General features: G+C 40.8%; 2 protein-coding genes and 1 long non-coding RNA gene across 7 annotated transcripts; 1 reads left to right on the top strand and 2 right to left on the bottom strand.

The window, feature by feature from the left end:
* Positions 1-6277: 6277 nt before the first annotated feature.
* On the bottom strand, positions 6278-7593 carry LOC140651788 (uncharacterized). Its single transcript, XR_012042517.1, has 3 exons — positions 7450-7593; positions 6736-7083; positions 6278-6406 (listed from the first exon to the last, which is right to left on the bottom strand). It is a non-coding gene; the product is annotated as an uncharacterized lncRNA (long non-coding RNA).
* A 199-nt stretch (positions 7594-7792) lies between these two features.
* On the top strand, positions 7793-60647 carry FNIP2 (folliculin interacting protein 2). Of its 5 annotated transcripts, none has more exons than XM_072861695.1 (18): positions 7793-8065; positions 30991-31117; positions 34569-34703; positions 35808-35908; positions 35991-36062; positions 36739-36839; positions 36976-37065; positions 38215-38286; positions 38897-39026; positions 42426-42627; positions 43201-43289; positions 44139-44285; positions 44412-44581; positions 47966-49283; positions 50091-50247; positions 51428-51628; positions 55447-55562; positions 56821-60647. In XM_072861695.1, the coding sequence occupies exons 1-18, from the start codon at positions 7971-7973 to the stop codon at positions 56897-56899; spliced, it is 3402 nt and encodes a 1133-aa protein (XP_072717796.1). In that variant the 5' UTR covers positions 7793-7970; the 3' UTR covers positions 56900-60647. The 5 variants fall into 5 exon arrangements, with proteins under 5 accessions (XP_072717796.1, XP_072717800.1, XP_072717795.1 ...); XM_072861694.1 differs by lacking the exon at positions 7793-8065 and adding an exon at positions 24007-24265; XM_072861698.1 differs by lacking the exon at positions 7793-8065 and adding an exon at positions 25329-25351.
* A 2756-nt stretch (positions 60648-63403) lies between these two features.
* On the bottom strand, positions 63404-98765 carry SPMIP2 (sperm microtubule inner protein 2). Its single transcript, XM_072862462.1, is given in 7 exon segments — positions 63404-63444; positions 63947-64101; positions 83025-83078; positions 84944-84948; positions 90115-90224; positions 90227-90346; positions 98585-98765. Coding segments are annotated over 7 exon segments (666 nt in total).
* Between the last annotated feature and the right edge of the window lie 3737 nt (positions 98766-102502).

Below are 102502 nucleotides of genomic sequence, written 5' to 3'. Positions count from 1 at the left end.
CTCTCACCGCATAAATGTTTAGAAACGCTGAATAACTCCAGTCTTCTTAAGGTCTGCAAACAAAATGTTTTTCTTCCAAAGTATGAATATCATGATAATTGATCCGAGGCAAACAATCTCTTTCAGCCACTTGTGTCGACCAAGGATGCGAAAACCATCAACAAACTTTGATGGGGCTCCTCAAGGTGCAGAATTCCCAAGCAGATGAATGGTCAACATGGCCACATCCTGTGCTCACTGCCATCATGAAGGCAAGGTGTGTGTTGAGGCAAAAGCAGAAGGGGCAGAAGAGTGCTGGGCTCTGACTCTTGCAAACTTACAGTCCTTCTGGGAATGCTGCTGATCAAAATGAGCCTCTCTGTTCCTTGGACTTCTCTAATCCATCCCAGAAACCTCTACATTCATTCTTTGATTCATTGTATCCTCCAAAGGCTTTCTCCTCTAATTCATGTCATCTTTGTATGTTTGGACTTGAACTTCATCAGGCTGGTTTTCATCTCTCTCTCAATATGTTCTCAATATTAGATGTGTCAGAGGGCAGTTGTAATTCCCAGATCGAGAGAAAAGATAAAGTAGCATTGATACTAATAACACTGCTGTCCATATACTGCATCGGGATCATTCCCACAGCCTCTGTACAGATGTTGGATAGAAAAGGTGATCAGCACCGAGTGCTGTTGCATATTGCATCTGGGAACCCTTAGCAGAAGGAAAAGCCATCTGCTACTGTCTGGGAACACTCAGTGAGGAATCTGGAACCACGCTAAGGCATTTCTCTCTCTGAGCCAGGTCATGCAGCTGTGTCAGGGGTTTCACATTCTCCACAATGTCAGAGGCCACCAGAGCTCTGAGTCATCTGTAAGTCACCAGGCATCTGGCCATGGTCACTGGCTGAGATATTTTTATCATTACGCTTAGCATAGGTGAAGTGCAGTGGCGTAGGAGAAGTGATCTCAGTGAGGCTGTTGTTAGCCAAGCAAGTACAGTCTGGAAGAGATTTCTTTAGCAGACATCAGAGTAAAGTGCATTTTGTTGGCGTGTGTCCCCCGCAAGAGCTGTTGACAGCTTCCTCTCAGGAAGAAGTAGTGATTCATTCTTCCAGGAGCAGACTTACACTGTCCCTGCAGGTCTTTTTTCGTGACCAAGTTGGAATAGTCTAGATTCTAGATTAGGAATTCATGTTACAGTAGTTGCTCGGAAGTCCCTATGTGCAAGGTACTTTAGAGGTACAAAGAAAGAGGCAATCCCTGTGCTAATTGGAGGTATGAGGTGAACAAGAGAGAAATTAAGCAACTTTCTCAGTGTTAGTAGGAGAATCTGGAAAACATGTGAGCTGAATGAATATCTCCCAAGCACTGCAGTAGCATAATTGCTATACATATTAATTTATAGTCATTGACAGATTGTACAAAACAAGTATAGTGTGACTTCGGTCAAGAATTTACTGAGTGATTTTATGTTCAAATTAATATATTGTTACACACTAGATTGATAGATAAATAAGCTCTTTCAAAGTCAGACTTACTTTATAAAGTCCTCTAAAATCTCTGTTTTCAAGCAGTAAAATTGCCTTTGTGATCCTCTAATGCTTTGTGATCTCGTAATTTAAAAATCTTCTTATCACCAAAATATCTCTTATATTAAGACACTGCCAATAGTTTACATAGTAAATACTTGTAAAGCAGTACATTGAAAATAGGCACTATCACCGAATTGTCTGTTAAATGTTTTAATTCAGATATTTATTTTCCTGCACATACAGCTTTGGCTACCCAGTAAAATTAGTTTGAGTATTATCATTAGATAAACACACGTTGGGGGTGCTAAAAACTTGAAGCCATTGACTTCCAGTACAGGTCTCCCCTCCACCAAGTACATCATACTTGCTGGAGTATGACACTGCAGCCTAATTGAGCTCAAAGATCAGTCAGAGAAAGGGATGTGGATCTTATATGTCCAGCCATTTATAAAATCTTCATTTTCACCTCTTCTTCCCTCCCTGACTAAAGAAGCTATCATTGATAAATGCATAAAAATGCATATATCATTCTAAAACTTGTACTGCGATGGAAGACACAATAAGCAAATTTATTTCATAATCATTCTAGCCTATCAAATAGCATTCACTAAAGAATAAACTGTAAAATAAAGATTATTTATAATTGTTGCTGATTGTGTAAGAAGGGCAAATATGTACAAATATTTGTGTACATATATCACAATATATACATATTGTGTACAAAATCCAAGACTAGGATTTTTTGCTTTTTGTTTAATTTTCTTGCTCTTTTTTTCACCTCTAAATCTGTATTTGAGACTATGAAGAAAATAGAAGCTTAAAAATGTTCATTCCACCAGAAGGTGAGTGCCTTGTCTAAGGATATTAAAAGCCGTTTTGGTTTGTGTAGGAGTAATTGTATGTTTGTGGCGTTTTCACTGGACTGAATTGTAGCTTCAGAATATAGTCCAGTGGAGTACTGATGGGATCCACTTGACAAGCGACTGACAGCTTTTCAGAACAGCTATCAAGAAGCTTCCAATATGTAATTTTTTGGTAACAGTCTTGGTAAGGATGCTTTCACTGCTTGCTGTGAAATAGAGCAACCACTCAGCCTTTCCTGTGCCGTGTGACACTGAGGGTGCATCATTTGCTATTCCCATGTGACCTGGCACGTCAAGCATGTCACCTTCATGAGAGACATGAGACAGGAGAGAGAGAAATAAATCTGTTTTCTCATCAGGCTTATTGTTCCCCATCTGCACCAAGTCTTTTTCTGCATAAAGGTGAATAAAGAGGTCCCAGATTAAACCCTTACTGAGCAGTTATTGACTCTGAGCTGATTCCTCTAAGCTGAATTAAAATGCAATGTTAAACAATGAAAGAACCATATGTTCTTGTCTCAGGATGTTTTAAAAAGAAAATTGTCTACACAGAGCTGACATAATATGACAAAAATTGAAAGAAAAGTCATGCATTTGCTCATCACTAACTTTCAGATATGCTGATCCCTAAAGAAATGGTTTAGCTAAGAACCAAGCAAAAATAAGCAGAATTTTTAGCTATATATTTTAGCTCTGCTTAGAACATGTTTTAGAGGCAAATAACTAGAGTAGCATTTAGGACCTCAGGACATGAGGAGGCATGGCAGAGAGTGCCTATGACTTCTGATAACAGGACAAGCCATGGCTTGCAAGAAGGAGAGGCCCAAAGTGTTAGCTAGCTGCTGGCCGCTGTTGCCACAGTGCTGATGTGGGATGTCAGGTTTGTTGCTAAATTCCTGCCCTGACTTTTGATACAAATGTATGTCCTGTATATTACTGCAATTTCATGTAAATGTATAATGCTGTTCATCATAGGTATCACCAAAAGGTATTAAAATATCAATTATGATTACTGCATTCTTTATTATGTAGAAAGCCTTTTTGGTCTGCATCTAATGTGGGTAGGATGGAGTCCAAGGTGAACTACATCAGCATGGATTTAAAGACAAGAATGCAACCAGCAAATAGTAAGTCCCACAATGGATTTTGCCATTGAAAATCCAGGACATGAGGATTTCCAGCTAGGCTTTGGATGGAGTCCTGGGCAGGAGGCTTAGAAATACAGTCTACCAATGCTAACAACTCTGTTGTAGAGAGCAACCAAATCAGGTTCTAAACAAGTGTTTGAACATTCACAGATATCTACGTCTTCAGGCTCTTCTGGAGGAAAAAGTAGTGTACCTTTGCTTTAGGAAATTTGACAAGATACATAAGTAACAGTAGTGATTTCAGAGGATTTTAACTACCTATTTTAACCACACAATCCAATTCTCACCATATTACTTGATATTTATATGGTGGTGATTGAAAGAAGACATCCCTTATCTGGCCTTTCTCTCTATTTCTAACACCAAAGACTGTTGAAAATTAAATGTTTCATTACATACATCGATATTTCCCAGTAATTTTGAAACAATTATCTTAATGTTTCCCTTTAAACTGTCTTTCATTTTCAACTGACTGTATCTTCCATGTAAAAAGACAGTGAAACTTCTTATCTATATCAAGGCAGCACCTTTGTGGCACTTTGTGTTCAGGGGCTGGGAAAAGTTGCTGCAGCAACAGCGCAAGCTATGTAATGCTCTGTTCAGGGAAGGGCGAGAAAGCTGGTTTGCAGGGGGCTGCAATCCCAAGCTCTCCATTGCTGTCGGTTTCTGCCCCTGCTTGCAAAGTGGAATACATTTTATAATAGGTTTTAAAATTCTCTGTGGAGAGGAATTTGAACTTACTGTGCTAAATAGTAATAGTAACAACATGGAGAGAGAATAATTCTAGACATATCTTGATATCACATTTTACTTGGCATGTTTGAAGTGGCAATAAAAATTGGATTTTATTTATTTTACAGAATCCAAAATGTTGCTGATGCTTTGCAAAGTGTAGCAAGACTTATCTCTGTTCATGGAACTTATACAGCATGCGTCACCACACTAAGCACTAAGTCATTAACGAGCATCCTGGATTAACAAACTTTTTGTTAAATCTTCAGAGCTTACCTGTTCTGGCCTCTGGCTTCTTTTTGTGATTCCTCCAAAGCCTAGTTCTGACAACAGAGATTTAGGAGCATTTTGGACTTGTGCGTTCAGGACTGAGCGGGGTGGAAGGGAAGCAGCCATAACAGAACTCATCCAGGTCTAAGTGATGGGGAGGCAAAGTGTGACTTAGGAGACTTGGCTTTTAACCCAGCCTGTCCTGGCTATAAAACCTAGTTCCTACATTCTCAGGAGAGAATCTTCAGAGAGATGTATGCTCGATGAAACACAGAAATACTTATCCGAGCATACAGCTATTCCAGGATTTGAATGATCCTTTTTATGTATTGACAACTTTCTAACAAAGTCCCATCTATTTCTACATGAAGAGTCTGGCTCCTTTTCTGACTGAAGTTTTGTCAATTACATTGTCTTTCTCTGCACATAAAGAGTCTGACCCTTAGTCAGAATATTATGAGTAAGGTTTTGATTCTCATATGCCACGTTTTTATTTCCTATATTTCCTAGAAGAGTGAGGCCTGTAGACATGCTATCTTGCTGTAAATGGTCTTTGCTTGACAGATGGTATGGCTTTTTTCTTTACATCTGCTCATATTTTGCACTCATGGGTTAGTGAAAAATCACCGTGTTTGCTTTGCCAGGTGTTCTTCATAGCCAAACTCTGTTTGGGGTGGGACAGTGTGTACTGACTGTGAAAGTTACTTTGTAGTCTTTTGCTGATTCTGCTGTGTTTTCTGCATTATTTTTTTCAGAAATAACCTTCAGAACACTAGTGTCTTAATGTTTCATTATCAATTTCAGACCATAGTGACTGTCATGCACATTAACAGACAATATCGAGAACTAATTTTGCATTGACCACCAGCCAACATGTAGGGTGCATTTACACTGCCATTTTTGCTCAGATCACAAGTGCATTTTTGAAGTCAGTATCCCAGTTGTCCTCACTGACTTTGTCTCGCTTCACATTTTGGAGTGGCATCTGGGCATATAAAGTGGTTCATTTTCAGATGAAACTAAACCAGGTGTTTTTCAGAAATACATTCAGTGTGCTCCAACCACTGACACTCATTCTGCTGACAGGACCAGATTACAACTAGTCCAAAATAAAACCCTGTAAAATGTTTGTGATGTGGACATCGGGCCCTGTAAGACAACTGGTTTAGGCTATGATTCTGCCCCCACTGGTCAGCATTACTTGCTAACGCAGACGTAGCCATAGAGTGGCAGCCATGGTCTTTGCAACTTTAAGTTTCTCAAGACTGTTCTGTGAGAAATACAGTCCAGTGCTTATTTCTGGAGCTGGATGCCTAGATTCTCATTCGCATTGATTACTATGTCGACCATGATGCCTTTCATCTTGTCCAGCCACACCCTGCTATTCACTTCCCTTTCAGTGTACTATCATCACTATACCCTCATTTTTCTATCCTTCAGCTTCAGTTGAGTGGATTGACCTTAATGACCAGGGGCATTTGGTGATGATGGTGGAAATAAAGAATCAAAAGCAGTAAGAACATCCAAGCTGAAAGATTTACATTCTCACAGATGAAGTGGTTGAGAGCCTTCAAAATGGTGATCTCTTCTGAGAATGGACCTCCAGACAAGGTCAGCTGAGCATTGCAAGATTCAATCTGGTGTTATAGAGGGAGGAGCTAATCAGGCTATCAGGCCAGTAGGCAGTCGTCATCTGATTTTTTATTTTAAAGAGAAATCAGCTTCTCCAGCCACTGAAAGGCTGGCTCCATGGCACCAATATGCCCTCCACCTCTTCTGCCCCTACTGGATGTTGAGTATGCAGTCAACTATTGTAATGATCCATTACAGTTATTGTAGTGATCGCCATTCTCCGTGTCTCGTCTCCAAGTTTCCTGAAAAGAGCAGGAAGCTATCGTGGGTCTGCTTTTTTTTCCTTTTTTTTGCTGCACCACACTATGCAGCTACCTAGCGGGTTAGGGAGGAGCATTTGAAGTTGTGTTCTCTTGGTGGGTGCATGGTGGTGTCAACCTGCTGGTGGGCAAAACCACACAAACAGCCCCTTCCCCCAAATTAAACCAACAAACATAAGGCTCCAAAATGCCCCCCAAATACTGTAGCGTTGTCTAATTTTTTTGTGAATTAAATAGATCAATTAAAAAGAAATGAGTGAAAAGGCACCGTCCCAGCAGAGCTACCTTCCTGCAAAAATGTTCTCACTCACCTGGTCAAAGGCTGAAGTCAAAGTTCAGATTCTTGAAGGGAATGGCAGTACTTCTACAATTTTATGCTGGGGTTCTCTCCATTACAGAGACCAGAAGTAGAAAAAAAATCCGATTGAAGCTTTCCCGGACTGGTGACTGGAATTTGTGCGTGGAGCAAAACGAGGGCCGTGAGCTTCCCGAAAACTCAACGGACTTCTGTCGGCCGTGGGCTTGGCTGGCATGAGGGAGGAGGGGACGCTGGAGCGGTCGTGGCTGCGGTGCTTCGCCATCAGCCCCAACGGGGCAACGGCCCCGTCTGACGCGGGGGGTTGGTTCCTCCGCGCTTGCTTCAGCGCACAACGGTGTTCCTGTAAATCACAAATACGTGATTGATTGACATGTGTGCATATACAGGGGACGTATAGGTACGTATGTACGTGTATATGTATGCACACATATATCTATAGAGAGAGAAATATATTGTAAAATATACATTATAAATATATGTGTATATGTGCATGCTTGTTCCTACATATATATAAAATACGTGCAATATATGTGCACATACCTGCCCTACCTGTGTATACCGGCAGGCAGGTACAGGCCCACCGGGCCGCCTAAGCACCCCCGGAGGCACACGCCCCTCCGTGCTCCGCCCCCGCCAGCGTCCCCAACCGCCACCGCGCAGCGCGCGACGGGGCCCCTGCCCTTTAAGCCTGGCTCCGGCGCCTTACCACGTGCTGGGGGCGGGGCCGGGAGCACCGCGCAGCCAATGGGGAACGCTGGAGGGGCGCGGCGCGTTCGCGTCCCCGTTCCCGTCGCGCGGCGGCTGGTGGCGCGTCGTGCCGTGTGCCGTGCCGTGCCGTGCCGTGCCGTGCCGTGCCGTGCCGTGCCGTGCCGTGCCGTGCCCTGCCCGTTCGGCGGACGGGAGCAGCTGTCAGCACCGGCCGGCGGGCGCGGCCCCTCGGTCAGGTGACGGGCGGCCGCCGGGAGCGGCGCGGCGCAGCGCGGCGCGGCGCGGCTGAGCGGCCCGGCGCTTCGCTTCGCTTCGCTTCGCTCCGCTCCGCTCCCCTCGTCTCGCTCCGCTCCCCTCGCCTCGCTCCGCTCCCCTCGCCTCGCCTCCGCGCAATGCTGGGCGGCGCCGCGGCGGCGGGGATGCTGCCGCGGCCGCCGCCGCTCGCCGCCCGCTGAGCCGCTGCGAGAGGCGCGGCGGGGCCGCCGCCAGGCGGGGCGGCGGCAGGGGCAGGGCGGCAGCATGGCCCCCACCCTGCTCCAGAAGCTCTTCAACAAAAGGGGCGGCAGCGCGGCGGCCCCCCAGGGCCGGGCTCCGGGGGAAGGGCCCGCCTTCAGGTGAGCGGCGGGGGCAGGGCGGGTCCGGGCTCGCCGGAGCCGGGTCTGGCTCCGGCTCCACATGGGCGCCGGGGGGCGGGCAGGCAGCGGGGGAGCTGGCGGAGAGGCCGGCGGGGAACGAGAACACCGCTGCCCGCGGCCGCCCGCTGAGGGGCCGCAGCGCAGGTGTGCCGCAGCCCCCCTCGGGCTTTCTCCTCCGCGAAGTTTCCGCAGGGGCTGGGGGGAGCGGCCCGCGGGGAGGGGGCACCCCGGCCGGGCCGGGGGGCGGCGGGAGACACCGCCGCGCAGGGGTGGCTCTTCCTCCGCCTTTCCCTCTCGTTGGATCGCTCAGCCATTTTCTCTCCCCGTTGGAAGTGGCAGGCTGGGGAGGCGTGGGGCGCTGACCGCCCGGCCCGTCGGCAGCCCCGCGGGAGAGGCGCCAGGCCTGCGCTTCCGTGCGTGTGCCTGTGATTGCTGTGGTAACTCGTGTTCGGGTCTCATCAGCATGGGAAAATTTACAAATGACTTCGCTGTTGTGACCTAAATACACGTGCGTAGTCGGGTGACCACTGAGCATTAGGTACCTTTCTCTACTCTCTTTCCTTGTGGTATCGCAAATCCTTAAAGGTGAGCTTTAGTAGCTGTTGCTACTTCAGGGCTTGAACAGGTAATCTCTATCTGATATTGAATTATTACTGTTTTCTAAACCCTTGGGAACAGCATGTTGCTCAGGCTGGTGGTTTGGAGCTTTGTTACTTTTAGCATCTGTTCTGCTCACAAGACTAAAGCAGTCCTGGTGAGCACAGTGACTATCACATGCATGTCCAGTAAGCTCTGTGTCTTTTTTTCTGTTCGGCATGAGTTGACTAGTCTTGTGATCAGATAATACACAGGATTGAATTGGAATCTGGGCTTTCACCGCTGAAACTATTAAGAATGGTAAGGGAAGGGGGTGGAAAATATCTCGATCCACAAAGTGCCATAGTGCCAAGTGTGAAAGATCACAACCATGGAGCCGTTACGATTTCAAAGATGGTCTGTGTGGGCTGTGACCGTATGCATGGCCAAAGTTGCAAGATCATGGTGAAAAATGGTGTAACATCAAAATGGCATTAGCATTTTTGGGTTATAAGGTGATTCCTTTGGAAATGGTAGGGCACGGTACTGGTGCTGCATTCCTATCAGGGAAAGGTTGGTGAATTTCAGGGGGCTGTAAAGTCTATATGCTATACTTGCTAATTACTTTTTGTAGCACTTACTCTCTGCATGAATTAAATACCTCCTTTAATTTGGAAGAAAACAAATATATTTTCCATATTTAAAATGATTGGCAATTCCCGGGTAATTATTTTTGCCTTGCACTTAAAATCTTACCAAGTACTCTGTATCAGAGACCAATGCCTTCAGTTCTAGTTTTAAGGTTATTGGATTCGTCAAGGATCTCCATGAAGGCAGATTCCTTGCACAGTGTGTCTCCCATTAAACTCAGTAAGATTGCTCTATCTGGAGTATTTTGTGAGGTTAGGGCTTGCGTTTGTTTTCTTCTTCTTCCTATTCCTTAGGTAAGAGATTCCACGCTCAGTTTTACATTTGAATAACATTTAAATAATGTGACACTTTAAACAAAAACTGTTAAAATATTATTGTAGGTGCTCATCACTCGCTTTATCCCCTATTTTCCCCCATTCCTTTGCTATCTGATTAGTTTTTGGCAAAGTTAAGGTTAATAGAAGTTATTTGAAGCATTTTGCATGTGGCGGTTTTTTTGTCTGTTAATATTGCATTAAGCTTCTTCCTTATGACTTTTAAGTGTGCTGCAATGCTTTTTCTTTCTTTCCAGTGATCTTTTCATGACCTGCAGGAGCATACTTACTGGGGTCTTAGAAGCTCTACTACAACGTTTAGACTTCCTGTTAAGCGGTAATCTCCGTTTGGAGATGTGCGATTGGACCTAAGTAAAAGGGAAGACTTAATCTTTTGGTAGCCTCTGTGTTAAGCATACGCTGCTGATCACTGTTAGAGGCAAAGTGGCAGGATCATTTTCTGTTCTAACAGCAAGCCTATATTTTTAAGCATTTTAGTTATTTTTATTCCCTTTTTGTGTTTTCATTAGTGAGGTCTCTCCACATTCAGTATGTCTTGCTGCGTATAGCTCTCTTAAGCAGCCCTGTGAGACCAATAACAATCTGTATCCCTGGACCTTGAATTGTTATGAGTGTCTTGAAAGCCTGAGTGTCTTCATGCACCCTCCTCACCCACAGCAATAGCAGAATTGCCAAAAAGCTCTTTAGTAGATAATACCTCCTCAGATTAACTTAATTTGACAACTTTTTTTTCAGATACGTCATTAGGAAGCTTGTATTTTTATAGTCTTCCCGGGAACACTAGGAGAAATTCTGTTGCAGAAGGCCATCCACCAGGCTTGAGGTTTGCCTGTAACGAGTACTGCATGTGCTTGTTCTGTTGCCCTCCTCCCCTTTAAAACTTGACCAAATGTCGGTGCTGCTTCCTCTCTTTGGCTCTGAAGAGAACAGCAAGCTACAATGTCCATGCTGCTTACCAAGATGAACTGGCACAGCCTCAAAGAGAAGGAGACGTGGTGCCTGTAGCTGAATGTGGAGCCACAGGAAATGGTTTCTTGGGTGCATGAGCATTAACATCTTAATTTGGATCAGGAGTGCTCTTTTAAATAAAACCTCTCAATTGTCTCCACTTACTGCACTTTGGCTCACGTAGCCATGTAGCTTTGGTGCATAAACCTGGATTCCTGTTGGATTGAATGAAATTAGAAAGTATGTTCCAACCACTAATGGGCATTCAGTCTCTGGGACCAGACTACAGCTGGTCAAAAGTAAAACCCCAGAACACATATAATGTGGGTGTCAGGTCCTTAGCACCAATTAATTCACTCTGTGGATCTAGTCCTGTTGGGCTGTACTACATTGTTCATGTAAACACAACCCTTACTTGCTGGGTGAGGAAAAAGTAAACACGAGGTGTAGATGTTAATATAGAGCTATTAGGATAGTAGGACTTTCTACTGGCCTGCACCTCCTTTCAAAATAATGGAAGTATGAAGTGGTAGAAGGGTAGTAGTTAAAACTGTAGAATATCTTAATTCTTTTTTAAAAAGAGAAATTATAAGCCAGCTGGAGAACAGATGGGTTTTAGTGACATGATACTGTATTTGTTCTAAGCAGTTTTGTACACAGATCTTCAGCTTCTGGTTTCTATTACTACCGCTTTTTGCTTCCCTTAACTAAAAATATCTATATGTGTGCTTGTGTATATATGCGTATAATGCACACGTAAAAATATACATATATATACACACACACACCCCTTTTGAAAGAGACATTTGAGTGACTGTAGTTCAATATGTTGCTTTTTAGCCTCTAACACTCTGAGGAAATCCTAACTACTTTGTGTGTGAGAAATGTGTATTTCTGTGGCTAAATTCCCCTAATATTTCTTATTCCCTTATCAGATGTTACTTCCCTTACAAGGTTGATTTAGAGTAGTTTGTACAGACTTTTGGAGTGCTACCAGGGTCCTGTGCTCAGCAGAATGGTAGCTATTACTGCAAAAACAAAGCATCCTACTCCCCATGAATTTTAAATTTTAGGGATTAAATAGAATATTTTATAAGCACGTAGTATTCAAGACTAGAATGTCTCAAGTACTAAACATATATTTGAGTAAGGTCTTGGGGGATGGCTTTAAGGAAATGGATATGGGTTGCAGATAGTTTGATTGTACTTGAATTTTTAGCAGTTCCTCTGTAATTGTGTTTACCTGATTCTAGAATGAGATTTCACATCAGTGCTTTTCTGTACTTTTCAACATGAAAAATTAACATTATCCTTAAACCGAGGGCTAAAGTTTCACACTAGTTTCAGTCTTTGTTAGTTGTTTTTTTTTTTTTAATCAAGTGCCTGTATCTGGGGATGTAAGAATGTAAAGAAATGCCTTGAAGTTTTTGGAAGACTGCACTTTCATTGCTGAATGTGTAATTTCTCTGTTGCAACCTCTGATGAAATTTCTTTGATACTGGTATGTTTAGTGAAGGAATGTTGTAAAACAGGGAATAATTTCATCTTATGTGGATTCTATATATAAAAAAAGAGATTGTGTTATTTCAGCTGTGTCTGAAACTTGGAAACGGGCTGTTTCTTCAGCTTTAAGTATCAGCTGCTCCTTCTGGTGTCTATAATGGAGCGGATGTCTTGTTGTAACTGCAGGATATCTATCTGGTAACAGTTTGTTAGCTTTGGTATATGAGATCATTTGTTTGGCAGCTTATACTGGTAGTTCCTTTGGTCATAGCACTGAAATGCTTGGTGAGATCCTACTTGCTAAGCATTATTTCACAGCATTTATTACCAGCCTGGCGGTGTTCCACCTTCTGAAAAAGGAAAGAAAGTGGTAGTGAGCTTTGAGTCTGCTTGCATGTCAGTTTTATATCTTTGTTAAAATGAAACACTCCTCAGTAAATTCTTGTAGTCTAATTGGGTTTCTCTTGAGCTTCTTGCAGCTTTGTAGACATTCACACAGCAATAATGCTACTGAACACCCATGTACGTCTTTATACATGGAAATATCATTAAACATCTGGTTGTAAACCCTTCAAAAAGCATTTGAAAGAAAATCCCTATTTTATATGCTGTAGGAAGGGTGATGCAGCCCATGGCCAGATCTGAGCATGGGGGCAGGGAAGGTTAAACAGCGAGGCTAAGCCATGTACCTCTTCACTGACAGCTGAAGATGAGCCTTAAGGTGCAGTATTATACTTCTGCTCTGGCATTAGCCTTTCCTCAGTAATGAGAGTTAAAGAGTAAGTTCTGCAGAAAGAGAGTTATTACAGTCTCACTCAAGAAAACAGCTTAAAGAGGAAGTGATTGAAAGTATGGTCTTTTGACATGGAAACCGTACTTCCAGCCTGGGGCTGTTTTGAAGGGAGACAAACAAACGCCAAGTCCTCTGGCTTTTGAGCTTTGCAGGAACCAAGGCCATTGTCTCTCTTAAGCTGTTTTGATTTCCCCTCCCCTACACACTTCTGTCACTGAACAGCCTCTTGGTTTCCTCTAGCTTTGCTCTGAGACTAACTCTCATTCTCTCTTAAAGTTGCAAGAAGACACCCTCTTCTTATTTCTTTCTTCTTTTTTGCCACAGATGGCTAAAAAGCTGTGTGGAAATGCATAAGCTACTGATGTTCTGAGAGGGATGGAAGTACCTTGGTTATTTAATTTAACTCCATGAAAAGATGCATTCTTGTCTGACTGATCAAATTGGTTTTGCCGGTGGGTTCTTATGTCTGATTTACAAGTAACTTATCCATGTGGTGTAACCAGCTAGTAGTGCATTTCCTCCACACCTGACTCTTAATTGATGCGCAGTTGGATAGTAGGTGCTTGATTCCTTATTCTTAAGGTACTTTTGCTGTTTACATGTCCAAAACTGGGTAGGTGAGTTGTCTGCCACATAATATGCTCAGTAGAAAGTGATTTGGGGAATAGTAGCAACAGAAAGCCTTGGAGCTACCCTCCCGTGTCAGTAGCACAATTTAAAGCAGAATACGCTACAATCTAAAGCAATGATGCTAATGCTGTAGGGGAATACTTGTCTGTTGATGTAAATGGATTGATGTGAGTCAGAAAATAGAGCTGCTTGGGGCTGAAAAATGTGGACATTAATTCATAAAAGCTGAATTTGTAGAGAAACTTTTTAAAAGCTGATGCAGAGCTTTATTACCAGGAGAGGCTGGCTTCATGTAAACTTAGTTGAAGTAGCAGAATAGCTTTATTAAAACTTGAGAGGAAAGGAAGATGGAAGAGGTTTGACAAAAATGTTGTAATCATTAGTCATCATGTCATCCCATTTTGACATTGTGGGCTGTAGGTGTTCCAGTGCATGGTAGTAGCCTTTTGCTGTAGCTTTGGTCTGAACAGTGAGTAACAGCAGACCAAAAGCCCAGAGAGAGTAGATGTGACAAAATAGCTGGGGTCAGAGGGGCCAGAAAATGGAGTAACTGTTTTCATAAAAGCAATTTATTTCTTGTTCTGGCATTTCAGTAATATTGAAGCTGCTGAAGACTTCTTTTGCAAAGAGAATTCTTTGGATTAATACTGACTGTGTGTGCTACAAACCTTGGTGACATACCTGTTCCTTTAGGTATTCCTTCTGACACTAACAATCATGTTCTTTCATCTGTAATCTACTTTGCATCTTAGTGATGTTCAGAGATGGCTTCTGAAGAGAAGACTCAATTTTAGAGCCATGTGTTGTGTTTTATGTTTGTCAACAGTTGTTTCTACTAAGTAAACCCTTGATTAAGAGCACACTGTCGTCTTGCATGCCACTTTGTCTAAGTGTTGTAAGAAGAACATTCTTATGTTCTCCTAATTATCAGTATTTGCTGTGTGAAGGTTTCCATGGGTACACTTGTTAGGCAAAAGATAAGGAATGCAATTCTGTAGGATGGTGGTTAACAGGTTTGCTAGAGAGAATAAATGAGAAAAGAAGGACTTTGAATTGGGTACGTCTTGTGTGAAGACAGCAAGTGTGACTGTACCTTTGCATGCATGTCCTGTGATAGTGTGAGATTATTACTGATCTGATTAACAGGCATGGATGTGGTTGTTCACCTTTGCCTGTCACGAATCATCTCCTGTGTGTGCTCTGCCTCCACTTCTTAATCTTCAGGCTCAAGTTCTTCTCCATTCTCCTTTGTCCTTCTCTTAACAGGGCTTGCTGCCTTTCTTGCCTCACTCCATTTGCCCTATTTGTATGCGTTTGTCATTCGAATACTGTAGGAATGTCATGTTTTTATATACCAGATTGAGGTCACAAGACAAATTTCAGCACAGACTGCAAGGCAAAGCATTCCTCTCGGTGAGGCACTGAGAGGACTAGTTTAGGAGTTTCAGTTATAGTGCCTGTGCCTTTCCCACTTCAATTAGGGCAAGTATGGGTACTTTTACATGACCAACAGCCAAAATATCTCTGTTTTGTCGGCACACTTCCTGGATATTGGTGAGATTCTTAGAATTGTACTGCGAAATGGGCATGAGAGTTTTACATCACACTTGCTGCTGTTAAAACTGACTCATGATTTTCCTTCCATAGACTGTGATGAAGTGAAACTTCAACTATGTGTGATGTAATTACTGAATCAGCATGGAGCTTTCTCTGCAGCATGTTCTCACCTCAGTGCAATACACTTCAACTTTCTCCTTCAAGGTGCTCAGTGGAGTTTCACATGAGCTAATGCAATCAGCTGTATTAAGTAAACAGTCTGACAATATTTATTTATTTTTCTAATAGAGGTGCTAACAGGCTGAATTTGGTATTAGCACTTTCAAATTAGAAATCTGAACGCTTTACTATAGTACTTTATCTTTTATAATGAAGTCAGGAAGTTTCTTACATAATAACTCTTAGCTTTTATTGTCATTAAGTTTATTGACTTTTATGAAAGAAAACAGTGGCTGGAATGAACTCGGTGCTCTGGATTTCTGTGTGGAGTCTTTGCACTGAATTCTGAATGTGGATATTATCGAACACCAGAAATTGCTCAACTTTTGAGCCTGGGTATGTGAATGCACAGCTTCAGGGGCACAAATCTCAGTAGAGTACATTAGATGATGTTTTTGAAGGAAACTCAGAGAGGTTTAGTTGCCGACTGAAGCTAGACCACGACAATGATTTACAAACTGTTGAATACATAGTTCTAAGCAGTTTATTCTTAAATTGTTATTCTTTCACTGAATGCGGATCATTTTACAGAATTTAATATAATGTTGTAATGTTAAAGCCCTCTCTGGTCCGGAAAAGACAGTTATGAAAGTTTTTTTTAAAATCTGCAACTCAAAGGAATTAGCTTATGTTAAGACAAATTTTTGTGTCTGTCTTCTGTGTTTCTATGTATGGACACATGAACTCATCTAACTATTGCTGAACAGTTGAGTGCTTGTGTCCATCATCTTTCCTTGCCTTTCCTTTCATGTTCCCACAAAAGGTCCTTCTAAAATCTTCATGTTTAACACTCTGCTCTCTAAGTTGCACTCTAAAATGAGTTGTGCTTTTTAAGACAAAACCTACTCTAGGAAACGTTGTGGGCCTTTTGTTTCTGAAGTCCTGGCTTGTTTAACATGACTGGGTTAAACAAGCTGGGCAGAGACCTGTCAAGCTGCCAGAAAGGAAAGTTGGTGACCTGTGGTGCAGGCACAAGGAAAAAGTGAGGTAGGTGCAGAAACAGCTTTGCCCAGTTGCGCAGCAGCGACGTCAGTCCCTGTGTGTTAAGGCTCTGGTCCTGGTAAATGGCTGCAGTGGTGCAAGATGCTATTGCCTTCTCCCATGCTGTGCTGAAATTGATTATTTGCTGGACATTTGTCACTTCCACATTAGCGTTATAGAACAGAGAGTATTGGAGCCCTCCTGAATCATGTCTGTGTAAAGGTCAGTGATATAACCATCTCTTGCAATAGTTTGTGTTAAGCTGTCAGACTTCATGCAGAAATGGTTATGGAGGGCTCATATGTTCTAGTCCGCAGCTGCACTGAGAGGGCTGGAATAAAGAGCTGGGAATTGGTAACTAGTTCACTTGGCAGACAACTGTAGTGACATGTATCTGAGCTCTTACTTGATCTTGGCTTTTAGCCTGGAGAAGGGTTGCTCTCGCATGGTAGCCAGTAGAAACATCTTCAGGGGTACCAACCTCTGCCTTACCAACTGTTAAAAGAGTTTCTAAATAACGTTAAGTTAAAGAGTTGGAAAAATTAACTCTCTCTGATTATAAAGATGTTTATGACATCAGGCTCTGGAAATACAGCATGCTTACTAAACGCTAAAACCATTTCACATATGATTCCAAGTTCTAGAGTGAGTAACACCTGACGACTTCAGTATTTGGGAGACTCAAGGATATAAGTCAGTCATCCACTGTGGACTAGATCAGAGTACGGTTTAGTTTGGAAACAATTCAGGTACTAAATGTCTTGTGTTCAGAAGTTCCTGTGTGTAGTCTTACAGAATATGTTTGGGAATGCTTTTGAATGGAACTAGGAAAATAATGCATATTTGAAAACTAGCTTTTTCTATTTGTCACTTTATGGTGGCACTTGGTGACTGTAAAATGCCGATGTATAGCTGGACTGGATAATGAGTCCAGGGGTAGGTATGCAATGGAGAGGAAAATGAGAACAGAACACTGTATTTTGTAGTGGACATGGGTTTTTCGAAACAGTCAGTCAACTCAATGAACCTGTGTATACATTGACACTATATCTGCCTAACTTCTTTGTTTTTAAGCAAAAAACACCTGGGTGGAATGTCAAAGATGACTTGAACCTCTGAATTAAACTTTGTTTACTGCTTAAAGAAATAATTGTATATTTGTATTGAAATGCGGTGTTGTCATGTGAACTAGAAATCTGACTGAAACAGTGGCTTTTCATTTGCATTACTGAAGCACTAAAAGTTGCTAGAGTATAGACTTCATTAGAGTTGTGTCCTTGGGCCCTATTTTGACTAGAAAAGAAAGTGAGAGTTTTGTTTGTTTTTTAATGAAGTTGTCCTGAATCTGTAATTGTTAAGAAGGCTCCTAGTGAGTCTGCTCTGGTAGACTTCATCTCAGAAGAAAGTCAGGCCCATTATAAAGGACTTTCTTACACAAAGTTTTACTGGGGAACACTGAAGGAGCTTGACCAATTCTTACCTTCTCATGAGGAGAAAGGTTTCTAATTTGTCTAAATAAGTAATTACTGCATAAGCTTGCTGACTGACATTTTAGAAATTATAGTTTGACTGATATTCAGTGTGTGAAGCATTTTCCTATTGCATGACAAGGTTCCACTTTGCTCTTTTTTCTGATTTTTATTTTTTGTCCGGATATTTCATGATTGACAGACTGCTACTTGCCAGCCAAATGTTACCGTGTTACTGGGTGTGGTCAACTGTAATTATGTATCAACCTGGCTCTATAAACTTTTAAGTCTAATATAATACCACTATTTTTGAGAAAATGTTTAGGATCCTATGTAAGTAGTTAGAGCAGTTGGCCTGCTTTAAGCAAGAGGCTATTTCATAACTTAATGACTATTTATAAATTCAAAGTCCTATGCAATTGGTGGTAAACAGAACATAAATCCCTTGCATAGTGTCTTGCCGTAAGTTTAGGTTTGCCCATGCCAGTCAGCGGCAGGAATGTGGTTTGTTTGGTTGGTTTTGTGTGTAGTCTTTTTTAATGGAGAAGGTATTATGGTATGAGTGATTTAGCTACCCTGATCCTCTGTACGGGGTCCTAAGTTGTGGCTCCTCCTTCTGTTTCCAGTGAAACTTGGAAATAAATGTATGTAAGTCTTCAAGATTCAGTGCTAGTTACTAGAAAGCTACCTTCAACGCTGTCTCCAAGAGAGGGTTAAGGAAAGTGTTTTGGATGGAATAGACAAATTATCATAACAACAAGAGGAGCAAAACATATTTTTGGCTATAACTAGTGAAAAATGCCGGAGCTGACGTTATATCCATCTGTGTTATCTCTGCATTCTATCTAAGTCAGGATTTCCTGGCATTCATCTAGACAGAGGCGATGGACTTAGCTGTTCATGCTATAGCAACTTTTGGGTGATCAAGCATGGCTTCTAGTATATGTGTTCTTTCCCATATCCTTATCAGTTGGGTAAATCAGTAAATTTTCATTAATATTCAACATACTTAGTTTTTCTTCATTCCCTTCGTGATTATTGCAGACTAACTTTTCAGTTACTATCTCTATTTTAAAAGAATCAAAAACTGTCTTGCTCTTAAAACAGTTTAACATAACCATTTACAGAGGGCTCACCAATATTATTTTAGCTGATCAAAAAAGCTGGGCTGCTTCAGCTCTTAGCACTGCTTGACAGCCACATCTGATAGCTTTGATTTCATATATTATGAATTTGGGAGGTTGCACCTAGAACGAGGTAACTTCTAATATTTTTTTTTTTAGTGAAATCATACTGCTGAACATGCACTTTTGGGTTGGTTGAAACTGACCCCTTCCGAATCAATTTCAGAAGCACTTTGCGATAGCACTTGCCTCTAGCCCTGCTTGAGAGCATTCTCTTGAGCAGTGGGAGTGCATGTTCAGAACAGGGATGAGGAGGGGATTTGCAAAGCTTTCTGTACCCTTGGAGAGAGTACCCTAAACTTATTTGGCTGTAAAGTTTGTGAGAGAATGCCATGTCCTCTGAAGCTTACAAAGCCTTTGTGTGAATGTAGCCTTTTCATAGTAGAAGCAGAGGAAATTTGTAATGAAATTGCTTATTTTAATATGCAGGTGTTTTTAGTTACTTTGAGTGAAGGTGTTTGTGTGTTTTAGCAAAAGGAGTGCTTTTCAGCTAACTAGAAAAATCAGGGGGGCAGGGTGGGGGGTGTTGCACACCAAACAATGTTGTTCATATCTCTGTATCAGTTGGCATTAAGATGCATTTACTTATGTCAAATAATATTGTTTCTTAGTCATGCTTTTTTATTTTCATATTCTAAAAATGCTCCTTTGAACAGAGGCTTAAAAGCTGCATACAGACTTTTTCTTATGGAATAAAAAAAAAAATAGGGCTTTACAGAAGAGGGAGATGGAACAGGAAAGAGCAGGCAACCAAACCCATGCCTCAGGATACCGCCCCTGAGGTGCGGTGGTGATGTCTGTGCTGGCCTGCTCATTTACGTAGGAGATACTAAGGTCTGAGATCCCTCAGTACTTTCATACAGCGTTGAAACGCAACAGGAGCTGGTACAGTGTTATAAATACCAGATTCTGCCTTGTGTTGCTGCTCAAAATTCTCCTTCAGATGTGCAATGTGTAGTTCTTCCTTCTGTTCAAGAGAAGGTGGGGAAAGGCAGAGGCAGTAAAGCTGGTAGGATAAGAGATTTCTATTCATCTCGTTTTCTGGCAGAGGCAGTTCTCGGACGTGCCTTGGCAGTGTCTGTATTTAGTAGCTGTGTTCCTGGACGCTGGCCCAGTCACATGGCGCCGCTGGAACAAGTGACATGGGAATGATGCATGAGCTGAGACCCGGCGCTGCGTGCCGGAGGAGGTGGGGCGGCCCTGCCGGCCGGGCGGCCTGCGCCCCACTGCTCAGCAGGGACGCTGGACCCAGCGCCTCTTCCTCCTGTCCGGCTGCTGCCGTTTGGCTCAACCTGTTTGGCTCCAGTGAAAGCTGGAAGTTGGTTGCTGGAGGTGCCTTTAAAAAGATAAACAGGGAAAAAAAAAACCCAAACCCTAACGAGCATTAAATTAATAAGTAAACCTTCAGTTCTTTGAATGATAAAGATTATTACTATGAAACAACATCTGCAAAACATTTGACTTAACTTACATCATCTGAGCTCTCCTGGGTGTTAGAAGCTAGGGGGGAAAGCAGGATGGAAGGGGGAAAGTTGATTAAGACTAAGCAAGGCTTTCTGTACTGAGGAAGGGACTAGGTGATAGATCTAGGGTGCTAACCTTATTGCATACTTTACTTTTCTTTGTTTAAAAGTCCTAGTTTAACAAAAATAAACACACTTTTCTTAATGGTAAACCACAATTAAATATACACACTTTTTTGTGCAATCACAAGTCTTGAGCTCTTCTCCTTGCTAATGAGGAATTCCATTTCTGGGGCTAGCAACTCGGAGCACTGTCTTGGTGCTGTTTATGGTACTGCTTCAAACACACTGCTCTTCTTGGGTTTTTTGGTTGGTTAGGTTTTTTTTTTACATTATCACTGAGACAGCGTATGAAACCTGGCTCCCAAACTTCTGACTTGCAGGTAAGCCAATGAACAGTGAATCCAAACTTATGAAAGTTGTCTGAGTTGTGAAACGCTGGTTTAATAGGCTGTTCTTGATGTTTGTGGAAAGCTGATGTGTGCAATTTATGGTGACTTTAACTTGTAGAGATCTGGTTGCTAGCCTTTATCAGGTGTGTGTGGTTTTTGTGGTCATTTTTTGTGTGTACATGTGCTGGCATTGCTTTCTAGCAACAAAGATGATGAAAAATGCTTCCAACCTTGCAAAAATCCAGTATATTCTCCTCCCCTAAGCAAGGGAGTCTGTGGAACTCTAACTTTTCAGTGAACACATATATCCAATGTTGTTTTGCTTTTCATACAGTAACATATAAAGTTATATTTAAAAAAATATATATATAACCTTTCTGTACAGTGATCTGATATGAAGAACTTTATTTTTCTCTGCCAGAACTCTTTCTACAGGAAAACCTAAACAGAGAGAGAGAGAGAGAGAAGTGCTGCAAATAACATGTTCCTTCACTTGTTGCATGACTAATCTGCAATGTATCCCGCCTAACTTGTGTGAAACTAGTAACTATGTATCATGCTTGAACAAGGTGGTTCATCTGAGGTTAATAGTGCTTTACCATATTAGGACTACTTTAAATCATCGTGGAAAAAGAATGTGGTGTGGCATCAGCACAACTCTTCCATATCTAAGGTTTTGAAAAGAGGAGGAGCAGTGTAGGGTAAATACTTCAAATTGGGAGGGAGGAAGGGAACCCACATCTTCTACATAAGCTATTCAACAGACTAAAAGAGGGAAATTCATCATTGAGCAATCAAAAATAGATTCCACTTCACCTTTAAACATGTGTTTTGGCACTTGTCCTGAATGTCTGGGTTGCAGGCATTTTTTGTGTATCAATTTTGCTAAGTGTATGTTTTGCAAAAACAAATGCTCATTGAAACAGCAGGTATGATTCCAACTTTCTGTTTTCCTACACTTCTCTAGCCTGCTTCTAAAAGCTGTTTGGAAAATAAAACCTTACTGGGGGCTCTGCAAATATTCTGTTAGATTTGAAAACAGTGCTTAAGTTTTAGTGGACAGCTGTAGCTTCTACAGAAAATTATTCTTAATTAGATAACTCTATTGTATATATGTCCTCTTTCCCCCACCCCAAATTTTCTTGTTAAAGTATTACCTTGAGTTGAAATCATTTAGGCAATTGTCTCGCAGTGGAGGTGAAGGACAGGAAATGACCTACAAACAGAGCAGGTGACATGCTGTCACATAGCCTAGAAAAAGAGTGATTAAACTCTGTGTCCCAGAGGATTATATCTGGAGAGCAGGACACTTTCTTCCATTTTCTCTATTATCTACTCCTTGGACTCAGGGTGTTTTCCAGGTGTGGGTTTGCATTTCTTTCAGAAACTCTTCTGTGGATTTTCAGTGGTAATTCCCCAGGTATTTGGGGATTTATAGTATTCTACAGATGACTTAATGTACAGATAAGGTAGTGTTGTGAAGCACGTCTATTTAGTGAGCTTATATGAGTTCCTAGTTCTAGTCTCCGATGTGAATCCAATATTGCGGTCGTTTAACGAAATGTTTTAGCACTTTGTTTCTGTTTTTGTTTGGGGAAAAGGTAGGACAGAAGTGAATGCTATCAGTTGCTGATCTTAGTCTAAGTGTAGGAACCTGACCATCAGTTGCTTGTTTCATTCGCACTTCAAAGGTGACTAGGAACACTGATGTTTAAAGTAGTCCTTCTCAATGAGGTGAGGGCTAGGAGTTGCCCTCTCCTAGATCGTTTGAACAACTTGAGAGCAGGCCAAAGCTTTTCACTTGTTTCCCTCACTTAAGAGGAGGAGTAATTGCGATCTAGTACTTGTCACTACTCTGGGAATTGAAACTGAGCTTTTTTTGCAGGCTTCCCTCTGCAACTGAGCAAGTTGTTGAACCTAACCTTGCTCTAGTTTTCCACTTGACTTTTGTCCAGTGTTTAGGGGTTGGGGTTTACTGAGATTACAAAATCCTTTTAAGAAGGGTGCTGTGCTATTTAGCAGGTAGCACGTAGCACTGGGTTTTGAAATCTTACTGTTTTCTAATTCTACTGCTGTATTTCTGGGTGACCATTAGCGAAGTTATTTTCCCTTTTTAGTCTGGAAGGGAACTAGCACTATGGCTGTTATCTTATAAAATGTCTAAAACTTTATTGATGGGGGGAAGCTATGTAAGACATGAATTATGAGCAGACATGTATCTAACTTTTTTTTTAAAGCAGGGATGAGGAAGAGGACTTGTTCTGCAGTGGAATTATCTGAGCCTGAACAAAACATCAGGTTCCTTTGTTCTGCTTAAAAACTTAAATTTTCTTGGTCAGAAATATTTTATTAGGTATTTTTGTCATCAGTACTGCTGTTAATTGTTTTAATAGGCACATGACTATAAATTCTCATCAACCAATTTGATGTCTGTGACAAACTTTTTGGTGGTTGTTTTCCCTTCTTTTTTAAAAACCTTTTCAAAATAGTAGTTTCAGATTCTTGGCCAAGTGTAAATACTATTTGTCCTTAAAAGTAAAAGCATTACAGTGCAGAATATCTAGTTTCTTGGTGTTGGTCATTTTTTTTAAGTGGTAACCATATGGCAGTGGTGACAGATTCTTATTTGCTCCTAAGCTATATGAGGTTGCTAGGGGTTGTCAGATGACACTTGCTCACATGAGAGCCATTAACAGGGTGTTGTAGCCAGTGTTAGAACAACCTTGCAACTAAGGGCGAGTCACTGCAAAAGCAACTATGCTTTTTTTTTTTAAGAGGCCATATGGTTCAGTCTTGTGACTACATAATTGCCAGCTACCTAATCACAGAGCAGGAAACAAACATAGTTAAAGTCAATATTAGCTGTTGTATCTGCTACAGCTTTGCGCCAGACTTGGTAGGAAAAACTTTTAAAGCAGCAAGAGCAAGTCTACCATGGCTTCTGAAACTTGAAAGTCATGTCTACTCTTCTGTCTGGAATAATTGCAGCAGTACATTAGCTACAGCTGTCTTTCTGCATTAATGGCTTATAGAATATATGAAGATCTCTTTACCTTTTTTCCCCCTAACAGGAAATTCAGCAGACTGTGTTCCTGTATAGGGAAGAAAGCTGATGGTAAATTACCATCGTTAATGGTTGATCTATAGTAAAGAAATCCGCTTGAGACTGTATCTCTTCAGCGGGTATTTAGTTTCTTTGAGGGAGCTTTACAAGAGATTTGTAGCAAAAGAAAATGTGTGGGGGTACACCAAAAGCTACAAATGGCACAGGGGGACAAATAGAAAGAGCAAGAAACAACAACGATGTACCACTTGGAAATAATCTCTCTTGTACCAAATTGGATGAAAGGATTAGAAAATCTTTGAGAGACCAAAGTGTCAGCTGTGGGAGCAAAGTGACTAGACTGCTACAAAACAGGTATGCATGTAACTTTTTTGGTATATATGATTTTTGATAGAGAATGGACATTTTTAGTTGATATTAGATTTATAATCATGTACCTGAAAGGCTACTTTTGTAAATAATTGGAAAAGTTCCATTAGAAGCTTATTCTTGCTGATGATGGTGACTGATACTCCAGAAAGTCTTCCCTGTTGTTTGAAACTGAATCTACATTCTGGACTCTGATGTGTAAGATTTATGTATATGCAAACTGAGGCATGAAGGATAATTGCCTTTCTTTTCAGTTAAGGTTAAATAATCTTACCTTCTCTTTCTAGTTTTCCAATTAGTTTCCCCTCTTTTATTTTTTTGCTGCCTCCTGTGTTAGTGGGTCAAGTAGTAATAGTTTGCAGAGCAGGCAGGACAGAATGCTGTGAAGTGGGGGAAGAATGGAGAGGGGAACCCTCTGCTTTACTTGTAAATGACCTCTAGATCAAGCATTACATCAAAGTAATATGGAGTATGAATAGTGTTTCTTTGACTTCTTTGCGGTGTCTTTCAGGTGTGTGCCAGCATGTCTCTAATATCTGAGTCTCTACTGCTGCATAACTGTTGAAAATATGGTTCAGGGCAGCTTTTTCCAAATTCTAACACCCAAGGGGGTTAGAATAAATATTCTACATTCAGGATTGCTGATCTAAGAAGCAGAAGAATACAGATAGATATATAGGTATATAGATATGTTTCAGCCTTTTTGTTTCTCTAGCCTGTATATGTTGCACTGAAGTAGTGAGTGGTTAGTCACTTTCAAAAACGTTTTAAGGTCAACTGAAGTAGTTTTTGAATATAAATAAATAGGTCACTCTTCAGTTATTACATGTATGCATGCTGATTATTATAAAGGTGAACCCAAAGCTTTCTTTGGAAAGATCAGGGTTTGGAGATCTAGATTAACTGAAAATACTGATTCAGGGCAGAATGGGACAAACTTTTTGTGGCTTTTTTCCAGAAACAAACGAGTCTGCTTTCCCCTAAGTAAGAGAGATCTCCTTGCCTCCATGTCTCGCATCTGTAATGGAAGAAATGTTGAACAAGCCAAAGGAAAGTAGCTTATATGCCAATGTAAGAGAAAATAAAGCAAACTTAAGCTTAATATAGAATCTGGGGAGAAAACTTGCCAGGATATCTGTAAGCTGTTCCAAACTTGTGGCTTTCTTTTTTTAAAAAAAAAAAAAAAAAATTATTCATAGTGTTTTATATCTTTAGTAGCCCTGGTGTTCTTGTTGTATGAACATAGACAGCTTGATTTTATTTATTTAATTATTTAGACTTGAAGATGATGTCTATTTGTTCTAGCACCTTCCTGATGCAGGAAAGATCTGCTCTGAAGGTGAGGCTAGATAAGTTGAGCTGTTCAAACAGACTGATGCTGAAGGGAATAATCATGTTGCCTCTTCTCCCTTTGCTTTCTGGCATCATGCTCTTATCCTTTTTCCCCTTGTGCTGGCCTTGGCCTTTCCAATCCTTCTGGAACTGGCTCCCCTTAGGGAGTTCAGCTCACTAAGCAGGCAGAAAGCTGACTTGGGAACAAGAAAACCCAATTAACATTCTAACTAGCCTCAATACTTATTTGAAGTGTATAGGGAATGTTTTCTTTGTGCCCTTTCCTAAAGGTATATAGCTCCATGGATGAAGTGAGTTAGTATAACTCATGCTGCCACCAAGAGGTAGAGGGAACCTCCACTTCTTCCTTTTTCCATGTCCTTTCTGATTCACTTTCATTTGCTGGGACAGACTGCTGCTGCTGCAGAGAATTCGGTTAGTTTACAGAAGGGTCCAGCAATTACTAGAGCAGACATGAGTAACAGGAAGGGTCATGTAGTTACAAAAAGGGGAGAAAGGATATGTGGGGCTTTTATTTTTGTGGTCAAATAAGAAAACATTATGTTCAGTCAAAATAACCACTTTTAACCTGAAATGTGAACATCTGCACAAGCTCATATAAATTCAGCTAATTTTTAAGAATATGCAGGACCTGGCATAATGCATTGTTTTTAAGCCAAAGTGAAACATTTCAGTTAGCTGTCAGTCTCTTCACTTCCTTACTTTTCTAGAGTGTAATGTTATCAGAAGCTGTTTTGTCATTTTGCAGTACATTGACACTCAGGTGGCTTAAAAAACCCTTACTATAATTTTATTCATTTTATTTGTAACATTTGTTTTGTAAGTCACTTAGCAGTATGTATTCCTTCAGCACAGATCTTTTGTAATTCTGTTTATTAAGTAGTTCTTAAACAGGAACTGAACATGTAAGATTTTTTTTGTAGAAGCAGAATGAGAAAATTTTTATATAAACAGGGCTAAGGCAAATGATGTTTCAGTTAGCATTTAGCGAAACTTATTTTTGAAGGCTCTTTTTAAGCTGAGTGAAAGAAGCAACAGTTTTTATCCAAAAGCAGTGGTTATAGCACATTTATGTTTGCTAAACATTCATGAGAAATATGAAGCTTACTCTGGGGATCACATAGTTTTGTTATCAGAAGTAACACTTTCAGTAGTAGGTACATATGCAAAACTACTTGTATTATATAACTGTCACATAGCTTCCCTCAGTATTTACGTATGGTTGGGTAAGCTGTTTTAGACAGAAACAGAGAAAAATCAACAGTGTGCCAGTTTAGGTTTTACCACATGAGTATAAGGAAAACAACTGAGTCTTGAGACATGAAGTAGGAGGGTGTTAGGAGTGGCAGTGAAGAGCTAAAAGGGCATTTTTGATATGAATAAACATCAATATTTGTTATAATTGGACATGAAGTAAACTGTTAGAATCTCATAATGTGGTGCAGCTGGAAAATAAGGGGCTTTTTGTAAGCATTTTGAGCTTACAACTCAAAGTGTTTTGCTTTCTTGTCCAAGAGTGGAAGAATTAATAGTTTTGTTACAGAATTGTCAATGCAAAAATAGAAAATTCAGTCTAATAATGTACAAATTCTGGTGCAAACTTTTCACATAACACTTTCAGAATCTTCTCTGTCCCCATCCTCTACCTATCTCCCACAAATGCATCGTGAGGATTTTTTTTGTTGCCTTAAAGTTAACATTAGTTCATATTGTGGCCTTGGAGGGGGAGGGGAAAGAGTCTTACCTCCTTCACTATTTATTTTTGGAGGATAGAAATATATATCCCTTGGTCAGATTTGGTGGTTGAAATTGATTAGTGCATTAAAAAATAATTGGGCAAGGTGAAGAACCTGTATGCTTATAGGTTGCCTGGGAGCATAGGAGCCTTTCTTCCTTAGGAAAAAACAGGTTAAAAGATTTCTGTTGCCTATTTCAGATATTTTGGTCTTACTTTTTAGAAACAACTGATGGAAGAGTGAAAGGTGGTTTTTTTTCTTCTTAGTCAAACCCTTAAGCTATTGCTTTCTAATATCTAAAGGAATATCAAGCTATACAATGCAGAAGTGTGGTGGGTTGTTTTTTTTCCATGAACTGATATTTTCTGGAAGAGAATCTTACCTCTTTTTTAAAAACTATATGTGAAGAAGAAACAAAGAAGCTCATGCCTTTCAGCATTGCTAAATAAGCAAGAAGCTGATGTAAAGACAAGTGAGTAATGGTTTGGGGTTTTGGTTTTTATGCATGTGAAAATGGAGCTGACCAATGAGTCTGTGTACTGTCTGTATTTTTCAACACTGTTTTTAGGAAATGATTGAATAGTCCCACTGTCCCTGTTTTGGGGCTGTATGTTATATAAGCTGGCTTAAACAATAAAGGGTGCAAGTACTGTAAGCAGTCTGCTCATCAGCTTTTGTGACGGGGAAAAACATCCCAGTCATCTGACTAGTCTTGGGCCTGGTGCTAGATTCCACGTTGAAGTAATGAGACTAGGGGTTTATATGCCTGTATAACTGGCCTATAGATATGCTTGATCTTATCAAATGAGATTTTAGTAGGATGAGTCTCTTCTGTAATGGGTAGAACTGCTGCAGGAACTACATCTGTGTTCTGGGTAATTCATCAAGCCTGAAAGCAAAGACTTCATTAAAACATTAAATTTTATATTTGGTTAGTACTGTAAGAAGCATTGTCTGAAGTTACTTCCCTAAATTTGGTCTATTAGTCACAGAAAGCTCTGTATGATAGGTTTTATGTAACTTCTTAGCTTGTTGCAATCTGGTACTAGAATCTGTTTGAAGTTCTGAAAGATTGCAGCAATCTTTAATTCTAGCGTGCTATGTGGAAAAGGCACCTCAGCAGGCTGTTAAATTGGCTTCTACTTCAGCATTTGTTATAAAACCCAGTTCATGTCTTATACAGGAGTTGGCATGGCACAAACAACATGAAGTTTGCTTTAGTGCAGAATGTGGGAGTTCACCTGTTCATAAGGAAACCTAAATTCATGCAACACAAGTATTGAGCATCCTTTTAGCATCGGTGGGCAGATGCAGGGCTGGATTGGCTCAATATGTGCCTGAAGCGAATCTTTTTCAGTTTAGACTTGCAGTCCTGTGTTCTGAACTACGGATCCTTCTGTATCAGTCCTGGAGAGAAATAAGGCTTTGCTCTTGCATGCAATTTAAATTAGGGCCATAGAGATGTACCTTTTTTTTTTGTTGTTAAAAGGAGGGAAGACCTGTGGCCTTTTAAAAAAAGCAGCATAGTTACTTCAGGTATTGTCTGTTGCAGAAAGTATGTAAGTAAATAGGTAGCTGTATGACTGAAGAGGTATCAGAGTATCTGGTACTGAAGAGCATCAGATTTGTGTGGCAGACTAGAATGAAATCTATTGATGGCTCAGACTTCTCTTGCGTTCTGTATAAGTGGATTTTGTAATAGCATTGCACAGGCAGTGGGCTGGGAAACTAGTAACAGACTTAAAACAGATGGTGTAGTTGCAGCTCTCTGTATATGTGAGGTGTGTAGGATCTTTGTTGGGCAACTATCAACAATGGTATCAGGTCTGATCTCATGCAGGTTAACTTAATGCCGTGACTCTCTTTGAAAGGGAAGACTTGAAAAATCTGCCTGGCACTCCTAGCATTTTGGAGGCAACGTGTTGCAAATACATTGACAAGTTTCCTCACTGGTGATGGCAAAACAGCCTTTAGCATTGCTCCATGATCTGGCTTTGATGTGTACTGGACCCTTATATATTATGTACATAGAGTATACTTGTATCAGAGTACCTTACAGTGGAGATAGGTATCTGGCTTATTCTGTCCCCAGGTATTTAAAAATAGAATAAAACCTTCCAGATTGGTGAGGTCTTTCAGCTTTGCAAAAGTACCTACTTAGGCTTATTTTTCTTTCTAGCTCCATAGAAAGGGGAGTTGATCTCTGAAATGCAAGATGAAGCACAAAGAAGGAATTAAGCTGGCTTTACTTATAATGATTTTAAATTTGCAAGTCTCTTGAGTGCGCTCCTAAAGCAGTTGCCCATGGTTACCTTACTGACTCTAGAAGGAGCTGATGGTGTTTACCTCACTTATTGATTTATGGCTGTTAACAGAGCATGGAATAAAACAAATAGCTTCAGAAATTCTTGTCTTTCAGCAGTATAAAGTTTTGGTGCTCTTCCCTCAATTCTCTACCTTTCTTCTCTGTAGGGCGTAGTCGGGAAAATTCCTAAATGAAACATCCTTTTGGGTGGGAGATCAGTGTGGCCTTGACTGAAGTCTGTTATGCAATTTGTTAAACGAACATCTATTAATAACAGTTGTACTCTTACCCCCTAGATGCAGTCCATCCAGGTTAGGGATGAGGCAATATGACTCGGCACCAGCACTGTGTGGCACTGCTTTATGCAGTAGTAGGTTTTTTCCATTAATCCCAGCTTGTCAGCTACATAAAAAGCATTTTCTGTAGCTGAGCCTGAGGCCAAGCAAACCTCCATGCCCTGATGTGTAGACAGACTTCTTTTGGAATTAGCAAATAAAGTCTCTTGCCATTGCAGCCATGATCAGTTGTGCTCCTCAGCCTCCTGCGGTAGCACAAGGAGGCAAGTCGTGTGCCATGGTGTATCTCTGAGGAATGGGCAGATTCTGGCTTGAGAGAGTTGTTTTGCTTCTCAAAACAATTGAATCTCAGTGGTATCTTGGTTTCATCTACTAAATGAGTTTCATCATAGTCGGAGATCAAGTCTTGGTAATCTATGATTGCTCTGTAAAGCCTGAAACATCTCAGAAAAGAAAGGGGAAAAATAATGGAACAACATAAATCTTGTCTTTCAGTTAGAAGAATTCACTTTGGAAAAATCATAACTTATATTGACAGAAATAGGTCAAAAGGAATTGGGTTTGTGGTGTTTAGAGGAGAGAAGGATGAGGGAGGGTGTAAGCCTTGAGCGTGTGAAAGGCTGTAGTAAAGAGGATGGTAATCTGTGTTCTTTATTGTCACTGAGAGAATTGCACAAAGTAGTACACCTACATTGCAATAAGGATGATCCAGACTGTATAAAGAGAAGGGAGTAAATTTAAGAGTAGTTAAGCCCTGGAGCAGATTGCTGAGACAAAGTTTTGTGTTCCCTCTCTGGAAAATTTTGAAGAAAGGTTGGACGAAAACTGTGCTTGCCTGTGTATCACTGACACTGGGCTTAGATGCACCTTTGAGTTCCTTTTGGGTTGGAGTTCTATGATTACAGCCTGATTCTTGTAAATGCTGAGTAAAAAATGTATTTGCTGAATACCTGTTTCTTCACTTAAATAAGCCTGCAAAGTAAGCACACTGTTTTAACATCTTGTGTTTATAATTTGCAGCTGGTCCTCTTCAGAGTTTGACTTGAATGAAATCCGCCTGATAGTTTACCAAGACTGCGAGAGGAGAGGCAGACAGGTCTTATTTGATTCCAAAGCAGTCCGCAAAATTGATGAAGCTGTGATTCAGGTATGAAATGCTAATTTTGCCTTTGTCCTACTGCTCTTTTGTTTGCCTTCCCCAAAGTGGGAATTTTAATATGACAATGTCAAGTTGACAATGTCAACTTCTTAATCTTACTTGTGATCTTTCACTTGATCTCAATTCTGTGATAGCTGCAACAAGAGTGTGTTAAATTCCAAAAAGCCTATGAACACATATCTGATATTTGGTATTTATAATATAAATATGGTATTGAAATTTAACAACTTAGGCCTGATTTGCTTTCAAGCAAAGCAATGTATACCCCTTTAAATTGAGTATTTCCTTAGCCTTTTTTAATGTCGACTGGGATTGCTTTTTGTTGTTAGCCCTGGTTGTGCAGTCCCATTGTTCCAGTGATGTCTAGCATGTCTCTAAAATGTGCTTGTCTTCCTTTGGTGTTTGGATTAGTAAAGTTGTTGGCTTTACGTGAATTAAAACAACTCCACTTGGGCTAACCATGCTGTAATGTGTAAGACTGACACATGGCAATATACGGCCACGTAAGTTTTCGTGACACACATAGAAGCTAGAGTAGATGCTGTCAAGATGCAAATTCTTTGTGCTGCTCTCCAGGCACACAAATTGTGGAGTAATGCTTCCAGCAAACTTAGGTGATTTTAAGACAAAACAATAGTATTTTCTGTTTTGTGGTCATTTGAGGTTTTGGTTTTCTTTTTCCCTACTAGCTCTGCGTTTCTCTTCTACACTGAATTATTTCAATTTTTTGTTTGTTTTGAAGCCTTTGTTACAACCAGCAGCTTCGGCCTGTCAGACTAGCATGGTTTATTGTAGAATCACTAGCTACATACAAGTAGTTGTGACTTGTAGAAATTACTTATGACGATGCTTAAAAAACAGCAATCTCTGTTTCAGTCACACTGCAAATATGCCATTGTGCCAAATCAGTAAGAATGAGCATCATCAGCTGATGGCTGATCATCTACTTAAGAGGGTAAATGGGTCAGACTGGTCTGTTAATCTTGCTCCCCCTCTCCTCCCTACCCCCCCCCCCAATCAAGGTCATTACTTTGTATCTTAAAGTTGGCTTAAAACACACAGCATGTGAGGAAGAAATATATTTCTGACTTCATTTAAATACTCAAATTATTCCGCTTGCTGGAATACTTTAAAAGTTAACTACAAAATGTCTTATCAGAACTCTATGCAACACTGACGTAACACAGATTGTAACCTCCCTCTTAACACACAATACAGGCTATAATCTGTTTTCTAGTCAGACACTAATCTAAGTACTCTTTTAAAACAGAATAGCATGCAAACACATAGATGTTAAAAGGGATCTTGAATGTTTGGTCTTTTTTTTTTGTATGTTACCAAACAGTGAGCCTAAAACTTGATTCGTTTAAAGTTAAGACAAAATTACTCTCAAGCTCAGTCCTGTTTAAACTAAAGTCAAGAAAGTGTGTGAGTGTATACTGTGCATTTGTCCATTTTCCTGAAATGCAGTAAAGCTTATTCACATTGAATATTCGGGTACATTATTTGTCTTTTAAAGTATGCAGTAAACTTACCTGGAGGAACTAGCAGGTCTGTATTCCATTTAATCATATGTTTGTTTAATACACTGCATTTCTTTTCAGTGTTCTTAATCTAATCTCTAAGTCTTTCTGCAGATGGTGTATATCAGACCACTTTTATTAGGCATTTCTTGTCAATAGCTCATTAAACACGTGACTACTGACACTGGTGCATTTCTAAACCCCTAATGACAGTCACATTGGGATTAGATAAGCAATAGCACATGAATACTACACCAGGAAAAACTGCACAAAAGGAGTGCAAATATAGGATAAAATATAGAAGTCCAGGATTTTACTTTTTTTAACATCCTAGTAGGTTTATTTTTAAATCAGTAAAGGAGCTGTACTATCACTGTAGTTTAAACTCAACTTTAAAAAAAAATGACAGATCATCTACTCCACTTTTCTTGGCTTGCTCTTCCTCGTTTTCTTCTGCATCTTTCTTTTTGCCCATTTCATCATCTTGTCATCGTGACTTGACTATTCTAAAACTTACTACAGTTACTGCACTGTAGTATTCCAAGTGTTCATCTTAAAAATCAGTCCTGTGGAATATTGGATTCTACTTTTATTTCCATTTAATTTCCTGTTATTGTTCCTTTCTCGTCTTGCTGAGCCCAAAATATGCGATGTAAATTTGGCTATGGCTGCTTTTCACTAGCATCTAGGTTATTACTATTTCTTTTTGCCTGCTTGCTTGTTTTTTCTGTAAACTATCTACATGTACCTTGTTGGCATTTAAAAAAAATTTGGTTGATCTCTGCCAATGCACATTCCCAATGAGGTAAACCATGCTGGTATAAAATGAGACTTATAAAAATACACTTCATTCCAATGTGCACCAAATGACTGAATGTTTACATTAATACACATAAATATATGTTCATTAAAGGATTTTGAATTTCTTAAATATTTAAGAAGTTTACAAGTGTGAGAAACTTTCTAAGATTTTCTAAGCAGTTTTCATTGCTGCAAGATTACAGTTTTGCTCCCTTCATATAAATAATTTCAAGTGCATGCGAGAAGTGTGTTTGAAATAATGTGGCCCTTTTAACTGACATCTAATGGACATTCAAATTGGGGAAAAAAAAAAAAGAAAAGCAGCCATTAAAGAAAACAAGAAACTCATTGGTTTTTGTTCAAGAAAACTGTATTGAGCAAATCCCAATGAATTAAATGGAGTTTGTCTTACAAAGCTTGTACAAATAGCAGTAATGTAATTGTTATCTTTCTGAGACTTCCTTTACACCTTTCTGATGAGTTCTAAGATGTTGTTAAAACATAGTGACTTGAGAGTAAACTTTGAATTAAACAGTCATCTGCATTTAAGCATTCATTTGCTTGCCTTTTTTTTTTATACACACAACTCTTACAGATTTAACAAATAGATTTTTATAACCTCGTGATTCTACCAAATTATGCATTATTCACCCCTTGTTTTTGCTGGCTGTTCTTCTGTTTAAGAAATCTGTTAATCAGTTGGGGAGCAAAAGTTATATGCAATTTGAGTGATTAATTGTGCAAATGATTACAGAAATTGGTTTGTAAGCAATCCATAAGCTGAGATTTTGTTTACATAAACTTTGGCAAATGTTACACAGAGCAATTCATAAGTCAGGAATGATCTTCCAGTGGAAGTTTGATTACTCTGTGTGTGATACTATGAAAACTTGTCTGACAATATAAATGTGAGAGTAGTTCTGCACTTTCTCTGATGCTGGCCTTTTAAAAAAATCTTTTAAAACTGATACATGTTTCTTGAACCAAATAAGAGTATCTTTTATTTCTGTTGCTTACCTGTAGTTTTAAGAAAAATCTTGCTGTGATATGTTTACAGATGGGAGTTATCATGTTTGCTTTAATTGTTTTCATCATATTGCTCTGTTTTGACACAGAAAATGGCAGAGGACGCTTCTGTAAAGACTTCTGCCAAGAACTGCCAAGTAAGCAATGGAAACAACAATATTTCTTCCCAAAGTCCCTCAATAAGCTGCATGCAAAATATCAAAGAACAGATACCGAAGTATCAGGTAATGTTCATTACTTTTCTTGCTTGTATTTATCCATTTTGCTGAAGAATTATGTATATAAAAGCCTTAACTTACATGCATTGAATGAATAGTTATACTTTAGTATATTACAAGTTAATCTGAACCTTGAGATATCTACCCTATCTTTAAAGTGTTGTAGGGTAAGAAGGTGTGGGCACATCTTAATCTTTTTGGTCTATCTTGATCTTGTCTTTGAAAGAGTGACAAAAGATATTCAATAGCATTATTATTTGTGAAGGGCATAAAAAGCACTATACCATTCTCTGTTCTTTTTTTGAAAGATGTCTACTTATGCTTCAGGTCAGTTCTGAAGAAGCTGTTGAACATGGTATATTAGGAGTCCCTTTAGTCCGTCTTACTATAACATGAAATTTTTAAAATAACTATTTTTTAGGTACTCTGCCTGTTTCTCAGTAAAAGCATGAACTTTTCATCTAGAAAAATGTAATTTGAAGCATGTATAGATTAAGGTAGAAAAAATTTATATTTAACTAGGAGGTAAGTGATTTCCTTCAGAATTAACAAACTTCTCCATTTTTGCTATCAATGATCAGTCTTTGAAACAAAATAAGAAATCAGTCTGATTATACTTAGAAACACAGTTTTCACAAATTATTTTCCAATCAAAAATGTTTCCACAAAGCTTTCTATAAGGGCAGGGAAGGAGAATTTACTCATTTGAATAAGGAAGACAGTTTAATGCTTGGGAATCTGGACCACAGAATCTAAGTCCTGTGAACACCTGCAGGTTTCATCAAACACTCTGTTATATGGGAATGTTGCTAGACACAGCTATTTCTTTGGAAATGCAGTAGATCTTTTTTCCTCTCTCTTGCCTTTGGAGGTCCCCCTGGAACAAGGGTAACAATGCCCATCTAGTGAGCAAAACAGAGTATGTCTTCCAGCTGTACTTTCTTGTACTTGCACTCGTGTGTTAGAACCACACAGGATCTTAGTCTGCATGGAAAAGCAGAACTTATTAGTATTCTCCATTCAAAATGTAGCACTATGGCACTACATTAAATTGAAATAGTATGCCAAGTTATTATTGACTTTGCTCTTCCCATCTCCTTGTCTGTGTAGTACACCAGACCAGCCTCTGATGTCAACATGCTGGGAGAAATGATGTTTGGCTCAGTGGCAATGAGTTACAAAGGCTCCACCTTGAAAATTCATTATATACGGTGAGTGTCCTTTTCTGTGATGCACTCTCTTGTCAGGCACTTGAAATTGATGACTCACTGAAATGACTGTTTATCCTTTCAGTTCTCCCCCACAGCTGATGATAAGTAAAGTCTTCTCAGCCAGGGTAGGAAGCTTCAGTGGAAGCAACAATAAGTAAGAACATTTTTTTATTTTTATTTTTTTCTTCCCCATCCAATGCAGTTGTCTTTCCTTTTCTCGTTTTGTAGTCCTTCTGTCACTGCTTCTAAATTTCACTTAGCCAAAGTGGAAAAGTCTAGTAGAAAATCAGAAATGCTGGCTGTGGAGAAGGATTCTCATCATAGATTCCAGCCAGGCCACCCAAGTTTAAAAAATAAAATCTCTCCGAGTTTCTGGTTCTTAATTTGTCCAGGGCATGCAATAAACTTTGGAGGTTAGGTGCTTTGGACAATCAAAGCCTCTATCTCTTCCTGCTGCCAGAAGGGTGAAGAAAGGGTATATGTTGAGAAAGCTTTCTGTCCCTGTACTCTGCTTCTGTTTCCTTCAACAATGACAGAAGATATACTGTTTCTCATCTGTTGCCTCTTTCCTTGTCCCAAAAATGGGCAAATGTGAATAAACTGAATCCCAAATGTGATGTACAGGGACTTACAATAATTAAAAGAGGGAGCCTATACAGAAAATAAATGCCTATTTCCTTACAGTTTCAGAAAACCTACTGGTCCTTGAGCTTGATTGTCAAATTAATCTTCAGCCTTCTTTTTTCCATAAAATGAGCCTAATTCTCAAGCTAATATTAATGCCTATTGATCACATTCTTAAGGAACACTGGCTTTTTCCCCTTTTTTAGCTTACAAGATAGCTTTGAATACATCAACCAGGATCCCAGCCTGGGAAAGCTGAGCTCGAATCAGAATGGTTTGGGAACCTGTCGCAGTGGAAGTAATTTAGGTAAATATTTCCAGGTTCTATGTCTTTCTGAAAACATGAGGCCATCTGTTTGTTCAGTTTGGTTTTTTTCTGGTGCATCACCTTCTTTCTTTTTTTTTTTGCGTTGTGTTTTCTCTACATTGCTTTTGTTTCCTAGGTGTGTTACAGCTGTGTAGCAGCAAACTGCTGCAGGGTGTGTCTGAAGGAGGTCCCCTCCGGCTCATCCGCAGTGCTTCTTTCTTTGCAGGTTTGTGTGGAATGCCAGCCACAGTGTGACCCATCCATATGCACACACAAATCCAGCTCTTTCTGAATCCTTGCAGGACATGCATAATTACTCTCTAGAAACAGAAAGGGCTAAAATAGTGGCAACAGATGTATCTGGCTTATACGTAAAAATCTTCCTTCCAAAAAAATAGCTAAGTTAATTGCTTTTCATATTTCTTTTCTAATTCCTGTGTTTAATTTTAAAGGTATTTTTATGCAGTGTTTTTAATAATAAATGAGCCCTTATGTTTCTTAGAGAACTTATGTTTCCTGGCTTATAGCTGGTTTCTTGCTAATGTGCAGGTGTCTTGCTGGTGTACAGCTTTCTTCTCTTACCTCTTGCTACTTTTTTTTAATTTGATGGCAGACATTCAAAATTAATTATTGAGCTAAGTCTGGGAGGCTTTAAGGTTTTTTTCTTTAACAATATAAATTTCTTTAATTTTCAAAACTTTAAACTACATAAAGTCTCCTTTTACAGGCATACTGATGACCCATGCAGGTGGGTAGATCTTAGGCCTAATTAGTTCTGTTAATTGCAAAAATGTGAACTGGAATACCAATGCAGTTTCTTCACAGCCTTTGCAAATCTTGCATGCTCTGCAATTTGAGTGACTCTGCACTACTAACACTTCAATGTAATACAACATAGGCTGAATGATTCTTACTGTGAGGCTTTGTGGATAGTAAATCTCTGCTTGGGGAGTGAATCAGAAGCTTAATGGACTTCGTATTTAACTATTTCATTATGATGTTAACCTGTGTAAAATGACAATCTTGCACACACAAAAAAATGTAAAGAGTGACAGATGGGGGTACCACCAGCCCTCATTTTCAAAGCATATCTGATTTCTGATAATGTAGACTGTATTCACATTCTTAAGCTAAGAAGCTAAGACATGTCTTCAGACTGGGGCAAATAACCAACTTCCTCTAGTAACATGATACTCAGTATGGGAGTACTGTTTTCTGCCACCTCTGCTCACACCATACTGCTTATTTGGAGTAACAGTACAGGATGTAACTTTGCTGGTTTATGACCTTTAAACTTAAACATTTTTTTTAAATGCTGACAAATAGTATCATGAGTTATGTAATATTTTCTATTGATCTGATCTGTTTGTTTTAGCACACAGCACGCCTGTTGATATGCCTAGCAGAGGACAGAATGAGGACAGAGACAGCGGCATTGCTCGGTCAGGTATCTGCTGTCTGTCTTGTTTGCCTGCTTTTGTAATTATGTTACAATTCTTTGGTGCAGTGATTCACCTGAAATATAGGCACCTTATGACCCATAAATCCAAAATTTTTTGGATCTGCTAAGCAGTTTTCCTTCTGCTTTTGCCCCAAGCCTTAATGCAAGAATATTTGTAATGATATTCTTTGTTTACAGCCATCACTTTCTGGGTTCTTAACCAATTTATAATTTGGAGAAAGAACTGATTGGAGCCTTTACTAAAGCAAGGGAAGAGAAGATGTTTTTGCACTAAATAGGAAAATGAAGCCAGGAGATCTCTCTATTGTAATGGGAGGGCAACACCTCTTAGGACAGAATGGTTTTAATGAGAATAAGAAGACCGTTAGTATGTTCTAGTAGGGAAGATCTCTGACTTTATAAGAAAAGAATGTCCTCAGGCAGCAAGATTTATTTTAAATAATTGTCTCTCCTGTCGCAAGTGACTTATGTGAAAAAGATCAGCAAGTAAGAACAACATTTGTGGGAATTTGTTCCAAGTTAGAGTATGAAGAAAAATATTTAACCAGCACTCTTTGTAATTCAGTGTATGTGGGGTTTCTTGCTTTCTTGATAGCATCTCTGAGCAGTCTTCTGGTCACTCCTTTTCCATCTCCAAGCTCTTCATCATCATCTTCTAGCAGCTACCAACGTCGCTGGCTCCGAAGTCAGACAACGAGTTTAGAGAATGGAATTATTCCAAGGTGGTGAGTGCAACACCTTTCTTCTTACAACAGCTGTTCAGCAGTAATTTAAGCTAAATAGAGCTTAAGCCTCTTTTCTTTAAAAGGACAAATCCTGTTATTAAATGCTCTCAATTCAGTCTAACTTCTGTGCATGTTACATAAGATTGCCAATATGAAGAAAGATCAAGTTTTGTCTGAATATGAACTGCAAGGCCCGATTTGAGATATACTTATTTTTATTGAATGTATAAGCTGTGTCTGAGGCCACATTCTGAAAAGCAAATTAAGCTGTTTCTGAAGGAGCAGAGCATCCTGTTGAGATGAAAGGGTCTAACAGCACTGCTGCCATAATTACATTATACTATGATGAAGTCTGACTAGTGAGCAGTTACTGAAATTTTGGAGTAATAGCCCATGATGACTCTCTTGGCTGGTACAGGATATTCCTGATGTGACTTCTGCCAAAACAGGAAGAAAGGAGAAAAAAAAAAAGCTGTGATCAAAAAGCTTGGCTTCTGTTTTGGAATTTTATTAGCTTTGGTAGCTCAGTGGCATAACAAAGCATGGAATGCAGCAGACCTTTCATAGCTAATAAGCAAATTCTTCTCTTGTCAGTTGCAAAATAGCAAATGGTTCTTGATTATCTGCTCTTATGTACTCATCCACCTGCACCCAGACACAGCAGGTTGTTAGTGGAGAGCTACAAGAAATTCCTACTGTTTGGCCTCTCTCCCTCTTCACTGTTTTCAGTTAAGGGAAGCTTAAAAGCTGCCAGTTAAAATATGTGGTCAGTGAAAAAACAAAACCAAAACCTTTTTGAAAAGACTTCTTCACTAGTGTCAACACTTGAAGCTTTTTCTTGGATATTCTTACTGAGTCAGTTTTAACATAAAGAATTATGCAGTGGTGCTAATGTAGCAGTCATGCTTTCTAAATCATACTTGCGGTTGAGGATAAGCTAGTAAACATTTTGCTTTCAGTAAATTGAAGTAGTTTTTAGTCTAGTTTCCTAAAGAAATAAGGCTGAGAGCAGTGCATGCATAAAGTTAAAACATTTATGGTAAATAAGATAACTTCAGCCCAGTTTAAGAAAAGCCAAAGTTTCAAGAATAGAAATTTCCTCAGTGTTACAAAAGTAACAAATTGTTTAGAGGAAAGTAGCTTTTTTGGGCTGCTTGTTCACTGTAGGGCATAGGTTACGTTTCTCCTTCATTGGAGAATCTATGCGGGGGAAAGATATTGGAAACAGGACATTATTATTTCCACTATCTAGAACTACTCTTGAATTGGGGTTCTTTCTAAGCCAAAAAGCTTCTTGAGATACTTGTTTTCTGATTACTTGCTAGAGAAACAGTAGGCTTCTGGTTGAATATTTCAGTGACAGCAGTTTGCACTTCAGTTTGTACAGCCAAGATTCTACAGTCTCTATGACTGATGTTTTAGGCCAACAGCTCAAAGAAAATGAGATGTGTAGCTGGAACTCCATGTAGTCAATTGGCAGGCAAGCTAGATTAGCAGCTTTTGTTGAAAAGGCTTCTCTCACAGACCTAAATTCTTCAATTTCTGTTCCTGGGAAGCAGTACAAAAGCTTGTGATGTTTCTTAGATGCTGACTGACCATCCTTTCCCAGCTTTTTCGGGAATTTCTGTCCCTGCAAGTTCCTGAAGTTCAAATGAGGTTATGTTTTTGTCTTGAACTCTGGTTTCCCACAAGCTGTTTTTTTGCTGGGGTTTTGTTGTGTGTGTTTTTTCCTGTATTCCTGGGCTCATACTTCTATGATGAGAAACTTTTGTATAACTAACTTTGTCAAATCAAACTGTACACCACTTATTTTTAGAATGAACTTAGAATGCATGACTAGCATTGAGGCTTTCCTCTTGTTAATTGCTTCATAGTGGTCTATAAATGCTGCAGGCTCCATTTCAAGATAGTTCTGATATGAAAAACCTTCAAGCTTTTAATTACTACTCACTGATATTGCAGTCTTAACTTGCAAAGAAACTGCAAAACCAAGCTATTTCCATGTGAGCTGCTGCTCTGAATGTCTTCATTTGTGTTCTGATGGCTTTCTTGTCTGCTCTTACCCTTCTCCCCCTATAATTTCTCAATGGATTAAAAACCATTATTCAATTAAAGTTTCTTCCAAAGGACACTTTGACCATACTGTTTTACTCATTGGTGTACATACTTTGTAAAGATGTTTTTTCAGTGAAATTGATCAAGAAACTTTAAGCAAGAAAAAATAATAGTTCTGTAAATCCAGCAGCATCAATATCTAGCACTGGCAATGCAAGTATTTATGATGGAACAGGGTGAGGGGATTGCCACCCTTTTGTATAATCACAGAAAAACTTATGCTGGGCTGGGACTTGTCAATATAATCCAAATTAGTTGCCTGTGCAAAGGACTAGCTTGGAATTTAGATCAGGTTGTTGTGGCACTTGTCTAACTGAGTCTTGAAAATCTCCAAGGATGGGGATTCCACAGCCTCTCTGGACAGTGCCCTCCAGTGTATTGACCATTTTGCCCCCATTTGGAATCATCTGCAAACTCACTGAAGGTGTGTTTTGATCCACAGGCCAGGCTGATAATGAAGATATTGAGCAGTATTGATCCCAGTATCAACCCATGTGTAATATTGAAAAGTGGCATAACTGTTGAAAGAAATGTGGCAGAACTATCAAGTGAATAAATAGAACTTGGAGAAATAATAACGGTTGTAAAATAGTCTCTGTCTATTTTTTTTTTTGTAGAATACAAAGCATTTTAAACTGAAGTATATCCAGCTTTGAGCTAGGCATACATGTATTTGTAGGCGTTAAGTTTGTGTTTTCACAGTAATTACTAAGTGGTGACATTTTGTCTTCAGTTAAAATAGAAAATTTTATTTTGCATGGTTAAATGCCTTAAAACATCCATCTTAAGATGCCAGAACAGTATAGGTAGCATGTTTCCCAACTTTCCTCATGAGCAGCAGTACAGATTCAAGAGCATCATGAACATACTGCTGAGCACCGAGGTAGGAGCTTGAGTGCTGGATGCAGTTCACAGCTCTGAAATTACCTTTAACCTTTTTTGCTAATGATTTTGTGTTGTGTCTCCCTTCCCTTTTGTTAGTCTCCCTTAAAGATAAATCCAGAAGGAGGGATTTTGTAGTAGCTCTGTTTCAGAGGAAAGTGTTCACACCACTGTGGGAGCTGGTCTCTTTGGGGGTTGTCTTCCTCCTATCTGCGCAAACGTAGGTCTTACCCATCAAAATGTTGGGTATCCTCTGTTCAGAGACAGGTGACAGCAAAGTCTTATGTAGTCAGTCAAAGGAGGCCTAAGAATGAATTATCTTCTATTATATAGAGAGAGATGGATAGAAGATGAATTACCTCACAGTACATAGGTAACTGTCCCAACGAATCTGTCTTGCAGGTCCACTGAAGAAATGTTTAGTATGGCTGATGAAAGCTGCAGCTCAAATCCTGCAATGGTTCGGAGGAAAAAAATTGCAATCAGCATAATCTTTTCTCTGCCTGAAAAAGAAGAAGCACAGAGAAACTTCCAGGATTTCTTTTTCTCTCACTTTCCTCTTTTTGAATCTCACATGAACAAGCTGAAATATGCAATAGAAAAGGTACAGAATACTAGTTTGGCTTAGTGTGGAAAAATAAGTGTCAAACAAAATGAAGTATTCTAGAATCTGATAGATGAAGAGTGGGAGAAGGTGCGTGGTTTCAAGCTTCCCTCACTCCTTACGCATGTAGTCTTGAGCCTGAGCCCAGTGCAGGAATTCAGCATTTGCTGAAAAAGAGGTGCGGTTTCTTTTCTAGTCAGAATTGAGAGTTTTATGCTATGGGTGGTTTTTCTTTTTCTTTCCTTCTCACCATATTTCACTATGAGGTTTTCTTGACTCCATGGAGACTGTGGAAATGATGGTATTCTATCCTTTCATGCAGTCACTAAAAGAGAGACACAAAATGTTTGTTGCTGTCTTCCCCTTACTCTCTCAAAAATGTTCTCTCCCCTTGTCCAGTCTTAGGGATTGGTCCCTCATGAAGTGGAGGGAGGTTGGCAGCTATTGCTGGCCTGAGTGGCTGTATAGCACTGGGGCTAGATCTTAATTATTTTGACATGTTAATGAAGCTTAAAAAGATGAAGAATGTGAATCCTTTAAGAAGCTGTTTTGTGTCTTTAACTCTTAATCAAGGCCATGATCTCATGTAGAAAAATAGCAGAATCCAGCCAAAGAGTGCAGGTTTATATCAGCCGTGTCATGGATGCCCTGGGAGAATTCAGGTGAGTTGATGGAATTCTGAATTACAAGGAGAGCTCTCCTCTTACCCCTCTAAAGATATTTGTCACTTCCATTTATAAGCAATTGAATGCAGGGTCTTGTAATTTAGTCAGTCTTGAAGTTAGCGTGAATGAATTTGCTGTGTTGGGTATTGGGTAAATGCTTTTAGAAAACTTTAGCAAAACCAGCTCAGCCATTTTCAGAATGAGAGTAAAAGTAGTTCTGTTGCACTCACCTGTACCTGGGACTGTCAGTTAAAGTCTTGAAGATCTTATGAAGAGTTGGCTTCTGCTGATGCCTGTGCAGACGAATGCATTGATTGCTGTATTCAGGCAGATGAGTTGTCTACTCCTATCCATAGATGCTGACAAGCAAGTTGCTGTCAAAGGCTCTCTTTTTGGTACCTAAGAGAGGAAGGAGTGGCCTGAGGCCAAGAAAGGCAGCCCGGGAGATAGAGGCAAGGCTTTGGTGGGATGGAGTTTCTGTAATGTCTGGAATGTGGAATCGAATCACTGCCATGAATAGAATGGGTTCTATCCCCCCTCAAAATGATTTCTGAATTGTTTCTCTGAATAAAAATACACAGGGGAATGCAAGAAAGGGAAGACAAATATGTAAGTCATATGAAGACATTAAGTTACTGGTACACTGAATTAAACAGACTAGTGTTCTGGGACACTAGGAATTAGTGTGTCTGGAAAACTCTTCCAGTTTGTTTAGTCTCCTAGATCTTAGAAAAAAAAAAAAAAATAAAAATCAATGGACAATAGAAGAGGAAAGGTGCTACTTGTATTTGCAAGATTGAAATGTGCATGTTAACACTTACTTTTGGGGAATTTTTCTTTGAGCAGAGTTACCATCTGGAACCTATATTCTGTTCCAAGGATTGCAGAACCTGTGTGGCTTAATATGATGTCCAGTACCCTGGAAAAGAATCAGCTATGCCAGCGTTTTCTTAAAGAATTTACGTTTCTGATAGAACAGATCAACAAAAACCAGTAAGCTTCACCCACCCCCTTTTTCTTAAAAAAAGCTTGTGTGCTTCCCAGTACATGTGGATATGTTAAAGCACTTAATGGGATGTTCTTTTGCTGGTGTTACTCTGGTCATATTCTTTTTCCTAGGTTCTTTGCTGCTTTGTTAACCGCGGTGCTGACCTATCATCTGGCTTGGGTCCCAACAGTAATGCCAGTTGACCATCCTCCCATAAAGGCCTTCTCCGAGAAGCGCACATCACAGTCTGTGAACATGCTGTCAAAATCCCATCCATATAACCCTCTCTGGGCACAGCTTGGTCAGTAGGAAATGGAAAGCTTCAGACTTCTCTATAACTAGCACCTTCCTGCATCCACTCCTCTTATCTAAGAGCTACTTGTGATCCAGATCACATTTTCTGATTTGCCTTGCTGTAAGCTGGGCAGAACTACCAACAGATGTCTTATGCCTGGTTAACCAGGCACATTTGGGGGCCTGTTTGCATAGCCTGAGTGCTCTGCTTTTTTCGTTGGTCCCTTGTTGTCATCCTCTGTTACACTGCCTGGTTAAGTAACTTGGTATAGAAGTATTAAGATGGTGCAAGTGCTGTGAATGATCTGAGCAGTTTGGGAAGAACAAGAAGGAACAGACTGGATTGAAGGGAGTTCTCTGGGCCTTGGAGGCTCTTTGTAGTTAAAACTGCCCTGGCTACCTCCTTTTATCTCTTTTTCACAGAGCTAGGACGGACACCAAGACAGCAGAGTAGAAGTCTGGCAACTGGCAGTACCTCCATTCATTCACAGTTACGTGAGTGGGCTTGGGCCAAGATTTTCTATCTATGCCCAGCTCCTCAGGCTGTTCTCTGACAAATATTTTATAGTTTATAAGTTATCTTGATACAGGGGATTAAATAACTGCTGTCAAATGAGTAGGTGAGTGAGAGCTGAGAGAATAATGCTGCCAGTGGTAAATCCTTGAAAATTCCTCCTCTTCTTGGCAGCAGCTGTGAGTCTGACATCAGATCAGCCTTAACTTTAACTGATATACTATATTGCTACGTAAAATAACACACATGAACACTAAAGCAATAATGTGACTTTTACACTCTGCTACTGGTTGTGTTTCTTGCTCATTGTCTCAGTTATGTTTGTTATTCTCGCAATCTTTATGAAACTAAGAATTGCTACCTTGGCCATGTAGTTGTAGTAGAAGTGGTTCCTGTTTTAGGATGTCTTTAAAATGTTATGCAGAGGAGTAATGGATTAGACTTAGAGGGGAAAATAGAAGCTTGCTCAGGGTGTCGAGGATGGAGCCAGGCCTGGGGTTACAAAAACCAGCTGCACTGGAGGCATAAGATCAGCAGTAGCTCTTGTGGTCACTCCCAGGAGCCACCACTGGTGACTAGTCAAGAATCTGTTTCTCTCCTTGCCTTCCCAGGCTGTATGTTGCTACCAGCATTGGCCTAGCCAAGTTCTCAGTGCCTGAACTCAAAATGCTTTCTGGTTTTGTCTTGTTCTTATAAAGCCCAAAAGCTGTTATCAGGTGGTTTCAGTACTGATAATAAAAGTAAGATGTTGCCCTCTGCTGGTCTCCTTCTTTAGAAAGAGCGGGGAAAAATAAAAAATCATGGGGCTTAGTGCTTTAAAATGGAAATGACTTTTTGTTAAGGAAAGGATTTTGACATACCTGTCTTTCCACCTTCAGACCTATGTTTTCATTATGTATTACATATCAATTACATACTGATACAACTGTAAGTGCTACTGTCAGGAAGACATAATACTGTCTCTTAAACAACAGCTTCAATCTAACAGTTTTAACAGTAGGCATTAGTATGTTTGACTTTTTGTACTGTCTTATTAGTAATGGTTTTATATAGAAGTCAATTGTGCAAATGAACATGAAGCCTGAATCTGATTTCCATAGCAACTGTGCTCGACTTGAAAATAAAAAGGTATCTTCCCATTTCTTTTCCAAATTGTTAGTCTTTGTGGTCCACCAGGCATTGAGGTTAATTTCAGCTGGGTAGTCTGAAGCTCACTCTCCATTACTGAGGAATGAATTTGCTGGCATGTTAGGCTATGGGACTAGTTGCAAGGGTGTTCTTAACTGGGGGAAGACAGCACACTGATGCCACCAGACAGCAGCCTCTCCAGTGCATCGCTGGTATCATGGGAAATGGCAGATCTTGGCAGGGGAGACAGTAAGGGAGAGCAGTGGAATTACTGTCTCATTGATCCTTGTTTTGTATGGAGGCAGGAGCCTTATTCCTTTTATGTTCTGTATGGTGAAGAGGAGGCTGAGCATAAATGTTTGGGGTTTTTTGCTGTTTTAGTCTCCTCATGTTGAAACGAGAAGTCCTCTTGCCCTTGGTAGAAACCTTCCTGAAGCTCTGATTGTAGCTTTCATTTAGTGTTACTTCATGAGGTCTAGTACAAAATCCTGGTGGCAAACTCTGTCCAGAACTCTTGAGCAGCCCTGAGCAAGGACTTAGCACCTAAAACAATCTGGTAGATTAGCAGGTAGCTGGTAAAACCTCAAGCCAGAGAAGCCTGCTTTCAAGGTGAACACTTATGGTGGCTAAAGAAAATTGAGCTTTTGGTGGTTGTCTCCCATCTGCTGGTGATATCAGCTGCAGTTTGGTCAGGCAAAGGCAATTTAGTGAGTGTTCTCTAATGGGTGTCAGGCAAAGACAACTGGGTTAACTCAGCCTGGTAATAGACATCTCTTGAGTTAACCCATCTTTGTCTGACAGAGCATGTGAACATCCCATTATTGTCTGTCTATGTTTACTTCTCCCAGAACTTTGAGTAGGAACCCTTCAGCTGATAGAGGATTATAGGCAGCTGGAAGATAGTTACCACTCTCCCAAACAAATGTGTTGAAAGTAGGATATGCATGACCTTAGTTCTGTTAAAAAAGCAGGCTATATCGTCAGGATAAATGAGCTAGCAAATAGGCAGTTCCTGGGGGACTCAGATTATGTTGTAGTACCTACCTTTCATATTACAGTTGTATTAAGTAGTGAATAGATTTTCTAGTTCTCTGCCACCCCCTGCCAAAGATACATGCTCATGTTAGTGAGGTTGACTCCAAGTACATAGAGGTGCATGTGCCTTGCCCAATAAGGTAGTTACGTGCCTCTTTTTTCAGAACCTTATTTATTTATTAATATTGAATTCTTTTTTGGTTTCTTGATATCTTGGTCCTGAAAAATAAAATTTAGATTTTATCTGCATGATAATTCCAATGTTTAACAGGAAAAAGTGACTGCAATAAAACAGAGTAACTTTGATGTGAAAGAAAATGAGTAGAAAAACAGAAAATAGTATAGCTGGCTTGAGAGTTTAGCTGGATCTATATTCCTCTTCACCCCCTGTTGTGTCAATCCAAGTGAAAATATCTTGTAAGCATCATGTAAATAAAAACTTTAGTGGCTTTGAACAGAAAGAAACTGAGTAATAGCAGCTAATCCCTCACAAAACCACCAAAACCCTTCTGGACACAAGCCAGAAGTGCTAGGAGACTTATTTTGTTATTCTTTTAAACTTCTGTTTTAAACTTCTATGAACTTATTGTGAAAGAAATTAACTGTCTGATTTGTGTCTATAGTAAATGCTATTTCAAAATGTGTTGAATTTAAATGGTATAGCTTATATTACAACTAAACATAAGCATGTGAAATTTTTGTTTTCCTGTATAGGTGATCTCTATGGTGCCATAGGCTCTCCAGTTAGATTGACTCGAACTGTTATTGTTGGAAAACGCAAGGAGTTGGTGCAGCGCTTGCTGTATGTTCTAACTTACTTCATTCGGTGCTCTGAGCTGCAGGAAAATCAGCTGACATGGAGTGAGAAGGCTGGGGAAGGAGAGCAAGTGGTAAATGGGAGCAAGATCACAACTGTACTAGAAAAGGGAGAGGTAGAAGAGTCTGATTATGTGGTTGTCACTGTTAAAAATGAACCTGCTCTTGTGCCTCCAATCCTACCTCCAAAGAATGATGGAAGTAAGAACAACAGTATTGCAGAGTGGGTACATGACCCAGAAAGCACTCATGCTGTCCCAGCCTCTTCAAAAGAAAAGAGAGAAGCAATAGGAAAGGCCAGTCAAAACTCTGAAGCATCTGTTGACTGTCTAACTAGCAGTTTCCATAAAGGAGCGGCTGATGGTAGGAAAAGAACTGTCACTGATACAGACATTGTATCCTACCACTTTGAAGAGCCATCTAAATTGGAGGATTTAATGGATATAAAGAAGAACAAGAACCAGAATGAGAGAAAAGTGGAAAAGCAATTGTCTAGTAGGTCATCTGCCTTACCTTGTCCTGAAAGGTCTGGCCACAGGAGTTCACACTTAGAAAAGGTCACCTTTCAGATTGGAAGTTCTGCGTCACCAGAGTCAGACTTAGAAACTCATAGAAGAGAAATGGAAGACAATCTGAAGGCATTCAGGAAAAATCCAGAGGTGATAAATTGTGCCTCAAGTTCCACAAATCTGACTGTGGATGCTTCCCAGAATCAAAAAGAAAGTTGTGAAGCTGCCTTTATACCCTTCAGTAGACATACTGTTTGTTATGCGCAAATCCCACCTTGTGAGGGGAAGGAGAGTATACTTAACCAACATATGGAAAGTAAAGGAAGTGAAATTAATTTAGTGAACACAATATCTAGTGGACCACTTTTGCCCACAGATAACATAGAAACTGTAAAATTGCCAAGCCTGAAAGAAACTAGAACTTTATGCTGTGGCAATCTGGAGAACTATTCCCCTGACTGCGTAGAAGTAGGTTCTGCTGTCAAACAGGATTCCCCTAAAGTAGGTGCTAAAGATGTCCCCTGTGGGGATGCTGGAAGGAAAATCCCCTTCAGAGTTGAAGGGGACATTCCAAGGAACGAGAGTTCAGACAGTGCTCTTGGAGCCAGTGATGAAGAAGGTGACTGTTGTATCCCTGACGAAGTACATCACGATAATGTCAGCAAAAGACTTGAAGAGTTTGCAGAAGTGGAACTCCCTTTACCAAGGTAAAGAAGTTTAAATTAATTTAGAACTAAACGGAGTCAAAAGCTGTTGCTACTTCAGAGGTGTTCAGGGTTTCAAGTCTGAAATCCTCTGGGATCTTGACTAAGTTCCTTGCAAACAAATCCATAATAGACACTGTTGATGTGGTTAGGATTCTGGTAAACTGACTTGGTAAAAAGAAAACCAAGACTGAGCACGTTTAGGTATTGAAGTTTTCTGACAAAGGTGTTCTTCAAAAGTCTAATAAAAAGTGGTCAAACTTTTTTACGTAAACTGCCTGAAACGTTTGATGTAGACATGTAGACAGAACATCTGAGGACAAGCAAAACGTCAGCTTTGCTTAAACCGGTAACTGTTTAGATTTGACATATTTGACAAATCAAAGACATTTGAAATAAATAGGGGCATCCTATTTGAAAACTTTTGAGCTTTACAGCTGCAGATGGAGGTGCATTTGCTGATGCTTAAGGTAGGTAGCTAGAAAGAATTTGCTTCTTGGGTTGAGTTTGAGAACTCAAGTTTAGCACAACTGTTAGCTGCAGAACAGGGACCTCATACATACCACAAGCTCTAATACATTTAGATTTTCCTTTTCATAAATTTGAAGGAATCAATACATTGTTAAAGTTCAGCTTTTAAAATCCGTGTTTCAAAGAGCACCAGTAATTGGTTTACTGTATTTTGAGTACAACTGTTGATTAATATTTGCAGTAGAAGCAGGGGTGATAAACCAAACATAGCATTCATTTAAAATCTGAATGCAGCCTGTCAAGCAAGAATCTTACCTGCTTTGTATTTTTGTATTTCAGGTCAAATACAATCAGCAGTCAATGTGTGAAAAATTTTGGAAGATCACTTCTAGGTGGTTACTGTCATACGTATATACCTGATCTAGTGCTACATGGAATAAATAATGATGAAAAACTCAAGCAATGTCTACTAGCAGACCTACTTCATGCAATGCATGTGAGTTAAAGTACTGTTCTGAGTCATAGTAGGAGTTGTGGTATTACTGAGTCCTACAGAAGCAGGTCCTTTGAATAGGTCCTGTTTCCTTCTACTTCCCTGTTCTTAACAGCCACACCTGACATGTCTTCCTTCTTGAAAGATGTAAGCCTTTAATTCATTGTGTGCAAAGCCTGTTCACACAAGAATCATGTGTGCTTTCCTTTATACTCTCTTAAGTCCTCTCTTCAAAGATAAACACAAGGAAAATTGCAACTTCAAGTTACAAACAAGGAAAAAAACCCTCAAACTGCTTCTCTTCAGTCACAATAGCAGACAGAATTATCTATATTTCATAAAAATGATATGCAAGTTGAAACATCTTATTTTGCCACTTAGTGGCATGTGTTGGAAGGGAGATGAAGTCTTGTGGAGGTCTATATTATACTAGAGTGCAGCAGAAATGACCAACTACAGAAAGTAGTTGTGTGTAGGTAAGAACTTTGCCATGTTCTTGCTCTACTTTAGGTACTCCTAAATTATAAAATAAATTTATAACTAACCTTTCCCTAAAGTAACTGTGTGACCTTAGTATGCAATTTTAAATGTTTATCTAGTAATTGTCAAGAGCTTCTCTCTATAGCAATTAAGAATCATCCTGCTGGAATGAGTTCATGTAGTATCCGAAACAGTGATGCGTGTGTATGTAACTATTTTAAACAACATCAGGTTGGTCTAATACGATACTGTCTCTTCATACATACCCTGCCTTGGGTGTGCATAGTGAAATCCTTCACATATCTCTGAAACATTAAATATGCTTTCACCATCACTGGATCAGTGTAATTATTACTCTTTTCATTTTGGAAGAAAATTATCTTTTCAGGGAAGGTGGTGGAATACTTGAAGAAAACAATATTGGAGTAATGATTTTGAAGCACTAATTAAACAAAATTAAATGCCTTGATCAAATTGGCACTTAAGACTTAACTGACCCGATGTTGCTGAGTGTAAACTCTGTCACTGAAGTTGGTATTCCTTGTCATTTTTGAGATGCCTTCAGTTTCCTACTGGACAAAAACATTCATTGGATCACTTTCTTATTACCTGCATCAGTGTGAATAAAAGTGGAACCTCAAACTAAGTTGTGGAAATGTATATAAAAGTGTCACATAATGTTTGTATTTTGTATCTGTTGCAGCATCCAGTGCTAGATGAGCCCATAGCAGAAGCTGTCTGCATTATTGCAGACACAGATAAATGGAACGTACAAGTAGCTACAAGCCAGAGAAAGATGATGGACAATATGAAGTTAGGCAAGGATGTTTTGGTTTCGAGTCAAGTATCCAGTTTATTGCAGTCTATTTTACAGCTTTACAAACTCAACGTCCCAGCTGACTTTGTAAGTATTTCTTTACTGAAGACAGAAACTACTGAAAATTGCTTAGCTTAGATAGCAAATGCAGAGTTTTGTACGCTGCATTGCTATACCAGTGAACTAATGCCTGAAGTAATGCAGAGTTGGAACAACGTATTTAAAAGAATGCATGCTACAGTCCAGTAACAGATACTGTTTTATCTGTAACTTACATCTAATAGATCAGATTAAAGTTAACTACTCCAAAATACATATGCCAAAACTAAAGTTGTTTAGGCAGTTTTAGCATGGTCCTCATATGTTTATGATTAGGGCTCTGAAGTTTGGCTTTTATTTTTTTGTTTGTATAATTTCCACACTTCTGTACTCTATGTTGTTGAAATTTCTATCTACCTAAGCCTGTTTGTAGCATACAACTTTCTATTCTTGGGCTTTCTATCCAACCCCATGCAGTGCATGCCTCTCCTCTCTCCCCCCAGATAATTGTGCCTGTGTGTGTTTACTTGACCCTTCTGTTTCAAGCATATTTCAGCCAAACCTGTCAGCAAGTGCTGTCTCAGATAGCCTTGCCGATGTCTCCATAGGATTGCTGGGAGGAGGCTGAAACCTGAAAACACCTGGGGAGTGGGTGGGTTGCAGCAGGGGATGTTACTTTGTCATATTGTGTACTCCCTCTTCCACAGCATCGTTTCCTGTCCTCATTAGTAGTTGAGTTCATCAGAGCAAATCAGTAATGCTGGTTTTGCTGATTACAACAAAATTACCTACAAGTCTGACAGTGTTAATTATACAATTTTTAATGCATGATTGTAGATGAGGAAAGATGAGGTGTTTTTTTCAGTAGTCACCGCTTTTTCAATCAACAGAATTGATTTGTCCTTCAGCAGATAGGCTTGAGAAACTTTATAGGAAGTCTGTGTAATGACTGTGCTAGCAGATGGCAGAGGAAGATAGAGCTAAACACTAACAGCTGTAAATAGTATTAGTTGGCACTGTTTTGGATAAAATTAGTGGTATTGATTATGCTAAGTTCTTAAAGTCAAGTGCTAGGCAAAATATGTGGGTACATTGTCAGTGTTGTTTCTGGATTCTTCTGGGCATCAAAAAATATGTAACTTTGGTTAAAATTATATCCTAACACTTGCACAGTAACACCTTAAATTCTGGCATTTCTAAACTGAAGAGTTGATTCTGCAACTGAAGTGTTCTTTCCAATGTTGCCTTGGGGTTTGTGTATGCAATTTCTGTATGTTTTGTGTGATGTGGGGGTTTTGGCGGTGGAATGTTATTTGAGGGCTTTTTATTTCCCCTTTCTTACAAAAAGGAACAGTGAAGTGACAGTGCTAGTAGTTTGTAAATTTTCTATAATCCACATTAGAGACACTTTGATCCCTCTGTCGGTGTATTTTGCAGCTCTTTGCTAAAACAGAAACATGGGTGCATGGAAGTCAAGTGTTCCACTAAACTCTAGGGGGAGAAGTGTGACTTTTTTATTGTAGTGATTCTATTGATTTAAATTTTGACAAAAGCATTATGTACTAATAGTGATCAGAGATGAGCATAATGCAGTATGTTTGAAGTTTCCTTTATGACTTTACATTTCTTTACAGTTACTGTTCAGATGAATAAGCTTTTGGGGTGTTTTGTGGTACAACAAAAAACAAAACCCAACTTGAGACCGGATGAAAGGCAAACGGTGATATCTTTGTTGTGGCACTTCAGACTAGTAACCATACTGTAGAGAGCTTTGCAGTATGCCAGGGTGAGAGGGAAGTGGTGATCGCAACTGCTACGTGTCAGCAATATGTCAAAAGTTTTACCTGCACCTTTAAATTATTTTTAAGCTACTTTTCTAATTTTAGAAGTGACTTGACATTTATTTTTTTCTATTTAGTCAATGAGAAAAGCTGCAGAGGAAGCTAACATCAAAAAAAACCCCAAAACTTCTATACCTCACTTAACGTGGACATTTTGAACGAAATAGATTCATGTACTGAGCTTATGAGGAAAAATGTCTGTTGATTCTTTGCTGGCATTCAGGAGGAGCAGATAATCTTATGTAAAGAATCTCTCTTTTAGAATAATGTGGGATTCTTCCTTACTTGCTCCCTCACAACTTAAAAACAAAATAATAAAAATCCATAATCCTTTAGCGTGAGTACTGGAACTGAAATATGTTGAACCAATACTTCAAATCAGCTGTATGCTCCCCTGAACCACTGGGGAAGCACTCATAGGCTTTTTGCATTAGAGTTACCTGTAATGGAAAAGATAAGAATGTTTCCCTTTTGGCTAGAATCAGAAGTGTTATGATTATAATGACTTGAGTGAAAACTTGGTTGAAGCAAATAGATCAAACTACTCTCAAAAAGCTTTTGCCTTGCCTCCACTGGTGGCAGTTATCTTATTCTACTATTTATTAGACTATATTCTACTATTTATTAGACTATATTCTACTATTTATTAGACTATATTCTACTATTTATTAGACTATATTCTACTATTTATTACTATTTATATCTTATTCTACTATTCTTCTATTTTAAAATGCCTCTTCATCTTCCATGATTAAGACCTGATATAAGCTCAGAGAATCATTAAAAATCTTGCTCCAGTCCATCAGAAAACTACAGGCATGAGTCTTTTTTTCTGCTCATTATTTTTGAATTAGCAAAACTGGTTTCACAGCATCTCATTTCTAGTACTTACGGTTTTCATTCAACTTGAAAAGTACATTGGACGATGGCCTGAAGCTATTTGCTGCTACTGTTTCTAATTGCTGTCTACACCTGCTGGATGACTATACATTTGATAATGTGAGGTTCTGCATGCACTTCCTGCTTTCATCTCCTGCAGTTTGGAGACCTGAACTAATTTAACTTTTTTGAAGTGGTCATCCCTGTGGAAAGAAGGAATATATCAAATTGAACGTACCTTTTGTCCTAGAACAAAATACCTGATAAGACATCCTACCTACTCACCTTGTGAAGACATCCTGCCTAACTGACCTTGTCTTACCAAAAAACCCCTCTCCTTCTTTGAAGCTAAGGTTCATCTGCTCTCCTGCAGTTGTCATATGAGAAATTACCATGCATCACCATGACTGTATTTGAAAATAATATGCATTTCTAGCGTTCTACTGCTGAAAGAAAAGGGGAGTAATTAAATTGGTATTTCAAGTTGAACTATTACCTTTTGGGAAATAGCATCAAAAGTTTAAGCAATTTTAAACTAGAAGTACCTAGAACTAATAAAAACAAATGCCTAAAAAGGATTTGTAACCTAGCTTCTCCAGTAAAGTAGTGAGCAAAAGAGCTATTATGACAAATAAGGTAATGGTGTCTTCCACTTCTTGAGTCTTAGTTTCTTGAATGGGAAATCCCTAGAGCTAAAGAGTGCTAACTTTAGGAACTGTTGTCTAGACTGTCTTTCAGAAAAAATAGTACTGACTTATAACAAAGACATCTTGATCCTTCTGGTTTGATTCTTAGTCAGATGTCTTGAGTGTCTTTGAACCTGGTTAAAACTATTTAAGTCAGCACAAACACTGTGGCTGACTTCAGTGGGAAATGGATGTGCAATTTGTGCAATAAACTTGCTGCCCAAGAAAGCTGGAATGCCCCAATTCTTTGAGGGGGTTCCCCTTTGAGGGGGTAGTGTAACTTTTTAATGTTGCTAGCACAGCTGTAAAAAAACCAATTGCCTTTTCTGGATTTTGGAGTGGAGATGTAGTTTGAAAGATGTTCTAGCTAAGATGGAAGCTAAAATGATGTGCTTGCATTTCTGTAAAATTTGCGTGCGATTGCTAAAGCCATTCTGAGGTTTTTGGTCTATGTTTACAGTGCATAATGCATCTTGAGGATAGACTACAAGAGATGTATCTCAAAAGCAAAATGCTTTCAGAATATCTGCGAGGACATACAAGAGTGCATGTAAAAGAACTAGGAATTGTATTGGGGTGAGTATTGCAGATATCGGTCTTAACTAATGGCAAAACTTGGGGTAGTTATTTTCCTTTCAGTTTCTGAATGTTGACATCTTGTTCCCATGGGGACTTGCTTCTTACTTCATATTTAGCACTCTCCTCTTTTGTGTGCTTGATAAAGTGTAAAAATGGGTTCTACTGAGCCATCTGGAAATCAGGAGGAGACACAGTTCAGCAAGAACAAATCACTTGTCATTCTTAAATCTTCAGAATGAAGGAAGTTTGGATTTTGGTCATTATGAGGTTATCCATGCATTCATATGCACTCTTTCTGTCTTGATCCCCTTAATGAAAACTCCTTCCCAACAAATACTTGAGAATTTTTGGAAGGTTAGGTTCGTGCAGTTGTATCTTGAGGGAAGAGGAGTGCTCAAAAAGCAGATGTAGGAAAATAGACAGGTGTCCTGTTTGGCAGCTGTCTTCTAATAATAGTACTTGATTGGCATACAACCTTTAGGGATGCATCTGCTGACAGCAGAAGAGGGGGAAGGGGGAAGAAGTAAATACACATTCCCAAGAAGATGGTTTTTAGCACTGTAGGTAAAACTTAATTTATCTCTATCCAGACTGTTCAAGATTTCATGCTGAGGAATGTGGTTGTAAATAGTGAAACCCTGAAATAAGCACTTTCCTCAGTGTCTGTATATGTGTAAATATATATACACACACATACGTCCTGGCCTCTGAGCAGCTTTACATTGGAAATGGTTGGAAACTGAGCATTGCATTTGAGAGACATTCCTGGTACTGTTATTGCATAATAACTAATAATTCCAGCTTTTGGTCATTTTTTGGTAAGAAAGTGCTACTGTATGGTGAACTGAGTTATATTCAAAACATGAAATGCAGTCTTCCATAAGCTGATGTTTAGTACTTTCTTAAACTGGGCTTATGGTGCCTACTGACCGGTAAGACTACAAGCTAAGGCTTATGGTTTAGCAAATAAATAAAAGTTTTCATTTAAACCAAAAAAGATTATATATCACAAAATGTAATACTGCTATCTTTTGACTTAAATGGTAGCATACTTCTTGGTTTTAAACATTATTACCTACCTTTACTGGTATGTTATCAGTAATGGCAATAAATAATTAAACAATGAACTCAGTTATAGCAAGACACTTCCAGTTTCTTTAAAGTGGATGAAAACTACCCTCTTGTGTTTCTCTTCTTTTGTGAAGGTGACTGTATATTTTAAAGTCTGTCTCTTTTTTTTTTTTTAAATTTCTAGGATTGAATCCAATGACTTGCCTTTGTTGGCTGCTATAGCAAGTACTCATTCCCCGTATGTTGCTCAAATACTCTTATAAATTCAAATCTCAGGATAGTCATTCCCGTAAAGTAAAATAAAGAAAATGGGAATGTTGAATGAAGAACAGAGGTGCCAAACACTGGTAAAGGGGAACACTGAGGAAAGCAGGTGATGACTGTACATTCTACCACCTTCCGATTCTGCTTTCAACCGGATATTTTATCGGAGGACTTCAGTTTACATAATGTAAAAGGCATTCAGGTTTTTCTTACAATCTCACTTCTGACTTAAATCAAGAAAGTGACTGTATCCTTGCATTTTATTTTTATTCAAAGGACAAAAGTTAACACTATGTGGCAGACCAGGAGCTGCCGTCCAAAACGCTGCTCAAAACCATGAAGTAACAGTTAAAAGAACAAGTGGGTTAGAATGGATTTCGTAATACTACACTTGAGTGTGGTGTGGTGTATGTTTCTTTGCTGGGGAGGAGGAGGAGCTGTAAACTATGTATATAGCATTCCTATACACAAGTGTATTAGATGGGACATGATTTTCTTGCAGAGCATAAGCATGATTTTGTATAGTAGGACTGACCAGCTCAGAACAAGGAACCTGGATTCAGCAGCCAAATGTTATGTGGGAATGGAGGTGTGCATGAGGTGATGTGACTTTTCCCTTAAAGGACAAGGGGTTAAGCAAGCTGTGACTGCTTCTGTTTTAATGAGAAGGCATTCAAATGGGCCCATGGCTAGAAGTGGAATAGAATGGACTTCTGAGATAGGGATTTTGTGGGAAAGCCTTATGGAATTTCTGCTACAAGTTTACATTTGTTGCTGATGCAACTTCAGTAACTCTTTTGAGTTTCTGTATGACTGTAGTCCTGGGAACTAAACCTGTGTCTTGGTGTCATCAAGTATTACGATCTCCGAGGATTATGAATTTGACAAACTTCTGTATGATACCAGTGCTGTTAGTGCATGTCTGTGGGCACGTACACCAAGCAATTGGCACAAACTGAAGACAATCTTATTGGGGAAATAAGACAACAACCCCCCACCAAACCTTCAGTCAAAAGTATGACTTTTTTCCAGCTACTAGTTGTCACTCTAAGTAGGAATAAAAGAGGAGCATTGTTTGAAGTAAAATGAAATGTAGGGGGCGAACCCCAATATTTGATATTACTATGAATGTTTGCAATTACCCTTTTTGATTCTACAGAAATCTTGAACTATCATCCGGGTGCCTTTCCTTAATAGGTTAACTACTCTGAGACCAGAAACTACTTCTCCACTAGTTGATACTGGCCTTCTGTGTTTCTAGAAAGCAAAATAAAATTTTGTATTTTACTGTTTTCATGTGGTTGATAACATGAATGTAAAAAAAAAAAAATTACTTTTATTGCATAAAGCACTGTTAAGCTGGATATGAAACTGTGGACCAGACTGAGGAAAGAACAAAGGATCAAAACAAACATTCTTAAAGAAATGGAAAACTCAATGTTGGACTGTTCTGTTGTGAGCCAGCAGGAATGAGGTGTCTGAAATTGTCAGCTTGCAAGCAAAATGCTAGCAACACAGTTGCTTGGGAATAGTGAATTCTAGTAAGACTCCTGGTCACCGGTTGTGAGTTCTCCTTGTTGGTGATTACAGATTTTTAACACTGAAGGGACACACTTTTATTAAAAGTGTTTTTATTTCCTACTACCTTGATGTTTGGACTTTTCTACAGTAAACTTTCAATGATTTGAAATAATGAAATGTGCATATTGTGAGTTGTTTAAATGTGATGGGGGTCTTGATTAACCTTGTGTTGCTTTTTGAGGGAAACAGGTAGACTGACCTACTGTGAAGAGAGGTTGTTTTCAAGTGGAGGGATACTTTGTATTCTGACACAACGCTTCTAAAGCTGTCCTTATATGCTGGGTTTCTGACCTGACATTCCAGATGTTTCTTTTATCGCATTTTCATACTTGTCCCTAGTGTTCTGCCTAAAAAGGCTAAAATCTTTCTATGGTTCAGGTTTTCTCCTACTGCTTATAGTTAAGCAAACTCTTCATATCTTTCGTCTGTGAATCCTTCTGTCTGCTGGAAAGTAAACTTACCTCTGCATATAGCTGTTAGCAGATATCACTCTCTAGTCCACAAGGTTAAGACAAAGTAGAGCAAGTCACATATTCCTAAACTACCCCTGTGATGGAGAATGTGTGCGCACGCATGTGTAAGTCTATGAAACCGCTTCCCTGAGTGTATATAGAAGTCCTCATGTACTTTCTCTATTTCATGTCACTCTTAAATAGTAGCTGAGTTCTTTAAAAGTAAATTCCAGTTCTCTTAAAGTATTAGTTGGGATTTTATCTGAACAGACTCTGACAATTCTTCAGAAATATGTGCTAACATAGAAATATGTGCTTTTGTTATCATAGAGTGTACTAAGGAAGTCAAAGGTCAGCCAACATTCAGTGATTTCAAGGCTAATGCCATGATCGGTAACACCTGATTGTACTACATCAATGATTTAAAAAAAAAAAACAAACCTAAAAATCTGCCTTTTGGCAAGACATCAAATTAACCTAGGGGTGGCATGTAAGCTGATGGTCAAAAGCACTTGGATTTTCTTCAGCCCAGGCTAAAACTTTATAGTTCTTGCTGCTTTCTCTAACATTTTGCTGCTCTTCAGAATTTACATGAACTATCTTGTTCTCACAGTTTTAGTTTTGGGGGAAAGAAAATCCAAAATTAAAGCTGTTTATTACCTTTAAAAGGCTTTAGACTAAAGAAAGTTAAATACATATTTTCCCCTCCACCAAATGTACTACCTCAGTTGACAGGATTCCACCTTCTAGGGCTTTTTTTGACTCTAAGTCTTTAACTTGTTTTTGATAGCATCTTGCTGTTTATGTAAATTAGTGTGGCATGACAGGGCAGTAAGTATTTACAGATGTGTTGTTAGACATCTTTAGGGCATGTTTCTGTTTTTATTTTAATAGGATGAAAAGTGATATGAGTGTACAGATGTGTTTGATAATGTAGCTTAATTTTCAAATATTCCAAAGTTGTTTTTATCAGTATTATGTAGGTTTTTTGTAAACTTAAATACATACTTTATTGGTTAAGTGGGAGTGCACAGTCTTTCCAAAATCCCACGTAAATGCAGTTTACACAGTGCAATTTAAAGAATGTATGCTTCTTTTCAGGCAAGACTAAACCTTCATACACAGAGGGGAGGAATGAACTGCTAAATTGTAGTATTTAATCTACATGAATTCTTTAACCCCAAATGATACCAAGATCTAAACATTTTGATTTAAGTAGGTACTCTCTGAACTAATGTATACAATTTTCTGCCCAAAAGGAACTAATAGACACTGATTCTGTAATTCACATTTCTAATGGTATCCTCCAGAGTTATAGATTGATCTTCCACACTCCCTACTGTATGCATCTTTACTCTTAAAGTCAAAACCTCTTTTCAGACACACCAAACTTTTGTATATAAAGTTTACACAAAATTATCACTTATCCCTCAAGTAGAACTTCTACTTCAGTTAAAAGGACCCAAATCAAAATCAAGTCTGAACTGCTGAATATACTCTAGACTTTTTTTTTAGGTCAAGTGGGCTAATTTGACATACATAGCAGGTTTTCTATAGTAGAAAAAAAAATGTGTGTTGCTATTGCATGTTTGGAGAGCATAGGCTTTTTTAGGAATGACTGAATACCAATGTCAAACTACATGAGTTTTTTTCTTATAGTTGTTTATGTACGCTATCATTTTGGTCTATTTCTTTGCGGCATTTGGTGCAATAAACTTTCTGAAATGAACTTAAGTGGTATTTGGTATCTTCCTTTTTAAAACTTCTGAAATAGCTATTCTTGTTGTAGCTGAGATCTAATAGTGTGTGGACGTCTGATAACCTGTTAGTGGAGTAAGTAAATGTTGCAAGAAATGTCTAACAGGAAGGCTTCATAAAATTTGGAACCCAATTGAACACTATTAGCATCTTTGGAAGCTTTACCCCACTTATATATGTAAACAAGAGCTCTTATAGTGTGAAAACTAACTGCAAAAAATAATGGAAATTGAAGACACTGACTGTTGGAATAGGTCCTGTAGAGGTTCCACACACCTGTGTGGCTGGCACAGCTCAAGTGCATATGAATAAGAGCTATCTGGAAAATGTGTTGCTATTGCAGAATATATCCAATTTTAAAAATTACTCAACCTAACAGTAATGAGTGACACCTCATGTCCACTAGATTATGAATTGGCTGATGGACTTGACATGAATTAGTTTAAAATAAAGTGGTCTTCAGTTTGTGTCAAACTCTCCATGACCTGAATTTCTATTTAGTATTCTGCAACTTACTGGAAAGTCCTTATTTATGAAATAAAAACAGAGAAGAGATGATCAACTGTAGTTATGCTGAACATCTTTGAACAGGTCTGAGGTATAGTCTGATTTGTAGGGTGTAAGTACTTCTTAGCTGTAGACTGAAATGTTTGAGGTTTGCTTGTTGGTCAGGCTAATAAAGATTGGAAATAAAAGCGCAAGAACTTTGGCATCAAGGACTTTTCACAGTGCTCTGAGTACAGCTTCTGGCTTTCTGGTCTGGCTGCAGTAACTATCAACTCTGGAGCATTTGGAAATAAATCTACTTATTTTCTCACACTCAGAGGTGCTAAATGCTTGTGTGCACACACTTGAAGTAAGGAGAAATGTCTGTTGCATTCTCTACTACGACTCCTGTGTAATTTGTGCTCCTGTTAGTACTCCTGCACAAATGGTGACTTGTTACAGAGATTAACCAAATTTGGTGCTTAGGAGAATGAAAGGGTGTTTTTAACGTGCAAAGTATATCAGAGGATGGAGTGTGGTAACCTCTAACCTCACTCCAGCTCTCTTCTTGCCAAATTGTGTAGCTGCCTCCCTCTTTCTAAGTCTGTGCTTTCATGAGAAGGCTTGAAACAATTTAATAGCTAACCCCTATAACAAAGGGAAGACCCCATTACCCTGTCCAGTCTTTCCTCCTGTCATGCTAGCTGCATCTGCAAGTTGCTTGCTTGCTCTGTTGCTCACTGAATCACTCATATCCAGGTGCAGCATGTTTGCAGAAAAAAAGCTGCTGATGGTTGTCTGCTGGGTTAACAAGTTGAATTTTGCTCCAGTAAATGCCAGTGTAAGGGCAAGGGAAGAGATGGGACCCCCTCAGCTAGGAACGAGAGAGAAAAGGAGTGAGACGGCTCCAGCTCCTGATGTCTTTGATACTTGTGGGTCCTTGGATCGGCTCAGTGGTTTGTGCGGGGCAGCAGCCTAGGCTTCCACCCAGGCTTTGTAAGACTCCATGAAGCTCCTCTGCTCTGACTTCACTACTTTTAAAAAATTGTAGTTAAGCTGTTGGCCATATCAAGTGGTTTAGCTTTTTTCTAAAGGTCACTTGGCCAATCTCTTTCAGAATTCATATGATTGGGACTGTGACAGGTTAGCAAGAGGCAGATGCACAGGCTGACTGGTGTAAAATGGCCAAGCACTGGGGAAGGGTGGAGACCTGTATTAATAAATACTTACGTGGTATGGCCGAGAGGGCTGCCACGGAGCTTTTAAAACTGGCAGCTGCAAAAGAGAAAATAATACCTAGATTTGAAAAAGTCTCAAACTCTGCAGTCAAATTCTGTGATTTGTTCAAAAGATGTGACTTGAAATAATACAAATATTAATGGTGAACAACCGATTTAACTGTTTTCCGTCTTATATAAATGGCAAGGACGGTCACAGAACCAGTGAAGAGAGTCTCTTCATATGTAAGGAGGAGTTCAAGGCTACAGCAGGCGTAAGTAAACATGAACTATATCACAAAGTAACTAAGTCTTGTGCCAAAATTCTGCCAGTCTTTCTTCCTCCTTTTATCTCTAAATGAAAAAGTCATATAACATAGCAAAGCTTTCTGCTGATCATCCATGCACCATATTCTTTGGTTTTCTGTACATAGACGGTTGAAGAGAGCATGACTGAATATATGAAACAGGATTTTGGACATCAAGGACATGCAGCTGAGTGACAAACCATGAGACTGTGACCTATAAGGCTTCCGATCCCATATAAAATTAGCTTAAGTGGCCACATGCTAGTAATCCACATGCTGGAAAATGACTCATAATAGTCGCAGTCACTTGTCTGTCTGGCACAATCCCAAAGCTAAAACAGTTTAAGCAGTACAAGTAGAGTAGCATCTTGTCTCAAAATCCTAAAGGTCAACACAAGGCCAAAGGGCTTAGGAGTGACAGTCAAGCACTTAAAAATAAATATAATCTCATAAACTGGATTTCTTCCGCTTGGAGCTACAAGAGAGATTCCACTGTGATCTGGTAAAACGGTGTTTGAGAGAGAGCAGAATCCCCTGAGGAAGGAGTTTCCCACCAAGAAAGAGCTCCTGCTCCTATGGGCAGAGAAATGTTTGCGGATGTGGACATATGAAGTGATACTTAGGTCTACTTGAGAACTTCCCAGGGAGTGGTTGTGCTATCTGATAAGAGTGCTGTGGGGTCAAGGCCTGGGATATTTGGCTCACAAAAACGTTTTCCCTTCCATTAGATTGAATTCCAACCCTGCATATAACAAAATTGTTTCAAATAGGTCCTTAAGTTTAACTACCATTTTAGCTTTATTTTATCTACCTCATCTCTTTTTCCCTAGGCAAAAGGAGCCTGGGGACTTTTCTCCTCTTTTCTCTGTGTTACTGTCACATAAATGTTTTCATTTTTCATTTTCTACAGTATTGTATCACCTTTTTTCTTTTTGAGATGTGCACAGGCCCTGTTAACCTTAAGATGGACAAGTCTCCTAAAATTGTTCACTTTAGCTTTGAAAAATATAGGAGTTTTGAATTGAGCATTTTTTGTTGAACTATTTCTGATTCCCTAGAACATGCAACTTGTTTGACCTTGAAACACAGCCGCACCATGAGCAATGTGAAATTAAAAATCACATTTCCAAACCATCAGCTTCTCCTGCCTTCTCTAAGGGACTGGCTTGTGTAAAGGCACTGCAGTCGTGGTGCAAACGCTTTAATTCTTCAGGTTTGTTTCTAACAGAGAAAATATATCTTACCTTTTGATTTGGGAAGCAGAGGTGTCTGGGATGCCTGAATCTTTGCAGCCCATTTGCTGCATGGGTGAAGACAGCCTTTGTAGCTGCCCATGTCCCAGCTCAGCCTGGGCCTTGCATGGTGGCCTTGTTGTTCAAGAATATAGGGAGTGGGCTGCCTTGTGCACAGATAAAAAAAAGTGGGATTAGTGCTGAGGGAGGGCTAACTTTTTTCCTTTGCCCCGCTCTTTACCATAATTGGACTTCTGGCTGTCTCCTGGCAGGGTTTGATGTCCCTAACGTGAACTGAATCTGAAGGCTTGTGGAGCAGGGTCCTCTGCATGCCTGCCTGATGCGATTCCCAAAGTGAGTGATGAACCGACCTATGTCAGTGCAGTACCACTGGGGACGTAACTTAGACACCAATGTTCCAAGTGACTTTGTCAGGCCTCTGGTATCTAAACCATTTGTGTTAGACCTAGCTATGGCTACACCCTGAAGGTAGACAGCTGCCTCTGGTTTTCCATGTGCCATTTTCTTCCCACAAGAATGCAGTAGCCTCTCCTGTTGCTCAGCAGTGGGTAAACACCAAAAGCAAGAGATGCAAAGCTCATTTGTAATGTTGCTAAATAAATTCTGGGTGTCATAGGTAATTCGTTGGCTAGTGGGAGCGGTCGGAGGAGTAGTTGAGCATTATTATGTGCTTGAATTAAAGAAGGTCTGAAGAAGACCTGGTGGCTTCCCAGATGTGAGTGCCTATGCTCTTAATAGACGAGGAAGCTGGTAACTCAAGAACGCTGTTCTCATCTTCAAAAGGCTCCTGTCCTGAGCCTTGTGATGTTTAAACTACAGTGCTGCTAAGGACCTAATCCAACTAGTTCATCCCTGGGATCATACTAAACTTTACAGGAAAGCTGACTTGCCTCCTCCTCCCCTTGCTTCTTTTTAAATTAGTAGTCTCTGCTTTTCTTCTAAATATATGAAGCTTTTTCTGCATGTCTATTTTTGTGGCCAGCAACTGCTCTGCCAGCCCTGGTGAAAGCTGGTATGGACTTTGCGATTTGTTCTGAGGAGATTTCACTTTGGTCTGGTCAGAGAGCTAAAAGCTGGGTGGTCCCATCCCGGGAGGCAAAGCACTTGGAGCAGGGGTCCTAGAAATCCCTGTCCTGATGAACCTGAGCGGCAAACTGCACCTGCAGGTCATCTCGCTGCTGGTTGCTGAGTATCGCTAAGTGTCACTCTTTCCCCAACAAAAGGAGACTACTCTAAAAAGCATGTAACTACGATTTTGCACACGGATGAGCCTGTTAGCGGTCTGGGGTGAAATCTGGCAGCATCAGACTGCGCTTTGCATTGTAATGCTTCCAATAGTTTGATGATGGTTGGCTGCCAACATGCACACCACTGCCCTTTTTCTCAGAGCTGTGATGCGGAGCTGGGTTGCATTGTAGTTGAGGTTGAAACATGACTGTGAGCTTTACAGTCTGGAGGACTTGCTCGAGTTAGACGCAGTTTTACGTGCTCTAGGATGATGTATAGCATAGAGCATCCTGATAGCACAGCTTGGCAGTGTAGCACTACACAGCAATACTGAGATCATCTCTGGATTCACTAAACCTGTCTCTAGTCACTCTGTAATGCATCTTAATCTCAGTACTGTGCTGAGTTAACTGCACTGATTAACCATTCCTAATTCTTGATTAAGCTTGGCTGGTGGCAGGTCAGGAATTTCACCCTGTGCCTGTGGCTCAGCATAAAAGCAGCTCCTGTTTGTTTTCTCAGCATTCTGGTAATTATCGCCATTCATTACAGAAGGATGAGGCGATTGGCCAAAGGTATGCAGGGAGGCTGCGGCAAAGGTTAGTACCTGATCTTCTGAGTCCTAAAATAACGCCTTCGTCATTGGACAGTCCTACCAGCCAAGCTGGGGTGGGGGGATGCATACACCTCCCTTTTCCCTTCCTGGCAATTGCTTTAAAGAGTCAGAGACATTGTGTCTGGCATCCAGACATCTGCCTTTTGGGAAAGAAAAAAGAGAAAGAGAGTTATCTCATTCTTATATACTGCCTCGAAAGCTTATTGCGTACAATTGCAATTGTGCCTATAAGGATAGTTTAGCTGAAAGTATCTACTATACGGATGCTGCCAAAGAAATGTATTCTGGTTTTCCAAACACCTGCTTCTTTGCTTCTTATGCATCTTTATTTTTTGGTTGGGATGCGTGAATGATGTGGGGAAAAGTAACTCATGACAAGCTGCTGAGCAACACTTAGTAAGAAATGGCAGGAGTCAGTAACCACTCAAGAGAAGTGCTAGTTTTCAGAAAAATAAAGGCAGAAATGAAAGATCAAACTTGTCTCTGAGTGAGTTTCTTGTTTGAGGCAGTGGGAAGGTGTTACAGGCAAGCATGTGGAGTGTACAAGATGTTAACTTACTGCTTCACAGAAACAGCTTATGCACTAGCTTTTACACATTGGCGTGCAGGTATCTGTAATGAATGTTCTGCTGTGGCAATGCAGCATCTTTGTGTCTGTCTTTTAATATAGAAAATAGTGATATAATGCGGTTTTGCTCTGATGTACGCATTTCTGATGTGAGCTGAAATACTGTAACCAGTGTTATGGCTTTAAACTATCTGAAAGGACAGGGGCAGGCGGAAATAGAAGAAGAATGAGCAAAAAAGTAAAATTATGGGTCATAAATGCCACTTGACTCTGTAACAGTGTCTGTTATGAGTTCCTGATTCAGTCTTGGTGCTGCTTACTTTAATCCATGTGGTGGGAATCAGAAGATGAAAAGCAACCGTGACCAGACAAGATGTGACTGTCATTCTGTAAGGGGATAAATTGCCATGGCAATCCTGGCTGCTGTTGTTGGGGAGCTGGCTGATTTTGGCCAGCTGCTGGGTAGCTGGAGGTGGTGGCTCCCCTTGAGGATAAGGTGCCTTTTGGATAATTAGGCAAGCATGCAAACTGTGTCTCAGAACAAAGGATATGAAATGATTTCTTTCTGCTGCTTGAGATTTTAATGACTTTTGTAAAAATGAGTGGTTAAGAGGCACCACTGGTTTCTGAAGGACAGCAAATCCCAAACTCAGTTGGACCCTGAGTTTTTCCTACATGCCAAGGGAAGAAATGCAAGGTTTGACAGCAAGAGAAAGAGAAGACTAGGCGCCTGCTATGGGAAGGAATACTGTTTATAGAATCACAGAATGGTTTGGGTTGGCAGGGACCTCTAAAGGTCATCTAGTCCACCCCCCCTGCAATGAGCAGGGACATCTTCAACTAGGTCAGGTTGCTCAGAGCCCCGTCCAACCAATAAGCACATTGGTTTGATCTTCGTGCTCATCGGATGAGGTTGGGTCTCGGAGCTCGTCACCCGCGTGTGCGGTGCACTGCCAGTGCAAGGGAGGTGGCTGCAGCAGGTGAAGAGGACAACAGGGCTGCCCCTTTCAGCGTAGTTCACTTAAAGCAGGGGTGAAATGGGAATCCTGGGCAGGGTGGTTTCACAGTAGTTAAGCCAATCTACTGCCGATCACTTGTGTTTGCTGGTGGAAATCCACCTTTACCTACCTGCTTGCAGTAGGGGTCAGATGAGAGCTACTACTGATGCCTTGAGAATCCATAGCCAGATGTTGAGGATGAGAGGGAGAAGCATGACGCCCCTTCCCAGCATTGCCTGCCCATTACTTCAGCTTAGCTGTAACATGAAAACTGCACCCTGAAGGATCGGTGAAGTAACAGAGCTACAGCTGGCTGTAATACCGAAACGTGTGTTTTGTGGGACCGGTGCCAATTCAATTCTCCTTTTCCCCAGCTGCAGTTAGCGTAAAAGCTTGTTTCAGATTGCTTGCCTAGCTCTAGATTGGCATCAAATAGCTCAGCATTGCAGACCTATTACCCTTCACGGTATGTCGTATCGGAACTGATTGTTATTCCACCGAAGACTGTCTAAGGTAACCTAATGAAATATATCCTAACTGTTCCCTTCCTCACCACTAAAGCCCCCTGTGAGGGTCACTGTCATTATTTCTGACCTTAATAACACTCTAACAAGAGGAGTAACTCCTGGAAAAGTGCAGAATATATTAATTCTGTTTCCAGTTTGTAACTCTGCTTCCTGACCATTACAGAGAATCAATAGGGACATGGGACTGGCAGTGGGCGTCAGAGGGAGCGGGACCCAGCAGTCCAGCCGAGCATCTCCCACAGCTGTGAAAGCTGTAGAAGGGCATCGTGTAGCTCTTGTTTCCTTCAAGATTGGAGTCCTGGTTCTGCGTGAGTTATGACCACAATTGTTGGTGCTCCCAGCACCGGCAAAGCAAGCTGCTGATAAATCAGGTGCAGTAGCAGCAGCTGCAAAATTGCTGTCCTGCTGGCTGGGGAAAGGCAAAGTCATTGGAGAATTAAGATGATCTGCTAAGCATATTTTGCGCTCAGAAGGCAGCTTCGTAGGAAGGAAGGAAGACGGCACCATATAAAAGTTTTTCTAACTTCCGCCGGAGCTACAGCTGTTGTTTTTCAGGCCTAATATTCCTCCACGCAATGAACTGCCCCCACTCAGCTTCTTCAAATAGGATCAAAAGGGTCAGCCGGAAAAATCCGTAAAGAGGTGGAACAATTTGAACAAGAATGCAAAGGCTTTGAGGAGTGGCTGCTCGGAAATCAAGGTCAAATCATGCCTTAATAGCTAAGAGTACACTCCGGAGTTCAGACGTCTTAAATCAGACCCTAACAGTCATCACTGGGTAGAAGACAAGAGTCCACATCTCTTTTTAAATTCCTGTCTAGTGCATGGAAAAGTGGCTGTATGCCGCCAACAGAGAATAAGAAAATGTTGTCTTCCTCTTTCAAAGCTTTTTGCTGATGTGAGGTTGAGGCTTCACACTAGCCATTCTATAAAGAAATCAGTAGGGAACCCCAAAGTAGTAGTAACCACTCAACCTGTGCTGTGTTCGGGACATGGGAGTCCCACTGGACTGGGACTCGGTCGTCTTGTTAGTTTAGACAAAATTATACTAATGATATCAGCTTTTAAATTGTTTTTCAAACTTGTACTTCAGTGTAACTTTTCCTCAGTTATTTTGGTCACGTGTCCCTCTAGTTCATGTCTTGTGACTGCTATAGTGTTATTTGTACCTTTTGCAGTGTATTATTTCAGTTATACGTTAAGTGTAGCAAATCTTAAGTTTCTGTAATTTCTTTTGCAGCTAACTTCCTTTGCCCAAGCTAACTGGAAGCTATTAAAAACTTGCCTTAAAACCAGCAACAGAAATAAAGCTGCCTTCTGTATTTCACTCTTGCTGGCACCCAATGCTTCCTGGTGCAGTAAAAATTCAATTTAAAATTACCTGTAAATGTGACCAGCTGCACATTTGAACTTTGAAATGCTAAAACTTTGAATTAAAAGCATTTTGTTAGTGTAACTCTGATATCATGCCATCTTCAGAAATAGCTCAGAGCTAAAGAACCCAGCAGAAGTCTGTGTTGCTGAGCAGCTGACTTCTGCCTGGTCAATACAGAGTACACTTAGGTAGACCTGTAAGACTAGTTCTCTATGCGTTTCTCACTCTAGAGGTCATGAGCAAGACCTCACAGGCTCTGAAATCAAAAGACGGGACTCTTCTAAATCAGCTCTCATGAGGCGGGGATGCCCAACCACAGCTTCTGTGTCAGGATACAGTTTTCTCTCGCGTGCTGTGTCGGTGTCTGCAGGGCTGCAGCAGAGCTCTGGGCTTAGGCTTGGCCTTTCTCTCTCAGGTCTAAAACCAGACTGTGGGCTACCAGCAGTGTGGCCCGTTGTAAGGGTGCACGTGTTCGTTTCCCCTGTCTGACCCCCAGATGAATCCTCCTCTCTTGCATTGGCAACGCTGTGCTCCCTTAGCACAGAAAAAGGCAACCCTACTGCAGGCGAGCGGGTGGTGGCTGCCAGAGGCACATGACCCAAGCAGTGATTTAGTCCTTTAACTTGACAGATCTAGGCTCTTTCACCATCTCCGTCTGCCCTGGGATTGTGAAACCTCTTAGCACACTGCAAAATTCCTCAACAATAGTAATTCCTCTTTCCCAAAGGTATAATAAGGTGAAAAGCTGGCCCCTCAGCCTGCGGTTCAGCATAGCTTCCATGAGGCTACAGGGCAGAGCACGTGGCCAATTCATTTCTCTTTCACAAGACTGTCTGCGCCGCAGTACAAAAGTGCGTTATCCCCAGGGGCTGGCCTTGCTGAAGTTAAACACGTGCCTTCCTTTATCAAACTGCTTTCTGCAATTTCTGCACGTTTCACAAGACTGTTGAGTTACTGGTGAGTAAAATTTACAACCAGAAACCTTGGCCCCTTTAGAAAACCAAAGAGGAGTTGCAAGGCATTGTATGCGTTTCAAAAATTAGTTTTTAGGTGTTCTGACACACAAGTTTAACTGATGCTGATGTCAATGATTTTTTTTTTTAATAAACTCTTTGCAGCTGAAAAATATGATCACTCCAACAAAACAAAAAGCTTAACCTGCAGAAATGGAGCGTCTGCAGGCGGCAGTTTGGCTGTTTAATAAACTCCCTCGGCTAACAGCCTGTATCTGTGCTGTCTTAGTATGTGAAAAATGTGCTCGGTGCCACAGTTGATGTCATGAGCCCCAAGCTGATAGCTGCTTATGGCTTCCAGCTGGGCTGCTGAGTGCTGGGAGGCACCGCAAGCCAAGCAGATCCCGCTTTCGGTGGAAGCGGCATCCAAAACCTACCTCATTTCCAATGTCTCCTGACCCAAATCCCTGATTAGTCAGGAAAACGTTGACCTTCTCTGCTATAGCTCAAATGCAGCAGCTTTCTGTTCATTTTTCTGAGCCCCCCTCTTGCTGATTGCTGCAGTTGGCTCAGTTCAGGCAACCTTTCTGTGGTGACACAGATAGTTGGTGTCCACTATTGCAGTTGAAATCTGTACTATTGGAGAAGATCTGATGTGAAGCTGGCTAAGAGAGAGGGGCCAAATTGAGGAAGAATTCCTGTTCTGATGAGAGGAGAAACTCCAGGGGGATGTTTAATTGCTGCAGATCAAGTGATATTAACAGTAAAGTTTTTTATCCTTTGTGTTAATAACAAAATGTCATGCTGCGTGGACGTGCACTGATCGAGTTACTCTGTTCTTTTACTGGCCAGAATTCTTTCTTTGCTAACCCTACTCTCTCTGTAATATTTCTTCCTCCTGTTCATCTTGGCATATCTAAAATTAGATGACCAGCTTTCCTGGGCAGGCACCTGTCCCTGCTTATAAAGTTTCTGGTGTACTATTTGAAGGCCACAAATAGATCAGTTAGCCCTTTCCCTTACTGTACAGTCTCAAAAGGGAAACTGCTGAGACAAGATCTTTCAGGAATGTAAATGGCTCCCTTTGTCTATGCTACAAATGAAGAAACAAAGATAAATATCACCCACGGGTGACTCCTTTGGAGACTACTCAAGTCCAGCCAGATTGCTTTGGTTCAGGCATTCCAAGCCAACACTGTTTTCATACCTGGATTAGGAAATCGGGGATTTAACTGATGAACATGATGCATGTATTTTCAACAAATCACATATGTATTAGGGGTTCATCTACAGTACAAGGTTTGGGGATTACTGGAGTGCTTCTCCCTGGTCTGGAGGCTGAACTGAAAGGCAGAAGACGACCAAGGGTGAAATGCAGTTTTCCAGGCCAGGTGATGTGAAGAGGGCAGTGTGCTCTGTGACCCGCCTGCGAGCGGGGTGTGCAGCTGAGCAGAGCTTAGCATACGTGTTTGCACACGCAAGTTTTCAAGAATTCTGGCTCTTCTTTTGTGGTGAATGCTCTTCGCTCACCTTTTTCACTTCAGACAGAATAATTCCCGATGTTTCTGGTTTTTCTTCTTTTGAGGTAGGTAATACACAAGCCATGGTGGCACATCCAGGCTGCAGTTTCAGAAAAATTGCTTGAATTTAATGTTGATGAAAATCTGATGTTCCAACTTTGAGTCAACGCATCATGTCAGGCTTTCAGCAGCATTAACTTGCCAATGCCTACAATAAAATCCTTAGCCATCTGGCTATCCTTAGCCATAAAACAAACAAAAAAAAATCTCAGCTACTATCCAGCCCTAAACCTGTTTTCTTACGGAACCAATCTGGATGTGTCATATGCCATTTAAAAGCTCATATCAATAACAGAATTATAGTCAGTGCTTTTGTTTGAATATTTTGCCATTTAGAGCACTAATTTTCTCTCAAAACTTCCCTTGAGTAAGAAAGCATAAATTATGATTTTTTTTTTCTAAGTTGCATGGATAATTGATGTTTAAGATGTGTGTAGGCAAAGAAGCCCGTGTGTAACTGATAGGAGGAAGACTATATATCCACACAGCAGTTATTATGTAAGGGGACCAAAATTTCTAGGTTGTCAACTCTGTTGATTATTTGCATTCCTCCTGTGCTTTGCCCAACAGTCAAATCTGATTGTCTTTTAATGCTGCTACAGTAGGGATTTTTTTATTACGTTGAAAAAAAGAAAGTAAAATTACAGTTGCAGAAGGCAACGTTTAAAGGTAGGACATGAGGGGAATGAGAAAGCATGTTTTTCCCTGTTGGGTTTTGTAGCTGTTTGCTAGACAGCAGAGGTATGTTGAGGCTCAAGAGCTGTCATTTCATTGTCAAATTCTGAAACACCAAGTGTGAGAAAGGACTGATTAAAGACTTCTTCAGTTCCCACCTCTACCTCTCCAGCTTCTGCCTTTGTCTCCTCCTGGCTTGCAGCCTTTTCCCCCATCTTCTGCTCCCGCTGTTGGTTTTGGGCTCTTCTGCTCTCGTTTTGGAGATGGCAGTTGGATCGTTTTCCATCTTTACAGCCACCTTCTCTCACTTCGTGTTATTTTCATACCTTCTCATCTTTAGACCTGTTCTGTCTTTTCCCCGTTCAAAGGACGTGGAGCACATGCAGTACTTGGGATATTCACTGAACTTAGATGACAAATTGTTATAGATTGCTTCTGAGAACGATGAACTGCTTGCCCTGAGCTGTAAGGCTTGGTCAGGTGGAAACTGCAAAAGCACGACCTCATCATGATGGCAAACTCAAGGAATTTCAGTTGTCCTTTCTGGAGTTACTAGGTGTGAGAGCTAACAAAACCCATTCCTTTTACTTGTTTTCTATAATAAAGGGAAAGCAATGTACTTTTCCATTCCCCAAATTCTGAGATAAAGGTGATCTGTTATAGCTGAATCTTTTAAAAAATGAGACTGCCCATCCACTGTCAGACATTTTAATTGAATGGGTTTTTCTGGAAAAGATATAAATCACCAAAAAGTAGTTCCTTAAAAAGGAATCATAATTACAGGTGCCACTGCCTCTAATACTTGACGTACAGAAACCTGACTTACTTTAAAATATCACTTAGGACAAAAAAAGAGAAGAATGAATATCATAGGCAGTACTGTATTTCTCCCTGTCTATCTGGACTGATGAGTATTCATCTTTTTGCTTGGACAACATTTTAAAAAGACAAAAATTTAGCCAATACAATCAGCAAAATTCTCCTCCTTCATTAACTAAGTGCCCGAGAGACAAATGGACAAAGAGCTAGGCTCTTCTATTCAAGAGGAGGTTGCAGATTAAATGATGCAATAAATTTATCCCTGGGTTAAAAGTTAATTTTCTTCTAGCATAAAAATCACCTTTCAAAGATGTTGGAAACTTTACAGGATGCAGGCTAAAATGATAGGAAATAGCACTTTAGAGCTATGGATGAGATAATGCAGAAGTGGTGTATATCTATGGCAGTGTCCTTTACACCGTCGCTGGAAACAGACTGCTATGGCTGCAGTCATTTAGGTGGAGAGGAGAAACTCCCTGAAATGGCAGTTTGTCTTAAATATTTAAAGTTTAATATCAAGTAGCTGTCTTCTAAATAAATGCTGTGGAATGTTGTGCACAATTAGATAAACTGCCAAAACCGATAGTTACTGTTTTTTCTAAGATTATTGTTTTTTCCGATGAGGCTCTTAACAGTGCATTTCCCATATATTATCCACTTTATGGAACTGTACGTCTTATTTCACATGTGCCTCATTTTAACTATTCAGTAATATGTGTTTTTAATTTATGACCAAATATTTCAGCATCTGAGAAGGTAGGTAAATACTATTTGTCTCATTTTTGTAGCTATGGCGGCTAGGGAATAGACAAATCAGTGCTTTGTGATATGATATATTGGCATTTTGCTTGTGACTAGCAGCCTCCTCAAAACTGAAAGCATGACCTTTTGTGAAATGGCATTCTTTTATTGAACAAATGTGTTTTTAATGTATTCCGTTATAGCTGTTTGCTGTTGTGATTATATGAAATTGAACTGCCTTTTGCAACAGTGAAGCGGGAACAAAGGGACTGAGCTGGTTTTGACTCTTTATTCTCTTCTGCAAATCTGCAAAAGGATTTGTTGTAGCCTGTGCAAATCAGTTGCTGCAAATATTAGATCTCAACTTCCACAGTTTTGCTATGGGGTAGCCTTAAGTCATGAGTTAGTGACATGAGAAATGGGAGAAACTTGAGCTGCAATGTTTTCATGAATTTTTTTTTTTTTTTTAAGTAGAAACATTTAGTCAAGCCGAGTAAATCCTTACTCATTTGCTTGCAAGTTTAACTCAAACTATAAACCAGCAGTGGCTGAGAATAGGTTATGTGAGTTCTTTGTGAAACCCCTTTATGCAAGAGACAACATCCTCTTTCCCTCAGCTGAAGGCTGAGAAAACAGCAGGTCCAATTTCTGCTTATACCAAAGCTCCACTTCTCAGTAGTCCTGCAGCAAGCAAGTGCAGTGTCAGCAATTGTCATTCCTGACATTTCTAACTTGGACGAGGGGAGTGAGAAGGGTAGAGGAAATCTGTTTATTTTAGAGGAAAATGGAAGATATGTTCATCACTGAGACTGTATCAGCAGAGGGCACAGACAAGACAATAATTTTTGTAGTTCATCACTTAAAAATATATTCTAGGTCTTGTACATAGAGAAAAACTTCAAGATTTGAATCAGAGTGCAGCTGACAGCGTGAAGGTAGAAAAACTCACTTCTCCATTGGGAACGACACTGTGTACAGCAAGACATGACAGTTACGAGCTGGAACTACCGCCTTCATCTCTGAACATGTCCATGTTTTGAACCATTTTGCTGCTGCTCACTTCAACAGATATAGCTAAGTACATAGGCGAAGCTCAGAATACCACCATAGCCTTATCACTAGCCTTGGTTGCATCCATGGAGATAGAAGCTGCTGAGAAAGTAATGACGTCTTCATTACAAAGAACGGTGAGATGTTAATTATTGAGATATTAATTATTCCTTTTTGTCTAAAAGGAAGATACCAGGAAAAATACATTAACGTTGGAAAGAGAAAGACTGTCATTAGTAACTTCTGGATTAAAAAATTGGGATAGACTATTCAATTAATACACGCGGAGGGAAACTGAAGGCCAGATGGACCCAGTCAGGGCTCCCCAAGGCATTTGTGACTTGAGGTCCACTTAGGACATAGCTTGGGTTGGTGGTTCCTGGGTCTGTTTATGAGGATGTGTCTCCACAACATGTCTGGCTTTGACAGATCCTTTCTCTTCCTCTTCCAGATTAACTCACAGCCCATCCAGAGAGTATCTCCATGGTATGCAATCGTAACTGACCTCTGCATAGGGAGGCAACTGCCAGCATTTCCTACAGCAACCATGTGATGGCTGGATGCAGTTTGGCAGCTTTGTGTGTCTGACTCATGGTGAATCTGGGCCTGAGGTTTTCTTTGTTTTGTTTTGTTGCCTTCTTATGTTTGCGTCTAAATTAAACACTAAGGAGCAATGAAGAAGAAGGATGGTCTTGTGGTTAAACGTATGCAAGTGGCAATCTGGAACTGGGAACTATTTCTGGCTCCACCACATCTATGGCCAAGGACAAATAATTTAAGATCTCTGGGTCTCAGGGTTTTCCCATTTATAAGATGAGGATGAAAGCCCTCTGTGGGTAACTGAATGGCTTGAGTGCTTCAATTCCCAACAGAAAGAACCAGAGAAAATAAAAAAAGGATTTCCAAATTGATAGTGAAAATAGATAGCAGATAATTATTCTGTCACTGGCTCTTCTCCGCTCTGTCAGAGCAGTTCTGATTGTCAGTGAGAAAGAGGATGCCCTGCGCTACCCGTCCCGCAGCCTCTTTGCCACAGCATGGCAAGACAGGCAGGTGCCGATCTACGTGCCAGTGAGATCCGAGACAGAAAGGGGTATACGTGTAAGAGTTTATCTTCTTACCTCGCCCTGCAGGTGTACCTGAACAAGTGGTTTATCCTGTCATACACTCAGGAATAGCACTCAGTAAAGCAAGAGTCAATCTCCAGCTTTCTCTGACTACTCCAGTGGGCTTTACAGCATTAATGGTGAATAGCGGAGAAACGGCGTATTTCTGCATTCTGATTTCACTTGCTCTAATGGGAAGTAATTCCCCTGAAGTCAATGGGATTGTAGTGGTGTAAGAGCTGTATCAATTTCTGCGCCCTCAGGCTGATGAGAAAAATAATATATGACCATACCGTAGCAAACATATACAGAAAAGGCCTCAGGGCAGGGAAACATTCTGTAAATGATATAAAAGCAAGATATTTAGCAGATGAGCATTTAAAAAGTAGGAGCCTGAGGAAGGCTTGCTCTTCGGCCAGTACACAGAGCTCTCCCCAATATGTTGCCTTTCCACCTCAGCACAGAGCTTCAGCTCTTCTAGAAGCAAGCCTCCTTCACCGGCCATTGCCGACGGGCCAAAAAAGTTCACAGGGCAAAAATGTTCAATCGCCAATAAAGATGGCTGTGCAGGAGAGGTAGTTGGAAAATGGCAGCAGTCACCTTTCTGGCTGCTCCAGTTTCATGCTTGGTGCAGGAAGGCAGACCAAAAGCGGGAGGAAAAAGAGGAAGGGGGCTGAGGAACTGAGGGGACAAAACCTATTGCTGTAGCAGAGGGCAACCCCCTCGTGCGGCGAACGCGGCGCACGAGGCCCAGCCGTGGCCCGTGACCTTCCCCTCCCTGCAGCCGCAGCCCGGCGCGGTGACCTCCCGCCGCACACCCCCTCTCTCCGCGACGCCGGCCCCGGTGCCCCAGGGGCCGGAGGCGATTGAGCAATGGGTAGGGAACCGAAAAAGGAGGGTAGATGGAAGCTAAGAAACCAAAGAGGAGTTCAACAACATGGGGGTACATAATAAGGGTGAAACGGGGAAGAGAACAGTGTTGCTTTTTTGGCTTCGAGAATGTGAGATGGGTCATTATTCCTTAAAAAAATAAAAAAGGTGTTTGATCTGGCCTTCCCAGGGTGACGTGGCTGCAGTTATTCAGGGGAAGAGGAGAGGGAGGGCGTGGAAGCCACAAGCTGCTGGGGGCAACCAGGACGACGCTTCTGTCAGGCAGGTGATGAAGGACAGGGCAGGCAGCGGCGGGAAGCAGGAAGGAGATCATGAAGAAACGTTTTCTCCTCTGTGCTGTCCCTGCTTTAGTGCAATAGGGTCTGCTTTGGTTCTGAAGGAGTGGGAGGCTCGAGAGAGAGAAAAAAGGGCGGCAGAGTTCACACCTCCTGTCCTTTGCAGCTGGTCAGTCTTTTTTCATCTGTAACAGAGGATTTGGGTACATTCCACACACGACTCGCACCTGATTAGTTAAAGGGGATTATATTAACTCAACTTTGAGTGTAGGCAGTCTTAAATAAGCTTTGACTTCACAGGACCATATTAACTGCAGTGACTTTTTATTATTTTTTTTAAATCACTACAAGCGTGTCCTCAGAGAAGACTGCAGCAGTTTTACTGCATTAGCCGAAACCTTTGCAAGCTTTGCGAAGGAAAACCCCATGTTTGCCAGTTTCACATCCCAGTCAGAAAAATCCCTTTTCACTTCTTAAGCCAAGCCCAGAGAGATTCACCCAGTAAATGACAGAAGAAGAAGGTTGTTCCGAGTGGTGGCTGCGGGAGGAAGGGCCAGCTTGCTCCAGGGAGCCGAGCATGGAAGTTCCTCACTGGAAACCTGGTGGGGAAAGTACCAGTGCTGGTACTGGGAGAGGGTGACTGGGAGGTGGGGGAAGCATTCTGAAGATATGGAGGGAATAAGGGGAGCAAGGCCAGGGAAGCGGTTGGGCTGGGGGTCGGTGGTGCTGGTGGATATTTAAGCAGCGATATCACCAGTCCAAAATGTCTCAGTTACTAAAAGCTGCCTACAACTTAGTTATTTGCTTTTTCCAACAAGGAAAATATTATGTCTTGTGGGAAGTCATGAGGATGACATACCCAAGAACATTGCATATTTGATCACTAATAATATAAAGTAAACATCTTTTAAATATTTCCAGCAACATCTGTCCTAGTTTAACTACTGGTTCGTGTTGCATTCCTTTATGGAATAATACTCATCCCAGAAAGCAAAGCGTGTGTCACTGCCATCCATTACAAGCATTAAACTTGTGGGATTTTTCCTGTCTATTGAAGCTGAATTCCCTTCAACCTTTAAAAAAATGCTTCCTTCTCATTTTCCACCATTGCATAATCCTGATTCTCCAAAAGTTTGAGTGCTTGCCTGTGATCTTATATATTTAATATTTGGCTTGGATAAAAAGGGAGCATGGTGAGATAGTGATTTCACTCATACTGGGGGAAAAATTCAGGAAAAGGAGCTGCACCAGTTTAATAGGAATACAAGCTTAATTTTCTGGAAAAAAAACCCAAAACATCTTTGAGCCAATAGAAGAGATTAGCGTTGTTCTCCAAAGGGGGGAAAAATCAATAAATTACTTAAAACTGAAAATAGCAAACAATAGCAAAGAAGAATGTGGACAGAACTCCCTCTATAGCCACGGATGCTGAGGCCACCTGGACAAGGCCCATTTGTCCTGTAGTAAGGTATATAGATTATATGTGCTAAAATAGAAAGTAAGGTATTAAGCAGGTATATGTGTTTGCAGTTTGGAGAAAAAGATTTCATTTTTACTGACAAGTACTGCCTTCTTGGTAGATTTACCATTTTTGCCAAAAGAGTAATTTTTTTTACAGCAGAATTTACAATACATCCCACTTCTGAGAAAAAGTTTGAGCATATCACAACTGAAATAATTTTTTTTTACTTTTTTGTGAAAACAATTTTCCTTTCTATCGGTGAAGAGACAACTTTTTTGTCAGAATAAGAAAACCAAAGAAAAACTTTTTCTGTTACTAGAGTAGTAAAATTCCAGCAACTTTAAGAAGTTCTGGATGTGAATTCTCTGTGACCTTGAATTATGCAGAAAAGTCTTTGGAGGCCATGAAATACAGACATATATTGGTCCTTGAACTACCTCTGAAAAAGCCAAATTTTTCTCTCCCAATACACAAAGTGACTGAGAAAAAACAAACCAAAGAAATGCAAGCACCTTATAGCTCTATCAGCACTGTAAAGAAACCGAGGTGTGTCAAGTACCAGTTTCCCTATAGGGATGTTTACCTCTCTTATATCATCCCGGGAATGTCACTGGTCCAAGTTTGCGTAAACTGTAAGATGAGGGTAGCTGAAGTTGTGCAGAAGGAGAAAGGTTGGAAGGGAGAAGGGAAACCCCAAATTTCATAATAAGGCAGATGTCCCGGCACCAGATGGGGCCAGTCTGTTTTACTGAGATGGTACCAGCTCAATCACTCCTGTGGCAGCAGTTCTCCTTGTTCATGCAGTGGTAAATCCTCCCACTATCAAGCTATGGATTGGAAAAGAGTTGTTTAGTGTTTCAGAGCATCGGTGAGCATTTTGGCTTGCTCACCCAAGCAAGAGAAAAACAAGGAGAGTACTGTTCTATGAGGCTGGGTTTCCCTACAGGGATGTCTACCCCCAGATGAGGTCGGTTTGCCTATTGATGTCCCTATGTCCATTGTCGGTATTATCAGCATAAATCACTTCTCATTGGCACTGAAACCAGTAACCTGGCATTGGACTGCTGTTATCACAACCTCTCTTCCCTGTAAAGGCTGTTGGACTCTGCTTTTGGCTACAGAAGTGAGACAAAGGGTGGTGGGGAGTGGGACTGAAACAGCAAATACAGCTAGGCTTTTTTTTTTTTTTTTAAGGTTAGATGCAGACTCTGCAAATCAGAGATAGCAAGACTGACCTAAAGATACAGAGTTAGTTTCCATAGCAATGAGACCTATGAGTTCTCAGAATATTCGAGTCTCTATTAGATTAGAAGCAGATAAAAATAATTTGCTTACATAAGGGCATACCAGATCTCAGCCAGCAAAACGCTCGATTTTAAGCATGTGAGTACCAAGATAATAGATCTCCATATGTACCTGACTGTTTTGCTTGCCTGGGAAAGAAACGCTCTTGGTGAAAAGTGCCTTTATGTTCCTAGCTAGCTCTTTTTCAACCCTTACCCCCATGCCCAGGACCTTCGCCTGTGCTTCCTGCTGTCGAGCTATCTTCAATGCAGACTTTGGGTTTTTCCATGGGACGGATCGGTTCCTCTCCACCAAGAACGAGAGGCAGCGCCGAGCACTGCTCCTTCCTCCAGCCTCCTCTCTAGCTGGGCTGGGGGCCACCTTGGACCCGCCGCCTTGTGATTTGGGTGAGATCAGATATGCCTGCCAAGAGGAAGGAGCACGCTCTGAAAATCCACGTATTGAGTTGACATGTACTGGCAGGAAATCTCCTCATCCCTTCTCCCCCTGTCTCTTCAGCAAGGACTAGGTGGAGTTATAAAGACATGACTGATCGTGCACTGCATTTCCTAACCACAGACCCTGCAGCATCCCAACGGGATGGCGTGAAGGGAATGGGAAGCCTCTGCCCCCACACCACGCAGAGCACACTGCTGTGAAAGTGCACCAAGGAGGTGCGTCTGGCCACTCTGTAGCTGTCCCCAGCAAATGCCACGCTGCTGTTAATCAGCCTAATGTAAGTTGGATGGAGCTCATCCAGAATAACATTGCAAGGGCAGGACTACAAATTCAAAATACTTCCATCTTCCATCTTCAGTTGTTTTGCTGTAAACAGGCATAAGAAGCCACCAGTGAACAAGCTCGAGTCGAGTCTTTTTGTAACCAGGGGTACTAAATCATAAAATAGCTTGTGAAACTGATCTCTGAGAACACCGTGTTCCATTAGAAAAATCTAAAATATGTTCCTTGTACTCATGAATTGCACCAAAGTTATTTAGCTTAGAAATGCTTTTCACAAATTAGTACTGATTATAAGACTGAAGAGAATCAGGACTGAAAGGTATGGAAGGGAAAGCAAAAAGCCTATGGTGAAAAATAATACCCTGAATATTTCAGACAGTTTCTAAAAAAAAAGGTGTTAATGACTTAAAGAATCTCAGCATATTTGGAAGAACTAATTTAATTTTCTAATAGTGCAACCTTTTGTGAGACACACCATTAGCTAATTGAATGCATTTAATTTATTTAGTTCCAACTTGGGTGACTTTGTTTTCCTATCCACCTTCCTATGGTGAAAAGCAAATAAAACATTCCCCAACAGCAAATTGCTGCTTCTTTGTTCGACAATCAATTTAAACTAAGATTACTTTCCAAGCGGTTAATAAGGTGCACGTTTTATGAACGCTTTACAAAAATGACAAAGCTGCAACGCTGCCTTCCAGCGATGGACAGAAGACCCCATGGGATCACAGATTTTGTGGAAGCGATTTTTATGTTGTAGCTTGCCACCAGGCTACAAGAGTCTCGACAACACACTACTGTAATAACCAAAATAAGCAGTAAGTTGATAATGACTTCCTACTCCCGACACGCTAGGAAGCATACCCGTGCCGTAGTTGAGAGAGCGATTATAGCTTTTGAAGGCCAGCTGGCCCATCTGTTCTCAGTACTGCTGCTACTACCAGCAACGTGGAGTTCAGCTTGGAGGAGCTGCTCAGGCATTTTGTGGGTATATCTATCGGGTCCAGGTGTGCCCCTGGCAGCTGTGGCAGCACTGCTGCTCCCGGTTGTACAAACAGGCAAGGGGAAAAAAAGAAGCAGCCTAATATGCTCTGAGATATACTGCATATACTATGGGGCATGGTGCAGGGAAGCAGTGTCCTGAGGGCAGCAGCTCCTGTTTGCAGCGCACGCAGGTGAGAGCAAAGGCGAGGAGGAAGAGGCTGAGCAGAGCCGTGTCTGTGGGTCTGTCTGTGCGACCTTGCCCTCCCTCAGCACCGTGCCGCTCGGTGCCTCTGAGGCAATGCAGAGATGCGGTTACGTCTGCTGAGCAGGGTCAGGGCACGTTTCCGTGGCCCTGGGAGCAGGTGGGCATGTTTGGAGACCCGCTGTGACTGTGAATGCAGTTCAGTCATCACCTGCTGCTTCCCAGGCGAGTTCTAGGGAATTCAGGCATTTCCCATTTTCCAGTGGAGATCATTGCCTTGCACTCATTAATAGACTGTATTTCCCAGTGGGTTATTCCTGGAGGAAGGAGAGGAGGTACAACAAAACTCCTTGGGCGGTCCTTCTCCGTAATGCCCCGAGTCCTTTTTACCACTGTGTTTTACCTAGGTCTCCATTATGAATGGCTCAGCAGTCAAAGCTCATGGTCGTGGTGCACCTCTTAATGTCTTATATATTGCTGGCATGGTGTAAGTTCTTTTCACATGCATGGTTTTGCTGGAAGAGCTCTGCCAGTCTCATAAGGTTTTTTCTACCGTCACTCTCCAATTTCTGTAGCATACTCACAGCTGAAGATGATTATTGCTAATTATTGCTTTATAAACCTGAGATTTCTTTCAAGATGCATTAATGAAAGTAACTGGAAAAATTAATTCTCACTGAAAACTAAACGGGGTTCTGTGGAACAGGGCTCTCTCTTCAAAGGGGATTAAATATTCCCCAGAGAGCTCTTCTAGCTGTTTGAAATGTGTTGTAGTTTAGCTCTGGAATACTTCTACTGATTTATGACAAAATATCAGCTAAATACTCTGTTCTCAATGGTATTCTGCAGCAGTGGGTGCCAGCGGTAGGCTTTCATTAGATCTGTTGAGCCTCAAAGTCAAGTATGCCAATAATTTGCCTATTCCAGGAATTCTCAGAGAACGTCCTCATAGGGCAGTGATTAGAGCAAATTTTAAAAAGTTAGTAAGTGGTTACCATGGACTTTGGTACGGATGTGTTGCTCTGTCTTCAGCAGCCTGTCGAACTGGTCTTTGTCAAAGAGAAATAGAAACAAAACATGGCACAATGTTGACCTTCAGGCATACATCCCCCTCTCCAATGGTACTGGGAAGGAAGACTAGGTCCGCTTCCATCTGGAAGATTTAAGTGGAGATAAGACAATGAAACTAGAGAATGTGAAAAATAGCAATCGTTATTTGTTTCCACATTGTGCAAGGGTTGCAGAGACAGTGAGCTTGGCAGCGGTTTGACTCCTTTAAAATTTTGGAAAGAATTATCTAAAGAGGTAATAAAGTGTCACTTAGAGAAATGCCTTTCTGCAGATTTTTTAAGCAGAGGAAGAGTTGTTGGAAAGGTAAGGGTTTATTTAAAATGCATCTAAAGGTCACAAATGGAAAACAGAAAAGGGATAAAACCCAAAGTCCGTGACAGACTGTACCTCTGAGGTACAGGACACAAATGCAGCCAGGATAGCAGATACCACTGTAAGTCAATCAAGGTTCAATCTTCAGCAAGAATCTGGTTTTTAAACTGAACTTGTTTGAGTGAGATGACCACCTGTATTACATTTGTCTTGGGGAGAGAAGCAACACAGAGCAGTGTATGTGTTTGTCAGCAACACCTATGCCCCGAGTGGTCTTTATTTATTTGGATTCCTGTCATGCTTATCTGCAGGCAGGACTTGGAGCATATGTTGGGAAAAGAATTGGTACACATAGCTGAATCGGAGCTCCTCTGAAGCTGAACAAAACAGGGTGGCTTAATTGTCCTCCCTGACTTCTCTGCTTCTTGGTCTTATTTGCTTGGTGTAACTGTTCAGGTCCTGTGCAATCGAACAGTAAAAATGTCAGACATACACGAAGCCAAGTAACAATTGCTTAGGCAATTTCTTTTCTCTTAACCCACAGAATTCAAGAGTGTTGAAGTTGTAGCTCATGATTTGCCCGAGCTGTACTTAGACTGGTAGCCAGACAAAGGCTTCGAACTGGCCCATGTCCCCCAGTTTGCCTCCCCACTCACAACTGTCCTTCCCTTCATCCTTGCTATCCTCTTCTCTTCTTTCTCTTTGTTTTCCTTAGGACTGTACTAGAACAATTGTGTCTCTCTGGTGGCCCCCTGCAGCTGCTGAAGAGTGCATTCCTGTTCCCAACCAAAGGCTGAAAAGAGATCCTGTTTTAGGTGTGCACCAGTGCCACAGTTGCAGTACCAGTGAGTCCGAGCACCGGGGAACAACTGCTCCGAGGGAAAATTGCATTTCCCTGGTGCGGGGTTGTAGCCCAGTTAGAGCCATTACAAGGAGACAGCTGGGTGGACACTGGTGCTTGGACTCAGGTGTGCAGATTGGCCCCGTTTGCTCAGACGGGGAGGGACATGCCAGCGCTCCTGAGGCCGTCACAGCAGCCCCCAGGGCCGAGGGGGATGCGGAGCCTCCTTCCTGCCCCGGGTGCTGCGGGCTGGGCCGGGCAGGCTGCAGGCGGGTCCCCCACAGCAGCCCCCTGAGCTGCCTCGGCCGACATCCTGGGCGACAGCAAGGCAGCCTGCATGGGGACATCCAGCACAGCAGTCCCTGGGAGTTACATTTTTGGGGGTTGTTCTTTCCCTGATAAGGCATGTTGAGAGATAAGGGGAGCATATAGCAGCTCTGTTTCTCAGAGATGTCAGAGGAGATAAACTGAAGTTGTTCTGTGCTTTTCTCTGGCAGACGTGAGCAATTCAGTGTACAAAATCTAGTAAAAGGAGCAGCCGCAAATTACTCGTAAAAACTTTAATTGGGTTTGACTCCACTGTACCATTTGCACAAAAGGGAGATGATTCCCGCTTTGGGGAGGTTTGCGCTCCCAGGTCACTTTTGCCTGCTACAGCTTGAGAAACGGAGCTCCACCAGCCATATCTACCCCCTCTGTACCAGCTGTCTGTGCTCAGGCTCAAGTTCACAGAGTCAAGTGCCTCAAATCAGTTGAATCCGTATTGCCTTCAGGGTCAAAAGCACAAGTCCCTGACACCACCTACCCCGTGCTTGCTTTTCCTTGTCTGGAGAGGCAGCCTGGCTGTTTCTAGAAAGTGCAAGCAACATCAAGGACCAGGGGATTTGGGCCAAGCGTGAGGTCAAAGCTGACATGACAGAGCAATTAGATAATCAGCTTCTGAAATCAGTGGCTATTAAGAATATGTAGCCCAGACATCATGGTGATTGGCACATAGCCGTGTTGATGCCAAGGGTCTGTCAGCTCAACCAGCAGCTCCTTGCTCCAAATACAGGCAGTATTTAGGAAGAGCAGATGATCTGCCTTCAGTCCCTCTCCCCCCGCCATGGCCATTAGGGGTGGCAGGGTAGATGGAGTTGTCCCCCAGGCTGGATTTGGCCCATGGGTCACACTGCAAAACTTTCTGTGTTAGGAGAGGGCTGATCACTGCAGAAGCATTTAGATTGTTATCATTTAATATAAGCTTAATCAAATTGGTATTTCAAGGGGTTTTGTTTTTATGGGCCTAGCTGTCATGGGAACGAGCACAATTAGGAAAGAATAAACTAGAGTAAAAGTCAGAAAAAAGAGGCAAAGTGACTGTTTTGATCAGTAACTTAGGGAATGCTGCTCCTTGGGTCTAGTTGGGGTTTGTCAGGAGTGAGGTTGGGGAAGCCAACTGCAATTACATGCAGCAAACCAGACTCCACACACGTTGCTGACCAGCAGAGGCGTCCCACACTGAACTACGTGGTCAGGCTTAAATATGCTCAGTCCAGAGACACGGACTTTGTGCTGAAGTGCCTTCTCGTATTAAAATGAAGTATGACTTTTGCCCTCATATATAATTTTCCTTGCTCTTAGTAAGCACTTATGCAGAGCTATGAGTGTGCGTGGTACTTCACCGATCAGAGAAATTGCTTCCCTGCAGCTATTGCTCAACGGGGGGGTAGGGGCAAGGACTTCTTGCGGTAAGATTGCATAGCACGAAAGGCAGCTAGCTTTGGAGATGGAAGTGTGTAGCCCTTCTGCGCTGTGTTGATTTTCACTCTCTAGCTATTATGAAATAGGGCTGGGTGGTTATTTTTGTAATTATTTTATTTACTGGAAAGCAGCTAACTATATTTATGAATTTGAGCTCCACTTTGCAAAACTTTCTACTGGGAAAAAAAGAAAAATGTTGTAAAAACAGTTTCAAAATGTCTTTTTTTTTTTTTTCTATTTTGAAAGAAAAATAAGTGGGTTTGGTTTTCCAATCCTAGAAAAATATTTTTGTTTTGGTTTACCCAAAATATTTTCTCCCCTGTGTTTTCAAGTTCATTGGCCAAATACAAATAACAGGTTCTTTCATCCTTTTCCGTGGAGACAAAGAGAGCGTCTGTTCTGTCTGTTTGTCATTTTAACTAAGGAATTTCCTTCGCATTTATTCCAACTGGTTGTTGCCTTTCTTCTATCTGAAGGGTTACTGTATTCTTTATCTTGAAAAATTCACCGTACTACAAAATAATATTTATGTCTCTATAAAGACATTATTTAAAACATCATCTAGAGAAATCATCCTCAAGAAACCAAAAGCGTTTTTCTATAGAGAGTGCGTTCGTTTGGTGCAATCAAGGAGACATAAATAAGGGTTGCGAAGTGTCATCTCTATGGTGACAGCATTAAGGCCCTTGTTCAGCATGCAACGTGCTTTCACTTTCAGAAATTTGGGGGTGTTAACACTGGCAGAGTTAAGAATTACTGCTTTGTACAATATGTTTGAAGGCATTATTCTAATGAGGTTGAGTGTCTTAACTATGCTTGGTTAGGATATCTCAACAGTGTATCTGTGGTGTAAAGGAGAGTAAATATAAGCACTGTATTTTAGCTTAAAATTCATTAAAGAGCATATGATAAATAATGAGCTAAAAGCTTTATTTTTCTAATAAATCGTTCTAAAAGCTATTTATTTTAACTTCACTAAGCAGCTTAAATTGTTTTTATTTTAATCTGTGTTGAGAGCAATATCTGCAGATCAGAAATGAGAGTACTGAAATTATTTGTTGATGCTTAGATGTTTAAGAGAGAGACTTGGAATCCATGTCTGCTATTGATTTTACATGAAGAAAACGGTTCAGATCCATTTTAGTACTAGAAAAAGCCCACTTAGAAATACAGAGTAGATCATAAAATCTATAGACTATAAAAAAGAAACCCCATTGAATACTGAGAGTTCATTCTATATTGGAGAGTTCATTTATGAATAGATAGCTGATAACGGAAAAGAACCTGTCATATTATGCTAAATTTAACTGCCCTTTGCCACATAGGGGACCGGGGGGCAAGACAGGAGGACCTCTGGTCACCTATGCAGAGCTCAGCTTTTGCTGGCCTCTCTCATGGCCGGAGCTGCAGAATGTGTCAGGCAGTGACAGCACATTTTACATAGCAGCTTCTTCCATAATTCAGAGAGACCTAACATCCCCCTGCTCTACTATTAAAATCTGGACTGTGTGTTGGCACACGGCAGTGCCCCTGGGATGTACCTACTCACATCAGACAAGTCTTTCCTAAATGACTACTGCTTCCTAAGAACACACAGCTCCGCTCAAACGTACCAAAGTGTCCCTTAGTACTGCACGTTGGAGCCTTTTTGGGAAGAAGGAAGAGAATTCAGGTGCATGCTGTTAAATTCAGAAAAGCAATATCACAAACCTAGTGTATAGGTATAACATAGACTTGTACCTATACGTGGACGTTATGGATATGTGTAATACACATGCACACCCTTATTTGTGTTTTCACAAGTTCGGCCTCACACCAGATTTGTTTCAGCAGGAAATGTTTTTTCAGTAATGGCAGGAGATGTTAGTCGATACAACAGTTCTTGCCAGGACTGTACGCCTATTCAGGCTTTGCAGAGAAATGATCTACGAAGATTCAGAGTTTGACCTAGAAAGGTAGTGTACAGCAGGAACATAAAAAGGGTGTCCTTGGGGATCAGATGAGGCTTGCAGAGTGTCTGAATGCTGCTGCCTTTTATCTCCCTGCATCACGTTAAGTGACAAAGAATCAACCCCTAGAAATGACAGATGTATCAGTTTTGTACCAGATATCACTTCCTTTCAGATAGATCTGATACAGTTAGGGTTCTTAATTTCAATGGCTAGTTAACTCAGACAAGTAGCTCTATCCACTTAATACACTTCCAGCTGCAACTACTTTCATGCCATGCTACTGAATATATTCCTTTGTTTGTGAATAGCTGTGAGTAGGGGAAAACAAATTGGGTGAGTTCCTTCTCTTCCTCTTCTCTGCATCCAGGTGGGAGAGTCAAAAAGGAAAATCTACCCCTCTGTCTTGCTCTTCTTCTGCCTAGGGCGGGGGGGACAGCCTGTTGTATGCTTGGGATGAGAACACCAGATCCCCATGAGGACCAAAAAGGGCAGCTGTTCAGAGCCGATAACCCAGCGGCTAGTCTTTTCTACTTGAGGGGACTCCAAGTCAGCTACAGATTCAAGGAAGCCCTACAACTTTTCTTCAAAGGTCCTCAAGAAGCACAAAAGCCCACTTAAGCTCAAAAGTTGGTTTCACACGAGCAGATATTAAGTCAAGGCAAATTCTCCAACTTCAGAAAACTGACTGAAACCAGACTCTGAAAGGCTTGTACACACACCTAAACCTGCTCGCTCAGTCCAGGTGGCATAGGTCCTCTCTTCCAAGTTCACTACCGCTTTCATAACCTTTCACCAGCTTCCTGGATTACAGCAGATACTACACACTGTCCTTCAGCTCCCCAGAATTATTTCTCTTTCCATCACTTCAGGAGCCTGTGCATCTGCTATTCCCAGCAGTTTTCTAATCCCAATTGTGCCACAGCTTTCCAGTTCCCAAGATTTCTCATTTCTACTTGCTTTTTCTAGCTGTCTCGCTCCGTCCTTGGGAAGCTTCCTCTCTGCCAAGCAGGCTCATTTGCTCCCAGGAGGGACCAATTTCCCTTCCCCTCACAGTGTCCACTTAATGAGTTATGTCTATTTCCAATATGGTGTATAACAGAGACAAAAACCATGGATAACTTACATACTTTCTCTCTTTTTGGTGTTTTAAGAAGGATATACTTGGAGGGATACACAGTGTTCAATGTAGACACACTGCAGCACAACATAAGAGCACCTTAACTATTGAAAAAGCTTGTTTTAGGAAAAAAACGTTGTAGTATTTTTTCATACAGCCCTAAAAAAATCAAAACCCTAGCCTCTTTTGGGCTTCTAAAACTACTATGCAATAAACTTAGTAATGTTAAAAACATCGATATTATCACGTATGAATTTGCATGTGTAAGTGTAAGAAACATGTGATGTATATCATATCTACATATATAAACAGAAATTGTTTCAGGAATCAAGCTGTAGGACTTTTTATTATAACCTAATGCAAATATGAATTCAGCTGTAACTAGATGTGTAAGTAAGAGGTTCAAAATGAGGACCTAGAACAAGCGGAAAGAGGAAGAAATTCAGGTGTCTGAAGCTTGTTATCTACTTCTGCACCCCACGCCCTGCATGAGACTGAGTGACATGCAGGTTTGCAGAGTTACCGAGGGTCTTTAAGCATCTGGGCCACACGAACGCTGTGGGGTCCTGGTCACGCAGAGGTTGCAGACCTGATGCCTTGGGTCTCTCTGCAGCGTCCGGGAATCTGTCAGGCGGGATCGCTTGATGGCTCATGTCGCGTTAGACCTTGCTCCCTCACACAGCTCCTCCTGCATCTCTGTCTAGTCGTGTGGGAAAATCCAGCTCACAGCCACTCAGCCCTTAAAAGCAGCTGCTCTGTTACATTGAGTAGGATGCTCTAGTCAGGTTATTTTTCAGGCAGCTTCATCCACCTGGGAGCCTGACTTTGAGCAAACTGTTACAAAAATTTTTCTTGAAGCCTCCATAAGCCTGGGCTGATGTTTTGCTTAGCATAGTTTTTAATCTGGCAGCTGTATTCTCTCTTGTTCCTTTCTTAGTCCATGATTAATCTCAGACCTAATGATAATTCAGAATGCAACTGCAAAGCAGAGCACAACTTTCTTCTGCCTTCTGCAACTCAGGTAATTTCATATACGAAGTCTTCCTTACCTTGATCTGCACTCCACTCTGGAGATGTTTCCTAGTGAAATGACCGAGGTCCCTCAGCCCCTACCCAATTTCCCCAGGGCAGTGAGGTCTGCGAGGTGATACGTATGAAGGATGGGGTCCGGGCGCCACAAGGAGTTAGCATCACTGGTACCCTCTATTGCTGGCGATGTTGCTCCGATGTAATAAGTATGTTCAGGCTTCCTTGCTCTGTAATCACGTACAGCATCTGGGCCTTATGGACAGAAAAGTTAGAGAAACTCATTATTTGAATTACTTTTGCTGCTAACCTATTTCAGTCCACTTTATTTTCTTTTATCTTACTTATAATGCAACAATTTTATATAGCTGTTCCACTTTGCAAGAACATTGTACTTGTTATACCCTTTGTTAGAGTGTGTCTCCTGGAGTGGGGGGTCACGTATGGGTTTTTTCACTGAAATATTCCTTTTTCCTGCTCTGAAAATCTGGCTATTGAAAAAGGGGCATGACATTAAACAAAATTAGCCTCCTTCTTCTAGTAAAAAGCAGATTTTTGTTGTTTTTTATTAGGTACCTACCTGTTAAAACAGTGCTTTCAGTTTTATTTCTATAAACATGTTCAGGAAATGAATACATATTAGCAGAAGGTATGAATTTAAAGTGGCTTTGGTTTACTAAATTAAGTCAATATATGTATTCTAATCCAGAATTAAAGTGGCTTTAATTCATTTTCATTGATTTCTTTGTCAAGTTAAAATGTCATTGAATGCAAAGTCACTTTAAATAACAAAGCCCAGTGATTTTAAGGGACTTTCTTCAGGTCATTCAGAGATGTGTCTACAAGGAATTTCAGTGTAGAATTAAGAAAAGGTCTGAATTTATGGAACGAGATGCTGTTCCAGCTGATCAGGTGCAAATGCAGAAGGCACAGTACACGATCAGTGAAGTGAAGCCATACTCGCTGTGGCTGGTCCGCTGAGCCTTCAGGTGGGACACCTGCCTGGGAAGCACCACAGCTCCCACCTAGCCTGAGAACCTGGGTTCCTTTGGTTGAAACTCGAGGCATGGGAGGGTGGAGACTAAGGCTCAGAGCTGACCTCAGAGTTTCACTCATGCTGAGGTTCACCAGTAATCTCCACACCACACTTTTGCAGTCTGTAAAACAGAGGCAGCGGTGCTCTTTGCAAGGAGCACTGTGAACTTCATAAGCTGCTGTTATGGGCTGTATGGACGAAATATAAATAAGTAAATCAAGTATTTAGAAAACTGCTTTAGCAACACAGATAGCTAGAAACTTAACCTGAGGGCTCATGATTGCAAGCTGTGTCTCTCCCCTGTGCAGACAGGGCAAAAGAGTATAAATCACCAAAGTCCCTGTAGCATCAATTTACAGCCTGAGATTAGTATTGATATTTTTACTGCCAAAACTGAGGGTTGTTAGATCTTGACAGGATCTGAAGGCAGATTCTGCCTTAATGGTTATTACAAAGCACTTGGATAATAGCTTCAAAAAAGATACCCCAAATTTAGTATGACTAAGTTGTTAAGATCACAATTGCCTGAGAGGGACATTCTAGTTACCATTTCCATCACCACCTCTATAACTGGGACTTTATAAGGATTAAGCCATTGAATATCATTTAACCAGACAAAACCCACACAGGTTTTCAGCTGAGGAGGGAATATCTGTCATCCATCCTTGTAGGGAAGAAAAAAAAAAAGAAAGAAAAGCTCTAGAAATGGTTCATCGTTATAGTGGAAAACAGGTCTTTGGGCATCCACCAGAGCTTCTTTTGCACCAGGCTCAGCCCTGGAGCTTTGTCATACGGAGAGATTATAAAGCATAGTGTGGATTCAGGCCTCTGGAAAAGCTACAAGCCATGTTTTTAGTTAAAAGGACAAACCATTAGAAGCGTGCTGACAAAGTCTCCTACTGGAGCAGCAGCTGATGATGCCAGACGACTTAATTGCTGGTAGAGATTTAAATCAATTCCCTGCCAGTCTACTGATATTTATGCTATTGCTTTAGCTAGTAGAGCTGTACTGATCCAAGCTGAGGATGAAAAAACAATCATCCTCCAAACTATCATAGTTATCAGAAAAAAACCCAAAGGTGCAAAATAGGAAGGTGAGTTTTCACACGGAGCAGCTGTTGAAAATGGACGAAGCAAAATAGGAACAGAAAGGGACTCTTTTTATGAAACACTTGGAGAGTTATTCCAGGATAGTTTCTATAGTTATATCCTAATCCAACTGAACTTTCAAGTGTAGATAATATTTGACTCCTATTCCTAGGCAAGGGATTCATTTCCAAGCCATATATCTTCTCAGGATCCATATTAACTGAAAATAGATCACTATGCGCAGCGACAGTTGAAACAAAGATCACTCCAGTTCTGTTCAAAGACAAGTTAGCCTCTCAGCAAAGGCTGATGATTTTTGTTTTGACTGTATGGAATTAACAGGGAAGGGCACCTTTTAAAACCAGATTCAGTCCTATTCAGCATGGGGCTAAATTTTAAGTGTTGGTAGCCCATGCAATGCTTCCTTTAGCATCGTATCCATATTGCCAGCGTCCTGTAATCAGCAGCTGACCTCTGAGGACCAGGTACTGCGCCTGCTTCTCTGAGTTAATAGCTGATGTGCAGTGTGATTCCAAAGCTCTGCATGATGGGTTCCTGATAATTTATAACATTTTTCACTGTTAATTAAAGGTGATGGGGAAATTTTCCTAAGATTGTTTCACTAATCCAGTTTACGGCACATCCCCAAAACAGTCGTATCACAAGTGCAGAGGCAGTGGACTGTGTCATAGGTGCAAAAATAAAAAGCAGGAACCTCTTAAATCAACTTTGCTGCCAGAGAACATACAGCTCCCAACTATGTCCTGATTTTTCCATCGGGTTTATTATTTTTCAACTCCATAGTCTGGACTCTCATGTAACTGAGCATTCCCCTTTCTGGAGAAGACTCTTCACTAATTACGTGTGTTATTGTTCTGTCTGGGCTTCAGAAGAAACAATGTATTTGAATAATCAGTAGAAATTGAATTGTAATTTAATAGAAAGTCAAGCGGCCTCTCAATGCTCCCCACTGTGTGATTAATACTCTGTAATGAATGCCTTCATGTTTGTCATACAGAAAGCAAAGTTTAGACTTTTGTTCTTCCTTGTAGAATAAGGGAAAGGGTAAACAAAGAAAATCAATTATAAATGTTCTATTAATAAGGATGAAGATGGAATATATCTGTCACTGGGAAAAACCCTGGCTTGATTCCCGAGGGACTGCATCTCAACAGTTTTGGCTTAGCAAAGGCGTTTGAGCAGGCTATTCTTGGTCAGATAAAGAGAGACGCTGCTGGCAGCGCACACTCTGTGGAGACTTGAAATCTCTGCAGTATGCTCCCTAGCTTGGTCCAGATGCACCGATTCTCTAGGCACAGTGAAAGACATATTTATTTGATCAAGGTTTTGGAGAAAGCTGTGGGTATATTCCCAGAATGATGAACGGGGGAAGAGAGGATGGTAAGAATGACAATTATTCAAATAAAACTGAGACTGATTTTCTTTTTTGTTTCACTGTTACTGCTGAAATATTAATTATAAGCTAGGGTATTTAATTTTATTTATATTAATGTAAATAAATAATCATATAAATCCTGGCAGTCTTATACCCTAACAAGCACATATGCTAGCAGGGTATATTTAAATCACAGAGAACCACATCATTGCTAAATACGGAACATTGCTCGAATTTACAACACCCTTTAGGGAATTAGTGTCCTCCCACTCCCTCAACAACAACAGAAATAGTTCATCCTACTGGCCAAACAGTAACTTCCAGATGACACTAATTTGACCAGCTGAAGCTGGTGGTTAGGATTACTACCCGTGGTGGATACAGTTAAGCATATTTTGTGTAAGGTTTCCGAGAATCAAGGTGAAAATTGGCCTTGTCACCCTGTGATGAACATCTTTAACCTGACCTAAACCATATAAACATATAGGAAATACCATGAGTTGTGCTTGGTATTGCTCTGATTAACTCTTTTCAAATTAATTCCATGTGTGGACTTTCTTTTTCTGGAGTAAGAGTTCCTGGTTCCAGTTTAACTGGAACATCCCAATTGCTTTCCAGTACAGAACAGCCACAGCTGGCGTTATCTAGGAATAGCTATTTCATGATGGCTTAATGAAAAGCATAAGCAGGCCCAAGACGTGTGTTTACAAAAGAGCCTATTAATTTCCACACGAGCTGAAGGTACTCTGTGATTTGCAGGAGTGGTGAGCTGCTCAGAAAACAGAGCTCCAGGGCCAGGGATTCTAAATCGGTGATAAGAAGGTATTCTATTCTGTTTTAAAACTGATGTCAAGCTAGACAGAGTGCTAAATATTAATTTGTGAATGAGAAATTGAGAAATAATGAAAAGCTTAAGCTATGTTATAATTTCAAGCATTACTCCAAATGTAAATGTGTCTCTCCGGCTTATTTTACTTCCATTATTTTCTTCAAAAGATGGAGGCAGAGTTTCAGCATCATAAACTGCTTTCCATCTTTCATCCATTAAATATATCTCCTCTTGAAAAGCACCAAATGGCAGTCAGTAAACAGAGGTAACCACTTGTCAGGCGCAGCAAAGTCATCAACAGTTCCTGCACCTCGCTGCTGGTTTTTTGCCTTTTTTTCTGCCTATCTTTAGAGAAAAGGATCTCTCTGATATCTCAACCTCCTGGGTATACCCATGCAAATGGCAATCACGATGTTCACCTGCTTGGTGTAAGAATCCACCCTCTGAGAACTATCCTGAGGTCACCATCTAATATCAGCCACCAGCGCCGGGTGGGATGCCACATGCCATTTCTTTGCAGCGCTGCCAGCCTCAGCCCCTCTGCCTGTCTACCCGGGGGCTGCCCGTGGCACTGAAACAACTGCTTCTCGACCGCATGGTAAAATGCTTTGGTTTTTTCCCTGGTTATTTTTAATGCAGATCAGTTCGCTGATCTCATTTTCCATGTGGCCACGGGGGGTGGCTTGGGGAGAAACAGTTGTGCCAAAACAAACAGTGCGAGATGGGAACAAGTGGCTGAAGGTCAGAACTGCTGAGCCGGCATCGTCCCGAGGAGGACAGCACCCGGAGCAGTGCTCCCACCCCGGCACGCACACAGCTGTAAATGCCTTCGGGTCCCCGGCTGGACTGCGTGCAAACCCAGGGCTACGGCAATCGGCAGAGGAAGGCTGGTGCAGAAAGGTGGTCTAAGTCTTTCAGTCTAACCCTCCTGGAGGCTCTGAAATCACAAATAGCCCATCAGTTGTGGCACTTGTGTAGAGTGTGGAAGTTCAGACTCTTGTATAGTCATGGTTCTTCTTTAGTGCTTTCCTTCTTTACATATATGTTATGAAGACAGAGATAATGGGGCCCTGAGACACAAGAAATGTAATTTTAATATCCCAGTTATATATCTTTAAAAGGTAACATGTATCACCTGCGCCATACTTCAAGTAGTATTTAACTCTGCTTTTATTTGCTTAGCTTTTTCTCCTAAATTTGATTAAGACCTGAGGCTGGAAGAGAACAGAAGAAATAAAAGCAAGCTCTACCCTCCTGTCACCCGCTAACAGTCACTCAAGCAGTTCATCAAGCTCCTCTGTGAGAATGACTGAAATGATATAGTGAAGAAGTCATGTTTGGTCAGGTTTATCATTCAGTTTATCATTTTTGCTTCCTTGAGAAGATGGTTTCTGAGGCTATATGAGAAAGTCAAGCCCCTTTTGACCTTAGGGTTGCCAGCTGGGTCAGGAGATGAGTAGAAATTCTGGGACACAGCTGTGGAGGGATGTGAGTGCACTATTTTTTTAAAAATTGGATCATGACAAGAGAGTCGTATATTTTGTTGAAATCAGAACCAAGAAGCTTACAGATACTATTACATAAATAAATCCCATTTTATTTTTAAGGAATTATTTAAGGGATTTTTAAAATAATTAATCTTCTAATCTTTAAACCACTGGAAATGGAACAGTAATTGTAGGCCTATCTGGAATGTTAGGAACTTGAAACATAGATGCTTGGCTCTTTATCTTAAGAGTCCTAGAATACATATGAATAATATGCTAATTGTGAGCCAATCTGCTAACTTGTAAATCTGCAATAACACACTTGCTCCATTACATGCAACAGAACTCTATAAATAATCAGGTGAAATTTACTTTTCCCTTTACAAGATATCAGTGTCACTAATAGCAAGCTGTGCATTCTTGATTAGCGATTATGTTGCTGCGATTAAGTTACTTCTGGTGCTTTAAAAATAACCTTGAATATTCCTCTTGTCTCAGAATTGCCTGGCAGAAATCATTCAGAGGAGCAATGCCTGTGTCACACAATACCATTGCAATGTTATTGGATTAAGGACAGTCAGCAAGAAGAGTCCAAAGCACTTTCCAAGATTAGTTTCTCAGGAAAAGTGCTTTCCCCAGAAAACCTATGCCACTAAGAGAGTGTAATCCACCATCTACTGACAGTAATAGCAATCTTACCATGATATTGGATAATAAGCAGGGTAGAAAAGCTCTTTGGTAGAAAAACCTCTTAGGACAGCATGTAGCACAGTAGTTAGATTGAAATAGGTTTATCCAACTTGGCATTGTTTGGAAACTTGCTCTATTTTTTAATGGTATTAACAATGCTGCGGACGACTTGAGTAGGCAAACAGGCAGGCTGGTTTTGTCACTGGGTGCTGTTTATACAACTTAGACCATGCAGTTTTACCACTATGTGCTCCTTCTGACAAAGAGTGGGGATGGTACCATGTTGGCTCACAGTGAACAGGCAACTCAACATGACCACCAGATATTGTGCCACTGAATATATTGGTGCTGCACCTCTACCTTGACTATTGTGTGCTGTTCTGGTTCCCTGTTCTTACCAATCTCAGGAAATGATCTGTTAAAATGAGAAAAGGTACTGAAAATGGTTAATGTGGATGTATTTATCTACCTGTGCCATTCTGTTCATCTTAACAGCTGAAAATTAGCAGTAACCTGGAATTAAAGACAATGTATTTGACTCCACTTTTTCAGGAAGTCTAAATAAATTTCATGTTTTCTCTCTCTCCCAGAAATGACTGAAGAGGCTGTAGTAGAGAGCTGTTAAATAATGACCTTTCTGAAGAAGGTGAATAAGGAGCGATTGCAACATTTCATAAGCCAAAACCTAGAATTAAATTGCTAGGAATGGATTTAAAACATCAAAGGAAATTCTTTTTTATGCAGTTCATAGCTAAATTGAGTCACCTTTTGTCACAAAGAAGTTGCAAGGCAAAAACTGTGAATGGGATTTAAAAGCAATTCTGGCAAGGATGCTAGATGATATGAATTCTTAATCTGACCCCAAACTGCAGTATTTATGTTCCTGTGACTTGTACCCCAATAGCAGGAGCTACTGCTGTGTATAACTTGAAAAGCACATACTCATATATTCAGTGCTACTGAAATACATATACTGTATTGTAACACAATTTATAGCATCCAGGTACTGTTTATGGTATCTTAGCATCTAAGGAAGAAAGAGAATATTGAAGGACAAGTAGTACAATTATTGTTTAATTAATAATTGTTTAATTGTTTAATTAATACTGCAAGATACAAGTGCACCGAAATGTATCAGTGTCTAAATTTGTACTGTTAAAAAATCATTATTACTGTGAATCTACACACAGACCATCACTATCATGTACAAGCAGGCTCCAAGACAAATTCAGATTCATAAAGGTACATATTTTTTAGTCCATCAGTTTTATTCTTCAGTCTGCTCCTTTATACTGGTGCATTTGAAATTCAAATGGAGCTGTAGTAGGAAAACATCTCTGTAACTGCTGTTAACTAGAAACACCGAGAAATCCTTGCTGGCGCTCAGCAGGAGGTTTTATTCAGTCCCTCAGACCAGAACCTCGTTCTCTCCTCGAATACCGCCAGGGCTTTTTCTTCAATATGCAGGTGCGGGGCACACTTTTAAAGAAATGAATGAGAACTGCTGAGCAGGGCACAAAAGCTTCCAAATTGAAAAAGTATCCAGTTTACGTTACTGTCTCTGGGTGTGCATGCATGTGTGTGCCTAGCACACAATAAATAATCCCTTCTGGTTGAAAAATACCCAGATACCGACTTGATATGAAAGATGTTAACAATGAAAGTAGGGTTCTTTCTATTTACGCATCAAACTGTCCAATGAAACAAAAACTGTGGCACCATTTAAGATACATTTTTTGCCACTATTTAACCTTTCTTATCTGTGCTGCTTGTATTTTAATCACCAATCTATCATGTTAAACAAGGGCTTCACTGAACAAACACCAGCAATGCAGATAAGCAGTTGTCCATACATGGTGTGTAGCGCTGTCCTTCCCCTGTCCCTGTAGGACCTGCAGTCCTGCTCCAGGCTGAAGCAGCATCCCCACCACGCAAGGGGCTCCAAGACTCCAGCGACATCACCTACCCGAGAATATCACCCTTGCCTCCATCAGTGCCTCCCCCATGGAGGCTCTGCGGGGGGAGAAGGGCACGGTGTGGGCTCTCCCTGCTTGGGAAGGGTCCAGCCCCTGCTGCAATGGCTCCTCTGCCGCCACCGCAATGGCTGCAGGCTCTTCCCCCCGCGCAGGTGCTGAGGACCGACGCATTGTGACATATTGTCCCCTTGGCTCTGCAAGTGTCCCTGGTGGTGGCCTGGCCTGATCCCCGCCGGCAGGGTGGCAGCCCAGGGGAGGCAGCCCCTGCAGGCGTCCTTGGAGAGCTGAGTCCAAGCGAGCCCCACATCTGTTTCCACAGGTGCAATAAGTCTGCTGGAGACTGCCCATTGACAAGTAAAATTATTTGTCTTTAGGACAGCGGAGTTGGAGAGACCCTGACTTTTTGGGTTTCAGCTGCTGTTTGGTGCCTTTATCCAAAAAGATGGTTCCTGGGCAGTACTTGTGGCTCTTCAGGATCCTCCACTCCATGAAAGTGATCTAAGTGAGGACATGCAGGTCTTTTGCTAGAGTTATTTTTTCTCTGGTTCACCCACTAATTTTGTTGATTTTTTTTTTTTTTTTTTTGTGCTGGCAAAAGATATGGAATGAGAGAGCCCCAGACAAAAGTCTGGCTGCCATGCCTGTCGGAGCTGCCTTGATTTCTGCCGATCCTCCAGCTGCTGGTTCCATCTGTTGTCTCCTGCTTTTTCGTTCACTTGTAAACACCTTAGGGCATGAGCCATTTCTACGTGTGCAAATCCAAAGGGACCGGTATGGTGCAATACAAATCCTCTGTGCTTCAGCAATACATACAATATTAAAAATGCTCAGCAAAAGATTTCCAGTGTATTTCCAACCACATCTGAAATAAGACTTCTAATTATTTCTATTAGACGAATAATCAAGGATAGCACAGTGTTCATGAACACTCTAGTTAAACATACGTGGCAGCTCTGATTTGTGTACTGAGGCTTTTTTTATTGTCGCTTTAATAGTTTTCTTTTTCCCAACCATCCCTAAAGGACAGTATCTGAGCGTTTGATTGGCGATGCTTGTCTGTGCACGCTTGCTGGCAAATGCTGATCTTCTGCGTAAGAACTGAGCTGGTGGACACTGGCTCTGAATCACCAAGGGTTACTCGTTCAACAACATTTTGCTCCTGGCTCCTCCTCTTGACTCTCCAGCTACTCCTCCCAGTGTGGCTTGTCTCGGCCTCTCCTTCTCTTCCCAGTCTGGTCTCTCCCATTTCTCACTCCTCCTCCCTTTACTTTCCCAATGGCCTCTTCCCCAAGCCTTTCAGCCAGATTTTTTTGTGCTCCGTCATGCCAGGGTGGGAGCACACCCAGCCTCTGCTGGGCATCTCCAGGGCCTGGCTGCAGCCTCCTGCTGTCTTCTGCAACTGTCATCTGCAATGGTGTGCCACGCTACTTGCAACTGGGAGGCAGCACGTGCAGACAGGCTCAGAGGCCGGCTTCGTCCTCGAGCCCTCGTCTTCGTGGAAAAGAGTAGCCACTTAAAATACCAGTGTAGTTGAAGAGGTGTTGTACTTACACAAGCGATGCTACGCTTGTTGGGTGTGCTTATGTTGGTATGGATTTTCATACAGGAAGGGAGATAACCTTTATTTTTCTTGTCTGTCTTTATGCTAGGCAAACTTCTTCCATAATTGATGGTACATATCTAACTATGAAAGTAAAAGACCACCCTTCTAATTGGCATGGTTATATTTTGTATAGAAAAAGCCTAATAAGTCACAGAAAGGTAAAAAATGGGAAAATATGACTGCTGTGTCATTGGACTCCAGATTAAATCACATTACTTCAAAATTTTCAGCAGCAACAAGAACATTAAAAAGGTTTGCAAAAGTACATCCAGGTTTGAAGCAGCCACATGGTGGACATCAGGACTTCCTCAGGCCTTACAAACAAGCTGTCTTGCTGGAGGGTTCTTTTTCTGAGATGGAGGGAGATATGAGGCAACACTGCAGCTGCAGCACATGTTCTGCTTTTTCTACCTGCTTAGACTTGATAGTTTGTTTTATTTTAAAACAGAGTTTCTAAATGAACAACTGTGATAGCTGGGCGCAGCGATCTATGAATACAAGAATGTCTGAACTTGCTGCCAAGGTTTTTGCTTAAAGGCTGGGGAAAAAACCCTTATGTTTTGCTTACTGGGGTTTATTGATAGCAGATACTAATGATGCTATTTATTTGGTAGCAATGCCATTGTAGGTGGTGTGAAGATGGTAAGGCATGCTAAAGACTTTACTCTTAATATGTGATTTTCATGCTTCCCAAGGTTTGGTTCTAAGGATTGGGCTTTGTCACTGCATAGTGTGGTTTTGGTTTGGGTTTTTTTGCTATGAGAATGAATATGTTTGTCGGTACTTACGGCAGGTCTGAATTTGATTAAAAAAAGCCCTGGCAATCTCAGGCAAGTTATGGTTTTATTAGAGTATTTATTGGCTTTGTCCACATTTGAATTGCTTCTCTCAAGCCCAAGTTAGGGCAGCTACACTGCGAAATGCATCCAAAATAACAGCCAAATGAATGCTAGTACTAAGTTCATTTCTGCATGCCACAGATCTGTAACGCCACTGTTTCCAGTCGCCAGTCTCTCTGCTGCAGGTTTCCATCCCTGGAGTGACTGACCAGATGCCATATATCCCCACCTAGGTGAAGAGGGTTTGCTTCAGTCCACAGTGTGGCATCTCCGTTTCAGCTGCAAAGACTTTGGGTTAAGATGCCAGGCTCTGGACTGGAACAGCTGAGGTGTGGACACATGCTCTTCTGCCTTCCCTGCTGCGGAGAGGGGGTGGTCAGGAAATCAAGTGCTGGGATTAGTAACACGATATACCACGGTAGGAAAATTCATCAGGGCTCATCTGTTGGATCCTGAACACTTCTGAGAGTATACTCGAAGTCTTTTGCTCTGGTGTGGGGTTTGGGTTTTGGGTTTTTTAAATTTTTTTTTTTTTAATTATTTTTTTTATTTCAGTGGACTGAGCTCCTCTATGAATTATGCTCCAGTGAGCCATGGCAGAGCTGGCCTGTTCTCCCTGGGCTCATGGACCAAACCACAGGAAAACGTTAAAAGGACTAACAGAACTCTGATGTAGATGACCTGCAGCCACATTAATTATTGATCATGTTAGCAGTTGATGAGTTGTGCTAAATTGATCTGTGGCAAGATAATGTGAATTAAAAGCCGCTTAAATATTTAATTCCAGGCTCTTTCTATATGGCAGGAATTTGAATGAAAGGATACATGAGTCATGACTGGAATCAACTTTTCAGTAAAGAAGAGCTATCAGAATAAAAGGTACTATCTAAATGTAAATTATGATTTATTAGAGGAGAAATCTCTTGCATGTAAACATTTTAATGGAGGCCTGGAAATCTTTCCAGATGAAATTCTGTAAATATATGATGATAGATGGAGATTTTCTTGTTATGCGTTCAATTCCTGCATAATTTACTTTAATTAAACCTTGCTGCATCCGAGGTAGTGCACGAGGCACTGTAGGGAGAGAGAGAGACTGAAAGTCTGTAGGAAGTGAAGGAGGACTGTTGGCTGAAACTCCATATGTTTGCTGCAGCCTTGCAACACTGTACAGCTGGAGCACAGCTTGAGTGAAATGAATCCGTAGATGACTGGTGAGAGGAAGTAAGGGGGCTAGTTCTGACATTGGAGATCTATATATGTGTATATATAGTTCTGACATTGGAGATATGTATGTGTGTGTATATATATCTATCTCAGGCAAAAGAATTTGCTGATGATTCTGCATGGGGGCTTGTAAGAGTAGGGGAGGACTCAGGGAGCCAGTGCCCTGCATGTCAGCAGCACCAGTTAAAGTGTCTTTAGCAGCCAGATAAGTCCCGTTGAATAAAAAGCTCGGCATCGCT

This window comes from Ciconia boyciana, chromosome 5, assembly GCF_034638445.1.
Source record: "Ciconia boyciana chromosome 5, ASM3463844v1, whole genome shotgun sequence".
In the NCBI taxonomy this organism is placed as follows: Eukaryota; Metazoa; Chordata; class Aves; order Ciconiiformes; family Ciconiidae; genus Ciconia; species Ciconia boyciana.
The sequence above is the reverse complement of the archived record's forward strand: the minus strand, read 5'-3'. Positions and strand labels throughout refer to the sequence as shown.

Bases quoted from the DNA above. Each gene is read 5' to 3' on its own strand.
- FNIP2 (XM_072861694.1), top strand. From the start codon at position 24,081: ATGTGTGGGGGTACACCAAAAGCTACAAATGGCACAGGGGGACAAATA. The intron at 34,704-35,807 runs GTAATGTTCATT...TTGTCTGTGTAG, and splicing joins AACAGATACCGAAGTATCAG to TACACCAGACCAGCCTCTGA. The intron at 36,840-36,975 runs GTAAATATTTCC...TTTGTTTCCTAG, and splicing joins TCGCAGTGGAAGTAATTTAG to GTGTGTTACAGCTGTGTAGC.